This window comes from Melospiza melodia, chromosome W, assembly GCF_035770615.1.
Source record: "Melospiza melodia melodia isolate bMelMel2 chromosome W, bMelMel2.pri, whole genome shotgun sequence".
Taxonomy (NCBI): Eukaryota; Metazoa; Chordata; class Aves; order Passeriformes; family Passerellidae; genus Melospiza; species Melospiza melodia.
The window spans coordinates 38040178-38184356 of record NC_086225.1 but is presented as its reverse complement, the minus strand read 5'-3'; positions in this window follow the sequence as shown (position 1 = coordinate 38184356).

Here is a 144179-nt window from a genome sequence, read left to right as displayed (position 1 = left end):
ACAATTTGAGGGGATCCCTCTACTGTTTGAATATCAGATTCCCAAACATCAGTCTTTTGATTAAACCAAGTCACAACGGACTTGTGGCTTTTACCAGAGCCGTCAGTGAAGAGAGTCACAGCATGTAAAGGTTCTTCACTTAATTTAGGTTTTTCTCTGAAACTCAATTTTGCTTGCAGTAGTTTGTGAGCTGGAGAGTGTATGGAACAAACACCTGGAAAACCTAAGAATGCATATTGTAAATCATCAGAATTTTGCATTGCCCAATTGAAATAATCATTTTTCAATGGCAAATAGATAACTGAACATTCTTGACCTGCCAAAGTTAACAATCTGGTTCTAGCCTTAATTATAATGTATGCAATCATTTCTAAAACTGAGCAAATGGTCTTTGAAAACCTGTAGGGAGGAAAAACCCATTCCATTATTAACAAAGGATCTTGTTCTGTGGCATCCCACTGGAAAATGAGACCACAAAGCTGCATCTTCTCTCCTAAGATTGCAAGAAAGAAAGGATTTTCAGGAACGCAGCGATGAGCTTGTCTTTTTTGAAGAGCTTCTGTGACTTTGTCGAGAGCAGCACGAGCTTCAGGGGTTAAAGTTCTTGGCGAAGTGATGTCGCAACTTCCTCTCAGCAAATGGAAGAGCGGACTCAGTTCATCATTGGTGATTCCCACCATCGGTCTGACCCAGTTGATTTCTCCTAGAAGTTGTTGTAACTCTTGTAGGTTGTTGACTCTGGTTCGGATCTGAATTTTCTGTGGTATTATTGTCCTCTTCCATCGTCTTCCATCATCTTCCATCCCAGGTACTTCTAAGGTGAAACTTGTTGAATTTTCGTTGCAGAGATTTCAAGTCCAGCTTTTTGAATTTCAGCAACAACACAGTCGCGAGTTTCTTCCATCTCTTCCTTTCAAAGGACTCCACCCTTAAAGCCAATTTTTCTTTCTCTGTATCTATAGATTGACAAACACCAGAACAACCATGTTTTTGCTTAAGTGAAAACGAGTTCCCCGGAACCACAATTTCCCGAGTGGAAGAAGCCACCTCAGCCTCCACCCCAGGCCCAACAGAATCCAATTCAGGTTTCAGTGTCCCTGCACAAACAATTTTAGGAAGTGCAGTCACTTTTTCATTTCCATCTTTTACACACTTTGTTCCATCCCCCTTACAAGAGTCACATATTTTTACATTAACAGAACAACACGAAGAAAAGTCCAAAAGTGTCTCATTTTTTCCCAGAGAGAGAGAAGAAAGATTTTGTTCAACAGAGTTCAAAGCAATACTTTCAGCATTTGCAACAACACTTGTAACATTCTCCGATACTCACACAGTCTCCGGTTTACTGGAATTTAATGAGACAGAACCAGAAGCTTTGTTTTCTGAGTCCAAGTTGATCTTATTATTATCAGTTTGTTTAAAACAGTGCTCCAACAGCGCTCTACAAACCGGCATAAGTTCTCTTAAGCTTTCATCTTTTTTGAGAGAGACTAGTTTATAGATTCTCCAGTTTATCTGATCCCAAAAATGAAAAGTAAAAGCAGACTGCAGATTTAAATCTTGCGTATTCGCTTTAACCCAGATAAGTAAGTTTTTAAGCTCAGTTTTTGAAATTTCAGAGTGACCTTTTTCTTGTAACATTGTCTCTAATTGATGAAAAACATCCCATTCAACTTTTGATAAATTCGTTCCCATTTTTGTGTTCTTTTAATAATATTCTTTTTCGCTATTTTGCCTCCCAACGTCACCCAAGCGCTCTCCCGAGATAAGTTACTTACAATTTTCTTGGCTTCGGCGGGAGAGATGATACAGTGTGCTCCTTGTTAACACTTGGGTCTCCGCAGCTGGTACTTCCACGATTTTTCTTTGTTTTTCTTCTATTCTACGTCCTCACACGAGGCACCAATATGCGGGGGACGGGACAGGTATAAGTCCAATGGTGTCAGGAACCCACGCCTTAAAAAAGGAACCCACTAGGTCGCGGCAAAATATCCAAATATGGATAACATGGTAACCAGACCAGTGAAGAGATTTTTGCTTTTATTTCCAGCACATCAGTCTCAAAATACAAAATGGAGACATGACAGCTCACTGATCCACACCAAAAAATGTCTCCTTCAACAGGGCTCATACAGCAATACATAAAATCATCTCAGACTAGAATTCAGCCAATCAGACACAGAAAACACATCTTGACAAGCATTCTATCCAATCTTATAAAACATAGGTAATCGTAGCTAAAACAAAGACTAGTTGATAAGAGACAAAGAACAGAGTTCTATTCATGCTAACCTTCTAAAGATATACATTAAATAACCTTGTTTCCATTTTTCACTTCTACTGCTTGGGAAACTTTTCTGCTTGCACGGAAATCTTTTCTGCTTGCATGGGAAACTTTTCTGCAATGCTAACAAAACTCCAATCTAAGGCCTACGTACTTCTTTTTAACCATTTCTTAAAAATCCTCTAACCTTAAGGATTCCAACATCAGGCCTTTATCAGTTCCATAGCTTTAAGCCATAACAAACACAATTCAACCAACCACCATGCACCACGCTGTCAACACTCGACGGTTCTAGGCCTTGTTGATTTACGTCTAATTCAGCTGCCTCACCTCCCACAGTCCTTTTCTACTTAGCCAAAGTAATGGGCCTCAGCCCAAGGCCTTCCTTTTGTAAGCTTCTAGCTATATGCAGCAGCAAACCACTACTTTCTTCTGTGCCAAGACTTTAGGTAGACGATTTGCATCTGCCCTTCCAGTGAAACCTAATGGAGAGAGAAAAGCCTCTCAGAGATGTTTAGTCATTCCATTTTCTAGACAGGCCAAATCCAAAGAAAAGCAAGCTATGGGATTGTGTACTTGCTCTTACAAAACACCTGCTGCCCTCTGACAATCAACTAGCAGAAAACCAGCCAAACTGAGACTTGAGGCAAACGACCCTTGGAAGGGAATAATGATGTGATCAATCAAGACAACACTTTTCCAGGCTACCGAGATATTGGAAATGTCAGCAAAGGCTTGAGAGCAAAGGCTGAACAAATGGGGAAAGGGTAAAAGAATCCCAAGAAAAACATGACCAAAGGTTAAAACAATTCCAAGAAAAACATGGGCAAGTAACCTGTTGAAGCCTTCAGGAAATCAGTGGCCGCTGATTGACATAGGCCATTCAAGTTAATTGACCCCTGCACCTTCCACTCCTTTTTCATAGGGTGAATTGAGACCATGGAATCACAATTCCTTGGATTCTGTTCTTAACTTTAGGAGAGAAGTACAGCAGCTGAAGTACCTGTTACTGATGTGATACCCAGAAACACAGAGTTGACACATTTCATTCTTGGCCAATCACAACAAGCAAGACTAAGAGGATAAGGCTGGCTTATTTTCATGACATTTTTCTTGTTTGACAGCCTGCTCTGATTGCAGTGAAACTTTTTCATTAGCTTCTCTCTACAAGGAAAAAGTCCAGTTCACTGTCCTGCCCTACAGCTGCAGGTATACCATTTGGTTTTTCGAGCCAAAAAATTGAATTGGAAGGTACGGAGCTAAGAGGCGCTCCGGGGCGTCTTTCGGCAGAAGCCGCGCTAAGGAGAGCACTGTGAGCGGCACAATCGTCTTTGCGCGAAGAAGCCGCTTCTTCGGCTCCGGGAGCCGGAGAGAGCGGCAGCTTCGGGAAGGTGAAGAAGAAAGCTGTACAACACTGGGATTGTGAGCGCACCTTGCCAACTGATAGAAAACAGTACCTTTGCACTCTCCTGACTTTTCCAATCACATGAACATTCGATTAGAAGCTGTTTTGGACAACTTTTCTTTTCTTCCTGCCAAACACTTGGCAGACATCTCTGCAACTTCTAGAACACGATGGGAGATGTTTTCTGTGCTGGCACAATTTTTACTAGCCAGACATAGTGGGAAAGCGTTTTGCTAAGATGTAGACTACAAAAGAAGCGAAAGACGAAGGTAGGATGCTGTCCGGAGCTAAGAGCCGCTCCTGGGCGTCTTTTGGCAGAAGCCGCGCTAAGGAGAGCACTGTGAGCGGCACAATCGTCTTTGCGCGAAGAAGCCGCTTCTTCGGCTCCGGGAGCCGGAGAGAGCGGCAGCTTCGGAAAGGTGAAGAAGCAAGCTGTACAACACTGGGATTGTGTGTGCAGCTTGCCAACTGATAGAAAACAGTACTTTTGCACTCTCCTGACTTTTCCAATCACATGAACATTCGATTGGAAGCTGTTTTGGACAACTTTTCTTTTCTTCCTGCCAAACACTTGGCAGACATCTCTGCAACTTCTAGAACACGATGGGAGATGTTTTCTGTGCTGGCACAGTTTTTCCTAGCCAGACATAGTGGGAAAGCGCTTTGCTGAGATGTAGATTAGAAGAGGCGCTAAAGACGAAGGTAGGATGCTGTCCGGAGCTAAGAGCCGCTCCCGGGCGTCTTTCAGCAGAAGCCGCGCTAAGGAGAGCACTGTGAGCGGCACAATCGTCTTTGCGCGAAGAAGCCGCTTCTTCGGCTCCGGGAGCCGGGGAGAGCGGCAGCTTCGGAAAGGTGAAGAAGCAAGCTGTACAACACTGGGATTGTGTGCGCACCTTGCCAACTGATAGAAAACAGTACTTTTGCACTCTCCTGACTTTTCCAATCACATGAACATTCGATTGGAAGCTGTTTTGGACAACTTTTCTTTTCTTCCTGCCAAACACTTGGCAGACCTCCGTGCAATGTCTAGAACACGATGGGAGATGTTTTCTGTGCTGGCACAATTTCACCTTGCCAGATGTAGTGGAAAAGCTTTTTGCTAAGATGTAGACGACAAGAGAGGCTAAAGAGTGGATGTAAGCAAATGACACCCATCTTCATAAAAGGCAATTAAGAGGACTCGCGATAGTACAAACCAGCCAGCCTCTTTTTTATCCCCAGGAAGTTGATGAAGCAGCTCTTCCTGGAAATCCTTGCCAGGCACATGAAAGACGACCAAATAATGTAGTTAGCATGATTTTTCAGGGGAATTTCATGCTGAACATCACTTTAAACTCCTCTGATGAATCAACTTGACTGGTAGATGAAGGGAATATTATCTGCCTGGGCTTCAGGGCGGTTTTTGACATATCTCTACATGGCAGCACACATACATATGGAAGCAATAATGCAAAGGGGAGGGAATCAGTGTCTTTTCAGTGATGCTGAGGGAAAAGACAAGAGGCAGTGGGCACACACTGAAATACAGGAGATTGCCTTTGAACATCAGTAAATGTTTCTTTACTGTGAGGGTGACTGAACCACGGCACAGACTGCCCAGAAAGATTGTGGAGCCTGGATCTTTGAAGACATTAAAAGTACACCCAGATAGAATCCTGGGCAAGAGGCTCTAGGTATCCTGGTTTAGGCAGGGGGGTTGGGCCTGGTTAGCCCCACCAACCCCTTCCACTCTTTTTCATTCTGTGCTAGTGAATTCTCTTCAAGATGCATTTCAAGCACTGGCATGACAAAGTTCTGTGCAGACAGAGATCCAAATGGACATGGCATCTAAGTTCCTTAAGCAGTGTTCAAGAAGAATGTAAAACTCTGGCACAAGTGTCTCTTCCCTAACTGAATCCCTTTCATGGGAAAATTCCCAGCTCTAGAAAGATCTTCTGATACGCATGCTTAAGACTGACACTGGCTGAGCAAATTTCTCCCTATGTGTATCTAAGACCAGTTAGGATCTTCACCCAAAGTGCTGTCAACATAGTCACAGAATGCCTATTGTTAAGAAGTGACAGCTTCCATCAGAATGGCAACTATTGGTCCACAAAATGGATTAATGGATGGGAATTATCTACGTGGGTTAAAAACAAAAATAAAGAGTTGGTCTTTATTTATCAATTTCATTGCAATATTGATAAGGGAAGAAAAAGATCTAAGTCCTTGACTTTCTGAACTCGAGGAAAGATTTTAAAAATTCCTTGTAAAAATGTATGATCACAATCAGACTATTGAAACCATTTTAGTTGGGAACAAAGTTCCAAAATTGTCTAGATAGTGGCAAAGAAGCCAAGAAAATAGGAAAGAAACAAAAAGAGAGCAAAAGAGTCAGCTTCAGTGTACAAGCTCGTTCTAGAAGTAGTCTGCTGGGAAAAGGAACCCCCAGCTAAATTTCCAATGTATTCCTGCGCTTGATTCAGTAACTGGTCAATGTAAAAACCAATCCTTTTGTACAACTTCTTCCAGCAACAAAAACTCCAACAGGTTGACACTACCATCATGCCTGTTCCAGACATATTTAAAAGAGAAATGATGATTTTCTTGAAAACCTACTTGCATAAAAGTTGCAAGATGGTGGAGGGATTCCCACATCCTCCTTCCTCCATCTGGCTTGAAAGTATATTTGATAAAATATGCAACAAAGCACATGATTTATAAGGGAGAGTCAAATGGATGATTTGGGAATTGATCTCTTGTTGATAGTAAACTTCATATCCACTCGGTGTGACCTTTTTAAAACAAAATGTGGAGCTGAGGCATGAATCTGCCACAACAATTGTAAAGCAAACATACACACTCCCCTTCACATGCCTCCCCTTCCACACACACCTAGGCACACACAGAGATCAGCATAGCAGATCATGAACACCTTGGAAAAGACTGAAATGCTAAATGCCTCTCTTGATGGGCAAAAGAGCTGGTGCAGTAATTCAAATGCCTGGTACAAAAATTCTGTTTCATATTTAGCTCCTATTTAAAACACAGCTTTTCATTTCATTCTATTTACAGAATATTTTAATTTCATTTGTTTCTTTAAAATTACTTAGTTCTCACCTGTTGTATGTCTAGGAATATTTTATTCCAAAAATAGAAAAAAATAGATGATATCTTTTCAGCAGAAAACATTGGTTGATACAATTTTAAACCATCATGATATGGAAGAATTCTTCTGTCCCTCTCGAAGGTGGAAGAAGCATTTGGATCACAGATCATCTACAATGAAATACTTGACATGTTTAAGATGCTTTCAATCAATTTTGATCGTCAATTGCTTATTCGTTGTAAACAGTAATTTTTCAGTGAAGGGAAAGTGTGTGTGGTATATCTACATGATGTGTTCAAAGCCAGTTCCTACTAATGGCCAGGCTGAATTCCAGTAAATAATGTCCCGAATGATATTTTGCCGCCTTCTTTGGCACTTCATGAAATCTTACCCCGATGAAGTGCTGAAACACAGAGATTTTCTCTTAGAGAGTGTCTCATGTTGTAACCCATCCCATGGATTTTATGCTGTAATTCTTATCTCTTTTAAAATTTACTATCTTCTGTACAGTTTTCATGAAACTTTCTGTTACAGTAGTGAATAGCACAGATAAATGTCATTTTGTACAACTTTGAATTTACCCCAAGAGCTGAGAGAAAACTTGCTCCTATACTTCAATCCGAGTTTCTTCTATAGTCCAACTTTGTTTCTCTACCATCAAGCTTCTCCTTTGTTGCTGCTCCAAGCCCCGTCCAAGGTGACCTTGAATACTTTCAGGGAGGGGACACCCACAACTTCTCTGGGCAACCTGTTCCAGTGTTCCAGCACTCCCACAGTAAAAAAGGCCTTCCTTTCATCTAATATGTGTAGGAAATCATAAATCTAGGCATAGAAGCTTGGAGTGCAAATTTGAAATTCTTTGGATTTGAAGCACATTTTATATGAATACTGACTTACAGATGACTAAAAGATGTTGATGGGCATTTGAGCTGACAAGTTTTGAAAAAGTGCATGGAAATTAAAATTGAAACCACTAAAATTAAAAACTCCTTGCCATTTTCTTTTTCCTCTCCTATTCAAAATTGCATATGTCAGATATCAGTGCTTCATGCAAACATCTCAGATGCTCTCAGAGAAAAAGCTTTTCTTTCAGACTAAGTTGCGGTTGACGTAGAACACTAGCAGGAGTGAAAGTTTTTCTGGGCATCGGGGCAGCACCTTCTCCTTGGATTTGTGTGCAGAATGCATTTTATCCAAACTGGAAAATAGATCCCAGCTCTGTTCTATTCATCATTCTTACTTCATCAGGCCTGAAGATTCTGTGAAAAGTAGCCTGTGGACCTTGAAGATAGCGCATGTGAAACAGATGAGAGGTGATAGAGAAGTTGAGGGAGAGAAGAAAGAGCATATGGCTGAAACCAGAAAGTATTTCTTCACGTGATCATGGAAGATTGCAGGAGCCACTTGGTGCTATCAAACCAGCCCGACTTGGCACTGGTGCCACCTTGGGTCTGGGAGCCATCTTGCATATCGTGCATTTTAAGGAGCCAGCTGGCCACTCCCAGCCATATGCCCCCAAACACAAACCACGGCCCTTTTCTCTGGCAAACAAAACTCAGCTGCCCAGCTTTTTGATGGCAGATGGCAGGAGCCACTTGGTACTATCAAACCAGCCTGACTTGGCACTGGTGCCACCATGGGTCTGGTAACCATCCTGCCTATTGTAGCTTTTCAGGAGCCAGCCGGTCACTCTCAGACATAGGCCCCAGACACAAACCTCGGCCCGTTTCCCTGGCAAACAAAAGTAAGCTGCCCCGCTTCTGGATGGCAGATTGCAGGAGCTACTTAGTACTATCAAACCAGCCCGACTTGGCACTGGTGCCACCTTGGCTCTGGGAACCATCCTGCGTATCGTGGATTTTCAGGGGCCAGCCGACCACTCTCAGCCATATGCCCCCAAACACAAACCACGGCTTTTTTCTCTGGCAAACAAAACTCAACTGCCCCTCTTCTGCTTGGCAAATTGCAGGACGCACTTGGTACTACAAAAACAGCCCAACTTGGCAGTGGTGCCACCTTGGGTCTGGGAACCATCCTGCGTATCGAGCATTTTAAGGAGCCAGCCGGCCACTCCTATCCATATGCCCCCAAAAACAAACCACGGACCATTTCTCTGGCAAACAAAAATCAGCTGCCCCGCTTCTGGATGGCAGATTGCAGGAGCCACTTTGCACCATCAAACCAGCCCGACTTGGCACTGGTGCCACCTTGGATCTGGGAACCATCCTGCGTATCGTACATATTCAGGAACCAGCCGAACACTGCTGGCCATAGGCCCCCAAACACAAACCTTGGCACGTTTCCCTGGCAAACAAAAGTAAGCTGCCCCGCTTCTGGATGGCAGATTGCAGGAGCCACTTGGTACTAGCAAACCAGCCCAACTTGGTACTGGTGCCACCTTGGGTCTGGGAACCATCCTGCCTATCGTGGATTTTCAGGAAACAGCCGGCCACTCCCAGCCACAGGCCCCCAAACACAAACCACGGCCCATTTCCCTGGCAAACAAAACTCAGCTGCCCCGCTTCTGGATGGCAGTTTGCAGGAGCCACTTGGGACTATCAAACCAGCCCAACTTGGCACTGGTACCACCTTGGATCTGGGAACCATCCTGCGTATCGTGGATTTCCAGGGGCCAGCCGGCCACTCCCAGCCATATGCCCCCACACACAAACCTCGGCCCATTTCCCTGGCAAACAAAACTCAGCTGCCCCTCTTCTGGATGGCAGTTTGCAGGAGCCACTTGGTACTACAAAAACAGCCCGACTTGGCACTGGTGCCACCTTGGGTCTGGTTACCATCCTGCGTTTCGTGCATTTTAAGGAGCCAGCTGGCCACTCCCAGCCATATGCCCCCAAACAAAACCCACGGCCCTTTTCTCTGGCGAACAAAACTCAGCTGCCCCGCTACTGGATGGCAGATTGCAGGAGCCACTTGGTACTATCAAACCAGCCTGACTTGCCACTGGTGCCACCTTGGGTCTGGGAACCATCCTGCCTATCGTGGATTCTAAGGAGTCAGCCGGCCACTCCCAGCCACAGGCCCCCAAACACAAAAACAACGGCGCTTTTCCCTGGAAAACAAAACTCGTCTGCCAACTGTTTGATGGCAGATTGCAGGAGCCACTTGGTACTATCAAACCAGCCTGACTTGGCACTGGTGCCACCATGGGTCTGGGAACCATCCTGCGTATCGTGAATTTTCAGGGGCCAGGCGGCCACTCCCAGCCATATGCCGCCAAAAACAAACCACGGACCTTTTCTCTGGCGAACAAAACTCAGCTGCCCCGCTACTGGATGGCAGATTGCAGGAGCCACTTGGTACTATCAAACCAGCCTGACTTGCCACTGGTGCCACCATGGGTCTGGGAACCATCCTGCGTATCGTGAATTTTCAGGGGCCAGGCGGCCACTCCCAGCCATATGCCGCCAAAAACAAACCACGGACCTTTTCTCTGGCGAACAAAAATCAGCTGCCCTGCTTCTGGATGGCAGATTGCAGGAGCCACTTGGTACTATCAAACCAGCCCGACTTGGCAGTGGTGCCACCTTGGGTCTGGAAGCCGTCATGCGCATGGTTGATTTTCAGGAGTCAGTCGGGCTGGTTTGATGGTGCAAATGGCTCTTGCAATTTGCCATCCAGAAGCGGGGCAGCTGATTTTTGTTTGCCAGAGAATAGTTCCGTGGGTTGTTTTGGGGGCATATGGTTTGGAGTGGCCGGCTGGCTCCTTGAAATGCTCGATACGCAGGATGGTTCCCAGACCCAAGGTGGTACCACTGCCAAGTCGGGCTGTTTTTGTAGTACCAAGTGCATCCTGCAATCTGCCATCCAGAAGCGGGGCAGCTTAGTTTTGTTTGCCAGGGAAACGGGCCGAGGTTTTTGATTGGGGTCTGTGGCCGAGAGCGGTCGGCTGGCTCCTGACAATCCACAATTCGCAGGATGGTTCCCAGACCCAAGGTGGCACCAGTGGCAAGTCAGGCTGGTTTGATAGTACCAAGTGGCTCCTGCAATCTGCCATCCAGTAGCGGGGCAGCTGAGTTTTGTTCGCCAGAGAAAAGGGCCGTGGGTTTTGTTTGGGGGCATATGGCTGGGAGTGGCCAGCTGGCTCCTTAAAATGCACGATACGCAGGATGGTAACCAGACCCAAGGTGGCACCAGTGCCAAGTCGGGCTGTTTTTGTAGTACCAAGTGGCTCCTGCAAACTGCCATCCAGAAGAGGGGCAGCTGAGTTTTGTTTGCCAGGGAAATGGGCCGAGGTTTGTGTTTGGGGGCATATGGCTGGGAGTGGCCGGCTGGCCCCTGGAAATCCACGATACGCAGGATGGTTCCCAGATCCAAGGTGGTACCAGTGCCAAGTTGGGCTGGTTTGATAGTCCCAAGTGGCTCCTGCAAACTGCCATCCAGAAGCGGGGCAGCTGAGTTTTGTTTGCCAGGGAAATGGGCCGTGGTTTGTGTTTGGGGGCCTGTGGCTGGGAGTGGCCGGCTGTTTCCTGAAAATCCACGATAGGCAGGATGGTTCCCAGACCCAAGGTGGCACCAGTACCAAGTTGGGCTGGTTTGCTAGTACCAAGTGGCTCCTGCAATCTGCCATCCAGAAGTGGGGCAGCTTACTTTTGTTTGCCAGGGAAACGTGCCAAGGTTTTTGTTTGGGGGCCTATGGCCAGCAGTGTTCGGCTGGTTCCTGAATATGTACGATACGCAGGATGGTTCCCAGATCCAAGGTGGCACCAGTGCCAAGTCGGGCTGGTTTGATGGTGCAAAGTGGCTCCTGCAATCTGCCATCCAGAAGCGGGGCAGCTGATTTTTGTTTGCCAGAGAAATGGTCCGTGGTTTGTTTTTGGGGGCATATGGATGGGAGTGGCCGGCTGGCTCCTTAAAATGCTCGATACGCAGGATGGTTCCCAGACCCAAGGTGGCACCACTGCCAATTTGGGCTGTTTTTGTAGTACCAAGTGCGTCCTGCAATTTGCCAAGCAGAAGAGGGGCAGTTGAGTTTTGTTTGCCAGAGAAAAGGGCCGTGGTTTGTGTTTGGGGGCATATGGCTGAGAGTGGCCGGCTGGCCCCTGAAAATCCACGATACGCAGGATGGTTCCCAGAGCCAAGGTGGCACCAGTGCCAAGTCGGGCTGGTTTGATAGTACTAAGTAGCTCCTGCAATCTGCCATCCAGAAGCGGGGCAGCTTACTTTTGTTTGCCAGGGAAACGGGCCGAGTTTGTGTCTGGGGCCTATGTCTGAGAGTGACCGGCTGGCTCCTGAAAAGCTACAATAGGCAGGATGGTTACCAGACCCATGGTGGCACCAGTGCCAAGTCAGGCTGGTTTGATAGTACCAAGTGGCTCCTGCAATCTGCCATCAAAAAGCTGGGCAGCTGAGTTTTGTTTGCCAGAGAAAAGGGCCGTGGTTTGTGTTTGGGGGCATATGGCTGGGAGTGGCCAGCTGGCTCCTTAAAATGCACGATATGCAAGATGGCTCCCAGACCCAAGGTGGCACCAGTGCCAAGTCGGGCTGGTTTGATAGCACCAAGTGGCTCCTGCAATCTTCCATGATCACGTGAAGAAATACTTTCTGGTTTCAGCCATATGCTCTTTCTTCTCTCCCTCAACTTCTCTATCACCTCTCATCTGTTTCACATGCGCTATCTTCAAGGTCCACAGGCTACTTTTCACAGAATCTTCAGGCCTGATGAAGTAAGAATGATGAATAGAACAGAGCTGGGATCTATTTTCCAGTTTGGATAAAATGCATTCTGCACACAAATCCAAGGAGAAGGTGCTGCCCCGATGCCCAGAAAAACTTTCACTCCTGCTAGTGTTCTACGTCAACCGCAACTTAGTCTGAAAGAAAAGCTTTTTCTCTGAGAGCATCTGAGATGTTTGCATGAAGCACTGATATCTGACATATGCAATTTTGAATAGGAGAGGAAAAAGAAAATGGCAAGGAGTTTTTAATTTTAGTGGTTTCAATTTTAATTTCCGTGCACTTTTTCAAAACTTGTCAGCTCAAATGCCCATCAACATCTTTTAGTCATCTGTAAGTCAGTATTCATATAAAATGTGCTTCAAATCCAAAGAATTTCAAATTTGCACTCCAAGCTTCTATGCCTAGATTTATGATTTCCTACACATATTAGATGAAAGGAAGGCCTTTTTTACTGTGGGAGTGCTGGAACACTGGAACAGGTTGCCCAGAGAAGTTGTGGGTGTCCCCTCCCTGAAAGTATTCAAGGTCACCTTGGACGGGGCTTGGAGCAGCAACAAAGGAGAAGCTTGATGGTAGAGAAACAAAGTTGGACTATAGAAGAAACTCGGATTGAAGTATAGGAGCAAGTTTTCTCTCAGCTCTTGGGGTAAATTCAAAGTTGTACAAAATGACATTTATCTGTGCTATTCACTACTGTAACAGAAAGTTTCATGAAAACTGTACAGAAGATAGTAAATTTTAAAAGAGATAAGAATTACAGCATAAAATCCATGGGATGGGTTACAACATGAGACACTCTCTAAGAGAAAATCTCTGTGTTTCAGCACTTCATCGGGGTAAGATTTCATGAAGTGCCAAAGAAGGCGGCAAAATATCATTCGGGACATTATTTACTGGAATTCAGCCTGGCCATTAGTAGGAACTGGCTTTGAACACATCATGTAGATATACCACACACACTTTCCCTTCACTGAAAAATTACTGTTTACAACGAATAAGCAATTGACGATCAAAATTGATTGAAAGCATCTTAAACATGTCAAGTATTTCATTGTAGATGATCTGTGATCCAAATGCTTCTTCCACCTTCGAGAGGGACAGAAGAATTCTTCCATATCATGATGGTTTAAAATTGTATCAACCAATGTTTTCTGCTGAAAAGATATCATCTATTTTTTTCTATTTTTGGAATAAAATATTCCTAGACATACAACAGGTGAGAACTAAGTAATTTTAAAGAAACAAATGAAATTAAAATATTCTGTAAATAGAATGAAATGAAAAGCTGTGTTTTAAATAGGAGCTAAATATGAAACAGAATTTTTGTACCAGGCATTTGAATTACTGCACCAGCTCTTTTGCCCATCAAGAGAGGCATTTAGCATTTCAGTCTTTTCCAAGGTGTTCATGATCTGCTATGCTGATCTCTGTGTGTGCCTAGGTGTGTGTGGAAGGGGAGGCATGTGAAGGGGAGTGTGTATGTTTGCTTTACAATTGTTGTGGCAGATTCATGCCTCAGCTCCACATTTTGTTTTAAAAAGGTCACACCGAGTGGATATGAAGTTTACTATCAACAAGAGATCAATTCCCAAATCATCCATTTGACTCTCCCTTATAAATCATGTGCTTTGTTGCATATTTTATCAAATATACTTTCAAGCCAGATGGAGGAAGGAGGATGTGGGAATCCCTCCACCATCTTGCAACTTTTATGCAAGTAGGTTTTCAAGAAAATCATCATTTCTCTTTTAAATATGTCTGGAACAGGCATGATGGTAGTGTCAACCTGTTGGAGTTTTTGTTGCTGGAAGAAGTTGTACAAAAGGATTGGTTTTTACATTGACCAGTTACTGAATCAAGCGCAGGAATACATTGGAAATTTAGCTGGGGGTTCCTTTTCCCAGCAGACTACTTCTAGAACGAGCTTGTACACTGAAGCTGACTCTTTTGCTCTCTTTTTGTTTCTTTCCTATTTTCTTGGCTTCTTTGCCACTATCTAGACAATTTTGGAACTTTGTTCCCAACTAAAATGGTTTCAATAGTCTGATTGTGATCATACATTTTTACAAGGAATTTTTAAAATCTTTCCTCGAGTTCAGAAAGTCAAGGACTTAGATCTTTTTCTTCCCTTATCAATATTGCAATGAAATTGATAAATAAAGACCAACTCTTTATTTTTGTTTTTAACCCACGTAGATAATTCCCATCCATTAATCCATTTTGTGGACCAATAGTTGCCATTCTGATGGAAGCTGTCACTTCTTAACAATAGGCATTCTGTGACTATGTTGACAGCACTTTGGGTGAAGATCCTAACTGGTCTTAGATACACATAGGGAGAAATTTGCTCAGCCAGTGTCAGTCTTAAGCATGCGTATCAGAAGATCTTTCTAGAGCTGGGAATTTTCCCATGAAAGGGATTCAGTTAATGAAGAGACACTTGTGCCAGAGTTTTACATTCTTCTTGAACACTGCTTAAGGAACTTAGATGCCATGTCCATTTGGATCTCTGTCTGCACAGAACTTTGTCATGCCAGTGCTTGAAATGCATCTTGAAGAGAATTCACTAGCACAGAATGAAAAAGAGTGGAAGGGGTTGGTGGGGCTAACCAGGCCCAACCCCCCTGCCTAAACCAGGATACCTAGAGCCTCTTGCCCAGGATTCTATCTGGGTGTACTTTTAATGTCTTCAAAGATCCAGGCTCCACAATCTTTCTGGGCAGTCTGTGCCGTGGTTCAGTCACCCTCACAGTAAAGAAACATTTACTGATGTTCAAAGGCAATCTCCTGTATTTCAGTGTGTGCCCACTGCCTCTTGTCTTTTCCCTCAGCATCACTGAAAAGACACTGATTCCCTCCCCTTTGCATTATTGCTTCCATATGTATGTGTGCTGCCATGTAGAGATATGTCAAAAACCGCCCTGAAGCCCAGGCAGATAATACTCCCTTCATCTACCAGTCAAGTTGATTCATCAGAGGAGTTTAAAGTGATGTTCAGCATGAAATTCCCCTGAAAAATCATGCTAACTACATTATTTGGTCGTCTTTCATGTGCCTGGCAAGGATTTCCAGGAAGAGCTGCTTCATAAACTTACTGGGGATAAAAAAGAGGCTGGCTGGTTTGTACTATCGCGAGTCCTCTTAATTGCATTTTTTGAAGATGGGTGTCATTTGCTAACATCCACTCTTTAGCCTCTCTTGTCGTCTACATCTTAGCAAAAAGCTTTTCCACTACATCTGGCAAGGAGAAATTGTGCCAGCACAGAAAACATCTCCCATCATGTTCTAGACGTTGCACGGAGGTCTGCCAAGTGTTTGGCAGGAAGAAAAGAAAAGTTGTCCAAAACAGATTCTAATCGAATGTTCATGTGACTGGAAAAGTCAGGAGAGTGCAAAAGTACTGTTTTCTATTAGTTGGCAAGTTGCGCACACAATCCCAGTGTTGTACAGCTTGCTTCTTCACCTTCCCAAAGTTGCAGCTCTCTCCGGCTCCCGGAGCCGAAGAAGCGGCTTTTTCACGCAAAGACGACTGTGCCGCTCACAGTGCTCTCCTTAGCGCGGCTTCTGCCGAAAGACGCCCGGGAGCGGCTCTTAGCTCCGGACAGCATCCTACCTTCGTCTTTAGCGCCTCTTCTCATCTACATCTCAGCAAAAAGCTTTTCCACTATGTCTGCTAGAAAAACTGTGCCAGCACAGAAAACATCTCCCATCGTGTTCTAGACGTTGCATGGAGGTCTGCCAAGTGTTTGGCAGGAAGAAAAGAAAAGTTGTCCAAAACAGCTTCCAATCGAACGTTCATGTGATTGGAAAAGTCAGGAGAGTGCAAAGGTACTGTTTTGTATCAGTTGGCAAGGTGCGCACACAATCCCAGTGTTGTACAGCTTGCTTCTTCACCTTCCCGAAGCTGCTGCTCTCTCCGGCTCCGGGAGGCGAGGAAGCGGCTTCTTCGGGCAAAGACGATTGTGCCGCTCACGGTGCTCTCCTTTGCACGGCGTCTGCCGAAAGTCGCCCGGGAGCGGCTCTTAGCTCCGGACAGCATCCTACCTTCGTCTTTAGCGTCTCTTCTCATCTACATCTCAGCAAAACGCTTTCCCACTATTTCTGGCTAGGAAAAACTGTGCCAGCACAGAAAACATCTCCCAAGGTGTTCTAGACGTTGCACGGATGTCTGCCAAGTGTTTGGCAGGAAGAAAAGAAAAGTTGTCCAAAACAGCTTCTAATCGAATGTTCATGTGATTGGAAAAGTCAGGAGAGTGCAAAAGTACTGTTTTCTCTTCGTTGGCAAGGTGCGCTCACAATCCCAGTGTTGTACAGCTTTCTTCTTCACCTTCCCGAAGTTGCCGCTCTCTCCGGCTCCCGGAGCCGAAGAAGCGGCTTCTTCGCGCAAAGACGACTGTGCCGCTCACAGTGCTCTCCTTAGCGCGGCTTCTGCCGAAAGACGCCCGGGAGCAGCTCTTAGCTTCGGACAGCATCCTACCTTCGTCTTTAGCGCCTCTTCTCATCTACATCTCGACAAAAAGCTTTTCCAATATGTCTGCTAGGAAAAACTGTGCCAGCACAGAAAACATCTCCCATCGTGTCCTAGAAGTTGCAGAGATGTCTGCCGAGCGTTTGGCAGGAAGAAAAGAAAAGTTGTCCAAAACAGCTTCCAATCGAATGTTCATGTGATTTGAAGAGTCAGGAGAGTGCAAAAGTACTGTTTTGTATCAGTTGGCATGGCACGCACACAATCCCAGTGTTGTACAGCTTGCTTCTTCACCTTCCCGAAGCTGCCGCTCTCTCCGGCTCCCGGAGCCGAAGAAGCGGCTTCTTCGCGCAAAGACGATTGTGCCGCTCACAGTGCTCTCCTTAGCGCGGCTTCGGCCGAAAAGCGCCCGGGAGCGGCTCTTAGCTCCGGACAGCATCCTACCTTCGTCTATAGCGTCTCTTCTCATCTACATCTCAGCAAAACGCTTTCCCACTATGTCTGGCTAGGAAAAACTTTGCCAGCACAGAAAACATCTCCCAAGGTGTTCTAGACGTTGCACGGATGTCTGCCAAGTGTTTGGAAGGAAGAAAGGAAAGTTGTCCAAAACAGCTTCCAATCGAATGTTCATGTGATTGGAAAAGTCAGGAGAGTGCAAAGGTACTGTTTTGTATCAGTTGGCAAGGTGCGCACACAATCCCAGTGTTGTACAGCTTGCTTCTTCACCTTCCCAAAGCTGCCGCTCTCTCCGGCTCCCGGAGCCGAAGAAGCGGCTTCTTCGCGCAAAGACGATTATGCCGCTCACAGTGCTCTCCTTAGCGCGGCTTCTGCCGAAAGACGCCCGGGAGCGGCTCTTAGCTCCGGACAGCATCCTACCTTCGTCTTTAGCGCCTCTTCTCATCTACATCTCAGCAAAACGCTTTCCCACTATGTCTGGCTAGGAAAAACTGTGCCAGCACAGAAAACATCTCCCAAGGTGTTCTAGACGTTGCACGGATGTCTGCCAAGTGTTTGGCAGGAAGAAAAGGAAAGTTATCCAAAACAGCTTCTAATCGAATGTTCATGTGACTGGAAAAGTCAGGAGAGTGCAAAAGTACTGTTTTGTATTAGTTGGCAATTGCCCACACAATCCCAGTGTTGTACAGCTTGCTTCTTCACCTTCCCGAAGTTGCCGCTCTCTCCGGCTCCTGGAGCCGAAGAAGCGGCTTCTTCGCGCGAAGACGACTGTGCCGCTCACAGTGCCCTCCTTAGCGCGGCTTCTGCCGAAAGACGCCCGGGAGCGGCTCTTAGCTTCGGACAGCATCCTACCTTCGTCTTTAGCGCCTCTTCTCATCTACATCTCGGAAAAAAGCTTTTCCACTATGTCTGGCTAGGAAAAACTGTGCCAGCACAGAAAACATCTCCCATCGTGTTCTAGACGTTGCAGAGATGTCTGCCAAGTGTTTGGCAGGAAGAAAAGAAAAGTTGTCCAAAACAGCTTCTAATCGAATGTTCATGTGATTGGAAAAGTCAGGAGAGTGCAAAAGTACTGTTTTCTATCAGTTGGCAAGGTGCGCACACAATCCCAGTGTTGTACATCTTGCTTCTTCACATTCCCGAAGTTGCCGCTCTCTCCGGCTCCCGGAGCCGAAGAAGCGGCTTCTTCGCGCAAAGACGACTGTGCCGCTCACAGTGCTCTCCTTAGCGCGGCTTCTGCCGAAAGACGCCCGGGAGCGGCTCTTAGCTCCGGACAGCATCCTACCTTCGTCTTTAGCGCCTCTTCTCATCTACATCTCGGCAAAAAGCTTTTCCAATATGTCTGCTAGGAAAAACTGAGCCAGCACAGAAAACATCTCCCAAGGTGTTCTGGACGTTGCACGGATGTCTGCCAAGTGTTTGGAAGGAAGAAAAGAAAAGTTGTCCAAAACAGCTTCCAATCGAATGTTCATGTGATTGGAAAAGTCAGGAGAGTGCAAAGGTACTGTTTTGTATCAGTTGGCAAGGTGCGCACACAATCCCAGTGTTGTACAGCTTGCTTCTTCACCTTCCCGAAGCTGCCGCTCTCTCCGGCTCCCGGAGCCGAAGAAGCGGCTTCTTCGCGCAAAGACGATTGTGCCGCTCACAGTGCTCTCCTTAGCGCGGCTTCTGCCGAAAGACGCCCGGGAGCGGCTCTTAGCTCCGGACAGCATCCTACCTTCGTCTTTAGTGCCTCTTCTCATCTACATCTCAGCAAAACGCCTTCCCACTATGTCTGGCTAGGAAAAACTGTGCCAGCACAGAAAACATCTCCCAAGGTGTTCTAGACGTTGCACGGATGTCTGCCAAGTGTTTGGCAGGAAGAAAAGAAAAGTTGTCCAAAACAGCCTCCAATCGAACGTTCATGTGATTGGAAAAGTCAGGAGAGTGCAAAGGTACTGTTTTCTATCAGTTGGCAAGCTGCGCACACAATCCCAGTGTTGTACAGCTTGCTTCTTCACCTTCCCGAAGCTGCCGCTCTCTCCGGCTCCCGGATCCGAAGAAGCGGCTTCTTCGCGCAAAGATGACTGTGCCGCTCACAGTGCCCTCCTTAGCGCGGCTTCTGCCGAAAGACGCCCAGGAGCGGCTCTTAGCTTCGGACAGCATCCTACCTTCGTCTTTAGCGCCTCTTCTCATCTACATCTCGGCAAAAAGCTTTTCCATTATGTCTGGCTAGGAAAAACTGTGCCAGCACCGAAAACATCTCCCAAGGTGTTCTAGACGTTGCACGGATGTCTGCCAAGTGTTTGGCAGGAAGAAAAGGAAAGTTGTCCAAAACAGCTTCTAATCGAATGTTCATGTGACTGGAAAAGTCAGGAGAGTGCAAAAGTACTGTTTTCTATTAGTTGGCAATTGCGCACACAATCCCAGTGTTGTACAGCTTGCTTCTTCACCTTCCGGAAGCTGCCGCTTTCTCCGGCTCCCGGAGCCGAAGAAGCGGCTTCTTCGCGCAAAGACGACTGTGCCGCTCACAGTGCTCTCCTTAGCGCGGCTTCTGCCGAAAGACGCCCGGGAGCGGCTCTTAGCTCCGGACAGCATCCTACCTTCGTCTTTAGCGCCTCTTCTCATCTACATTTCAGCAAAAAGCTTTTCCACTATGTCTGGCTAGGAAAAACTGTGCCAGCACAGAAAACATCTCCCATCGTGTTCTAGACGTTGCACGGATGTCTGCCAAGTGTTTGGCAGGAAGAAAAGAAAAGTTATCCAAAACAGCTTCTAATCGAATGTTCATGTGATTGGAAAAGTCAGGAGAGTGCAAAAGTACTGTTTTCTATCAGTTGGCAAGCTGCGCACACAATCCCAGTGTTGTACAGCTTGCTTCTTCACATTCCCGAAGTTGCCGCTCTCTCCGGCTCCCGGAGCCGAAGAAGCGGCTTCTTCGCGCAAAGACGACTGTGCCGCTCACAGTGCTCTCCTTAGAGCGGCTTCTGCCGAAAGACGCCCGGGAGCGGCTCTTAGCTCCGGACAGCATCCTACCTTCGTCTTTAGCGCCTCTTCTCATCTACATCTCGGCAAAAAGCTTTTCCAATATGTCTGGCTAGGAAAAACTGCGCCAGCACAGAAAACATCTCCCATCGTGTTCTGGAAGTTGCAGAGATGTCTGCCAAGGGTTTGGAAGGAAGAAAAGAAAAGTTGTCCAAAACAGCTTCCAATCGAATGTTCATGTGATTGGAAGAGTCAGGAGAGTGCAAAAGTACTGTTTTGTATCAGTTGGCAAGGCACGCACACAATCCCAGTGTTGTACAGCTTGCTTCTTCACCTTCCCAAAGCTGCCGCTCTCGCCGGCTCCCGGAGCCGAAGAAGCGGCTTCTTCGCGCAAAGACGATTGTGCCGCTCACAGTGCTCTCCTTAGCGCGGCTTCTGCCGAAAGACGCCCGGGAGCGGCTCTTAGCTCCGGACAGCATCCTACCTTCGTCTTTAGCGCCTCTTCTCATCTACATCTCAGCAAAACGCTTTCCCACTATGTCTGGCTAGGAAAAACTGTGCCAGCACAGAAAACATCTCCCAAGGTGTTCTAGACGTTGCACGGATGTCTGCCAAGTGTTTGGCAGGAAGAAAAGGAAAGTTATCCAAAACAGCTTCTAATCGAATGTTCATGTGACTGGAAAAGTCAGGAGAGTGCAAAAGTACTGTTTTCTATTAGTTGGCAATTGCGCACACAATCCCAGTGTTGTACAGCTTGCTTCTTCACCTTCCCGAAGTTGCCGCTCTCTCCGGCTCCCGGAGCCGAAGAAGCGGCTTCTTCGCGCAAAGACGATTGTGCCGCTCACAGTGCCCTCCTTAGCGCGGCTTCTGCCGAAAGACGCCCGGGAGCGGCTCTTAGCTTCGGACAGCATCCTACCTTCGTCTTTAGCGCCTCTTCTCATCTACATCTCGGCAAAAAGCTTTTCCACTAGGTCTGGCTAGGAGAAACTGTGCCAGCACAGAAAACATCTCCCATCGTGTTCTAGACGTTGCAGAGATGTCTGCCAAGTGTTTGGCAGGAAGAAAAGAAAAGTTATCCAAAACAGCTTCTAATCGAATGTTCATGTGATTGGAAAAGTCAGGAGAGTGCAAAAGTACTGTTTTGTATCAGTTGGAAGCTGCGCACACAATCCCAGTGTTGTACAGCTTGCTTCTTCACATTCCCGAAGTTGCCGCTCTCTCCGGCTCCCGGAGCCGAAGAAGTGGCTTCTTCGCTTAAAGACGATTGTGCCGCTCACAGTGCTCTCCTTAGCGCAGCTTCTGCCGAAAGACGCCCGGGAGCGGCTCTTAGCTCCGGACAGCATCCTACCTTCGTCTTTAGCGCCTCTTCTCATCTACATCTCAGCAAAACGCTTTCCCACTATGTCTGGCTAGGAAAAACTGTGCCAGAACAGAAAACATCTCCCAATGTGTTCTAGACGTTGCACGGATGTCTGCCAAGTGTTTGGCAGGAAGAAAAGAAAAGTTGTCCAAAACAGCTTCCAATCGAACGTTCATGTGATTGGAAAAGTCAGGAGAGTGCAAAGGTACTGTTTTGTATCAGTTGGCAAGGTGCGCACACAATCCCAGTGTTGTACAGCTTGCTTCTTCACCTTCCCGAAGCTGCCGCTCTCTCCGGCTCCCGGAGCCGAAGAAGCGGCTTCTTCGCGCAAAGACGATTGTGCCGCTCACAGTGCTCTCCTTAGCGCGGCTTCTGCCGAAAAACTTCCGGGAGCGGCTCTTAGCTCCGGACAGCATCCTACCTTCGTCTTTAGCGCCTCTTCTCATCTACATCTCAGCAAAAAGCTTTTCCACTATGTCTGGCTAGGAAAAACTGTGCCAGCACAGAAAACATCTCCCAAGGTGTTCTAGACGTTGCACGGATGTCTGCCAAGTGTTTGGCAGGAAGAAAAGAAAAGTTGTCCAAAACAGCCTCCAATCGAACGTTCATGTGATTGGAAAAGTCAGGAGAGTGCAAAGGTACTGTTTTCTATTAGTTGGCAATTGCGCACACAATCCCAGTGTTGTACAGCTTGCTTCTTCACCTTTCCGAAGCTGCCGCTCTCCCCAGCTCCCGGAGCCGAAGAAGCGGCTTCTTCGCGCAAAGACGACTGTGCCGCTCACAGTGCTCTCCTTAGCGCGGCTTCTGCCGAAAGACGCCCGGGAGCGGCTCTTAGCTCCGGACAGCATCCTACCTTCGTCTTTAGCGTCTCTTCTCATCTACATCTCAGCAAAACGCTTTCCCACTATGTCTGGCTAGGAAAAACTGTGCCAGCACAGAAAACATCTCCCAATGGGTTTTAGACGTTGCACGGATGTCTGCCAAGTGTTTGGCAGGAAGAAAAGGAAAGTTGTCCAAAACAGCTTCCAATCGAACGTTCATGTGATTGGAAAAGTCAGGAGAGTGCAAAGGTACTGTTTTGTATCAGTTGGTAAGGTGCGCACACAATCCCAGTGTTGTACAGCTTGCTTCTTCACCTTCCCGAAGCTGCCGCTCTCTCCGGCTCCCGGAGCCGAAGAAGCGGCTTCTTCGCGCAAAGACGATTGTGCCGCTCACAGTGCTCTCCTTAGCGCGGCTTCTGCCGAAAGACGCCCGGGAGCGGCTCTTAGCTCCGGACAGCATCCTACCTTCGTCTTTAGCGCCTCTTCTCATCTACATCTCAGCAAAAAGCTTTTCCACTATGTCTGGCTAGGAAAAACTGTGCCAGCACAGAAAACATCTCCCAAGGTGTTCTAGACGTTGCATGGATGTCTGCCAAGTGTTTGGCAGGAAGAAAAGAAAAGTTGTCCAAAACAGCCTCCAATCGAACGTTCATGTGATTGGAAAAGTCAGGAGAGTGCAAAAGTACTGTTTTGTATCAGTTGGCAAGGTGCGCACACAATCCCAGTGTTGTACTGCTTGCTTCTTCACCTTCCCGAAGCTGCCGCTCTCTCCGGCTCCCGGAGCCGAAGAAGCGGCTTCTTCGCGCAAAGACGACTGTGCCGCTCGCAGTGCCCTCCTTAGCGCGGCTTCTGCCGAAAGACGCCCGGGAGCAGCTCTTAGCTTCGGACAGCATCCTACCTTCGTCTTTAGCGCCTCTTCTCATCTACATCTCGGCAAAAAGCTTTTCCACTATGTCTGGCTAGGAAAAACTGTGCCAGCACAGAAAAAATCTTCCATCGTGTCCTAGAAGTTTCAGAGATGTCTGCCAAGTGTTTGGCAGGAAGAAAAGGAAAGTTGTCCAAAACAGCTTCTAATCGAATGTTCATGTGACTGGAAAAGTCAGGAGAGTGCAAAAGTACTGTTTTCTATTAGTTGGCAATTGCGCACACAATCCCAGTGTTGTACAGCTTGCTTCTTCACCTTCCCGAAGCTGCCGCTCTCTCCGGCTCCCGGAGCCGAAGAAGCGGCTTCTTCGCGCAAAGATGACTGTGCCGCTCACAGTGCTCTCCTTAGAGCGGCTTCTGCCGAAAGACGCCCGGGAGCGGCTCTTAGCTCCGGACAGCATCCTACCTTCGTCTTTAGCGCCTCTTCTCATCTACATCTCAGCAAAAAGCTTTTCCACTATGTCTGGCTAGGAAAAACTGTGCCAGCACAGAAAACATCTCCCAAGGTGTTCTAGACGTTGCATGGATGTCTGCCAAGTGTTTGGCAGGAAGAAAAGAAAAGTTGTCCAAAACAGCCTCCAATCGAACGTTCATGTGATTGGAAAAGTCAGGAGAGTGCAAAAGTACTGTTTTGTATCAGTTGGCAAGGTGCGCACACAATCCCAGTGTTGTACAGCTTGCTTCTTCACCTTCCCGAAGCTGCCGCTCTCTCCGGCTCCCGGAGCCGAAGAAGCGGCTTCTTCGCGCAAAGACGACTGTGCCGCTCGCAGTGCCCTCCTTAGCGCGGCTTCTGCCGAAAGACGCCCGGGAGCAGCTCTTAGCTTCGGACAGCATCCTACCTTCGTCTTTAGCGCCTCTTCTCATCTACATCTCGGCAAAAAGCTTTTCCACTATGTCTGGCTAGGAAAAACTGTGCCAGCACAGAAAAAATCTTCCATCGTGTCCTAGAAGTTTCAGAGATGTCTGCCAAGTGTTTGGCAGGAAGAAAAGGAAAGTTGTCCAAAACAGCTTCTAATCGAATGTTCATGTGACTGGAAAAGTCAGGAGAGTGCAAAAGTACTGTTTTCTATTAGTTGGCAATTGCGCACACAATCCCAGTGTTGTACAGCTTGCTTCTTCACCTTCCCGAAGCTGCCGCTCTCTCCGGCTCCCGGAGCCGAAGAAGCGGCTTCTTCGCGCAAAGATGACTGTGCCGCTCACAGTGCTCTCCTTAGAGCGGCTTCTGCCGAAAGACGCCCGGGAGCGGCTCTTAGCTCCGGACAGCATCCTACCTTCGTCTTTAGCGCCTCTTCTCATCTACATCTCGGAAAAAAGCTTTTCCAATATGTCTGCTAGGAAAAACTGTGCCAGCACAGAAAACATCTCCCATCGTGTTCTAGAAGTTGCAGAGATGTCTGCCGAGTGTTTGGCAGGAAGAAAAGAAAAGTTGTCCAAAACAGCTTCCAATCGAATGTTCATGTGATTGGATGAGTCAGGAGAGTGCAAAAGTACTGTTTTGTATCAGTTGGCAAGGCACGCACACAATCCCAGTGTTGTACAGCTTGCTTCTTCACCTTTCCGAAGCTGCCGCTCTCCCCGGCTCCCGGAGCCGAAGAAGCGGCTTCTTCGCGCAAAGACGATTGTGCCGCTCACAGTGCTCTCCTTAGAGCGGCTTCTGCCGAAAGACGCCCGGGAGCGGCTCTTAGCTCCGGACAGCATCCTACCTTCGTCTTTAGCGCCTCTTCTCATCTACATCTCGGCAAAAAGCTTTTCCAATATGTCTGCTAGGAAAAACTGTGCCAGCACAGAAAACATCTCCCATCGTGTTCTGGAAGTTGCAGAGATGTCTGCCAAGTGTTTGGAAGGAAGAAAAGAAAAGTTGTCCAAAACAGCTTCCAATCGAATGTTCATGTGATTGGAAAAGTCAGGAGAGTGCAAAAGTACTGTTTTGTATCAGTTGGCAAGGCACGCACACAATCCCAGTGTTGTACAGCTTGCTTCTTCACCTTCCCAAAGCTGCCGCTCTCTCCGGCTCCCGGAGCCGAAGAAGCGGCTTCTTCGCGCAAAGACGATTGTGTCGCTCACAGTGCTCTCCTTAGCGCGGCTTCTGCCGAAAGACGCCCGGGAGCGGCTCTTAGCTCCGGACAGCATCCTACCTTCGTCTTTAGTGCCTCTTCTCATCTACATCTCAGCAAAACGCTTTCCCACTATGTCTGGCTAGGAAAAACTGTGCCAGCACAGAAAACATCTCCCAAGGTGTTCTAGACGTTGCACGGATGTCTGCCAAGTGTTTGGCAGGAAGAAAAGGAAAGTTATCCAAAACAGCTTCTAATCGAATGTTCATGTGACTGGAAAAGTCAGGAGAGTGCAAAAGTACTGTTTTCTATTAGTTGGCAATTGCGCACACAATCCCAGTGTTGTACAGCTTGCTTCTTCACCTTCCCGAAGTTGCCGCTCTCTCCGGCTCCCGGAGCCGAAGAAGCGGCTTCTTCGCGCAAAGACGATTGTGCCGCTCACAGTGCCCTCCTTAGCGCGGCTTCTTCCGAAAGACGCCCGGGAGCGGCTCTTAGCTTCGGACAGCATCCTACCTTCGTCTTTAGCGCCTCTTCTCATCTACATCTCAGCAAAACGCTTTCCCACTATGTCTGGCTAGGAAAAACTGTGCCAGCACAGAAAACATCTCCCAATGTGTTCTAGACGTTGCACGGATGTCTGCCAAGTGTTTGGCAGGAAGAAAAGAAAAGTTATCCAAAACAGCTTCTAATCGAATGTTCATGTGATTGGAAAAGTCAGGAGAGTGCAAAAGTACTGTTTTGTATCAGTTGGAAGCTGCGCACACAATCCCAGTGTTGTACAGCTTGCTTCTTCACCTTCCCGAAGCTGCCGCTCTCTCCGGCTCCTGGAGCCGAAGAAGCCGCTTCTTCGCGCAAAGACGATTGTGCCGCTCACAGTGCTCTCCTTAGCGCGGCTTCTGCCGAAAGACGCCCGGGAGCGGCTCTTAGCTCCGGACAGCATCCTACCTTCGTCTTTAGCGCCTCTTCTCATCTACATCTCGGCAAAAAGCTTTTCCACTATGTCTGGCTAGGAAAAACTGTGCCAGCACAGAAAAAATCTTCCATCGTGTCCTAGAATTTTCAGAGATGTCTGCCAAGTGTTTGGCAGGAAGAAAAGGAAAGTTGTCCAAAACAGCTTCTAATCGAATGTTCATGTGACTGGAAAAGTCAGGAGAGTGCAAAAGTACTGTTTTCTATTAGTTGGCAATTGCGCACACAATCCCAGTGTTGTACAGCTTGCTTCTTCACCTTCCCGAAGCTGCCGCTCTCTCCGGCTCCCGGAGCCGAAGAAGCGGCTTCTTCGCGCAAAGACGACTGTGCCGCTCACAGTGCTCTCCTTAGAACGGCTTCTGCCGAAAGACGCCCGGGAGCGGCTCTTAGCTCCGGACAGCATCCTACCTTCGTCTTTAGCGCCTCTTCTCATCTACATCTCGGAAAAAAGCTTTTCCAATATGTCTGCTAGGAAAAACTGTGCCAGCACAGAAAACATCTCCCATCGTGTTCTAGAAGTTGCAGAGATGTCTGCCGAGTGTTTGGCAGGAAGAAAAGAAAAGTTGTCCAAAACAGCTTCCAATCGATTGTTCATGTGATTGGATGAGTCAGGAGAGAGCAAAAGTACTGTTTTGTATCAGTTGGCAAGGCACGCACACAATCCCAGTGTTGTACAGCTTGCTTCTTCACATTCCCGAAGTTGCCGCTCTCTCCGGCTCCCGGAGCAGAAGAAGTGGCTTCTTCGCTTAAAGACGATTGTGCCGCTCACAGTGCTCTCCTTAGCGCGGCTTCTGCCGAAAGACGCCCGGGAGCGGCTCTTAGCTCCGGACAGCATCCTACCTTCGTCTTTAGCGCCTCTTCTCATCTACATCTCAGCAAAACGCTTTCCCACTATGTCTGGCTAGGAAAAACTGTGCCAGCACAGAAAACATCTCCCAAGGTGTTCTAGACGTTGCACGGATGTCTGCCAAGTGTTTGGCAGGAAGAAAAGAAAAGTTGTCCAAAACAGCTTCCAATCGAACGTTCATGTGATTGGAAAAGTCAGGAGAGTGCAAAGGTACTGTTTTGTATCAGTTGGCAAGGTGCGCACACAATCCCAGTGTTGTACAGCTTGCTTCTTCACCTTCCCGAAGCTGCCGCTCTCTCCGGCTCCCGGAGCCGAAGAAGCGGCTTCTTCGCGCAAAGACGATTGTGCCGCTCACAGTGCTCTCCTTAGCGCGGCTTCTGCCGAAAGACGCCCGGGAGCGGCTCTTAGCTCCGGACAGCATCCTACCTTCGTCTTTAGCGCCTCTTCTCATCTACATCTCAGCAAAACGCTTTCCCACTATGTCTGGCTAGGAAAAACTGTGCCAGCACAGAAAACATCTCCCAAGGTGTTCTAGACGTTGCACGGATGTCTGCCAAGTGTTTGGCAGGAAGAAAAGGAGAGTTATCCAAAACAGCTTCTAATCGAATGTTCATGTGACTGGAAAAGTCAGGAGAGTGCAAAAGTACTGTTTTGTATCAGTTGGCAAGGTGCGCACACAATCCCAGTGTTGTACAGCTTGCTTCTTCACCTTCCCGAAGCTGCCGCTCTCTCCGGCTCCCGGAGCCGAAGAAGCGGCTTCTTCGCGCAAAGACGACTGTGCCGCTCACAGTGCCCTCCTTAGCGCGGCTTCTGCCAAAAGACGCCCGGGAGCGGCTCTTAGCTTCGGACAGCATCCTACCTTCGTCTTTAGCGCCTCTTCTCATCTACATCTCAGCAAAAAGCTTTTCCACTATGTCTGGCTAGGAAAAACTGCGCCAGCACAGAAAACATCTCCCAAGGTGTTCTAGACGTTGCACGGATGTCTGCAAAGTGTTTGGCAGGAAAAAAAGGAAAGTTGTCCAAAACAGCTTTTAATCGAATGTTCATGTGACTGGAAAAGTCAGGAGAGTGCAAAAGTACTGTTTTCTATTAGTTGGTAATTGCGCACACAATCCCAGTGTTGTACAGCTTGCTTCTTCACCTTCCCGAAGCTGCCGCTCTCGCCGGCTCCCGGAGCCGAAGAAGCGGCTTCTTCGCGCAAAGACGACTGTGCCGCTCACAGTGCTCTCCTTAGCGCGGCTTCTGCCGAAAGACGCCCGGGAGCGGCTCTTAGCTCCGGACAGCATCCTACCTTCGTCTTTAGCTCCTCTTCTCATCTACATCTCGGCAAAAAGCTTTTCCACTATGTCTGGCTAGGAAAAACTGTGCCAGCACAGAAAACATCTTCCATCGTGTTCTAGAAGTTGCAGAGATGTCTGTCAAGTGTTTGGCAGGAAGAAAAGAAAAGTTGTCCAAAACAGCTTCTAATCGAATGTTCATGTGATTGGAAAAGTTAGGAGAGTGCAAAAGTACTGTTTTGTATCAGTTGGCAAGCTGCGCACACAATCCCAGTGTTTTACAGCTTGCTTCTTCACATTCCCGAAGTTGCCGCTCTCCCCGGCTCCCGGAGCCGAAGAAGCGGCTACTTCGCGCAAAGACGATTGTGCCGCTCACAGTGCTCTCCTTAGCGCGGCTTCTGCCGAAAGACGCCCGGGAGCGGCTCTTAGCTCCGGACAGCATCCTACCTTCGTCTTTAGCGTCTCTTCTCATCTACATCTCAGCAAAACGCTTTCCCACTATGTCTGGCTAGGAAAAACTGTGCCAGCACAGAAAACATCTCCCAAGGTGTTCTAGACGTTGCACGGATGTCTGCCAAGTGTTTGGCAGGAATAAAAGAAAAGTTGTCCAAAACAGCTTCCAATCGAACGTTCATGTGATTGGAAGAATCAGGAGAGTGCAAAAGTACTGTTTTGTATCAGTTGGCAAGGTACGCACACAATCCCAGTGTTGTACAGCTTGCTTCTTCACCTTTCCGAAGCTGCCGCTCTCCCCAGCTCCCGGAGCCGAAGAAGCAGCTTCTTCGCGCAAAGACGATTGTGCCGCTCACAGTGCTCTCCTTAGCGCGGCTTCTGCCGAAAGACGCCCGGGAGCAGCTCTTAGCTCCGGACAGCATCCTACCTTCGTCTTTAGCGTCTCTTCTCATCTACATCTCAGCAAAACGCTTTCCCACTATGTCTGGCTAGGAAAAACTGTGCCAGCACAGAAAACATCTCCCAAGGTGTTCTAGACGTTGCACGGATGTCTGCCAAGTGTTTGGCAGGAATAAAAGAAAAGTTGTCCAAAACAGCTTCCAATCGAACGTTCATGTGATTGGAAGAGTCAGGAGAGTGCAAAAGTACTGTTTTGTATCAGTTGGCAAGGTACGCACACAATCCCAGTGTTGTACAGCTTGCTTCTTCACATTCCCGAAGTTGCCGCTCTCCCCGGCTCCCGGAGCCGAAGAAGCGGCTACTTCGCGCAAAGACGATTGTGCCGCTCACAGTGCTCTCCTTAGCGCGGCTTCTGCCGAAAGACGCCCGGGAGCGGCTCTTAGCTCCGGACAGCATCCTACCTTCGTCTTTAGCGTCTCTTCTCATCTACATCTCAGCAAAACGCTTTCCCACTATGTCTGGCTAGGAAAAACTGTGCCAGCACAGAAAACATCTCCCAAGGTGTTCTAGACGTTGCACGGATGTCTGCCAAGTGTTTGGCAGGAATAAAAGAAAAGTTGTCCAAAACAGCTTCCAATCGAACGTTCATGTGATTGGAAGAGTCAGGAGAGTGCAAAAGTACTGTTTTGTATCAGTTGGCAAGGTACGCACACAATCCCAGTGTTGTACAGCTTGTTTCTTCACCTTTCCGAAGCTGCCGCTCTCCCCAGCTCCCGGAGCCGAAGAAGCAGCTTCTTCGCGCAAAGACGATTGTGCCGCTCACAGTGCTCTCCTTAGCGCGGCTTCTGCCGAAAGATGCCCGGGAGCGGCTCTTAGCTCCGGACAGCATCCTACCTTCGTCTTTAGCGCCTCTTCTCATCTACATCTCAGCAAAACGCTTTCCCACTATGCCTGGCTAGGAAAAACTGTGCCAGCACAGAAAACATCTTCCATCGTGTTCTAGAAGTTGCAGAGATGTCTGCCAAGTGTTTGGCAGGAAGAAAAGAAAAGTTGTCCAAAACAGCTTCTAATCGAATGTTCATGTGATTGGAAAAGTCAGGAGAGTGCAAAAGTACTGTTTTGTATCAGTTGGCAAGCTGCGCACACAATCCCAGTGTTTTACAGCTTGCTTCTTCACATTCCCGAAGTTGCCGCTCTCCCCGGCTCCCGGAGCCGAAGAAGCGGCTACTTCGCGCAAAGACGATTGTGCCGCTCACAGTGCTCTCCTTAGCGCGGCTTCTGCCGAAAGACGCCCGGGAGCGGCTCTTAGCTCCGGACAGCATCCTACCTTCGTCTTTAGCGTCTCTTCTCATCTACATCTCAGCAAAACGCTTTCCCACTATTTCTGGCAAGGAAAAACTGTGCCAGCACAGAAAACATCTCCCAAGGTGTTCTAGACGTTGCACGGATGTCTGCCAAGTGTTTGGCAGGAATAAAAGAAAAGTTGTCCAAAACAGCTTCCAATCGAACGTTCATGTGATTGGAAGAGTCAGGAGAGTGCAAAAGTACTGTTTTGTATCAGTTGGCAAGGTACGCACACAATCCCAGTGTTGTACAGCTTGCTTCTTCACCTTTCCGAAGCTGCCGCTCTCCCCAGCTCCCGGAGCCGAAGAAGCAGCTTCTTCGCGCAAAGACGATTGTGCCGCTCACAGTGCTCTCCTTAGCGCGGCTTCTGCCGAAAGACGCCCGGGAGCGGCTCTTAGCTCCGGACAGCATCCTACCTTCGTTTTTAGCGTCTCTTCTCATCTACATCTCAGCAAAACGCTTTCCCACTATGTCTGGCTAGGAAAAACTGTGCCAGCACAGAAAACATCTCCCAAGGTGTTCTAGACATTGCACGGATGTCTGCCAAGTGTTTGGCAGGAAGAAAAGGAAAGTTGTCCAAAACAGCTTCCAATCGAACGTTCATGTGATTGGAAAAGTCAGGAGAGTGCAAAGGTACTGTTTTGTATCAGTTGGCAAGGTGCGCACACAATCCCAGTGTTGTACAGCTTGCTTCTTCACCTTCCCGAAGCTGCCGCTCTCTCCGGCTCCCGGAGCCGAAGAAGCGGCTTCTTCGCGCAAAGACGATTGTGCCGCTCACAGTGCTCTCCTTAGCGCGGCTTCTGCCGAATGACGCCCGGGAGCGGCTCTTAGCTCCGGACAGCATCCTACCTTCGTCTTTAGCGCCTCTTCTCATCTACATCTCAGCAAAAAGCTTTTCCACTATGTCTGGCTAGGAAAAACTGTGCCAGCACAGAAAACATCTCCCATCGTGTTCTAGACGTTGCACGGATGTCTGCCAAGTGTTTGGCAGGAAGAAAAGGAGAGTTATCCAAAACAGCTTCTAATCGAATGTTCATGTGACTGGAAAAGTCAGGAGAGTGCAAAAGTACTGTTTTGTATCAGTTGGCAAGGTGCGCACACAATCCCAGTGTTGTACAGCTTGCTTCTTCACCTTCCCGAAGTTGCCGCTCTCTCCGGCTCCCGGAGCCGAAGATGCGGCTTCTTCGCGCAAAGATGACTGTGCCGCTCACAGTGCTCTCCTTAGAGCGGCTTCTTCCGAAAGACGCCCGGGAGCAGCTCTTAGCTTCGGACAGCATCCTACCTTCGTCTTTAGCGCCTCTTCTCATCTACATCTCGGCAAAAAGCTTTTCCACTATGTCTGCTAGGAAAAACTGTGCCAGCACGGAAAACATCTCCCATCGTGTTCTAGACGTTGCAGAGATGTCTGCCAAGTGTTTGGCAGGAAGAAAAGAAAAGTTGTCCAAAACAGCTTCCAATCGAATGTTCATGTGATTGGAAGAGTCAGGAAAGTGCAAAAGTACTGTTTTGTATCAGTTGGCAAGGTACGCACACAATCCCAGTGTTGTACAGCTTGCTTCTTCACCTTCCCGAAGCTGCCGCTCTCGCCGGCTCCCGGAGCCGAAGAAGCGGCTTCTTCGCGCAAAGACGATCGTGCCGCTCACAGTGCTCTCCTTAGCGTGGCTTCTGCCGAAAGACGCCCGGGAGCGGCTCTTAGCTCCGGACAGCATCCTACCTTCGTCTTTAGCGCCTCTTCTCATCTACATCTCGGCAAAATCTTTTCCACTATGTCTGGCTAGGAAAAACTGTGCCAGCACAGAAAACATCTCCCAAGGTGTTCTAGACGTTGCACGGATGTCTGCCAAGTGTTTGGCAGGAAAAAAAGAAAAGTTGTCCAAAACAGCTTCCAATCGAACGATCATGTGGTTGGAAAAGTCAGGAGAGTGCAAAGGTACTGTTTTGTATCAGTTGGCAAGGTGCGCACACAATCCCAGTGTTGTACAGCTTGCTTCTTCACCTTCCCGAAGCTGCCGCTCTCTCTGGCTCCCGGAGCCAAAGAAGCGGCTTCTTCGCGCAAAGACGATTGTGTCGCTCACAGTGGTCTCCTTAGCGTGGCTTCTGCCGAAAGACGCCCGGGAGCGGCTCTTAGCTTTGGAGAGCATCCTACCTTCGTCTTTAGCGCCTCTTCTCATCTACATCTCAGCAAAAAGCTTTTCCACTATGTCTGGCTAGGAAAAACTGTGCCAGCACCGAAAACATCTCCCAAGGTGTTCTAGACGTTGCACGGATGTCTGCCAAGTGTTTGGCAGGAAAAAAAGGAAAGTTGTCCAAAACAGCTTCTAATCGAATGTTCATGTGACTGGAAAAGTCAGGAGAGTGCAAAAGTACTGTTTTCTATTAGTTGGCAATTGCGCACACAATCCCAGTGTTGTACAGCTTGCTTCTTCACCTTCGCGAAGCTGCCGCTCTCTCCGGCTCCCAGAGCCAAAGAAGCGGCTTCTTCGCGCAAAGACGACTGTGCCGCTCACAGTGCTCTCCTTAGCGCGGCTTCTGCCGAAAGACGCCCGGGAGCGGCTCTTAGCTTCGGATAGCATCCTACCTTCGTCTTTAGCGCCTCTTCTCATCTACATCTCAGCAAAAAGCTTTTCCACTATGTCTGGCTACGAAAAACTGTGCCAGCACAGAAAACATCTCCCAAGGTGTTCTAGACGTTGCAGAGATGTCTGCCGAGTGTTTGGCAGGAAGAAAAGAAAAGTTGTCCAAAACAGCTTCCATTCGAACGTTCATGCGATTGGAAGAGTCCGTAGAGTGCAAAAGTACTGTTTTGTATCAGTTGGCAAGGTACGCACACAATCCCAGTGTTGTACAGCTTGCTTCTTCACCTTCCCGAAGCTGCCGCTCTCTCCGGCTCCCGGAGCCGAAGAAGCGGCTTCTTCGCGCAAAGACGATTGTGCCGCTCACAGTGCTCTCCTTAGCACGGCTTCTGCCGAAAGACGCCCGGGAGCGGCTCTTAGCTCCGGACAGCATCCTACCTTCGTCTTTAGCGTCTCTTCTCATCTACATCTCAGCAAAACGCTTTCCCAATATTTCTGGCTAGGAAAAACTGTGCCAGCACAGAAAACATCTCCTAAGGTGTTCTAGACGTTGCACGGATGTCTGCCAAGTGTTTGGCAGGAAGAAAAGAAAAGTTGTCCAAAACAGCTTCTAATCGAATGTTCATGTGACTGGAAAAGTTATGAGAGTGCAAAAGTACTGTTTTCTCTTCGTTGGCTAGTTGCGCACACAATCCCAGTGTTGTACAGCTTGCTTCTTCACCCTCCCGAAGTTGCCGCTCTCTCCGGCTCCCGGAGCCGAAGAAGCGGCTTCTTCGCGCAAAGACGACTGTGCCGCTCACAGTGCTCTCCTTAGCGCGGCTTCTGCCCAAAGACGCTCCGGAGCGGCTCATAGCTTCGGACAGCATCCTACCTTCGTCTTTAGCGCCTCTTCTCATCTACATCTCGACAAAAAGCTTTTCCACTATGTCTGCTAGGAAAAACTCTGCCAGCACAGAAAACATCTCCCATCGTGTTCTAGACGTTGCAGAGATGTCTGCCAAGTGTTTGGCAGGAAGAAAAGAAAAGTTGTCCAAAACAGCTTCCAATCGAATGTTCATGTGATTGGAAGGGTCAGGAGAGTGCAAAAGTACTGTTTTGTATCAGCTGGCAAGGTACGCACACAATCCCAGTGTTGTACAGCTTGCTTCTTCACCTTCCCGAAGCTGCCGCTCTCTCCGGCTCCCGGAGCCAAAGAAGCGGCTTCTTCGCGCAAAGACGATTGTGCCGCTCACAGTGCTCTCCTTAGCGCGGCTTCTGCCCAAAGACACCCCGGAGCGGCTCTTAGCTCCGTACCTTCCAATTCAATTTTTTGGCCCGACAAACCAAATGGTATACTTGCAGCAGTAGGGCAGGACAGTTATCTGGACTTTCTCCTTGTAGAGAGAAGCTAATGAAAAAGTTTCACTGCAATCAGAGCAGGCTGTCAAACAAGAAAAATGTCATGAAAATAAGCCAGCCTTATCCTCTTAGTCTTGCTTGTTGTGATTGGCCAATAATGAAATGTGTCAGCTCTGTGTTTCTGGGTATCACATCAGTAACAGGTACTTCAGCTGCTGTACTTCTCTCCTAAAGTTAAGAACAGAATCCAAGGAATTGTGATTCCATGGTCTCAATTCACCCTATGAAAAAGGAGTGGAAGGTGCAGGGGTCAATTAACTTGAATGGCCTATGTCAATCAGCGGCCACTGATTTCCTGAAGGCTTCAACAGGTTACTTGCCCATGTTTTTCTTGGAATTGTTTTAACCTTTGGTCATGTTTTTCTTGGGATTCTTTTACCCTTTCCCCATTTGTTCAGCCTTTGCTCTCAAGCCTTTGCTGACATTTCCAATATCTCGGTAGCCTGGAAAAGTGTTGTCTTGATTGATCACATCATTATTCCCTTCCAAGGGTCGTTTGCCTCAAGTCTCAGTTTGGCTGGTTTTCTGCTAGGTGATTGTCAGAGGGCAGCAGGTGTTTTGTAAGAGCAAGTACACAATCCCATAGCTTGCTTTTCTTTGGATTTGGCCTGTCTAGAAAATGGAATGACTAAACATCTCTGAGAGGCTTTTCTCTCCCCATTAGGTTTCACTGGAAGGGCAGATGCAAATCGTCTACCTAAAGTCTTGGCACAGAAGAAAGTAGTGGTTTGCTGCTGCATATAGCTAGAAGCTTAAAAAAGGAAGGCCTTGGGCTGAGGCCCATTACTTTGGCTAAGTAGAAAAAGGCTGTGGGAGGTGAGGCAGCTGAATTAGAGGTAAATCAACAAGTTGTAGAACCGTCGTGTGTTCACAGCGTGGTGCATGGTGGTTGGTTGAATTGTGTTTGTTATGGCTTAAAGCTATGGAACTGATAAAGGCCTGATGTTGGAATCCATAAAGTTAGAGGATTTTTAAGAAATGGTTAAAAAGAAGTATGTAGGCCTTAGACAGGAGTTTTGTTAGCATTGCAGAAAAGTTTCCCATGCAAGCAGAAAAGATTTCCGTGCAAGCAGAAAAGTTTCCCAAGCAGTAGACGTGAAAAATGGAAACAAGTTTATTTAATGTATATCTTTAGAAGGTTAGCATGAATAGAACTCTGTTCTTTGTCTCTTATCAACTAGTCTTTGTTTTAGCTACGATTATCTATGTTTTATAAGATTGGATAGAATGCTTGTCAAGATGTGTTTTCTGTGTCTGATTGGCTGAATTCTAGTCTGAGATGATTTTATGTATTGCTGTATGAGCCCTGTTGAAGGAGACATTTTTTGGTGTGGATCAGTGAGCTGTCATGTCTCCATTTTGTATTTTGAGACTGATGTGCTGGAAATAAAAGCAAAAATCTCTTCACTGGTCTGGTTACCATGTTATCCATATTTGGCTATTTTGCCGCGGCCTAGTGGGTTCCTTTTTTAAGGCGTGGGTTCCTGACACTATTGGACTTATACCTGTCCCGTCCCCCGCATATTGGTGCCTCGTGTGAGGACGTAGAATAGAAGAAAAACAAAGAAAAATCGTGGAAGTACCAGCTGCGGAGACCCAAGTGTTAACAAGGAGCACACTGTATCATCTCTCCCGCCGAAGCCAAGAAAATTGTAAGTAACTTATCTCGGGAGAGCGCTTGGGTGACGTTGGGAGGCAAAATAGCGAAAAAGAAAATTATTAAAAGAACACAAAAATGGGAACGAATTTATCAAAAGTTGAATGGGATGTTTTTCATCAATTAGAGACAATGTTACAAGAAAAAGGTCACTCTGAAATTTCAAAAACTGAGCTTAAAACCTTACTTATCTGGGTTAAAGCGAATACGCAAGATTTAAATCTGCAGTCTGCTTTTACTTTTCATTTTTGGGATCAGATAAACTGGAGAATCTATAAACTAGTCTCTCTCAAAAAAGATGAAAGCTTAAGAGAACTTATGCCGGTTTGTAGAGCGCTGTTGGAGCGCTGTTTTAAACAAACTGATAATAATAAGATCAACTTGGACTCAGAAAACAAAGCTTCTGGTTCTGTCTCATTAAATTCCAGTAAACCGGAGACTGTGTGAGTATCGGAGAATGTTACAAGTGTTGTTGCAAATGCTGAAAGTATTGCTTTGAACTCTGTTGAACAAAATCTTTCTTCTCTCTCTCTGGGAAAAAATGAGACTCTTTTGGACTTTTCTTTGCGTTGTTCTGTTAATGTAAAAATATGTGACTCTTGTAAGGGGGATGGAACAAAGTCTGTAAAAGATGGAAATGAAAAAGTGACTGTACTTCCTAAAATTGTTTGTGCAGGGACACTGAAACCTGAATTGGATTCTGTTGGGCCTGGGGTGGAGGCTGAGGTGGCTGCTTCCACTCGGGAAATTGTGGTTCCGGGGAACTCTTTTTCACTTAAGCAAAAACATGGTTGTTCTGGTGTTTGTCAATCTATAGATACAGAGAAAGAAAAATTGGCTTTAAGGGTGGAGTCCTTTGAAAGGAAGAGATGGAAGAAACTGGCGACTGTGTTGTTGCTGAAATTCAAAAAGCTGGACTTGAAATCTCTGCAACGAAAATTCAACAAGTTTCACCTTAGAAGTACCTGGGATGGAAGATGATGGAAGACGATGGAAGACGACAATAATACCACAGAAAATTCAGATCCGAACCAGAGTCAACAACCTACAAGAGTTACAACAACTTCTAGGAGAAATCAACTGGGTCAGACCGATGCTGGGAATCACCAATGATGAACTGAGTCCGCTCTTCCATTTGCTGAGAGGAAGTTGCGACATCACTTCGCCAAGAACTTTAACCCCTGAAGCTCGTGCTGCTCTCGACAAAGTCACAGAAGCTCTTCAAAAAAGACAAGCTCATCGCTGCGTTCCTGAAAATCCTTTCTTTCTTGCAATCTTAGGAGAGAAGATGCAGCTTTGTGGTCTCATTTTCCAGTGGGATGCCACAGAACAAGATCCTTTGTTAATAATGGAATGGGTTTTTCCTCCCTACAGGTTTTCAAAGACCATTTGCTCAGTTTTAGAAATGATTGCATACATTATAATTAGGGCTAGAACCAGATTGTTAACTTTGGCAGGTCAAGAATGTTCAGTTATCTATTTGCCATTGAAAAATGATTATTTCAATTGGGCAATGCAAAATTCTGATGATTTACAATATGCATTCTTAGGTTTTCCAGGTGTTTGTTCCATACACTATCCAGCTCACAAACTACTGCAAGCAAAATTGAGTTTCAGAGAAAAACCTAAATTAAGTGAAGAACCTTTACATGCTGTGACTCTCTTCACTGATGGCTCTGGTAAAAGCCACAAGTCCGTTGTGACTTGGTTTAATCAAAAGACTGATGTTTGAGAATCTGATATTCAAACAGTAGAGGGATCCCCTCAAATTGTTGAGCCTTCTCCAGTAGTTTGAGCTGTTCAGCTGTTTCCTCAGCCTTTTAATTTGGTCACAGATTCTGCTTATGTTGCTAATGTAGTCAGGAGAATAGAAGGTTCCATTTTAAAGGATGTTAGTAATGAAACTTTACATCGTTGGCTTTCATGTCTTTTTATAACTTTGCAATATAGAACTAATCCATATTTTGTTTCTCACATTAGGGCGCATTCTTCACTTCCTGGATTTTTAGTGGAAGGAAATGCAAGAGCGGACATGCTGACAATGGTCATTTCTAACACATTGCCAAATATTTTTGAACAAGCAAAATTGAGTCATGCCTTTTTCCACCAAAATGCACAAGCACTCATGCGAATGTTCCAAATCACTAAAAGTCAAGCTAAAGCTATCATTCATACTTGCCCTGACTGTCAATTGGTACAACCTCCTGTTTCTACAGGAGCAATCAACCCCCGAGGCTTACAAAGCCTACAGTTGTGGCAAACAGGTGTTACTAAATAGCCTTCTTTTGGTAAATTTAAAAATATTCATGTTTCCATAGACACGTTCTCTGGTGCAGTTTTTGCTTCCCTTCACACAGGTGAAACTGGCAGCCATGCCTGTCATCATTTCCTGCAAGCTTTTGCTTCATTGGGTATACCCCAAGAAGTAAAAACTGACAATGGTCCCGCATACATATCTCAAAAATTGGCCACATTTTTAAATGAATGGGGTGTTCGACACATTTTTGGTATTCCCCACTCTCCCACAAGCCAAGCAATCATTGAAAGAACACATCAAACCTTAAAACGCATATTAGATCAACAGAGAGGGGGAACGGAAATCACCCCACAGATGAGACTGAGTAAGGCTTTGTATGGTTTTAATTTTCTAAATAGTTCAAGTACAGAACCAGATCCACCAATCTTTAGACACTTTTCAAATAGCACACAGGCAAAACTGAAGGAACATCCTCCTCTTCTAATTAGAAACCCTGACTCTGGACAGATGGAAGGCCCGTTTCAATTAATAACGTGGGGCAAAGGGTATGCTTCTATTTCCACAGGTGCTGGAAGAATTAAGTGGGTTCCTGCCAAAAACGTCAAACCGTATCGCACTTCAGAACCTGTTGTCGAGCCTAGAACTGAGGAAGCGAGTACGCAGACGTGGACCGAATGGAAGGATCCCGGGTCTCACCTGACGCCTCTTGTGCCTGACGTTCTTTGTGCATCGGTGGAACCCATGAACTCTGATTTTGTGCCAATGTTATTTATGAGTATACGAATTGAATGCTGAATGTTGGTTTAACGAAGCAAATTTTTGGCTGAAAATTTAGGTTATTGTTTTTGTTTAGAAAGAATTCTGCCAAAACTTAGTTCTTGAAAGAGATGGGGCAGAATCAAATGGTATACTTGTTTTGCTTGATTTTAATTGTTTTTTGTCGTGCAGATTTGCCTGTGGATCAACCGAAAACGAGTGTTTGGGTGACCTTAGCCAAGGCTGCCGGATCGGATACTATATGTCTGTCTAATTCGGAACCAGAAAAGCCTTTCTCAACCTGTTTGGTTGGTGTGCCAGTGAAAGAGTTTCCTTTGGTCAGAAAAGAATCCAATGGTAAACCAGGTGGAATTGACAATGGAAACAGTCCTTCCTTCAATTGGAACATTTGTTCGAAAAAACTTCTCAGGGCAGCAAATGTTTCAAACAGTTGGGATGTGTTTCTGGAGACGGACCAATATCCACGGCAATTGCCAAAAGGGTATTGGATCATTTGCGGAGACAGAGGTTGGCAAGGCATTCCAGCCCACCTTGAAGGTGGCCCTTGTAGCATTGGTATGCTTACCATAATTGCCCCCACTGCCAAAGCAGTGATGAAAACGAAACAAAGGAAAACAAGAGCTGTTCCTCATTATGATGAGAACTGTCAGAGTGATTTTATGCCTTGGAATGCCGCCAGAAGGCTTTCAGCAGGTATATTTCTACCCCAATTGGCTTCAGCTGTGGCATTGAGACAATTAGATCGAGTTGGATGTTGGCTGAGCAAACAAGCTAATGCCACATCCTCCGCAATCAGTGATATGTTGACCGATGTTGATAGTATTAGACATGCTACTCTTCAAAACAGAGCAGCCATTGATTTTCTTTTACTGGCACAAGGACATGGTTGTGAGGAATTTGAAGGATTGGGTTGTATGAATTTGTCTGATCATTCTGAATCCATTCACAAAAGCATTCAAAAATTAAAGGATCTGACAGCCCAAATTAAAGAAGATGGAGGTTCCTGGTTGGATGATTTGTTTCAAAATTGGAGTTTTGCACCTTGGCTAAGGCAACTTTGCAAGATAGGTCTTTACATATTAGGTGTTCTAATACTGATATTGATAGTGGCACCTTGTATACTCTGTTGTGTTCGGCGAATGATGAACAAAACAGCCCGAGAAGTTTTTGTCATTCAAGCAGGAGAACTAGGAAGTAGAAGCACAGAGAGTGTACGAAATCTCACGAAAGCAGTAGATGAGGGTATTGACATGAACGAAGGTTTTGAATTAAGGCCTTGGAATCGACCAGAGTTTTTTGAACGATGCCTTGTGACTGCTGCCAAACGTGATTCATAGCTCTCTTTCAGGGATTGGGTCTTCACAGCATTAAGTTGCTGTGCCGTAATATAGCAATGCTTCAGTTTAGTGAAAATAGGTCTTCAGCAGATAATAAGCATAAATTTTGCATTAGAGCTATGAAACGCAAATAGCAAGCGACAAGAAAATGAAAGCTTCTGGGTCAAACAGAGAGGGGGAAATGTTGGAATCCATAAGGTTAGAGGATTTTTAAGAAATGGTTACAAAGAAGTATGTAGGCCTTAGACTGGAGTTTTGTTAGCATTGCAGAAAAGTTTCCCATGCAAGCAGAAAAAGTTTTCCATGCAAGCATAAAAGTTTCCCAAGCAGTAGACGTGACAAATAACAATAGGCTTCTGTAGAACTGGCTTTAGGATGGCAACAAGGTTATTTAATGTATATCTTTAGAAGGTTAGCATGAATAGAACTCTGTTCTTTGTCTCTTATCAACTAGTCTTTGTTTTAGCTACGATTACCTATGTTTTATAAGATTGGATAGAATGCTTGTCAAGATGTGTTTTCTGTGTCTGATTGGCTGAATTCTAGTCTGAGATGATTTTATGTATTGCTGTATGAGCCCTGTTGAAGGAGACATTTTTTGGTGTGGATCAGTGAGCTGTCATGTCTCCATTTTGTATTTTGAGACTGATGTGCTGGAAATAAAAGCAAAAATCTCTTCACTGGTCTGGTTACCATGTTATCCATATTTGGATATTTTGCCGCGGCCTAGTGGGTTCCTTTTTTAAGGCGTGGGTTCCTGACACTATTGGACTTATACCTGTCCCGTCCCCCGCATATTGGTGCCTCGTGTGAGGACGTAGAATAGAAGAAAAACAAAGAAAAATCGTGGAAGTACCAGCTGCGGAGACCCAAGTGTTAACAAGGAGCACACTGTATCATCTCTCCCGCCGAAGCCAAGAAAATTGTAAGTAACTTATCTCGGGAGAGCGCTTGGGTGACGTTGGGAGGCAAAATAGCGAAAAAGAAAATTATTAAAAGAACACAAAAATGGGAACGAATTTATCAAAAGTTGAATGGGATGTTTTTCATCAATTAGAGACAATGTTACAAGAAAAAGGTCACTCTGAAATTTCAAAAACTGAGCTTAAAAACTTACTTATCTGGGTTAAAGCGAATACGCAAGATTTAAATCTGCAGTCTGCTTTTACTTTTCATTTTTGGGATCAGATAAACTGGAGAATCTATAAACTAGTCTCTCTCAAAAAAGATGAAAGCTTAAGAGAACTTATGCCGGTTTGTAGAGCGCTGTTGGAGCACTGTTTTAAACAAACTGATAATAATAAGATCAACTTGGACTCAGAAAACAAAGCTTCTGGTTCTGTCTCATTAAATTCCAGTAAACCGGAGACTGTGTGAGTATCGGAGAATGTTACAAGTGTTGTTGCAAATGCTGAAAGTATTGCTATGAACTCTGTTGAACAAAATCTTTCTTCTCTCTCTCTGGGAAAAAATGAGACTCTTTTGGACTTTTCTTCGCGTTGTTCTGTTAATGTAAAAATATGTGACTCTTGTAAGGGGGATGGAACAAAGTCTGTAAAAGATGGAAATGAAAAAGTGACTGTACTTCCTAAAATTGTTTGTGCAGGGACACTGAAACCTGAATTGGATTCTGTTGGGCCTGGGGTGGAGGCTGAGGTGGCTGCTTCCACTCGGGAAATTGTGGTTCCGGGGAACTCTTTTTCACTTAAGCAAAAACATGGTTGTTCTGGTGTTTGTCAATCTATAGATACAGAGAAAGAAAAATTGGCTTTAAGGGTGGAGTCCTTTGAAAGGAAGAGATGGAAGAAACTCGCGACTGTGTTGTTGCTGAAATTCAAAAAGCTGGACTTGAAATCTCTGCAACGAAAATTCAACAAGTTTCACCTTAGAAGTACCTGGGATGGAAGATGATGGAAGACGATGGAAGACGACAATAATACCACAGAAAATTCAGATCCGAACCAGAGTCAACAACCTACAAGAGTTACAACAACTTCTAGGAGAAATCAACTGGGTCAGACCGATCCTGGGAATCACCAATGATGAACTGAGTCCGCTCTTCCATTTGCTGAGAGGAAGTTGCGACATCACTTCGCCAAGAACTTTAACCCCTGAAGCTCGTGCTGCTCTCGACAAAGTCACAGAAGCTCTTCAAAAAAGACAAGCTTATCGCTGCGTTCCTGAAAATCCTTTCTTTCTTGCAATCTTAGGAGAGAAGATGCAGCTTTGTGGTCTCATTTTCCAGTGGGATGCCACAGAACAAGATCCTTTGTTAATAATGGAATGGGTTTTTCCTCCCTACAGGTTTTCAAAGACCATTTGCTCAGTTTTAGAAATGATTGCATACATTATAATTAGGGCTAGAACCAGATTGTTAACTTTGGCAGGTCAAGAATGTTCAGTTATCTATTTGCCATTGAAAAATGATTATTTCAATTGGGCAATGCAAAATTCTGATGATTTACAATATGCATTCTTAGGTTTTCCAGGTGTTTGTTCCATACACTATCCAGCTCACAAACTACTGCAAGCAAAATTGAGTTTCAGAGAAAAACCTAAATTAAGTGAAGAACCTTTACATGCTGTGACTCTCTTCACTGATGGCTCTGGTAAAAGCCACAAGTCCGTTGTGACTTGGTTTAATCAAAAGACTGATGTTTGAGAATCTGATATTCAAACCGTAGAGGGATCCCCTCAAATTGTTGAGCCTTCTGCAGTAGTTTGAGCTTTTCAGCTGTTTCCTCAGCCTTTTAATTTGGTCACAGATTCTGCTTATGTTGCTAATGTAGTCAGGAGAATAGAAGGTTCCATTTTAAAGGATGTTAGTAATGAAACTTTACATCGTTGGCTTTCATGTCTTTTTATAACTTTGCAATATAGAACTAATCCATATTTTGTTTCTCACATTAGGGCGCATTCTTCACTTCCTGGATTTTTAGTGGAAGGAAATGCAAGAGCGGAAAAGCTGACAATGGTCATTTCTAACACATTGCCAAATATTTTTGAACAAGCAAAATTGAGTCATGCCTTTTTCCACCAAAATGCACAAGCACTCATGTGAATGTTCCAAATCACTAAAAGTCAAGCTAAAGCTATCATTCATACTTGCCCTGACTGTCAATTGGTACAACCTCCTGTTTCTACAGGAGCAATCAACCCCCGAGGCTTACAAAGCCTACAGTTGTGGCAAACAGGTGTTACTAAATAGCCTTCTTTTGGTAAATTTAAAAATATTCATGTTTCCATAGACACGTTCTCTGGTGCAGTTTTTGCTTCCCTTCACACAGGTGAAACTGGCAGCCATGCCTGTCATCATTTCCTGCAAGCTTTTGCTTCATTGGGTATACCCCAAGAAGTAAAAACTGACAATGGTCCCGCATACATATCTCAAAAATTGGCCACATTTTTAAATGAATGGGGTGTTCGACACATTTTTGGTATTCCCCACTCTCCCACAAGCCAAGCAATCATTGAAAGAACACATCAAACCTTAAAACGCATATTAGATCAACAGAGAGGGGGAATGGAAATCACCCCACAGATGAGACTGAGTAAGGCTTTGTATGGTTTTAATTTTCTAAATAGTTCAAGTACAGAACCAGATCCACCAATCTTTAGACACTTTTCAAATAGCACACAGGCAAAACTGAAAGAACATCCTCCTCTTCTAATTAGAAACCCTGACTCTGGACAGATGGAAGGCCCGTTTCAATTAATAACGTGGGGCAAAGGGTATGCTTCTATTTCCACAGGTGCTGGAAGAATTAAGTGGGTTCCTGCCAAAAACGTCAAACCGTATCGCACTTCAGAACCTGTTGTCGAGCCTAGAACTGAGGAAGCGAGTACGCAGACGTGGACCGAATGGAAGGATCCCGGGTCTCGCCTGACGCCTCTTGTGCCTGACGTTCTTTGTGCATCGGTGGAACCCATGAACTCTGATTTTGTGCCAATGTTATTTATGAGTATACGAATTGAATGCTGAATGTTTGTCTAACGAAGCAAATTTTTGGCTGAAAATTTAGGTTATTGTTTTTGTTTAGAAAGAATTCTGCCAAAACTTAGTTCTTGAAAGAGATGGGGCAGAATCAAATGGTATACTTGTTTTGCTTGATTTTAATTGTTTTTTGTCGTGCAGATTTGCCTGTGGATAAACCGAAAACGAGTGTTTGGGTGACCTTAGCCAAGGCTGCCGGATCGGATACTATATGTCTGTCTAATTCGGAACCAGAAAAGCCTTTCTCAACCTGTTTGGTTGGTGTGCCAGTGAAAGAGTTTCCTTTGGTCAGAAAAGAATCCAATGGTAAACCAGGTGGAATTGACAATGGAAACAGTCCTTCCTTCAATTGGAACATTTGTTCGAAAAAACTTCTCAGGGCAGCAAATGTTTCAAACAGTTGGGATGTGTTTCTGGAGACGGACCAATATCCACGGCAATTGCCAGAAGGGTATTGGATCATTTGTGGAGACAGAGGTTGGCAAGGCATTCCAGCCCACCTTGAAGGTGGCCCTTGTAGCATTGGTATGCTTACCATAATTGCCCCCACTGCCAAAGCAGTGATGAAAAAGAAACAAAGGAAAACAAGAGCTGTTCCTCATTATGATGAGAACTGTCAGAGTGATTTTATGCCTTGGAATGCCGCCAGAAGGCTTTCAGCAGGTATATTTCTACCCCAATTGGCTTCAGCTGTGGCATTGAGACAATTAGATCGAGTTGGATGTTGGCTGAGCAAACAAGCTAATGCCACATCCTCCGCAATCAGTGATATGTTGACCGATGTTGATAGTATTAGACATGCTACTCTTCAAAACAGAGCAGCCATTGATTTTCTTTTACTGGCACAAGGACATGGTTGTGAGGAATTTGAAGGATTGGGTTGTATGAATTTGTCTGATCGTTCTGAATCCATTCACAAAAGCATTCAAAAATTAAAGGATCTGACAGACCAAATTAAAGAAGATGGAGGTTCCTGGTTGGATGATTTGTTTCAAAATTGGAGTTTTGCACCTTGGCTAAGGCAACTTTGCAAGATAGGTCTTTACATATTAGGTGTTCTAATACTGATATTGATAGTGGCACCTTGTATACTCTGTTGTCTTCGGCGAATGATGAACAAAACAGTCCGAGAAGTTTTTGTCATTCAAGCAGGAGAACTAGGAAGTAGAAGCACAGAGAGTGTACGAAATCTCACGAAAGCAGTAGATGAGGGTATTGACATGAACGAAGGTTTTGAATTAAGGCCTTGGAATCGACCAGAGTTTTTTGAACGATGCCTTGTGACTGTTGCCAAACGTGATTCATATCTCTCTTTCAGGGATTGGGTCTTCACAGCATTAAGTTGCTGTGCCGTAATATAGCAATGCTTCAGTTTAGTGAAAATAGGTCTTCAGCAGATAATAAGCAGAAATTTTGCAATAGAGCTATGAAACGCAAATAGCAAGCGACAAGAAAATGAAAGCTTCTGGGTCAAACAGAGAGGGGGAAATGTTGGAATCCATAAGGTTAGAGGATTGTTAAGAAATGGTTACAAAGAAGTATGTAGGCCTTAGACTGGAGTTTTGTTAGCATTGCAGAAAAGTTTCCCATGCAAGCAGAAAAAGTTTTCCATGCAAGCATAAAAGTTTCCCAAGCAGTAGACGTGACAAATAACAATAGGCTTCTGTAGAATTGGCTTTAGGATGGCAACAAGGTTATTTAATGTATATCTTTAGAAGGTTAGCATGAATAGAACTCTGTTCTTTGTCTCTTATCAACTAGTCTTTGTTTTAGCTACGATTACCTATGTTTTATAAGATTGGATAGAATGCTTGTCAAGATGTGTTTTCTGTGTCTGATTGGCTGAATTCTAGTCTGAGATGATTTTATGTATTGCTGTATGAGCCCTGTTGAAGGAGACATTTTTTGGTGTGGATCAGTGAGCTGTCATGTCTCCATTTTGTATTTTGAGACTGATGTGCTGGAAATAAAAGCAAAAATCTCTTCACTGGTCTGGTTACCATGTTATCCATATTTGGATATTTTGCCGCGGCCTAGTGGGTTCCTTTTTTAAGGCGTGGGCTCCTGACACCATTGGACTTATACCTGTCCCGTCCCCCGCATATTGGTGCCTCGTGTGAGGACGTAGAATAGAAGAAAAAGAAAGAAAAATCGTGGAAGTACCAGCTGCGGAGACCCAAGTGTTAACAAGGAGCACACTGTATCATCTCTCCCGCCGAAGCCAAGAAAATTGTAAGTAACTTATCTCGGGAGAGCGCTTGGGTGACGTTGGGAGGCAAAATAGAGAAAAAGAAAATTATTAAACGAACACAAAAATGGGAACGAATTTATCAAAAGTTGAATGGGATGTTTTTCATCAATTAGAGACAATGTTACAAGAAAAAGGTCACTCTGAAATTTCAAAAACTGAGCTTAAAAACTTACTTATCTGGGTTAAAGCGAATACGCAAGATTTAAATCTGCAGTCTGCTTTTACTTTTCATTTTTGGGATCAGATAAACTGGAGAATCTATAAACTAGTCTCTCTCAAAAAAGATGAAAGCTTGGGAGAACTTATGCCGGTTTGTAGAGCGCTGTTGGAGCACTGTTTTAAACAAACTGATAATAATAAGATCAACTTGGACTCAGAAAACAAAGCTTCTGGTTCTGTCTCATTAAATTCCAGTAAACCGGAGACTGTGTGAGTATCGGAGAATGTTACAAGTGTTGTTGCAAATGCTGAAAGTATTGCTTTGAACTCTGTTGAACAAAATCTTTCTTCTCTCTCTCTGGGAAAAAATGAGACTCTTTTGGACTTTTCTTCGCGTTGTTCTGTTAATGTAAAAATATGTGACTCTTGTAAGGGGGATGGAAAAAAGTGTGTAAAAGATGGAAATGAAAAAGTGACTGTACTTCCTAAAATTGTTTGTGCAGGGACACTGAAACCTGAATTGGATTCTGTTGGGCCTGGGGTGGAGGCTGAGGTGGCTGCTTCCACTCGGGAAATTGTGGTTCCGGGGAACTCTTTTTCACTTAAGCAAAAACATGGTTGTTCTGGTGTTTGTCAATCTATAGATACAGAGAAAGAAAAATTGGCTTTAAGGGTGGAGTCCTTTGAAAGGAAGAGATGGAAGAAACTCGCGACTGTGTTGTTGCTGAAATTCAAAAAGCTGGACTTGAAATCTCTGCAACGAAAATTCAACAAGTTTCACCTTAGAAGTACCTGGGATGGAAGATGATGGAAGACGATGGAAGACGACAATAATACCACAGAAAATTCAGATCCAAACCAGAGTCAACAACCTACAAGAGTTACAACAACTTCTAGGAGAAATCAACTGGGTCAGACCGATGCTGGGAATCACCAATGATGAACTGAGTCCGCTCTTCCATTTGCTGAGAGGAAGTTGCGACATCACTTCGCCAAGAACTTTAACCCCTGAAGCTCGTGCTGCTCTCGACAAAGTCACAGAAGCTCTTCAAAAAAGACAAGCTCATCGCTGCGTTCCTGAAAATCCTTTCTTTCTTGCAATCTTAGGAGAGAAGATGCAGCTTTGTGGTCTCATTTTCCAGTGGGATGCCACAGAACAAGATCCTTTGTTAATAATGGAATGGGTTTTTCCTCCCTACAGGTTTTCAAAGACCATTTGCTCAGTTTTAGAAATGATTGCATCCATTATAATTAAGGCTAGAACCAGATTGTTAACTTTGGCAGGTCAAGAATGTTCAGTTATCTATTTGCCATTGAAAAATGATTATTTCAATTGGGCAATGCAAAATTCTGATGATTTACAATATGCATTCTTAGGTTTTCCAGGTGTTTGTTCCATACACTATCCAGCTCACAAACTACTGCAAGCAAAATTGAGTTTCAGAGAAAAACCTAAATTAAGTGAAGAACCTTTACATGCTGTGACTCTCTTCACTGATGGCTCTGGTAAAAGCCACAAGTCCGTTGTGACTTGGTTTAATCAAAAGACTGATGTTTGGGAATCTGATATTCAAACAGTAGAGGGATCCCCTCAAATTGTTGAGCTTGCTGCAGTAGTTTGAGCTTTTCAGCTGTTTCCTCAGCCTTTTAATTTGGTCACAGATTCTGCTTATGTTGCTAATGTAGTCAGGAGAATAGAAGGTTCCATTTTAAAGGATGTTAGTAATGAAACTTACATCGTTGGCTTTCATGTCTTTTTATAACTTTGCAATATAGAACTAATCCATATTTTGTTTCTCACATTAGGGCGCATTCTTCACTTCCTGGATTTTTAGTGGAAGGAAATGCAAGAGCGGACAAGCTGACAATGGTCATTTCTAACACATTGCCAAATATTTTTGAACAAGCAAAATTGAGTCATGCCTTTTTCCACCAAAATGCACAAGCACTCATGCGAATGTTCCAAATCACTAAAAGTCAAGCTAAAGCTATCATTCATACTTGCCCTGACTGTCAATTGGTACAACCTCCTGTTTCTACAGGAGCAATCAACCCCCGAGGCTTACAAAGCCTACAGTTGTGGCAAACAGGTGTTACTAAATAGCCTTCTTTTGGTAAATTTAAAAATATTCATGTTTCCATAGACACGTTCTCTGGTGCAGTTTTTGCTTCCCTTCACACAGGTGAAACTGGCAGCCATGCCTGTCATCATTTCCTGCAAGCTTTTGCTTCATTGGGTATACCCCAAGAAGTAAAAACTGACAATGGTCCCACATACATATCTCAAAAATTGGCCACATTTTTAAATGAATGGGGTGTTCGACACATTTTTGGTATTCCCCACTCTCCCACAAGCCAAGCAATCATTGAAAGAACACATCAAACCTTAAAACGCATATTAGATCAACAGAGAGGGGGAACGGAAATCACCCCACAGATGAGACTGAGTAAGGCTTTGTATGGTTTTAATTTTCTAAATAGTTCAAGTACAGAACCAGATCCACCAATCTTTAGACACTTTTCAAATAGCACACAGGCAAAACTGAAAGAACATCCTCCTCTTCTAATTAGAAACCCTGACTCTGGACAGATGGAAGGCCCGTTTCAATTAATAACGTGGGGCAAAGGGTATGCTTCTATTTCCACAGGTGCTGGAAGAATTAAGTGGGTTCCTGCCAAAAATGTCAAACCGTATCGCACTTCAGAACCTGTTGTCGAGCCTAGAACTGAGGAAGCGAGTACGCAGACGTGGACCGAATGGAAGGATCCCGGGTCTCGCCTGACGCCTCTTGTGCCTGACGTTCTTTGTGCATCGGTGGAACCCATGAACTCTGATTTTGTGCCAATGTTATTTATGAGTATACGAATTGAATGTTGAATGTTTGTTTAACGAAGCAAATTTTTGGCTGAAAATTTAGGTTATTGTTTTTGTTTAGAAAGAATTCTGCCAAAACTTAGTTCTTGAAAGAGATGGGGCAGAATCAAATGGTATACTTGTTTTGCTTGATTTTAATTGTTTTTTGTCGTGCAGATTTGCCTGTGGATCAACCGAAAACGAGTGTTTGGGTGACCTTAGCCAAGGCTGCCGGATCGGATACTATACGTCTGTCTAATTCGGAACCAGAAAAGCCTTTCTCAACCTGTTTGGTTGGTGTGCCAGTGAAAGAGTTTCCTTTGGTCAGAAAAGAATCCAATGGTAAACCAGGTGGAATTGACAATGGAAACAGTCCTTCCTTCAATTGGAACATTTGTTCGAAAAAACTTCTCAGGGCAGCAAATGTTTCAAACAGTTGGGATGTGTTTCTGGAGACGGACCAATATCCACGGCAATTGCCAAAAGGGTATTGGATCATTTGCGGAGACAGAGGTTGGCAAGGCATTCCAGCCCACCTTGAAGGTGGCCCTTGTAGCATTGGTATGCTTACCATAATTGCCCCCACTGCCAAAGCAGTGATGAAAAAGAAACAAAGGAAAACAAGAGCTGTTCCTCATTATGATGAGAACTGTCAGAGTGATTTTATGCCTTGGAATGCCGCCAGAAGGCTTTCAGCAGGTATATTTCTACCCCAATTGGCTTCAGCTGTGGCATTGAGACAATTAGATCGAGTTGGATGTTGGCTGAGCAAACAAGCTAATGCCACATCCTCCGCAATCAGTGATATGTTGACCGATGTTGATAGTATTAGACATGCTACTCTTCAAAACAGAGCAGCCATTGATTTTCTTTTACTGGCACAAGGACATGGTTGTGAGGAATTTGAAGGATTGTGTTGTATGAATTTGTCTGATCGTTCTGAATCCATTCACAAAAGCATTCAAAAATTAAAGGATCTGACAGACCAAATTAAAGAAGATGGAGGTTCCTGGTTGGATGATTTGTTTCAAAATTGGAGTTTTGCACCTTGGCTAAGGCAACTTTGCAAGATAGGTCTTTACATATTAGGTGTTCTAATACTGATATTGATAGTGGCACCTTGTATACTCTGTTGTCTTCGGCGAATGATGAACAAAACAGTCCGAGAAGTTTTTGTCATTCAAGCAGGAGAACTAGGAAGTAGAAGCACAGAGAGTGTACGAAATCTCACGAAAGCAGTAGATGAGGGTATTGACATGAACGAAGGTTTTGAATTAAGGCCTTGGAATCGACCAGAGTTTTTTGAACGATGCCTTGTGACTGTTGCCAAACGTGATTCATATCTCTCTTTCAGGGATTGGGTCTTCACAGCATTAAGTTGCTGTGCCGTAATATAGCAATGCTTCAGTTTAGTGAAAATAGGTCTTCAGCAGATAATAAGCAGAAATTTTGCAATAGAGCTATGAAACGCAAATAGCAAGCGACAAGAAAATGAAAGCTTCTGGGTCAAACAGAGAGGGGGAAATGTTGGAATCCATAAGGTTAGAGGATTTTTAAGAAATGGTTACAAAGAAGTATGTAGGCCTTAGACTGGAGTTTTGTTAGCATTGCAGAAAAGTTTCCCATGCAAGCAGAAAAAGTTTTCCATGCAAGCATAAAAGTTTCCCAAGCAGTAGACGTGACAAATAACAATAGGCTTCTGTAGAATTGGCTTTAGGATGGCAACAAGGTTATTTAATGTATATCTTTAGAAGGTTAGCATGAATAGAACTCTGTTCTTTGTCTCTTATCAACTAGTCTTTGTTTTAGCTACGATTACCTATGTTTTATAAGATTGGATAGAATGCTTGTCAAGATGTGTTTTCTGTGTCTGATTGGCTGAATTCTAGTCTGAGATGATTTTATGTATTGCTGTATGAGCCCTGTTGAAGGAGACATTTTTTGGTGTGGATCAGTGAGCTGTCATGTCTCCATTTTGTATTTTGAGACTGATGTGCTGGAAATAAAAGCAAAAATCTCTTCACTGGTCTGGTTACCATGTTATCCATATTTGGATATTTTGCCGCGGCCTAGTGGGTTCCTTTTTTAAGGCGTGGGTTCCTGACACTATTGGACTTATACCTGTCCCGTCCCCCGCATATTGGTGCCTCGTGTGAGGACGTAGAATAGAAGAAAAACAAAGAAAAATCGTGGAAGTACCAGCTGCGGAGACCCAAGTGTTAACAAGGAGCACACTGTATCATCTCTCCCGCCGAAGCCAAGAAAATTGTAAGTAACTTATCTCGGGAGAGCGCTTGGGTGACGTTGGGAGGCAAAATAGCGAAAAAGAAAATTATTAAAAGAACACAAAAATGGGAACGAATTTATCAAAAGTTGAATGGGATGTTTTTCATCAATTAGAGACAATGTTACAAGAAAAAGGTCACTCTGAAATTTCAAAAACTGAGCTTAAAAACTTACTTATCTCGGTTAAAGCGAATACGCAAGATTTAAATCTGCAGTCTGCTTTTACTTTTCATTTTTGGGATCAGATAAACTGGAGAATCTATAAACTAGTCTCTCTCAAAAAAGATGAAAGCTTAAGAGAACTTATGCCGGTTTGTAGAGTGCTGTTGGAGCACTGTTTTAAACAAACTGATAATAATAAGATCAACTTGGACTCAGAAAACAAAGCTTCTGGTTCTGTCTCATTAAATTCCAGTAAACCGGAGACTGTGTGAGTATCGGAGAATGTTACAAGTGTTGTTGCAAATGCTGAAATTATTGCTTTGAACTCTGTTGAACAAAATCTTTCTTCTCTCTCTCTGGGAAAAAATGAGACTCTTTTGGACTTTTCTTCGCGTTGTTCTGTTAATGTAAAAATATGTGACTCTTGTAAGGGGGATGGAACAAAGTGTGTAAAAGATGGAAATGAAAAAGTGACTGTACTTCCTAAAATTGTTTGTGCAGGGACACTGAAACCTGAATTGGATTCTGTTGGGCCTGGGGTGGAGGCTGAGGTGGCTTCTTCCACTCGGGAAATTGTGGTTCCGGGGAACTCTTTTTCACTTAAGCAAAAACATGGTTGTTCTGGTGTTTGTCAATCTATAGATACAGAGAAAGAAAAATTGGCTTTAAGGGTGGAGTCCTTTGAAAGGAAGAGATGGAAGAAACTCGCGACTGTGTTGTTGCTGAAATTCAAAAAGCTGGACTTGAAATCTCTGCAACGAAAATTCAACAAGTTTCACCTTAGAAGTACCTGGGATGGAAGATGATGGAAGACGATGGAAGACGACAACAATAGCACAGAAAATTCAGATCCGAACCAGAGTCAACAACCTACAAGAGTTACAACAACTTCTAGGAGAAATCAACTGGGTCAGACCGATGCTGGGAATCACCAATGATGAACTGAGTCCGCTCTTCCATTTGCTGAGAGGAAGTTGCGACATCACTTCGCCAAGAACTTTAACCCCTGAAGCTCGTGCTGCTCTCGACAAAGTCACAGAAGCTCTTCAAAAAAGACAAGCTCATCGCTGCGTTCCTGAAAATCCTTTCTTTCTTGCAATCTTAGGAGAGAAGATGCAGCTTTGTGGTCTCATTTTCCAGTGGGATGCCACAGAACAAGATCCTTTGTTAATAATGGAATGGGTTTTTCCTCCCTACAGGTTTTCAAAGACCATTTGCTCAGTTTTAGAAATGATTGCATCCATTATAATTAAGGCTAGAACCAGATTGTTAACTTTGGCAGGTCAAGAATGTTCAGTTATCTATTTGCCATTGAAAAATGATTATTTCAATTGGGCAATGCAAAATTCTGATGATTTACAATATGCATTCTTAGGTTTTCCAGGTGTTTGTTCCATACACTATCCAGCTCACAAACTACTGCAAGCAAAATTGAGTTTCAGAGAAAAACCTAAATTAAGTGAAGAACCTTTACATGCTGTGACTCTCTTCACTGATGGCTCTGGTAAAAGCCACAAGTCCGTTGTGACTTGGTTTAATCAAAAGACTGATGTTTGGGAATCTGATATTCAAACAGTAGAGGGATCCCCTCAAATTGTTGAGCTTGCTGCAGTAGTTTGAGCTTTTCAGCTGTTTCCTCAGCCTTTTAATTTGGTCACAGATTCTGCTTATGTTGCTAATGTAGTCAGGAGAATAGAAGGTTCCATTTTAAAGGATGTTAGTAATGAAACTTACATCGTTGGCTTTCATGTCTTTTTATAACTTTGCAATATAGAACTAATCCATATTTTGTTTCTCACATTAGGGCGCATTCTTCACTTCCTGGATTTTTAGTGGAAGGAAATGCAAGAGCGGACAAGCTGACAATGGTCATTTCTAACACATTGCCAAATAGTTTTGAACAAGCAAAATTGAGTCATGCCTTTTTCCACCAAAATGCACAAGCACTCATGCGAATGTTCCAAATCACTAAAAGTCAAGCTAAAGCTATCATTCATACTTGCCCTGACTGTCAATTGGTACAACCTCCTGTTTCTACAGGAGCAATCAACCCCCGAGGCTTACAAAGCCTACAGTTGTGGCAAACAGGTGTTACTAAATAGCCTTATTTTGGTAAATTTAAAAATATTCATGTTTCCATAGACACGTTCTCTGGTGCAGTTTTTGCTTCCCTTCACACAGGTGAAACTGGCAGCCATGCCTGTCATCATTTCCTGCAAGCTTTTGCTTCATTGGGTATACCCCAAGAAGTAAAAACTGACAATGGTCCCGCATACATATCTCAAAAATTGGCCACATTTTTAAATGAATGGGGTGTTCGACACATTTTTGGTATTCCCCACTCTCCCACAAGCCAAGCAATCATTAAAAGAACACATCAAACCTTAAAACGCATATTAGATCAACAGAGAGGGGGAACGGAAATCACCCCACAGATGAGACTGAGTAAGGCTTTGTATGGTTTTAATTTTCTAAATAGTTCAAGTACAGAACCAGATCCACCAATCTTTAGACACTTTTCAAATAGCACACAGGCAAAACTGAAAGAACATCCTCCTCTTCTAATTAGAAACCCTGACTCTGGACAGATGGAAGGCCCGTTTCAATTAATAACGTGGGGCAAAGGGTATGCTTCTATTTCCACAGGTGCTGGAAGAATTAAGTGGGTTCCTGCCAAAAACGTCAAACCGTATCGCACTTCAGAACCTGTTGTCGAGCCTAGAACTGAGGAAGCGAGTACGCAGACGTGGACCGAATGGAAGGATCCCGGGTCTCGCCTGACGCCTCTTGTGCCTGACGTTCTTTGTGCATCGGTGGAACCCATGAACTCTGATTTTGTGCCAATGTTATTTATGAGTATACGAATTGAATGCTGAATGTTTGTCTAACGAAGCAAATTTTTGGCTGAAAATTTAGGTTATTGTTTTTGTTTAGAAAGAATTCTGCCAAAACTTAGTTCTTGAAAGAGATGGGGCAGAATCAAATGGTATACTTGTTTTGCTTGATTTTAATTGTTTTTGGTCGTGCAGATTTGCCTGTGGATCAACCGAAAACGAGTGTTTGGGTGACCTTAGCCAAGGCTGCCGGATCGGATACTATATGCCTGTCTAATTCGGAACCAGAAAAGCCTTTCTCAACCTGTTTGGTTGGTGTGCCAGTGAAAGAGTTTCCTTTGGTCAGAAAAGAATCCAATGGTAAACCAGGTGGAATTGACAATGGAAACAGTCCTTCCTTCAATTGGAACATTTGTTCGAAAAAACTTCTCAGGGCAGCAAATGTTTCAAACAGTTGGGATGTGTTTCTGGAGACGGACCAATATCCACGGCAATTGCCAAAAGGGTATTGGATCATTTGCGGAGACAGAGGTTGGCAAGGCATTCCAGCCCACCTTGAAGGTGGCCCTTGTAGCATTGGTATGCTTACCATAATTGCCCCCACTGCCAAAGCAGTGATGAAAAAGAAACAAAGGAAAACAAGAGCTGTTCCTCATTATGATGAGAACTGTCAGAGTGATTTTATGCCTTGGAATGCCGCCAGAAGGCTTTCAGCAGGTATATTTCTACCCCAATTGGCTTCAGCTGTGGCATTGAGACAATTAGATCGAGTTGGATGTTGGCTGAGCAAACAAGCTAATGCCACATCCTCCGCAATCAGTGATATGTTGACCGATGTTGATAGTATTAGACATGCTACTCTTCAAAACAGAGCAGCCATTGATTTTCTTTTACTGGCACAAGGACATGGTTGTGAGGAATTGGAAGGATTGTGTTGTATGAATTTGTCTGATCGTTCTGAATCCATTCACAAAAGCATTCAAAAATTAAAGGATCTGACAGCCCAAATTAAAGAAGATGGAGGTTCCTGGTTGGATGATTTGTTTCAAAATTGGAGTTTTGCACCTTGGCTAAGGCAACTTTGCAAGATAGGTCTTTACATATTAGGTGTTCTAATACTGATATTGATAGTGGCACCTTGTATACTCTGTTGTCTTCGGCGAATGATGAACAAAACAGCCCGTGAAGTTTTTGTCATTCAAGCAGGAGAACTAGGAAGTAGAAGCACAGAGAGTGTACGAAATCTCACGAAAGCAGTAGATGAGGGTATTGACATGAACGAAGGTTTTGAATTAAGGCCTTGGAATCGACCAGAGTTTTTTGAACGATGCCTTGTGACTGTTGCCAAACGTGATTCATATCTCTCTTTCAGGGATTGGGTCTTCACAGCATTAAGTTGCTGTGCCGTAATATAGCAATGCTTCAGTTTAGTGAAAATAGGTCTTCAGCAGATAATAAGCAGAAATTTTGCAATAGAGCTATGAAACGCAAATAGCAAGCGACAAGAAAATGAAAGCTTCTGGGTCAAACAGAGAGGGGGAAATGTTGGAATCCATAAGGTTAGAGGATTTTTAAGAAATGGTTACAAAGAAGTATGTAGGCCTTAGACTGGAGTTTTGTTAGCATTGCAGAAAAGTTTCCCATGCAAGCAGAAAAAGTTTTCCATGCAAGCAGAAAAGTTTCCCAAGCAGTAGACGTGACAAATAACAATAGGCTTCTGTAGAATTGGCTTTAGGATGGCAACAAGGTTATTTAATGTATATCTTTAGAAGGTTAGCATGAATAGAACTCTGTTCTTTGTCTCTTATCAACTAGTCTTTGTTTTAGCTACGATTACCTATGTTTTATAAGATTGGATAGAATGCTTGTCAAGATGTGTTTTCTGTGTCTGATTGGCTGAATTCTAGTCTGAGATGATTTTATGTATTGCTGTATGAGCCCTGTTGAAGGAGACATTTTTTGGTGTGGATCAGTGAGCTGTCATGTCTCCATTTTGTATTTTGAGACTGATGTGCTAGAAATAAAAGCAAAAATCTCTTCACTGGTCTGGTTACCATGTTATCCATATTTGGATATTTTGCCGCGGCCTAGTGGGTTCCTTTTTTAAGGCGTGGGTTCCTGACACTATTGGACTTATACCTGTCCCGTCCCCCGCATATTGGTGCCTCGTGTGAGGACGTAGAATAGAAGAAAAACAAAGAAAAATCATGGAAGTACCAGCTGCGGAGACCCAAGTGTTAACAAGGAGCACACTGTATCATCTCTCCCTCCGAAGCCAAGAAAATTGTAAGTAACTTATCTCAGGAGAGCGCTTGGGTGACGTTGGGAGGCAAAATAGCGAAAAAGAAAATTATTAAAAGAACACAGAAATGGGAACGAATTTATCAAAAGTTGAATGGGATGTTTTTCATCAATTAGAGGCAATGTTACAAGAAAAAGGTCACTCTGAAATTTCAAAAACTGAGCTTAAAAACTTACTTATCTGGGTTAAAGCGAATACGCAAGATTTAAATCTGCAGTCTGCTTTTACTTTTCATTTTTGGGATCAGATAAACTGGAGAATCTATAAACTAGTCTCTCTCAAAAAAGATGAAAGCTTAAGAGAACTTATGCCGGTTTGTAGAGCGCTGTTGGAGCGCTGTTTTAAACAAACTGATAATAATAAGATCAACTTGGACTCAGAAAACAAAGCTTCTGGTTCTGTCTCATTAAATTCCAGTAAACCGGAGACTGTGTGAGTATCGGAGAATGTTACAAGTGTTGTTGCAAATGCTGAAAGTATTGCTTTGAACTCTGTTGAACAAAATCTTTCTTCTCTCTCTCTGGGAAAAAATGAGACTCTTTTGGACTTTTCTTCGCGTTGTTCTGTTAATGTAAAAATATGTGACTCTTGTAAGGGGGATGGAACAAAGTGTGTAAAAGATGGAAATGAAAAAGTGACTGTACTTCCTAAAATTGTTTGTGCAGGGACACTGAAACCTGAATTGGATTCTGTTGGGCCTGGGGTGGAGGCTGAGGTGGCTTCTTCCACTCGGGAAATTGTGGTTCCGGGGAACTCTTTTTCACTTAAGCAAAAACATGGTTGTTCTGGTGTTTGTCAATCTATAGATACAGAGAAAGAAAAATTGGCTTTAAGGGTGGAGTCCTTTGAAAGGAATGATGGAAGAAACTCGCGACTGTGTTGTTGCTGAAATTCAAAAAGCTGGACTTGAAATCTCTGCAACGAAAATTCAACAAGTTTCACCTTAGAAGTACCTGGGATGGAAGATGATGGAATACAATGGAAGACGACAAGAAGGCCACAGAAAATTCAGATCCGAACCAGAGTCAACAACCTACAAGAGTTACAACAACTTCTAGGAGAAATCAACTGGGTCAGACCGATGCTGGGAATCACCAATGATGAACTGAGTCCGCTCTTCCATTTGCTGAGAGGAAGTTGTGACATCACTTCGCCAAGAACTTTAACCCCTGAAGCTCGTGCTGCTCTCGACAAAGTCACAGAAGCTCTTCAAAAAAGACAAGCTCATCGCTGCGTTCCTGAAAATCCTTTCTTTCTTGCAATCTTAGGAGAGAAGATGCAGCTTTGTGGTCTCATTTTCCAGTGGGATGCCACAGAACAAGATCCTTTGTTAATAATGGAATGGGTTTTTCCTCCCTACAGGTTTTCAAAGACCATTTGCTCAGTTTTAGAAATGATTGCATCCATTATAATTAAGGCTAGAACCAGATTGTTAACTTTGGCAGGTCAAGAATGTTCAGTTATCTATTTGCCATTGAAAAATGATTATTTCAATTGGGCAATGCAAAATTCTGATGATTTACAATATGCATTCTTAGGTTTTCCAGGTGTTTGTTCCATACACTATCCAGCTCACAAACTACTGCAAGCAAAATTGAGTTTCAGAGAAAAACCTAAATTAAGTGAAGAACCTTTACATGCTGTGACTCTCTTCACTGATGGCTCTGGTAAAAGCCACAAGTCCGTTGTGACTTGGTTTAATCAAAAGACTGATGTTTGGGAATCTGATATTCAAACAGTAGAGGGATCCCCTCAAATTGTTGAGCTTGCTGCAGTAGTTTGAGCTTTTCAGCTGTTTCCTCAGCCTTTTAATTTGGTCACAGATTCTGCTTATGTTGCTAATGTAGTCAGGAGAATAGAAGGTTCCATTTTAAAGGATGTTAGTAATGAAACTTACATCGTTGGCTTTCATGTCTTTTTATAACTTTGCAATATAGAACTAATCCATATTTTGTTTCTCACATTAGGGCGCATTCTTCACTTCCTGGATTTTTAGTGGAAGGAAATGCAAGAGCGGACAAGCTGACAATGGTCATTTCTAACACATTGCCAAATAGTTTTGAACAAGCAAAATTGAGTCATGCCTTTTTCCACGAAAATGCACAAGCACTCATGCGAATGTTCCAAATCACTAAAAGTCAAGCTAAAGCTATCATTCATACTTGCCCTGACTGTCAATTGGTACAACCTCCTGTTTCTACAGGAGCAATCAACCCCCGAGGCTTACAAAGCCTACAGTTGTGGCAAACAGGTGTTACTAAATAGCCTTCTTTTGGTAAATTTAAAAATATTCATGTTTCCATAGACACGTTCTCTGGTGCAGTTTTTGCTTCCCTTCACACAGGTGAAACTGGCAGCCATGCCTGTCATCATTTCCTGCAAGCTTTTGCTTCATTGGGTATACCCCAAGAAGTAAAAACTGACAATGGTCCCGCATACATATCTCAAAAATTGGCCACATTTTTAAATGAATGGGGTGTTCGACACATTTTTGGTATTCCCCACTCTCCCACAAGCCAAGCAATCATTGAAAGAACACATCAAACCTTAAAACGCATATTAGATCAACAGAGAGGGGGAACGGAAATCACCCCACAGATGAGACTGAGTAAGGCTTTGTATGGTTTTAATTTTCTAAATAGTTCAAGTACAGAACCAGATCCACCAATCTTTAGACACTTTTCAAATAGCACAGAGGCAAAACTGAAAGAACATCCTCCTCTTCTAATTAGAAACCCTGACTCTGGACAGATGGAAGGCCCGTTTCAATTAATAACGTGGGGCAAAGGGTATGCTTCTATTTCCACAGGTGCTGGAAGAATTAAGTGGGTTCCTGCCAAAAACGTCAAACCGTATCGCACTTCAGAACCTGTTGTCGAGCCTAGAACTGAGGAAGCGAGTACGCAGACGTGGACCGAATGGAAGGATCCCGGGTCTCGCCTGACGCCTCTTGTGCCTGACGTTCTTTGTGCATCGGTGGAACCCATGAACTCTGATTTTGTGCCAATGTTATTTATGAGTATACGAATTGAATGCTGAATGTTTGTCTAACGAAGCAAATTTTTGGCTGAAAATTTAGGTTATTGTTTTTGTTTAGAAAGAATTCTGCCAAAACTTAGTTCTTGAAAGAGATGGGGCAGAATCAAATGGTATACTTGTTTTGCTTGATTTTAATTGTTTTTGGTCGTGCAGATTTGCCTGTGGATCAACCGAAAACGAGTGTTTGGGTGACCTTAGCCAAGGCTGCCGGATCGGATACTATATGCCTGTCTAATTCGGAACCAGAAAAGCCTTTCTCAACCTGTTTGGTTGGTGTGCCAGTGAAAGAGTTTCCTTTGGTCAGAAAAGAATCCAATGGTAAACCAGGTGGAATTGACAATGGAAACAGTCCTTCCTTCAATTGGAACATTTGTTCGAAAAAACTTCTCAGGGCAGCAAATGTTTCAAACAGTTGGGATGTGTTTCTGGAGACGGACCAATATCCACGGCAATTGCCAAAAGGGTATTGGATCATTTGCGGAGACAGAGGTTGGCAAGGCATTCCAGCCCACCTTGAAGGTGGCCCTTGTAGCATTGGTATGCTTACCATAATTGCCCCCACTGCCAAAGCAGTGATGAAAAAGAAACAAAGGAAAACAAGAGCTGTTCCTCATTATGATGAGAACTGTCAGAGTGATTTTATGCCTTGGAATGCCGCCAGAAGGCTTTCAGCAGGTATATTTCTACCCCAATTGGCTTCAGCTGTGGCATTGAGACAATTAGATCGAGTTGGATGTTGGCTGAGCAAACAAGCTAATGCCACATCCTCCGCAATCAGTGATATGTTGACCGATGTTGATAGTATTAGACATGCTACTCTTCAAAACAGAGCAGCCATTGATTTTCTTTTACTGGCACAAGGACATGGTTGTGAGGAATTGGAAGGATTGTGTTGTATGAATTTGTCTTATCGTTCTGAATCCATTCACAAAAGCATTCAAAAATTAAAGGATCTGACAGCCCAAATTAAAGAAGATGGAGGTTCCTGGTTGGATGATTTGTTTCAAAATTGGAGTTTTGCACCTTGGCTAAGGCAACTTTGCAAGATAGGTCTTTACATATTAGGTGTTCTAATACTGATATTGATAGTGGCACCTTGTATACTCTGTTGTCTTCGGCGAATGATGAACAAAACAGCCCGAGAAGTTTTTGTCATTCAAGCAGGAGAACTAGGAAGTAGAAGCACAGAGAGTGTACGAAATCTCACGAAAGCAGTAGATGAGGGTATTGACATGAACGAAGGTTTTGAATTAAGGCCTTGGAATCGACCAGAGTTTTTTGAACGATGCCTTGTGACTGTTGCCAAACGTGATTCATATCTCTCTTTCAGGGATTGGGTCTTCACAGCATTAAGTTGCTGTGCCGTAATATAGCAATGCTTCAGTTAAGTGAAAATAGGTCTTCAGCAGATAATAAGCAGAAATTTTGCAATAGAGCTATGAAACGCAAATAGCAAGCGACAAGAAAATGAAAGCTTCTGGGTCAAACAGAGAGGGGGAAATGTTGGAATCCATAAGGTTAGAGGATTTTTAAGAAATGGTTACAAAGAAGTATGTAGGCCTTAGACTGGAGTTTTGTTAGCATTGCAGAAAAGTTTCCCATGCAAGCAGAAAAAGTTTTCCATGCAAGCAGAAAAGTTTCCCAAGCAGTAGACGTGACAAATAACAATAGGCTTCTGTAGAATTGGCTTTAGGACGGCAACAAGGTTATTTAATGTATATCTTTAGAAGGTTAGCATGAATAGAACTCTGTTCTTTGTCTCTTATCAACTAGTCTTTGTTTTAGCTACGATTACCTATGTTTTATAAGATTGGATAGAATGCTTGTCAAGATGTGTTTTCTGTGTCTGATTGGCTGAATTCTAGTCTGAGATGATTTTATGTATTGCTGTATGAGCCCTGTTGAAGGAGACATTTTTTGGTGTGGATCAGTGAGCTGTCATGTCTCCATTTTGTATTTTGAGACTGATGTGCTAGAAATAAAAGCAAAAATCTCTTCACTGGTCTGGTTACCATGTTATCCATATTTGCATATTTTACCGCGACCTAGTGGGTTCCTTTTTTAAGGCGTGGGCTCCTGACACTATTGGACTTATACCTGTCCCGTCCCCCGCATATTGGTGCCTCGTGTGAGGACGTAGAATAGAAGAAAAACAAAGAAAAATCGTGGAAGTACCAGCTGCGGAGACCCAAGTGTTAACAAGGAGCACACTGTATCATCTCTCCCGCCGAAGCCAAGAAAATTGTAAGTAACTTATCTCGGGAGAGCGCTTGGGTGACGTTGGGAGGCAAAATAGCGAAAAAGAAAATTATTAAAAGAACACAAAAATGGGAACGAATTTATCAAAAGTTGAATGTGATGTTTTTCATCAATTAGAGGCAATGTTACAAGAAAAAGGTCACTCTGAAATTTCAAAAACTGAGCTTAAAAACTTACTTATCTGGGTTAAAGCGAATACGCAAGATTTAAATCTGCAGTCTGCTTTTACTTTTCATTTTTGGGATCAGATAAACTGGAGAATCTATAAACTAGTCTCTCTCAAAAAAGATGAAAGCTTAAGAGAACTTATGCCGGTTTGTAGAGCGCTGTTGGAGCGCTGTTTTAAACAAACGGATAATAATAAGATCAACTTGGACTCAGAAAACAAAGCTTCTGGTTCTGTCTCATTAAATTCCAGTAAACCGGAGACTGTGTGAGTATCGGAGAATGTTACAAGTGTTGTTGCAAATGCTGAAAGTATTGCTTTGAACTCTGTTGAACAAAATCTTTCTTCTCTCTCTCTGGGAAAAAATGAGACTCTTTTGGACTTTTCTTTGCGTTGTTCTGTTAATGTAAAAATATGTGACTCTTGTAAGGGGGATGGAACAAAGTGTGTAAAAGATGGAAATGAAAAAGTGACTGTACTTCCTAAAATTGTTTGTGCAGGGACACTGAAACCTGAATTGGATTCTGTTGGGCCTGGGGTGGAGGCTGAGGTGGCTTCTTCCACTCGGGAAATTGTGGTTCCGGGGAACTCTTTTTCACTTAAGCAAAAACATGGTTGTTCTGGTGTTTGTCAATCTATAGATACAGAGAAAGAAAAACTGGCTTTAAGGGTGGAGTCCTTTGAAAGGAAGAGATGGAAGAAACTCGCGACTGTGTTGTTGCTGAAATTCAAAAAGCTGGACTTGAAATCTCTGCAACGAAAATTCAACAAGTTTCACCTTAGAAGTACCTGGGATGGAAGATGATGGAAGACAATGGAAGACGACAAGAAGGCCACAGAAAATTCAGATCCGAACCAGAGTCAACAACCTACAAGAGTTACAACAACTTCTAGGAGAAATCAACTGGGTCAGACCGATGCTGGGAATCACCAATGATGAACTGAGTCCGCTCTTCCATTTGCTGAGAGGAAGTTGCGACATCACTTCGCCAAGAACTTTAACCCCTGAAGCTTGTGCTGCTCTCGACAAAGTCACAGAAGCTCTTCAAAAAAGACAAGCTCATCCCTGCGTTCCTGAAAATCCTTTCTTTCTTGCAATCTTAGGAGAGAAGATGCAGCTTTGTGGTCTCATTTTCCAGTGGGATGCCACAGAACAAGATCCTTTGTTAATAATGGAATGGGTTTTTCCTCCCTACAGGTTTTCAAAGACCATTTGCTCAGTTTTAGAAATGATTGCATACATTATAATTAAGGCTAGAACCAGATTGTTAACTTTGGCAGGTCAAGAATGTTCAGTTATCTATTTGCCATTGAAAAATGATTATTTCAATTGGGCAATGCAAAATTCTGATGATTTACAATATGCATTCTTAGGTTTTCCAGGTGTTTGTTCCATACACTATCCAGCTCACAAACTACTGCAAGCAAAATTGAGTTTCAGAGAAAAACCTAAATTAAGTGAAGAACCTTTACATGCTGTGACTCTCTTCACTGATGGCTCTGGTAAAAGCCACAAGTCCGTTGTGACTTGGTTTAATCAAAAGACTGATGTTTGGGAATCTGATATTCAAACAGTAGAGGGATCCCCTCAAATTGTTGAGCTTGCTGCAGTAGTTTGAGCTTTTCAGCTGTTTCCTCAGCCTTTTAATTTGGTCACAGATTCTGCTTATGTTGCTAATGTAGTCAGGAGAATAGAAGGTTCCATTTTAAAGGATGTTAGTAATGAAACTTACATCGTTGGCTTTCATGTCTTTTTATAACTTTGCAATATAGAACTAATCCATATTTTGTTTCTCACATTAGGGCGCATTCTTCACTTCCTGGATTTTTAGTGGAAGGAAATGCAAGAGCGGACAAGCTGACAATGGTCATTTCTAACACATTGCCAAATAGTTTTGAACAAGCAAAATTGAGTCATGCCTTTTTCCACCAAAATGCACAAGCACTCATGCGAATGTTCCAAATCACTAAAAGTCAAGCTAAAGCTATCATTCATACTTGCCCTGACTGTCAATTGGTACAACCTCCTGTTTCTACAGGAGCAATCAACCCCCGAGGCTTACAAAGCCTACAGTTGTGGCAAACAGGTGTTACTAAATAGCCTTCTTTTGGTAAATTTAAAAATATTCATGTTTCCATAGACACGTTCTCTGGTGCAGTTTTTGCTTCCCTTCACACAGGTGAAACTGGCAGCCATGCCTGTCATCATTTCCTGCAAGCTTTTGCTTCATTGGGTATACCCCAAGAAGTAAAAACTGACAATGGTCCCGCATACATATCTCAAAAATTGGCCACATTTTTAAATGAATGGGGTGTTCGACACATTTTTGGTATTCCCCACTCTCCCACAAGCCAAGCAATCATTGAAAGAACACATCAAACCTTAAAACGCATATTAGATCAACAGAGAGGGGGAACGGAAATCACCCCACAGATGAAACTGAGTAAGGCTTTGTATGGTTTTAATTTTCTAAATAGTTCAAGTACAGAACCAGATCCACCAATCTTTAGACACTTTTCAAATAGCACACAGGCAAAACTGAAAGAACATCCTCCTCTTCTAATTAGAAACCCTGACTCTGGACAGATGGAAGGCGCGTTTCAATTAATAACGTGGGGCAAAGGGTATGCTTCTATTTCCACAGGTGCTGGAAGAATTAAGTGGGTTCCTGCCAAAAACGTCAAACCGTATCGCACTTCAGAACCTGTTGTCGAGCCTAGAACTGAGGAAGCGAGTACGCAGACGTGGACCGAATGGAAGGATCCCGGGTCTCGCCTGACGCCTCTTGTGCCTGACGTTCTTTGTGCATCGGTGGAACCCATGAACTCTGATTTTGTGCCAATGTTATTTATGAGTATACGAATTGAATGCTGAATGTTTGTTTAACGAAGCAAATTTTTGGCTGAAAATTTAGGTTATTGTTTTTGTTTAGAAAGAATTCTGCCAAAACTTAGTTCTTGAAAGAGATGGGGCAGAATCAAATGGTATACTTGTTTTGCTTGATTTTAATTGTTTTTTGTCGTGCAGATTTGCCTGTGGATCAACCGAAAACGAGTGTTTGGGTGACCTTAGCCAAGGCTGCCGGATCGGATACTATATGTCTGTCTAATTCGGAACCAGAAAAGCCTTTCTCAACCTGTTTGGTTGGTGTGCCAGTGAAAGAGTTTCCTTTGGTCAGAAAAGAATCCAATGGTAAACCAGGTGGAATTGACAATGGAAACAGTCCTTCCTTCAATTGGAACATTTGTTCGAAAAAACTTCTCAGGGCAGCAAATGTTTCAAACAGTTGGGACGTGTTTCTGGAGACGGACCAATATCCACGGCAATTGCCAAAAGGGTATTGGATCATTTGCGGAGACAGAGGTTGGCAAGGCATTCCAGCCCACCTTGAAGGTGGCCCTTGTAGCATTGGTATGCTTACCATAATTGCCCCCACTGCCAAAGCAGTGATGAAAAAGAAACAAAGGAAAACAAGAGCTGTTCCTCATTATGATGAGAACTGTCAGAGTGATTTTATGCCTTGGAATGCCGCCAGAAGGCTTTCAGCAGGTATATTTCTACCCCAATTGGCTTCAGCTGTGGCATTGAGACAATTAGATCGAGTTGGATGTTGGCTGAGCAAACAAGCTAATGCCACATCCTCCGCAATCAGTGATATGTTGACCGATGTTGATAGTATTAGACATGCTACTCTTCAAAACAGAGCAGCCATTGATTTTCTCTTACTGGCAGAAGGACATGGTTGTGAGGAATTTGAAGGATTGGGTTGTATGAATTTGTCTGATCGTTCTGAATCCATTCACAAAAGCATTCAAAAATTAAAGGATCTGACAGCCCAAATTAAAGAAGATGGAGGTTCCTGGTTGGATGATTTGTTTCAAAATTGGAGTTTTGCACCTTGGCTAAGGCAACTTTGCAAGATAGGTCTTTACATATTAGGTGTTCTAATACTGATATTGATAGTGGCACCTTGTATACTCTGTTGTGTTCGGCGAATGATGAACAAAACAGCCCGAGAAGTTTTTGTCATTCAAGCAGGAGAACTAGGAAGTAGAAGCACAGAGAGTGTACGAAATCTCACGAAAGCAGTAGATGAGGGTATTGACATGAACGAAGGTTTTGAATTAAGGCCTTGGAATCGACCAGAGTTTTTTGAACGATGCCTTGTGACTGTTGCCAAACGTGATTCATATCTCTCTTTCAGGGATTGGGTCTTCACAGCATTAAGTTGCTGTGCCGTAATATAGCAATGCTTCAGTTTAGTGAAAATAGGTCTTCAGCAGATAATAAGCAGAAATTTTGCAATCGAGCTATGAAACGCAAATAGCAAGCGACAAGAAAATGAAAGCTTCTGGGTCAAACAGAGAGGGGGAAATGTTGGAATCCATAAGGTTAGAGGATTTTTAAGAAATGGTTACAAAGAAGTATGTAGGCCTTAGACTGGAGTTTTGTTAGCATTGCAGAAAAGTTTCCCATGCAAGCAGAAAAAGTTTTCCATGCAAGCAGAAAAGTTTCCCAAGCAGTAGACGTGACAAATAACAATAGGCTTCTGTAGAATTGGCTTTAAGACGGCAACAAGGTTATTTAATGTATATCTTTAGAGGGTTAGCATGAATAGAACTCTGTTCTTTTTCTCTTATCAACTAGTCTTTGTTTTAGCTACGATTACCTATGTTTTATAAGATTGGATAGAATGCTTGTCAAGATGTGTTTTCTGTGTCTGATTGGCTGAATTCTAGTCTGAGATGATTTTATGTATTGCTGTATGAGCCCTGTTGAAGGAGACATTTTTTGGTGTGGATCAGTGAGCTGTCATGTCTCCATTTTGTATTTTGAGACTGATGTGCTGGAAATAAAAGCAAAAATCTCTTCACTGGTCTGGTTACCATGTTATCCATATTTGGATATTTTGCCGCGGCCTAGTGGGTTCCTTTTTTAAGGCGTGGGCTCCTGACACCATTGGACTTATACCTGTCCCGTCCCCCGCATATTGGTGCCTCGTGTGAGGACGTAGAATAGAAGAAAAACAAAGAAAAATCGTGGAAGTACCAGCTGCGGAGACCCAAGTGTCAACAAGGAGCACACTGTATCATCTCTCCCGCCGAAGCCAAGAAAATTGTAAGTAACTTATCTCGGGAGAGCGCTTGGGTGACGTTGGGAGGCAAAATAGCGAAAAAGAAAATTATTAAAAGAACACAAAAATGGGAACGAATTTATCAAAAGTTGAATGGGATGTTTTTCATCAATTAGAGACAATGTTACAAGAAAAAGGTCACTCTGAAATTTCAAAAACTGAGCTTAAAAACTTACTTATCTGGGTTAAAGCGAATACGCAAGATTTAAATCTGCAGTCTGCTTTTACTTTTCATTTTTGGGATCAGATAAACTGGAGAATCTATAAACTAGTCTCTCTCAAAAAAGATGAAAGCTTAAGAGAACTTATGCCGGTTTGTAGAGCGCTGTTGGAGCACTGTTTTAAACAAACTGATAATAATAAGATCAACTTGGACTCAGAAAACAAAGCTTCTGGTTCTGTCTCATTAAATTCCAGTAAACCGGAGACTTTGTGAGTATCGGAGAATGTTACAAGTGTTGTTGCAAATGCTGAAAGTATTGCTTTGAACTCTGTTGAACAAAATCTTTCTTCTCTCTCTCTGGGAAAAAATGAGACTCTTTTGGACTTTTCTTCGCGTTGTTCTGTTAATGTAAAAATATGTGACTCTTGTAAGGGGGATGGAACAAAGTGTGTAAAAGATGGAAATGAAAAAGTGACTGTACTTCCTAAAATTGTTTGTGCAGGGACACTGAAACCTGAATTGGATTCTGTTGGGCCTGGGGTGGAGGCTGAGGTGGCTTCTTCCACTCGGGAAATTGTGGTTCCGGGGAACTCGTTTTCACTTAAGCAAAAACATGGTTGTTCTGGTGTTTGTCAATCTATAGATACAGAGAAAGAAAAATTGGCTTTAAGGGTGGAGTCCTTTGAAAGGAAGAGATGGAAGAAACTCGCGACTGTGTTGTTGCTGAAATTCAAAAAGCTGGACTTGAAATCTCTGCAACGAAAATTCAACAAGTTTCACCTTAGAAGTACCTGGGATGGAAGATGATGGAAGACAATGGAAGACGACAAGAAGGCCACAGAAAATTCAGATCCGAACCAGAGTCAACAACCTACAAGAGTTACAACAACTTCTAGGAGAAATCAACTGGGTCAGACCGATGGTGGGAATCACCAATGATGAACTGAGTCCGCTCTTCCATTTGCTGAGAGGAAGTTGCGACATCACTTCGCCAAGAACTTTAACCCCTGAAGCTCGTGCTGCTCTCGACAAAGTCACAGAAGCTCTTCAAAAAAGACAAGCTCATCGCTGCGTTCCTGAAAATCCTTTCTTTCTTGCAATCTTAGGAGAGAAGATGCAGCTTTGTGGTCTCATTTTCCAGTGGGATGCCACAGAACAAGATCCTTTGTTAATAATGGAATGGGTTTTTCCTCCCTACAGGTTTTCAAAGACCATTTGCTCAGTTTTAGAAATGATTGCATACATTATAATTAAGGCTAGAACCAGATTGTTAACTTTGGCAGGTCAAGAATGTTCAGTTATCTATTTGCCATTGAAAAATTATTATTTCAATTGGGCAATGCAAAATTCTGATGATTTACAATATGCATTCTTAGGTTTTCCAGGTGTTTGTTCCATACACTATCCAGCTCACAAACTACTGCAAGCAAAATTGAGTTTCAGAGAAAAACCTAAATTAAGTGAAGAACCTTTACATGCTGTGACTCTCTTCACTGATGGCTCTGGTAAAAGCCACAAGTCCGTTGTGACTTGGTTTAATCAAAAGACTGATGTTTGGGAATCTGATATTCAAACAGTAGAGGGATCCCCTCAAATTGTTGAGCTTGCTGCAGTAGTTTGAGCTTTTCAGCTGTTTCCTCAGCCTTTTAATTTGGTCACAGATTCTGCTTATGTTGCTAATGTAGTCAGGAGAATAGAAGGTTCCATTTTAAAGGATGTTAGTAATGAAACTTTGCATCGTTGGCTTTCATGTCTTTTTATAACTTTGCAATATAGAACTAATCCATATTTTGTTTCTCACATTAGGGCGCATTCTTCACTTCCTGGATTTTTAGTGGAAGGAAATGCAAGAGCGGACATGCTGACAATGGTCATTTCTAACACATTGCCAAATATTTTTGAACAAGCAAAATTGAGTCATGCCTTTTTCCACCAAAATGCACAAGCACTCATGCGAATGTTCCAAATCACTAAAAGTCAAGCTAAAGCTATCATTCATACTTGCCCTGACTGTCAATTGGTACAACCTCCTGTTTCTACAGGAGCAATCAACCCCCGAGGCTTACAAAGCCTACAGTTGTGGCAAACAGGTGTTACTAAATAGCCTTCTTTTGGTAAATTTAAAAATATTCATGTTTCCATAGACACGTTCTCTGGTGCAGTTTTTGCTTCCCTTCACACAGGTGAAACTGGCAGCCATGCCTGTCATCATTTCCTGCAAGCTTTTGCTTCATTGGGTATACCCCAAGAAGTAAAAACTGACAATGGTCCCGCATACATATCTCAAAAATTGGCCACATTTTTAAATGAATGGGGTGTTCGACACATTTTTGGTATTCCCCACTCTCCCACAAGCCAAGCAATCATTGAAAGAACACATCAAACCTTAAAACGCATATTAGATCAACAGAGAGGGGGAACGGAAATCACCCCACAGATGAAACTGAGTAAGGCTTTGTATGGTTTTAATTTTCTAAATAGTTCAAGTACAGAACCAGATCCACCAATCTTTAGACACTTTTCAAATAGCACACAGGCAAAACTGAAAGAACATCTTCCTCTTCTAATTAGAAACCCTGACTCTGGACAGATGGAAGGCCCGTTTCAATTAATAACGTGGGGCAAAGGGTATGCTTCTATTTCCACAGGTGCTGGAAGAATTAAGTGGGTTCCTGCCAAAAACGTCAAACCGTATCGCACTTCAGAACCTGTTGTCGAGCCTAGAACTGAGGAAGCGAGTACGCAGACGTGGACCGAATGGAAGGATCCCGGGTCTCGCCTGACGCCTCTTGTGCCTGACGTTCTTTGTGCATCGGTGGAACCCATGAACTCTGATTTTGTGCCAATGTTATTTATGAGTATACGAATTGAATGCTGAATGTTTGTCTAACGAAGCAAATTTTTGGCTGAAAATTTAGGTTATTGTTTTTGTTTAGAAAGAATTCTGCCAAAACTTAGTTCTTGAAAGAGATGGGGCAGAATCAAATGGTATACTTGTTTTGCTTGATTTTAATTGTTTGTTGTCGTGCAGATTTGCCTGTGGATCAACCGAAAACGAGTGTTTGGGTGACCTTAGCCAAGGCTGCCGGATCGGATACTATATGCCTGTCTAATTCGGAACCAGAAAAGCCTTTCTCAACCTGTTTGGTTGGTGTGCCAGTGAAAGAGTTTCCTTTGGTCAGAAAAGAATCCAATGGTAAACCAGGTGGAATTGACAATGGAAACAGTCCTTCCTTCAATTGGAACATTTGTTCGAAAAAACTTCTCAGGGCAGCAAATGTTTCAAACAGTTGGGATGTGTTTCTGGAGACGGACCAATATCCACGGCAATTGCCAAAAGGGTATTGGATCATTTGCGGAGACAGAGGTTGGCAAGGCATTCCAGCCCACCTTGAAGGTGGCCCTTGTAGCATTGGTATGCTTACCATAATTGCCCCCACTGCCAAAGCAGTGATGAAAAAGAAACAAAGGAAAACAAGAGCTGTTCCTCATTATGATGAGAACTGTCAGAGTGATTTTATGCCTTGGAATGCCGCCAGAAGGCTTTCAGCAGGTATATTTCTACCCCAATTGGCTTCAGCTGTGGCATTGAGACAATTAGATCGAGTTGGATGTTGGCTGAGCAAACAAGCTAATGCCACATCCTCCGCAATCAGTGATATGTTGACCGATGTTGATAGTATTAGACATGCTACTCTTCAAAACAGAGCAGCCATTGATTTTCTTTTACTGGCACAAGGACATGGTTGTGAGGAATTTGAAGGATTGTGTTGTATGAATTTGTCTGATCGTTCTGAATCCATTCACAAAAGCATTCAAAAATTAAGGATCTGACAGCCCAAATTAAAGAAGATGGAGGTTCCTGGTTGGATGATTTGTTTCAAAATTGGAGTTTTGCACCTTGGCTAAGGCAACTTTGCAAGATAGGTCTTTACATATTAGGTGTTCTAATACTGATATTGATAGTGGCACCTTGTATACTCTGTTGTCTTCGGCGAATGATGAACAAAACAGCCCGAGAAGTTTTTGTCATTCAAGCAGGAGAACTAGGAAGTAGAAGCACAGAGAGTGTACGAAATCTCACGAAAGCAGTAGATGAGGGTATTGACATGAACGAAGGTTTTGAATTAAGGCCTTGGAATCGACCAGAGTTTTTTGAACGATGCCTTGTGACTGTTGCCAAACGTGATTCATATCTCTCTTTCAGGGATTGGGTCTTCACAGCATTAAGTTGCTGTGCCATAATATAGCAATGCTTCAGTTAAGTGAAAATAGGTCTTCAGCAGATAATAAGCAGAAATTTTGCAATAGAGCTATGAAACGCAAATAGCAAGCGACAAGAAAATGAAAGCTTCTGGGTCAAACAGAGAGGGGGAAATGTTGGAATCCATAAGGTTAGAGGATTTTTAAGAAATGGTTACAAAGAAGTATGTAGGCCTTAGACTGGAGTTTTGTTAGCATTGCAGAAAAGTTTCCCATGCAAGCAGAAAAAGTTTTCCATGCAAGCAGAAAAGTTTCCCAAGCAGTAGACGTGACAAATAACAATAGGCTTCTGTAGAATTGGCTTTAGGACGGCAACAAGGTTATTTAATGTATATCTTTAGAAGGTTAGCATGAATAGAACTCTGTTCTTTGTCTCTTATCAACTAGTCTTTGTTTTAGCTACGATTACCTATGTTTTATAAGATTGGATAGAATGCTTGTCAAGATCTGTTTTCTGTGTCTGATTGGCTGAATTCTAGTCTGAGATGATTTTATGTATTGCTGTATGAGCCCTGTTGAAGGAGACATTTTTTGGTGTGGATCAGTGAGCTGTCATGTCTCCATTTTGTATTTTGAGACTGATGTGCTGGAAATAAAAGCAAAAATCTCTTCACTGGTCTGGTTACCATGTTATCCATATTTGGATATTTTGCCGCGGCCTAGTGGGTTCCTTTTTTAAGGCGTGGGTTCCTGACACTATTGGACTTATACCTGTCCCGTCCCCCGCATATTGGTGCCTCGTGTGAGGACGTAGAATAGAAGAAAAACAAAGAAAAATCGTGGAAGTACCAGCTGCGGAGACCCAAGTGTTAACAAGGAGCACACTGTATCATCTCTCCCGCCGAAGCCAAGAAAATTGTAAGTAACTTATCTCGGGAGAGCGCTTGGGTGACGTTGGGAGGCAAAATAGCGAAAAAGAAAATTATTAAAAGAACACAGAAATGGGAACGAATTTATCAAAAGTTGAATGGGATGTTTTTCATCAATTAGAGGCAATGTTACAAGAAAAAGGTCACTCTGAAATTTCAAAAACTGAGCTTAAAAACTTACTTATCTGGGTTAAAGCGAATACGCAAGATTTAAATCTGCAGTCTGCTTTTACTTTTCATTTTTGGGATCAGATAAACTGGAGAATCTATAAACTAGTCTCTCTCAAAAAAGATGAAAGCTTAAGAGAACTTATGCCGGTTTGTAGAGCGCTGTTGGAGCGCTGTTTTAAACAAACTGATAATAATAAGATCAACTTGGACTCAGAAAACAAAGCTTCTGGTTCTGTCTCATTAAATTCCAGTAAACCAGAGACTGTGTGAGTATCGGAGAATGTTACAAGTGTTGTTGCAAATGCTGAAAGTATTGCTTTGAACTCTGTTGAACAAAATCTTTCTCCTCTCTCTCTAGGAAAAAATGAGACTCCTTTGGACTTTTCTTCGCGTTGTTCTGTTAATGTAAAAATATGTGACTCTTGTAAGGGGGATGGAACAAAGTGTGTAAAAGATGGAAATGAAAAAGTGACTGTACTTCCTAAAATTGTTTGTGCAGGGACACTGAAACCTGAATTGGATTCTGTTGGGCCTGGGGTGGAGGCTGAGGTGGCTTCTTCCACTCGGGAAATTGTGGTTCCGGGGAACTCTTTTTCACTTAAGCAAAAACATGGTTGTTCTGGTGTTTGTCAATCTATAGATACAGAGAAAGAAAAATTGGCTTTAAGGGTGGAGTCCTTTGAAAGGAAGAGATGGAAGAAACTCGCGACTGTGTTGTTGCTGAAATTCAAAAAGCTGGACTTGAAATCTCTGCAACGAAAATTCAACAAGTTTCACCTTAGAAGTGCCTGGGATGGAAGATGATGGAAGACGATGGAAGACGACAATAATACCACAGAAAATTCAGATCCGAACCAGAGTCAACAACCTACAAGAGTTACAACAACTTCTAGGAGAAATCAACTGGGTCAGACCGATGGTGGGAATCACCAATGATGAACTGAGTCCGCTCTTCCATTTGCTGAGAGGAAGTTGCGACATCACTTCGCCAAGAACTTTAACCCCTGAAGCTCGTGCTGCTCTCGACAAAGTCACAGAAGCTCTTCAAAAAAGACAAGCTCATCGCTGCGTTCCTGAAAATCCTTTCTTTCTTGCAATCTTAGGAGAGAAGATGCAGCTTTGTGGTCTCATTTTCCAGTGGGATGCCACAGAACAAGATCCTTTGTTAATAATGGAATGGGTTTTTCCTCCCTACAGGTTTTCAAAGACCATTTGCTCAGTTTTAGAAATGATTGCATACATTATAATTAAGGCTAGAACCAGATTGTTAACTTTGGCAGGTCAAGAATGTTCAGTTATCTATTTGCCATTGAAAAATGATTATTTCAATTGGGCAATGCAAAATTCTGATGATTTACAATATGCATTCTTAGGTTTTCCAGGTGTTTGTTCCATACACTATCCAGCTCACAAACTACTGCAAGCAAAATTGAGTTTCAGAGAAAAACCTAAATTAAGTGAAGAACCTTTACATGCTGTGACTCTCTTCACTGATGGCTCTGGTAAAAGCCACAAGTCCGTTGTGACTTGGTTTAATCAAAAGACTGATGTTTGGGAATCTGATATTCAAACAGTAGAGGGATCCCCTCAAATTGTTGAGCTTGCTGCAGTAGTTTGAGCTTTTCAGCTGTTTCCTCAGCCTTTTAATTTGGTCACAGATTCTGCTTATGTTGCTAATGTAGTCAGGAGAATAGAAGGCTCCATTTTAAAGGATGTTAGTAATGAAACTTTACATCGTTGGCTTTCATGTCTTTTTATAACTTTGCAATATAGAACTTATCCGTATTTTGTTTCTCACATTAGGGCGCATTCTTCACTTCCTGGATTTTTAGTGGAAGGAAATGCAAGAGCGGACAAGCTGACAATGGTCATTTCTAACACATTGCCAAATATTTTTGAACAAGCAAAATTGAGTCATGCCTTTTTCCACCAAAATGCACAAGCACTCATGCGAATGTTCCAAATCACTAAAAGTCAAGCTAAAGCTATCATTCATACTTGCCCTGACTGTCAATTGGTACAACCTCCTGTTTCTACAGGAGCAATCAACCCCCGAGGCTTACAAAGCCTACAGTTGTGGCAAACAGGTGTTACTAAATAGCCTTCTTTTGGTAAATTTAAAAATATTCATGTTTCCATAGACACGTTCTCTGGTGCAGTTTTTGCTTCCCTTCACACAGGTGAAACTGGCAGCCATGCCTGTCATCATTTCCTGCAAGCTTTTGCTTCATTGGCTATACCCCAAGAAGTAAAAACTGACAATGGTCCCGCATACATATCTCAAAAATTGGCCACATTTTTAAATGAATGGGGTGTTCGACACATTTTTGGTATTCCCCACTCTCCCACAAGCCAAGCAATCATTGAAAGAACACATCAAACCTTAAAACGCATATTAGATCAACAGAGAGGGGGAACGGAAATCACCCCACAGATGAGACTGAGTAAGGCTTTGTATGGTTTTAATTTTCTAAATAGTTCAAGTACAGAACCAGATCCACCAATCTTTAGACACTTTTCAAATAGCACACAGGCAAAACTGAAAGAACATCCTCCTCTTCTAATTAGAAACCCTGACTCTGGACAGATGGAAGGCCCGTTTCAATTAATAACGTGGGGCAAAGGGTATGCTTCTATTTCCACAGGTGCTGGAAGAATTAAGTGGGTTCCTGCCAAAAACGTCAAACCGTATCGCACTTCAGAACCTGTTGTCGAGCCTAGAACTGAGGAAGCGAGTACGCAGACGTGGACCGAATGGAAGGATCCCGGGTCTCGCCTGACGCCTCTTGTGCCTGACGTTCTTTGTGCATCGGTGGAACCCATGAACTCTGATTTTGTGCCAATGTTATTTATGAGTATACGAATTGAATGCTGAATGTTTGTTTAACAAAGCTAATTTTTGGCTGAAAATTTAGGTTATTGTTTTTGTTTAGAAAGAATTCTGCCAAAATTAAGTTCTTGAAAGAGATGGGGAAGAATCAAATGGTATACTTGTTTTGCTTGATTTTAATTGTTTTTTGTCGTGCAGATTTGCCTGTGGATCAACCGAAAACGAGTGTTTGGGTGACCTTAGCCAAGGCTGCCGGATCGGATACTATATGTCTGTCTAATTCGGAACCAGAAAAGCCTTTCTCAACCTGTTTGGTTGGTGTGCCAGTGAAAGAGTTTCCTTTGGTCAGAAAAGAATCCAATGGTAAACCAGGTGGAATTGACAATGGAAACAGTCCTTCCTTCAATTGGAACATTTGTTTGAAAAAACTTCTCAGGGCAGCAAATGTTTCAAACAGTTGGGATGTGTTTCTGGAGACGGACCAATATCCACGGCAATTGCCAGAAGGGTATTGGATCATTTGCGGAGACAGAGGTTGGCAAGGCATTCCAGCCCACCTTGAAGGTGGCCCTTGTAGCATTGGTATGCTTACCATAATTGCCCCCACTGCCAAAGCAGTGATGAAAAAGAAACAAAGGAAAACAAGAGCTGTTCCTCATTATGATGAGAACTGTCAGAGTGATTTTATGCCTTGGAATGCCGCCAGAAGGCTTTCAGCAGGTATATTTCTACCCCAATTGGCTTCAGCTGTGGCATTGAGACAATTAGATCGAGTTGGATGTTGGCTGAGCAAACAAGCTAATGCCACATCCTCCGCAATCAGTGATATGTTGACCGATGTTGATAGTATTAGACATGCTACTCTTCAAAACAGAGCAGCCATTGATTTTCTTTTACTGGCACAAGGACATGGTTGTGAGGAATTTGAAGGATTGTGTTGTATGAATTTGTCTGATCATTCCGAATCCATTCAAAAAAGCATTCAAAAATTAAAGGATCTGACAGCCCAAATTAAAGAAGATGGAGGTTCCTGGTTGGATGATTTGTTTCAAAATTGGAGTTTTGCACCTTGGCTAAGGCAGCTTTGCAAGATAGGTGTTTACATATTAGGTGTTCTAATACTGATATTGATAGTGGCACCTTGTATACTCTGTTGTCTTCAGCGAATGATGAACAAAACAGCCCGAGAAGTTTTTGTCATTCAAGTAGGAGAACTAGGAAGTAGAAGCACAGAGAGTGTACGAAATCTCACGAAAGCAGTAGATGAGGGTATTGACATGAACGAAGGTTTTGAATTAAGGCCTTGGAATCGACCAGAGTTTTTTGAACGATGCCTTGTGACTGTTGCCAAACGTGATTCATATCTCTCTTTCAGGGATTGGGTCTTCACAGCATTAAGTTGCTGTGCCGTAATATAGCAATGCTTCAGTTTAGTGAAAATAGGTCTTCAGCAGATAATAAGCAGAAATTTTGCAATCGAGCTATGAAACGCAAATAGCAAGCGACAAGAAAATGAAAGCTTCTGGGTCAAACAGAGAGGGGAAAATGTTGGAATACATAAGGTTAGAGGATTTTTAAGAAATGGTTACAAAGAAGTATGTAGGCCTTAGACTGGAGTTTTTTTAGCATTGCAGAAAAGTTTCCCATGCAAGCAGAAAAGTTTCCCAAGCAGTAGATGTGACAAATAACAATAGGCTTCTGTAGAATTGGCTTTAGGATGGCAACAAGGTTATTTAATGTATATCTTTAGAAGGTTAGCATGAATAGAACTCTGTTCTTTGTCTCTTATCAACTAGTCTTTGTTTTAGCTACGATTACCTATGTTTTATAAGATTGGATAGAATGCTTGTCAAGATGTGTTTTCTGTGTCTGATTGGCTGAATTCTAGTCTGAGATGATTTTATGTATTGCTGTATGAGCCCTGTTGAAGGAGACATTTTTTGGTGTGGATCAGTGAGCTGTCATGTCTCCATTTTGTATTTTGAGACTGATGTGCTGGAAATAAAAGCAAAAATCTCTTCACTGGTCTGGTTACCATGTTATCCATATTTGGATATTTTGCCGCGGCCTAGTGGGTTCCTTTTTTAAGGCGTGGGTTCCTGACACTATTGGACTTATACCTGTCCCGTCCCCCGCATATTGGTGCCTCGTGTGAGGACGTAGAATAGAAGAAAAACAAAGAAAAATCGTGGAAGTACCAGCTGCGGAGACCCAAGTGTTAACAAGGAGCACACTGTATCATCTCTCCCGCCGAAGCCAAGAAAATTGTAAGTAACTTATCTCGGGAGAGCGCTTGGGTGACGTTGGGAGGCAAAATAGCGAAAAAGAAAATTATTAAAAGAACACAAAAATGGGAACGAATTTATCAAAAGTTGAATGGGATGTTTTTCATCAATTAGAGACAATGTTACAAGAAAAAGGTCACTCTGAAATTTCAAAAACTGAGCTTAAAACCTTACTTATCTGGGTTAAAGCGAATACGCAAGATTTAAATCTGCAGTCTGCTTTTACTTTTCATTTTTGGGATCAGATAAACTGGAGAATCTATAAACTAGTCTCTCTCAAAAAAGATGAAAGCTTAAGAGAACTTATGCCGGTTTGTAGAGCGCTGTTGGAGCACTGTTTTAAACAAACTGATAATAATAAGATCAACTTGGACTCAGAAAACAAAGCTTCTGGTTCTGTCTCATTAAATTCCAGTAAACCGGAGACTGTGTGAGTATCGGAGAATGTTACAAGTGTTGTTGCAAATGCTGAAAGTATTGCTTTGAACTCTGTTGAACAAAATCTTTCTTCTCTCTCTCTGGGAAAAAATGAGACTCTTTTGGACTTTTCTTCGCGTTGTTCTGTTAATGTAAAAATATGTGACTCTTGTAAGGGGGATGGAACAAAGTGTGTAAAAGATGGAAATGAAAAAGTGACTGTACTTCGTAAAATTGTTTGTGCAGGGACACTGAAGCCTGAATTGGATTCTGTTGGGCCTGGGGTGGAGGCTGAGGTGGCTACTTCCACTCGGGAAATTGTGGTTCCGGGGAACTCTTTTTCAGTTAAGCAAAAACATGGTTGTTCTGGTGTTTGTCAATCTATAGATACAGAGAAAGAAAAATTGGCTTTAAGGGTGGAGTCCTTTGAAAGGAAGAGATGGAAGAAACTCGCGACTGTGTTGTTGCTGAAATTCAAAAAGCTGGACTTGAAATCTCTGCAACGAAAATTCAACAAGTTTCACCTTAGAAGTACCTGGGATGGAAGATGATGGAAGACGATGGAAGACGACAATAATACCACAGAAAATTCAGATCCGAACCAGAGTCAACAACCTACAAGAGTTACAACAACTTCTAGGAGAAATCAACTGGGTCAGACCGATGCTGGGAATCACCAATGATGAACTGAGTCCGCTCTTCCATTTGCTGAGAGGAAGTTGCGACATCACTTCGCCAAGAACTTTAACCCCTGAAGCTCGTGCTGCTCTCGGTAAAGTCACAGAAGCTCCTCATAAAGACATGCTCATCGCTGCGTTCCTGAAAATCCTTTCTTTCTTGCAATCTTAGGAGAGAAGATGCAGCTTTGTGGTCTCATTTTCCAGTGGGATGCCACAGACCAAGATCCTTTGTTAATAATGGAATGGGTTTTTCCTCCCTACAGGTTTTCAAAGACCATTTGCTCAGTTTTAGAAATGATTGCATACATTATAATTAAGGCTAGAACCAGATTGTTAACTTTGGCAGGTCAAGAATGTTCAGTTATCTATTTGCCATTGAAAAATGATTATTTCAATTGGGCAATGCAAAATTCTGATGATTTACAATATGCATTCTTAGGTTTTCCAGGTGTTTGTTCCATACACTATCCAGCTCACAAACTACTGCAAGCAAAATTGAGTTTCAGAGAAAAACCTAAATTAAGTGAAGAACCTTTACATGCTGTGACTCTCTTCACTGATGGCTCTGGTAAAAGCCACAAGTCCATTGTGACTTGGTTTAATCAAAAGACTGATGTTTGGGAATCTGATATTCAAACAGTAGAGGGATCCCCTCAAATTGTTGAGCTTGCTGCAGTAGTTTGAGCTTTTCAGCTGTTTCCTCAGCCTTTTAATTTGGTCACAGATTCTGCTTATGTTGCTAATGTAGTCAGGAGAATAGAAGGTTCCATTTTAAAGGATGTTAGTAATGAAACTTTACATCGTTGGCTTTCATGTCTTTTTATAACTTTGCAATATAGAACTAATCCATATTTTGTTTCTCACATTAGGGCGCATTCTCCACTTCCTGGATTTTTAGTGGAAGGAAATGCAAGAGCGGACAAGCTGACAATGGTCATTTCTAACACATTGCCAAATATTTTTGAACAAGCAAAATTGAGTCATGCCTTTTTCCACCAAAATGCACAAGCACTCATGCGAATGTTCCAAATCACTAAAAGTCAAGCTAAAGCTATCATTCATACTTGCCCTGACTGTCAATTGGTACAACCTCCTGTTTCTACAGGAGCAATCAACCCCCGAGGCTTACAAAGCCTACAGATGTGGCAAACAGGTGTTACTAAATAGCCTTCTTTTGGTAAATTTAAAAATATTCATGTTTCCATAGACACGTTCTCTGGTGCAGTTTTTGCTTCCCTTCACACAGGTGAAACTGGCAGCCATGCCTGTCATCATTTCCTGCAAGCTTTTGCTTCATTGGGTATACCCCAAGAAGTAAAAACTGACAATGGTCCCGCATACATATCTCAAAAATTGGCCACATTTTTAAATGAATGGGGTGTTCGACACATTTTTGGTATTCCCCACTCTCCCACAAGCCAAGCAATCATTGAAAGAACACATCAAACCTTAAAACGCATATTAGATCGACAGAGAGGGGGAACGGAAATCACCCCACAGATGAGACTGAGTAAGGCTTTGTATGGTTTTAATTTTCTAAATAGTTCAAGTACAGAACCAGATCCACCAATCTTTAGACACTTTTCAAATAGCACACAGGCAAAACTGAAAGAACATCCTCCTCTTCTAATTAGAAACCCTGACTCTGGACAGATGGAAGGCCCGTTTCAATTAATAACGTGGGGCAAAGGGTATGCTTCTATTTCCACAGGTGCTGGAAGAATTAAGTGGGTTCCTGCCAAAAATGTCAAACCGTATCGCACTTCAGAACCTGTTGTCGAGCCTAGAACTGAGGAAGCGAGTACGCAGACGTGGACCGAATGGAAGGATCCCGGGTCTCGCCTGACGCCTCTTGTGCCTGACGTTCTTTGTGCATCGGTGGAACCCATGAACTCTGATTTTGTGCCAATGTTATTTATGAGTATACGAATTGAATGCTGAATGTTTGTTTAACAAAGCTAATTTTTGGCTGAAAATTTAGGTTATTGTTTTTGTTTAGAAAGAATTCTGCCAAAACTTAGTTCTTGAAAGAGATGGGGCAGAATCAAATGGTATACTTGTTTTGCTTGATGTTAATTGTTTTTTGTCGTGCAGATTTGCCTGTGGATCAACCGAAAACGAATGTTTGGGTGACCTTAGCCAAGGCTGCCGGATCGGATACTATATGCCTGTCGAATTCGGAACCAGAAAAGCCTTTCTCAACCTGTTTGGTTGGTGTGCCAGTGAAAGAGTTTCCTTTGGTCAGAAAAGAATCCAATGGTAAACCAGGTGGAATTGACAATGGAAACAGTCCTTCCTTCAATTGGAACATTTGTTCGAAAAAACTTCTCAGGGCAGCAAATGTTTCAAACAGTTGGGATGTGTTTCTGGAGACGGACCAATATCCACGGCAATTGCCAAAAGGGTATTGGATCATTTGCGGAGACAGAGGTTGGCAAGGCATTCCAGCCCACCTTGAAGGTGGCCCTTGTAGCATTGGTATGCTTACCATAATTGCCCCCACTGCCAAAGCAGTGATGAAAAAGAAACAAAGGAAAACAAGAGCTGTTCCTCATTATGATGAGAACTGTCAGAGTGATTTTATGCCTTGGAATGCCGCCAGAAGGCTTTCAGCAGGTATATTTCTACCCCAATTGGCTTCAGCTGTGGCATTGAGACAATTAGATCGAGTTGGATGTTGGCTGAGCAAACAAGCTAATGCCACATCCTCCGCAATCAGTGATATGTTGACCGATGTTGATAGTATTAGACATGCTACTCTTCAAAACAGAGCAGCCATTGATTTTCTTTTACTGGCACAAGGACATGGTTGTGAGGAATTTGAAGGATTGTGTTGTATGAATTTGTCTGATCATTCCGAATCCATTCAAAAAAGCATTCAAAAATTAAAGGATTTGACAGCCCAAATTAAAGAAGATGGAGGTTCCTAGTTGGATGATTTGTTTCAAAATTGGAGTTTTGCACCTTGGCTAAGGCAACTTTGCAAGATAGGTCTTTACATATTAGGTGTTCTAATACTGATATTGATAGTGGCACCTTGTATACTCTGTTGTCTTCGGCGAATGATGAACAAAACAGTCCGAGAAGAATTTGTCATTCAAGCAGGAGAATTAGGAAGTAGAAGCACAGAGAGTGTACGAAATCTCACGAAAGCAGTAGATGAGGGTATTGACATGAACGAAGGTTTTGAATTAAGGCCTTGGAATCGACCAGAGTTTTTTGAACGATGCCTTGTGACTGTTGCCAAACGTGATTCATATCTCTCTTTCAGGGATTGGGTCTTCACAGCATTAAGTTGCTGTGCCGTAATATAGCAATGCTTCAGTTTAGTGAAAATAGGTCTTCAGCAGATAATAAGCAGAAATTTTGCAATAGAGCTATGAAACGCAAATAGCAAGCGACAAGAAAATGAAAGCTTCTGGGTCAAACAGAGAGGGGGAAATGTTGGAATCCATAAGGTTAGAGGATTTTTAAGAAATGGTTACAAAGAAGTATGTAGGCCTTAGACTGGAGTTTTGTTAGCATTGCAGAAAAGTTTCCCATGCAAGCAGAAAAAGTTTTCCATGCAAGCAGAAAAGTTTCCCAAGCAGTAGACATGACAAATAACAATAGGCTTCTGTAGAATTGGCTTTAGGATGGCAACAAGGTTATTTAATGTATATCTTTAGAAGGTTAGCATGAATAGAACTCTGTTCTTTGTCTCTTATCAACTAGTCTTTGTTTTAGCTACGATTACCTATGTTTTATAAGATTGGATAGAATGCTTGTCAAGATGTGTTTTCTGTGTCTGATTGGCTGAATTCTAGTCTGAGATGATTTTATGTATTGCTGTATGAGCCCTGTTGAAGGAGACGTTTTTTGGTGTGGATCAGTGAGCTGTCATGTCTCCATTTTGTATTTTGAGACTGATGTGCTGGAAATAAAAGCAAAAATCTCTTCACTGGTCTGGTTACCATGTTATCCATATTTGGATATTTTGCCGCGGCCTAGTGGGTTCCTTTTTTAAGGCGTGGGTTCCTGACACTATTGGACTTATACCTGTCGCGTCCCCCGCATATTGGTGCCTCGTGTGAGGACGTAGAATAGAAGAAAAAGAAAGAAAAATCGTGGAAGTACCAGCTGCGGAGACCCAAGTGTTAACAAGGAGCACACTGTATCATCTCTCCCGCCGAAGCCAAGAAAATTGTAAGTAACTTATCTCGGGAGAGCGCTTGGGTGACGTGGGGAGGCAAAATAGCGAAAAAGAAAATTATTAAAAGAACACAAAAATGGGAACGAATTTATCAAAAGTTGAATGGGATGTTTTTCATCAATTAGAGACAATGTTACAAGAAAAAGGTCACTCTGAAATTTCAAAAACTGAGCTTAAAAACTTACTTATCTGGGTTAAAGCGAATACGCAAGATTTAAATCTGCAGTCTGCTTTTACTTTTCATTTTTGGGATCAGATAAACTGGAGAATCTATAATCTAGTCTCTCTCAAAAAAGATGAAAGCTTAAGAGAACTTATGCCGGCTTGTAGAGCGCTGTTGGAGCACTGTTTTAAACAAACTGATAATATTAAGATCAACTTGGACTCAGAAAACAAAGCTTCTGGTTCTGTCTCATTAAATTCCAGTAAACCGGAGACTGTGTGTCTATCGGAGAATGTTACAAGTGTTGTTGCAAATGCTGAAAGTATTGCTTCGAACTCTGTTGAACAAAATCTTTCTTCTCTCTCTCTGGGAAAAAATGAGACTCTTTTGGACTTTTCTTCGCGTTGTTCTGTTAATGTAAAAATATGTGACCCTTGTAAGGGGGATGGAACAAAGTGTGTAAAAGATGGAAATGAAAAAGTGACTGTACTTCCTAAAATTGTTTGTGCAGGGACACTGAAACCTGAATTGGATTCTGTTGGGCCTGGGGTGGAGGCTGAGGTGGCTGCTTCCACTCGGGAAATTGTGGTTCCGGGGAACTCTTTTTCAGTTAAGCAAAAACATGGTTGTTCTGGTGTTTGTCAATCTATAGATACAGAGAAAGAAAAATTGGCTTTAAGGGTGGAGTCCTTTGAAAGGAAGAGATGGAAGAAACTCGCGACTGTGTTGTTGCTGAAATTCAAAAAGCTGGACTTGAAATCTCTGCAACGAAAATTCAACAAGTTTCACCTTAGAAGTACCTGGGATGGAAGATGATGGAAGACGATGGAAGACGACAATAATACCACAGAAAATTCAGATCCGAACCAGAGTCAACAACCTACAAGAGTTACAACAACTTCTAGGAGAAATCAACTGGGTCAGACCGATGGTGGGAATCACCAATGATGAACTGAGTCCGCTCTTCCATTTGCTGAGAGGAAGTTGCGACATCACTTCGCCAAGAACTTTAACCCCTGAAGCTCGTGCTGCTCTCGACAAAGTCACAGAAGCTCTTCAAAAAAGACAAGCTCATCGCTGCGTTCCTGAAAATCCTTTCTTTCTTGCAATCTTAGGAGAGAAGATGCAGCTTTGTGGTCTCATTTTCCAGTGGGATGCCACAGAACAAGATCCTTTGTTAATAATGGAATGGGTTTTTCCTCCCTACAGGTTTTCAAAGACCATTTGCTCAGTTTTAGAAATGATTGCATACATTATAATTAAGGCTAGAACCAGATTGTTAACTTTGGCAGGTCAAGAATGTTCAGTTATCTATTTGCCATTGAAAAATGATTATTTCAATTGGGCAATGCAAAATTCTGATGATTTACAATATGCATTCTTAGGTTTTCCAGGTGTTTGTTCCATACACTATCCAGCTCACAAACTACTGCAAGCAAAATTGAGTTTCAGAGAAAAACCTAAATTAAGTGAAGAACCTTTACATGCTGTGACTCTCTTCACTGATGGCTCTGGTAAAAGCCACAAGTCCGTTGTGACTTGGTTTAATCAAAAGACTGATGTTTGGGAATCTGATATTCAAACAGTAGAGGGATCCCCTCAAATTGTTGAGCTTGCTGCAGTAGTTTGAGCTTTTCAGCTGTTTCCTCAGCCTTTTAATTTGGTCACAGATTCTGCTTATGTTGCTAATGTAGTCAGGAGAATAGAAGGTTCCATTTTAAAGGATGTTAGTAATGAAACTTTACATCGTTGGCTTTCATGTCTTTTTATAACTTTGCAATATAGAACTAATCCATATTTTGTTTCTCACATTAGGGCGCATTCTTCACTTCCTGGATTTTTAGTGGAAGGAAATGCAAGAGCGGACAAGCTGACAATGGTCATTTCTAACACATTGCCAAATATTTTTGAACAAGCAAAATTGAGTCATGCCTTTTTCCACGAAAATGCACAAGCACTCATGCGAATGTTCCAAATCACTAAAAGTCAAGCTAAAGCTATCATTCATACTTGCCCTGACTGTCAATTGGTACAACCTCCTGTTTCTACAGGAGCAATCAACCCCCGAGGCTTACAAAGCCTACAGTTGTGGCAAACAGGTGTTACTAAATAGCCTTCTTTTGGTAAATTTAAAAATATTCATGTTTCCATAGACACGTTCTCTGGTGCAGTTTTTGCTTCCCTTCACACAGGTGAAACTGGCAGCCATGCCTGTCATCATTTCCTGCAAGCTTTTGCTTCATTGGGTATACCCCAAGAAGTAAAAACTGACAATGGTCCCGCATACATATCTCAAAAATTGGCCACATTTTTAAATGAATGGGGTGTTCGACACATTTTTGGTATTCCCCACTCTCCCACAAGCCAAGCAATCATTGAAAGAACACATCAAACCTTAAAACGCATATTAGATCAACAGAGAGGGGGAACGGAAATCACCCCACAGATGAGACTGAGTAAGGCTTTGTATGGTTTTAATTTTCTAAATAGTTCAAGTACAGAACCAGATCCACCAATCTTTAGACACTTTTCAAATAGCACACAGGCAAAACTGAAAGAACATCCTCCTCTTCTAATTAGAAACCCTGACTCTGGACAGATGGAAGGCCCGTTTCAATTAATAACGTGGGGCAAAGGGTATGCTTCTATTTCCACAGGTGCTGGAAGAATTAAGTGGGTTCCTGCCAAAAACGTCAAACCGTATCGCACTTCAGAACCTGTTGTCGAGCCTAGAACTGAGGAAGCGAGTACGCAGACGTGGACCGAATGGAAGGATCCCGGGTCTCGCCTGACGCCTCTTGTGCCTGACGTTCTTTGTGCATCGGTGGAACCCATGAACTCTGATTTTGTGCCAATGTTATTTATGAGTATACGAATTGAATGCTGAATGTTTGTTTAACAAAGCTAATTTTTGGCTGAAAATTTAGGTTATTGTTTTTGTTTAGAAAGAATTCTGCCAAAATTAAGTTCTTGAAAGAGATGGGGAAGAATCAAATGGTATACTTGTTTTGCTTGATTTTAATTGTTTTTTGTCGTGCAGATTTGCCTGTGGATCAACCGAAAACGAGTGTTTGGGTGACCTTAGCCAAGGCTGCCGGATCGGATACTATATGTCTGTCTAATTCGGAACCAGAAAAGCCTTTCTCAACCTGTTTGGTTGGTGTGCCAGTGAAAGAGTTTCCTTTGGTCAGAAAAGAATCCAATGGTAAACCAGGTGGAATTGACAATGGAAACAGTCCTTCCTTCAATTGGAACATTTGTTTGAAAAAACTTCTCAGGGCAGCAAATGTTTCAAACAGTTGGGATGTGTTTCTGGAGACGGACCAATATCCACGGCAATTGCCAGAAGGGTATTGGATCATTTGCGGAGACAGAGGTTGGCAAGGCATTCCAGCCCACCTTGAAGGTGGCCCTTGTAGCATTGGTATGCTTACCATAATTGCCCCCACTGCCAAAGCAGTGATGAAAAAGAAACAAAGGAAAACAAGAGCTGTTCCTCATTATGATGAGAACTGTCAGAGTGATTTTATGCCTTGGAATGCCGCCAGAAGGCTTTCAGCAGGTATATTTCTACCCCAATTGGCTTCAGCTGTGGCATTGAGACAATTAGATCGAGTTGGATGTTGGCTGAGCAAACAAGCTAATGCCACATCCTCCGCAATCAGTGATATGTTGACCGATGTTGATAGTATTAGACATGCTACTCTTCAAAACAGAGCAGCCATTGATTTTCTTTTACTGGCACAAGGACATGGTTGTGAGGAATTTGAAGGATTGTGTTGTATGAATTTGTCTGATCATTCCGAATCCATTCAAAAAAGCATTCAAAAATTAAAGGATCTGACAGCCCAAATTAAAGAAGATGGAGGTTCCTGGTTGGATGATTTGTTTCAAAATTGGAGTTTTGCACCTTGGCTAAGGCAGCTTTGCAAGATAGGTGTTTACATATTAGGTGTTCTAATACTGATATTGATAGTGGCACCTTGTATACTCTGTTGTCTTCAGCGAATGATGAACAAAACAGCCCGAGAAGTTTTTGTCATTCAAGTAGGAGAACTAGGAAGTAGAAGCACAGAGAGTGTACGAAATCTCACGAAAGCAGTAGATGAGGGTATTGACATGAACGAAGGTTTTGAATTAAGGCCTTGGAATCGACCAGAGTTTTTTGAACGATGCCTTGTGACTGTTGCCAAACGTGATTCATATCTCTCTTTCAGGGATTGGGTCTTCACAGCATTAAGTTGCTGTGCCGTAATATAGCAATGCTTCAGTTTAGTGAAAATAGGTCTTCAGCAGATAATAAGCAGAAATTTTGCAATCGAGCTATGAAACGCAAATAGCAAGCGACAAGAAAATGAAAGCTTCTGGGTCAAACAGAGAGGGGAAAATGTTGGAATACATAAGGTTAGAGGATTTTTAAGAAATGGTTACAAAGAAGTATGTAGGCCTTAGACTGGAGTTTTTTTAGCATTGCAGAAAAGTTTCCCATGCAAGCAGAAAAGTTTCCCAAGCAGTAGATGTGACAAATAACAATAGGCTTCTGTAGAATTGGCTTTAGGATGGCAACAAGGTTATTTAATGTATATCTTTAGAAGGTTAGCATGAATAGAACTCTGTTCTTTGTCTCTTATCAACTAGTCTTTGTTTTAGCTACGATTACCTATGTTTTATAAGATTGGATAGAATGCTTGTCAAGATGTGTTTTCTGTGTCTGATTGGCTGAATTCTAGTCTGAGATGATTTTATGTATTGCTGTATGAGCCCTGTTGAAGGAGACATTTTTTGGTGTGGATCAGTGAGCTGTCATGTCTCCATTTTGTATTTTGAGACTGATGTGCTGGAAATAAAAGCAAAAATCTCTTCACTGGTCTGGTTACCATGTTATCCATATTTGGATATTTTGCCGCGGCCTAGTGGGTTCCTTTTTTAAGGCGTGGGTTCCTGACACTATTGGACTTATACCTGTCCCGTCCCCCGCATATTGGTGCCTCGTGTGAGGACGTAGAATAGAAGAAAAACAAAGAAAAATCGTGGAAGTACCAGCTGCGGAGACCCAAGTGTTAACAAGGAGCACACTGTATCATCTCTCCCGCCGAAGCCAAGAAAATTGTAAGTAACTTATCTCGGGAGAGCGCTTGGGTGACGTTGGGAGGCAAAATAGCGAAAAAGAAAATTATTAAAAGAACACAAAAATGGGAACGAATTTATCAAAAGTTGAATGGGATGTTTTTCATCAATTAGAGACAATGTTACAAGAAAAAGGTCACTCTGAAATTTCAAAAACTGAGCTTAAAACCTTACTTATCTGGGTTAAAGCGAATACGCAAGATTTAAATCTGCAGTCTGCTTTTACTTTTCATTTTTGGGATCAGATAAACTGGAGAATCTATAAACTAGTCTCTCTCAAAAAAGATGAAAGCTTAAGAGAACTTATGCCGGTTTGTAGAGCGCTGTTGGAGCACTGTTTTAAACAAACTGATAATAATAAGATCAACTTGGACTCAGAAAACAAAGCTTCTGGTTCTGTCTCATTAAATTCCAGTAAACCGGAGACTGTGTGAGTATCGGAGAATGTTACAAGTGTTGTTGCAAATGCTGAAAGTATTGCTTTGAACTCTGTTGAACAAAATCTTTCTTCTCTCTCTCTGGGAAAAAATGAGACTCTTTTGGACTTTTCTTCGCGTTGTTCTGTTAATGTAAAAATATGTGACTCTTGTAAGGGGGATGGAACAAAGTGTGTAAAAGATGGAAATGAAAAAGTGACTGTACTTCGTAAAATTGTTTGTGCAGGGACACTGAAGCCTGAATTGGATTCTGTTGGGCCTGGGGTGGAGGCTGAGGTGGCTACTTCCACTCGGGAAATTGTGGTTCCGGGGAACTCTTTTTCAGTTAAGCAAAAACATGGTTGTTCTGGTGTTTGTCAATCTATAGATACAGAGAAAGAAAAATTGGCTTTAAGGGTGGAGTCCTTTGAAAGGAAGAGATGGAAGAAACTCGCGACTGTGTTGTTGCTGAAATTCAAAAAGCTGGACTTGAAATCTCTGCAACGAAAATTCAACAAGTTTCACCTTAGAAGTACCTGGGATGGAAGATGATGGAAGACGATGGAAGACGACAATAATACCACAGAAAATTCAGATCCGAACCAGAGTCAACAACCTACAAGAGTTACAACAACTTCTAGGAGAAATCAACTGGGTCAGACCGATGCTGGGAATCACCAATGATGAACTGAGTCCGCTCTTCCATTTGCTGAGAGGAAGTTGCGACATCACTTCGCCAAGAACTTTAACCCCTGAAGCTCGTGCTGCTCTCGGTAAAGTCACAGAAGCTCCTCATAAAGACATGCTCATCGCTGCGTTCCTGAAAATCCTTTCTTTCTTGCAATCTTAGGAGAGAAGATGCAGCTTTGTGGTCTCATTTTCCAGTGGGATGCCACAGACCAAGATCCTTTGTTAATAATGGAATGGGTTTTTCCTCCCTACAGGTTTTCAAAGACCATTTGCTCAGTTTTAGAAATGATTGCATACATTATAATTAAGGCTAGAACCAGATTGTTAACTTTGGCAGGTCAAGAATGTTCAGTTATCTATTTGCCATTGAAAAATGATTATTTCAATTGGGCAATGCAAAATTCTGATGATTTACAATATGCATTCTTAGGTTTTCCAGGTGTTTGTTCCATACACTATCCAGCTCACAAACTACTGCAAGCAAAATTGAGTTTCAGAGAAAAACCTAAATTAAGTGAAGAACCTTTACATGCTGTGACTCTCTTCACTGATGGCTCTGGTAAAAGCCACAAGTCCATTGTGACTTGGTTTAATCAAAAGACTGATGTTTGGGAATCTGATATTCAAACAGTAGAGGGATCCCCTCAAATTGTTGAGCTTGCTGCAGTAGTTTGAGCTTTTCAGCTGTTTCCTCAGCCTTTTAATTTGGTCACAGATTCTGCTTATGTTGCTAATGTAGTCAGGAGAATAGAAGGTTCCATTTTAAAGGATGTTAGTAATGAAACTTTACATCGTTGGCTTTCATGTCTTTTTATAACTTTGCAATATAGAACTAATCCATATTTTGTTTCTCACATTAGGGCGCATTCTCCACTTCCTGGATTTTTAGTGGAAGGAAATGCAAGAGCGGACAAGCTGACAATGGTCATTTCTAACACATTGCCAAATATTTTTGAACAAGCAAAATTGAGTCATGCCTTTTTCCACCAAAATGCACAAGCACTCATGCGAATGTTCCAAATCACTAAAAGTCAAGCTAAAGCTATCATTCATACTTGCCCTGACTGTCAATTGGTACAACCTCCTGTTTCTACAGGAGCAATCAACCCCCGAGGCTTACAAAGCCTACAGATGTGGCAAACAGGTGTTACTAAATAGCCTTCTTTTGGTAAATTTAAAAATATTCATGTTTCCATAGACACGTTCTCTGGTGCAGTTTTTGCTTCCCTTCACACAGGTGAAACTGGCAGCCATGCCTGTCATCATTTCCTGCAAGCTTTTGCTTCATTGGGTATACCCCAAGAAGTAAAAACTGACAATGGTCCCGCATACATATCTCAAAAATTGGCCACATTTTTAAATGAATGGGGTGTTCGACACATTTTTGGTATTCCCCACTCTCCCACAAGCCAAGCAATCATTGAAAGAACACATCAAACCTTAAAACGCATATTAGATCGACAGAGAGGGGGAACGGAAATCACCCCACAGATGAGACTGAGTAAGGCTTTGTATGGTTTTAATTTTCTAAATAGTTCAAGTACAGAACCAGATCCACCAATCTTTAGACACTTTTCAAATAGCACACAGGCAAAACTGAAAGAACATCCTCCTCTTCTAATTAGAAACCCTGACTCTGGACAGATGGAAGGCCCGTTTCAATTAATAACGTGGGGCAAAGGGTATGCTTCTATTTCCACAGGTGCTGGAAGAATTAAGTGGGTTCCTGCCAAAAATGTCAAACCGTATCGCACTTCAGAACCTGTTGTCGAGCCTAGAACTGAGGAAGCGAGTACGCAGACGTGGACCGAATGGAAGGATCCCGGGTCTCGCCTGACGCCTCTTGTGCCTGACGTTCTTTGTGCATCGGTGGAACCCATGAACTCTGATTTTGTGCCAATGTTATTTATGAGTATACGAATTGAATGCTGAATGTTTGTTTAACAAAGCTAATTTTTGGCTGAAAATTTAGGTTATTGTTTTTGTTTAGAAAGAATTCTGCCAAAACTTAGTTCTTGAAAGAGATGGGGCAGAATCAAATGGTATACTTGTTTTGCTTGATGTTAATTGTTTTTTGTCGTGCAGATTTGCCTGTGGATCAACCGAAAACGAATGTTTGGGTGACCTTAGCCAAGGCTGCCGGATCGGATACTATATGCCTGTCGAATTCGGAACCAGAAAAGCCTTTCTCAACCTGTTTGGTTGGTGTGCCAGTGAAAGAGTTTCCTTTGGTCAGAAAAGAATCCAATGGTAAACCAGGTGGAATTGACAATGGAAACAGTCCTTCCTTCAATTGGAACATTTGTTCGAAAAAACTTCTCAGGGCAGCAAATGTTTCAAACAGTTGGGATGTGTTTCTGGAGACGGACCAATATCCACGGCAATTGCCAAAAGGGTATTGGATCATTTGCGGAGACAGAGGTTGGCAAGGCATTCCAGCCCACCTTGAAGGTGGCCCTTGTAGCATTGGTATGCTTACCATAATTGCCCCCACTGCCAAAGCAGTGATGAAAAAGAAACAAAGGAAAACAAGAGCTGTTCCTCATTATGATGAGAACTGTCAGAGTGATTTTATGCCTTGGAATGCCGCCAGAAGGCTTTCAGCAGGTATATTTCTACCCCAATTGGCTTCAGCTGTGGCATTGAGACAATTAGATCGAGTTGGATGTTGGCTGAGCAAACAAGCTAATGCCACATCCTCCGCAATCAGTGATATGTTGACCGATGTTGATAGTATTAGACATGCTACTCTTCAAAACAGAGCAGCCATTGATTTTCTTTTACTGGCACAAGGACATGGTTGTGAGGAATTTGAAGGATTGTGTTGTATGAATTTGTCTGATCATTCCGAATCCATTCAAAAAAGCATTCAAAAATTAAAGGATTTGACAGCCCAAATTAAAGAAGATGGAGGTTCCTAGTTGGATGATTTGTTTCAAAATTGGAGTTTTGCACCTTGGCTAAGGCAACTTTGCAAGATAGGTCTTTACATATTAGGTGTTCTAATACTGATATTGATAGTGGCACCTTGTATACTCTGTTGTCTTCGGCGAATGATGAACAAAACAGTCCGAGAAGAATTTGTCATTCAAGCAGGAGAATTAGGAAGTAGAAGCACAGAGAGTGTACGAAATCTCACGAAAGCAGTAGATGAGGGTATTGACATGAACGAAGGTTTTGAATTAAGGCCTTGGAATCGACCAGAGTTTTTTGAACGATGCCTTGTGACTGTTGCCAAACGTGATTCATATCTCTCTTTCAGGGATTGGGTCTTCACAGCATTAAGTTGCTGTGCCGTAATATAGCAATGCTTCAGTTTAGTGAAAATAGGTCTTCAGCAGATAATAAGCAGAAATTTTGCAATAGAGCTATGAAACGCAAATAGCAAGCGACAAGAAAATGAAAGCTTCTGGGTCAAACAGAGAGGGGGAAATGTTGGAATCCATAAGGTTAGAGGATTTTTAAGAAATGGTTACAAAGAAGTATGTAGGCCTTAGACTGGAGTTTTGTTAGCATTGCAGAAAAGTTTCCCATGCAAGCAGAAAAAGTTTTCCATGCAAGCAGAAAAGTTTCCCAAGCAGTAGACATGACAAATAACAATAGGCTTCTGTAGAATTGGCTTTAGGATGGCAACAAGGTTATTTAATGTATATCTTTAGAAGGTTAGCATGAATAGAACTCTGTTCTTTGTCTCTTATCAACTAGTCTTTGTTTTAGCTACGATTACCTATGTTTTATAAGATTGGATAGAATGCTTGTCAAGATGTGTTTTCTGTGTCTGATTGGCTGAATTCTAGTCTGAGATGATTTTATGTATTGCTGTATGAGCCCTGTTGAAGGAGACGTTTTTTGGTGTGGATCAGTGAGCTGTCATGTCTCCATTTTGTATTTTGAGACTGATGTGCTGGAAATAAAAGCAAAAATCTCTTCACTGGTCTGGTTACCATGTTATCCATATTTGGATATTTTGCCGCGGCCTAGTGGGTTCCTTTTTTAAGGCGTGGGTTCCTGACACTATTGGACTTATACCTGTCGCGTCCCCCGCATATTGGTGCCTCGTGTGAGGACGTAGAATAGAAGAAAAAGAAAGAAAAATCGTGGAAGTACCAGCTGCGGAGACCCAAGTGTTAACAAGGAGCACACTGTATCATCTCTCCCGCCGAAGCCAAGAAAATTGTAAGTAACTTATCTCGGGAGAGCGCTTGGGTGACGTGGGGAGGCAAAATAGCGAAAAAGAAAATTATTAAAAGAACACAAAAATGGGAACGAATTTATCAAAAGTTGAATGGGATGTTTTTCATCAATTAGAGACAATGTTACAAGAAAAAGGTCACTCTGAAATTTCAAAAACTGAGCTTAAAAACTTACTTATCTGGGTTAAAGCGAATACGCAAGATTTAAATCTGCAGTCTGCTTTTACTTTTCATTTTTGGGATCAGATAAACTGGAGAATCTATAATCTAGTCTCTCTCAAAAAAGATGAAAGCTTAAGAGAACTTATGCCGGCTTGTAGAGCGCTGTTGGAGCACTGTTTTAAACAAACTGATAATATTAAGATCAACTTGGACTCAGAAAACAAAGCTTCTGGTTCTGTCTCATTAAATTCCAGTAAACCGGAGACTGTGTGTCTATCGGAGAATGTTACAAGTGTTGTTGCAAATGCTGAAAGTATTGCTTCGAACTCTGTTGAACAAAATCTTTCTTCTCTCTCTCTGGGAAAAAATGAGACTCTTTTGGACTTTTCTTCGCGTTGTTCTGTTAATGTAAAAATATGTGACCCTTGTAAGGGGGATGGAACAAAGTGTGTAAAAGATGGAAATGAAAAAGTGACTGTACTTCCTAAAATTGTTTGTGCAGGGACACTGAAACCTGAATTGGATTCTGTTGGGCCTGGGGTGGAGGCTGAGGTGGCTGCTTCCACTCGGGAAATTGTGGTTCCGGGGAACTCTTTTTCAGTTAAGCAAAAACATGGTTGTTCTGGTGTTTGTCAATCTATAGATACAGAGAAAGAAAAATTGGCTTTAAGGGTGGAGTCCTTTGAAAGGAAGAGATGGAAGAAACTCGCGACTGTGTTGTTGCTGAAATTCAAAAAGCTGGACTTGAAATCTCTGCAACGAAAATTCAACAAGTTTCACCTTAGAAGTACCTGGGATGGAAGATGATGGAAGACGATGGAAGACGACAATAATACCACAGAAAATTCAGATCCGAACCAGAGTCAACAACCTACAAGAGTTACAACAACTTCTAGGAGAAATCAACTGGGTCAGACCGATGGTGGGAATCACCAATGATGAACTGAGTCCGCTCTTCCATTTGCTGAGAGGAAGTTGCGACATCACTTCGCCAAGAACTTTAACCCCTGAAGCTCGTGCTGCTCTCGACAAAGTCACAGAAGCTCTTCAAAAAAGACAAGCTCATCGCTGCGTTCCTGAAAATCCTTTCTTTCTTGCAATCTTAGGAGAGAAGATGCAGCTTTGTGGTCTCATTTTCCAGTGGGATGCCACAGAACAAGATCCTTTGTTAATAATGGAATGGGTTTTTCCTCCCTACAGGTTTTCAAAGACCATTTGCTCAGTTTTAGAAATGATTGCATACATTATAATTAAGGCTAGAACCAGATTGTTAACTTTGGCAGGTCAAGAATGTTCAGTTATCTATTTGCCATTGAAAAATGATTATTTCAATTGGGCAATGCAAAATTCTGATGATTTACAATATGCATTCTTAGGTTTTCCAGGTGTTTGTTCCATACACTATCCAGCTCACAAACTACTGCAAGCAAAATTGAGTTTCAGAGAAAAACCTAAATTAAGTGAAGAACCTTTACATGCTGTGACTCTCTTCACTGATGGCTCTGGTAAAAGCCACAAGTCCGTTGTGACTTGGTTTAATCAAAAGACTGATGTTTGGGAATCTGATATTCAAACAGTAGAGGGATCCCCTCAAATTGTTGAGCTTGCTGCAGTAGTTTGAGCTTTTCAGCTGTTTCCTCAGCCTTTTAATTTGGTCACAGATTCTGCTTATGTTGCTAATGTAGTCAGGAGAATAGAAGGTTCCATTTTAAAGGATGTTAGTAATGAAACTTTACATCGTTGGCTTTCATGTCTTTTTATAACTTTGCAATATAGAACTAATCCATATTTTGTTTCTCACATTAGGGCGCATTCTTCACTTCCTGGATTTTTAGTGGAAGGAAATGCAAGAGCGGACAAGCTGACAATGGTCATTTCTAACACATTGCCAAATATTTTTGAACAAGCAAAATTGAGTCATGCCTTTTTCCACGAAAATGCACAAGCACTCATGCGAATGTTCCAAATCACTAAAAGTCAAGCTAAAGCTATCATTCATACTTGCCCTGACTGTCAATTGGTACAACCTCCTGTTTCTACAGGAGCAATCAACCCCCGAGGCTTACAAAGCCTACAGTTGTGGCAAACAGGTGTTACTAAATAGCCTTCTTTTGGTAAATTTAAAAATATTCATGTTTCCATAGACACGTTCTCTGGTGCAGTTTTTGCTTCCCTTCACACAGGTGAAACTGGCAGCCATGCCTGTCATCATTTCCTGCAAGCTTTTGCTTCATTGGGTATACCCCAAGAAGTAAAAACTGACAATGGTCCCGCATACATATCTCAAAAATTGGCCACATTTTTAAATGAATGGGGTGTTCGACACATTTTTGGTATTCCCCACTCTCCCACAAGCCAAGCAATCATTGAAAGAACACATCAAACCTTAAAACGCATATTAGATCAACAGAGAGGGGGAACGGAAATCACCCCACAGATGAGACTGAGTAAGGCTTTGTATGGTTTTAATTTTCTAAATAGTTCAAGTACAGAACCAGATCCACCAATCTTTAGACACTTTTCAAATAGCACACAGGCAAAACTGAAAGAACATCCTCCTCTTCTAATTAGAAACCCTGACTCTGGACAGATGGAAGGCCCGTTTCAATTAATAACGTGGGGCAAAGGGTATGCTTCTATTTCCACAGGTGCTGGAAGAATTAAGTGGGTTCCTGCCAAAAATGTCAAACCGTATCGCACTTCAGAACCTGTTGTCGAGCCTAGAACTGAGGAAGCGAGTACGCAGACGTGGACCGAATGGAAGGATCCCGGGTCTCGCCTGACGCCTCTTGTGCCTGACGTTCTTTGTGCATCGGTGGAACCCATGAACTCTGATTTTGTGCCAATGTTATTTATGAGTATACGAATTGAATGCTGAATGTTTGTTTAACAAAGCTAATTTTTGGCTGAAAATTTAGGTTATTGTTTTTGTTTAGAAAGAATTCTGCCAAAACTTAGTTCTTGAAAGAGATGGGGCAGAATCAAATGGTATACTTGTTTTGCTTGATGTTAATTGTTTTTTGTCGTGCAGATTTGCCTGTGGATCAACCGAAAACGAATGTTTGGGTGACCTTAGCCAAGGCTGCTGGATCGGATACTATATGCCTGTCGAATTCGGAACCAGAAAAGCCTTTCTCAACCTGTTTGGTTGGTGTGCCAGTGAAAGAGTTTCCTTTGGTCAGAAAAGAATCCAATGGTAAACCAGGTGGAATTGACAATGGAAACAGTCCTTCCTTCAATTGGAACATTTGTTCGAAAAAACGTCTCAGGGCAGCAAATGTTTCAAACAGTTGGGATGTGTTTCTGGAGACGGACCAATATCCACGGCAATTGCCAAAAGGGTATTGGATCATTTGCGGAGACAGAGGTTGGCAAGGCATTCCAGCCCACCTTGAAGGTGGCCCTTGTAGCATTGGTATGCTTACCATAATTGCCCCCACTGCCAAAGCAGTGATGAAAAAGAAACAAAGGAAAACAAGAGCTGTTCCTCATTATGATGAGAACTGTCAGAGTGATTTTATGCCTTGGAATGCCGCCAGAAGGCTTTCAGCAGGTATATTTCTACCCCAATTGGCTTCAGCTGTGGCATTGAGACAATTAGATCGAGTTGGATGTTGGCTGAGCAAACAAGCTAATGCCACATCCTCCGCAATCAGTGATATGTTGACCGATGTTGATAGTATTAGACATGCTACTCTTCAAAACAGAGCAGCCATTGATTTTCTTTTACTGGCACAAGGACATGGTTGTGAGGAATTTGAAGGATTGTGTTGTATGAATTTGTCTGATCATTCCGAATCCATTCACACAAGCATTCAAAAATTAAAGGATCTGAAAGCCCAAATTAAAGAAGATGGAGGTTCCTAGTTGGATGATTTGTTTCAAAATTGGAGTTTTGCACCTTGGCTAAGGCAACTTTGCAAGATAGGTCTTTACATATTAGGTGTTCTAATACTGATATTGATAGTGGCACCTTGTATACTCTGTTGTCTTCGGCGAATGATGAACAAAACAGTCCGAGAAGAATTTGTCATTCAAGCAGGAGAATTAGGAAGTAGAAGCACAGAGAGTGTACGAAATCTCACGAAAGCAGTAGATGAGGGTATTGACATGAACGAAGGTTTTGAATTAAGGCCTTGGAATCGACCAGAGTTTTTTGAACGATGCCTTGTGACTGTTGCCAAACGTGATTCATATCTCTCTTTCAGGGATTGGGTCTTCACAGCATTAAGTTGCTGTGCCGTAATATAGCAATGCTTCAGTTTAGTGAAAATATGTCTTCAGCAGATAATAAGCAGAAATTTTGCAATAGAGCTATGAAACGCAAATAGCAAGCGACAAGAAAATGAAAGCTTCTGGGTCAAACAGAGAGGGGAAAATGTTAGAATCCATAAGGTTAGAGGATTTTTAAGAAATGGTTACAAAGAAGTATGTAGGCCTTAGACCAGAGTTTTGTTAGCATTGCAGAAAAGTTTCCCATGCAAGCAGAAAAAGTTTTCCATGCAAGCAGAAAAGTTTCCCAAGCAGTAGACGTGACAAATAACAATAGGCTTCTGTAGAATTGGCTTTAGGATGGCAACAAGGTTATTTAATGTATATCTTTAGAAGGTTAGCATGAATAGAACTCTGTTCTTTGTCTCTTATCAACTAGTCTTTGTTTTAGCTACGATTACCTATCTTTTATAAGATTGGATAGAATGCTTGTCAAGATGTGTTTTCTGTGTCTGATTGGCTGAATTCTAGTCTGAGATGATTTTATGTATTGCTGTATGAGCCCTGTTGAAGGAGACGTTTTTTGGTGTGGATCAGTGAGCTGTCATGTCTCCATTTTGTATTTTGAGACTGATGTGCTGGAAATAAAAGCAAAAATCTCTTCACTGGTCTGGTTACCATGTTATCCATATTTGGATATTTTGCCGCGGCCTAGTGGGTTCCTTTTTTAAGGCGTGGGTTCCTGACACTATTGGACTTATACCTGTCCCGTCCCCCGCATATTGGTGCCTCGTGTGAGGACGTAGAATAGAAGAAAAAGAAAGAAAAATCGTGGAAGTACCAGCTGCGGAGACCCAAGTGTTAACAAGGAGCACACTGTATCATCTCTCCCGCCGAAGCCAAGAAAATTGTAAGTAACTTATCTCGGGAGAGCGCTTGGGTGACGTGGGGAGGCAAAATAGCGAAAAAGAAAATTATTAAAAGAACACAAAAATGGGAACGAATTTATCAAAAGTTGAATGGGATGTTTTTCATCAATTAGAGACAATGTTACAAGAAAAAGGTCACTCTGAAATTTCAAAAACTGAGCTTAAAAACTTACTTATCTGGGTTAAAGCGAATACGCAAGATTTAAATCTGCAGTCTGCTTTTACTTTTCATTTTTGGGATCAGATAAACTGGAGAATCTATAATCTAGTCTCTCTCAAAAAAGATGAAAGCTTAAGAGAACTTATGCCGGTTTGTAGAGCGCTGTTGGAGCACTGTTTTAAACAAACGGATAATAATAAGATCAACTTGGACTCAGAAAACAAAGCTTCTGGTTCTGTCTCATTAAATTCCAGTAAACCGGAGACTGTGTGAGTATCGGAGAATGTTACAAGTGTTGTTGCAAATGCTGAAAGTATTGCTTTGAACTCTGTTGAACAAAATCTTTCTTCTCTCTCTCTGGGAAAAAATGAGACTCTTTTGGACTTTTCTTTGCGTTGTTCTGTTAATGTAAAAATATGTGACTCTTGTAAGGGGGATGGAACAAAGTGTGTAAAAGATGGAAATGAAAAAGTGACTGTACTTCCTAAAATTGTTTGTGCAGGGACACTGAAGCCTGAATTGGATTCTGTTGGGCCTGGGGTGGAGGCTGAGGTGGCTGCTTCCACTCGGGAAATTGTGGTTCCGGGGAACTCTTTTTCAGTTAAGCAAAAACATGGTTGTTCTGGTGTTTGTCAATCTATAGATACAGAGAAAGAAAAATTGGCTTTAAGGGTGGAGTCCTTTGAAAGGAAGAGATGGAAGAAACTCGCGACTGTGTTGTTGCTGAAATTCAAAAAGCTGGACTTGAAATCTCTGCAACGAAAATTCAACAAGTTTCACCTTAGAAGTACCTGGGATGGAAGATGATGGAAGACGATGGAAGACGACAATAATACCACAGAAAATTCAGATCCGAACCAGAGTCAACAACCTACAAGAGTTACAACAACTTCTAGGAGAAATCAACTGGGTCAGACCGATGCTGGGAATCACCAATGATGAACTGAGTCCGCTCTTCCATTTGCTGAGAGGAAGTTGCGACATCACTTCGCCAAGAACTTTAACCCCTGAAGCTCGTGCTGCTCTCGACAAAGTCACAGAAGCTCTTCAAAAAAGACACGCTCATCGCTGCGTTCCTGAAAATCCTTTCTTTCTTGCAATCTTAGGAGAGAAGATGCAGCTTTGTGGTCTCATTTTCCAGTGGGATGCCACAGAACAAGATCCTTTGTTAATAATGGAATGGGTTTTTCCTCCCTACAGGTTTTCAAAGACCATTTGCTCAGTTTTAGAAATGATTGCATACATTATAATTAAGGCTAGAACCAGATTGTTAACTTTGGCAGGTCAAGAATGTTCAGTTATCTATTTGCCATTGAAAAATGATTATTTCAATTGGGCAATGCAAAATTCTGATGATTTACAATATGCATTCTTAGGTTTTCCAGGTGTTTGTTCCATACACTATCCAGCTCACAAACTACTGCAAGCAAAATTGAGTTTCAGAGAAAAACCTAAATTAAGTGAAGAACCTTTACATGCTGCGACTCTCTTCACTGATGGCTCTGGTAAAAGCCACAAGTCCGTTGTGACTTAGTTTAATCAAAAGACTGATGTTTGGGAATCTGATATTCAAACAGTAGAGGGATCCCCTCAAATTGTTGAGCTTGCTGCAGTAGTTTGAGCTTTTCAGCTGTTTCCTCAGCCTTTTTATTTGGTCACAGATTCTGCTTATGTTGCTAATGTAGTCAGGAGAATAGAAGGTTCCATTTTAAAGGATGTTAGTAATGAAACTTTACATCGTGGGCTTTCATGTCTTTTTATAACTTTGCAATATAGAACTAATCCATATTTTGTTTCTCACATTAGGGCGCATTCTTCACTTCCTGGATTTTTAGTGGAAGGAAATGCAAGAGCGGACAAGCTGACAATGGTCATTTCTAACACATTGCCAAATATTTTTGAACAAGCAAAATTGAGTCATGCCTTTTTCCACCAAAATGCACAAGCACTCATGCGAATGTTCCAAATCACTAAAAGTCAAGCTAAAGCTATCATTCATACTTGCCCTGACTGTCAATTGGTACAACCTCCTGTTTCTACAGGAGCAATCAACCCCCGAGGCTTACAAAGCCTACAGTTGTGGCAAACAGGTGTTACTAAATAGCCTTCTTTTGGTAAATTTAAAAATATTCATGTTTCCATAGACACGTTCTCTGGTGCAGTTTTTGCTTCCCTTCACACAGGTGAAACTGGCAGCCATGCCTGTCATCATTTCCTGCAAGCTTTTGCTTCATTGGGTATACCCCAAGAAGTAAAAACTGACAATGGTCCCGCATACATATCTCAAAAATTGGCCACATTTTTAAATGAATGGGGTGTTCGACACATTTTTGGTATTCCCCACTCTCCCACAAGCCAAGCAATCATTGAAAGAACACATCAAACCTTAAAACGCATATTAGATCAACAGAGAGGGGGAACGGAAATCACCCCACAGATGAAACTGAGTAAGGCTTTGTATGGTTTTAATTTTCTAAATAGTTCAAGTACAGAACCAGATCCACCAATCTTTAGACACTTTTCAAATAGCACACAGGCAAAACTGAAAGAACATCTTCCTCTTCTAATTAGAAACCCTGACTCTGGACAGATGGAAGGCCCGTTTCAATTAATAACGTGGGGCAAAGGGTATGCTTCTATTTCCACAGGTGCTGGAAGAATTAAGTGGGTTCCTGCCAAAAACGTCAAACCGTATCGCACTTCAGAACCTGTTGTCGAGCCTAGAACTGAGGAAGCGAGTACGCAGACGTGGACCGAATGGAAGCATCCCGGGTCTCGCCTGACGCCTCTTGTGCCTGACGTTCTTTGTGCATCGGTGGAACCCATGAACTCTGATTTTGTGCCAATGTTATTTATGAGTATACGAATTGAATGCTGAATGTTTGTTTAACAAAGCTAATTTTTGGCTGAAAATTTAGGTTATTGTTTTTGTTTAGAAAGAATTCTGCCAAAACTTAGTTCTTGAAAGAGATGGGGAAGAATCAAATGGTATACTTGTTTTGCTTGATTTTAATTGTTTTTTGTCGTGCAGATTTGCCTGTGGATCAACCGAAAACGAGTGTTTGGGTGACCTTAGCCAAGGCTGCCGGATCGGATACTATATGTCTGTCTAATTCGGAACCAGAAAAGCCTTTCTCAACCTGTTTGGTTGGTGTGCCAGTGAAAGAGTTTCCTTTGGTCAGAAAAGAATCCAATGGTAAACCAGGTGGAATTGACAATGGAAACAGTCCTTCCTTCAATTGGAACATTTGTTCGAAAAAACTTCTCAGGGCAGCAAATGTTTCAAACAGTTGGGATGTGTTTCTGGAGACGGACCAATATCCACGGCAATTGCCAAAAGGGTATTGGATCAGTTGCGGAGACAGAGGTTGGCAAGGCATTCCAGCCCACCTTGAAGGTGGCCCTTGTAGCATTGGTATGCTTACCATAATTGCCCCCACTGCCAAAGCAGTGATGAAAAAGAAACAAAGGAAAACAAGAGCTGTTCCTCATTATGATGAGAACTGTCAGAGTGATTTTATGCCTTGGAATGCCGCCAGAAGGCTTTCAGCAGGTATATTTCTACCCCAATTGGCTTCAGCTGTGGCATTGAGACAATTAGATCGAGTTGGATGTTGGCTGAGCAAACAAGCTAATGCCACATCCTCCGCAATCAGTGATATGTTGACCGATGTTGATAGTATTAGACATGCTACTCTTCAAAACAGAGCAGCCATTGATTTTCTCTTACTGGCACAAGGACATGGTTGTGAGGAATTTGAAGGATTGTGTTGTATGAATTTGTCTGATCATTCTGAATCCATTCACACAAGCATTCAAAAATTAAAGGATCTGACAGCCCAAATTAAAGAAGATGGAGGTTCCTGGTTGGATGATTTGTTTCCAAATTGGAGTTTTGCACCTTGGCTAAGGCAACTTTGCAAGATAGGTCTTTACATATTAGGTGTTCTAATACTGATATTGATAGTGGCACCTTGTATACTCTGTTGTCTTCGGTGAATGATGAACAAAACAGTCCGAGAAGTTTTTGTCATTCAAGCAGGAGAATTAGGAAGTAGAAGCACAGAGAGTGTACGAAATCTCACGAAAGCAGTAGATGAGGGTATTGACATGAACGAAGGTTTTGAATTAAGGCCTTGGAATCGACCAGAGTTTTTTGAACGATGCCTTGTGACTGTTGCCAAACGTGATTCATATCTCTCTTTCAGGGATTGGGTCTTCACAGCATTAAGTTGCTGTGCCGTAATATAGCAATGCTTCAGTTAAGTGAAAATAGGTCTTCAGCAGATAATAAGCAGAAATTTTGCAATAGAGCTATGAAACGCAAATAGCAAGCGACAAGAAAATGAAAGCTTCTGGGTCAAACAGAGAGGGGGAAATGTTGGAATCCATAAGGTTAGAGGATTTTTAAGAAATGGTTACAAAGAAGTATGTAGGCCTTAGACTGGAGTTTTGTTAGCATTGCAGAAAAGTTTTCCATGCAAGCAGAAAAGTTTCCCAAGCAGTAGACGTGACAAATAACAATAGGCTTCTGTAGAATTGGCTTTAGGATGGCAACAAGGTTATTTAATGTATATCTTTAGAAGGTTAGCATGAATAGAACTCTGTTCTTTGTCTCTTATCAACTAGTCTTTGTTTTAGCTACGATTACCTATCTTTTATAAGATTGGATAGAATGCTTGTCAAGATGTGTTTTCTGTGTCTGATTGGCTGAATTCTAGTCTGAGATGATTTTATGTATTGCTGTATGAGCCCTGTTGAAGGAGACGTTTTTTGGTGTGGATCAGTGAGCTGTCATGTCTCCATTTTGTATTTTGAGACTGATGTGCTGGAAATAAAAGCAAAAATCTCTTCACTGGTCTGGTTACCATGTTATCCATATTTGGATATTTTGCCGCGGCCTAGTGGGTTCCTTTTTTAAGGCGTGGGTTCCTGACACTATTGGACTTATACCTGTCCCGTCCCCCGCATATTGGTGCCTCGTGTGAGGACGTAGAATAGAAGAAAAAGAAAGAAAAATCGTGGAAGTACCAGCTGCGGAGACCCAAGTGTTAACAAGGAGCACACTGTATCATCTCTCCCGCCGAAGCCAAGAAAATTGTAAGTAACTTATCTCGGGAGAGCGCTTGGGTGACGTGGGGAGGCAAAATAGCGAAAAAGAAAATTATTAAAAGAACACAAAAATGGGAACGAATTTATCAAAAGTTGAATGGGATGTTTTTCATCAATTAGAGACAATGTTACAAGAAAAAGGTCACTCTGAAATTTCAAAAACTGAGCTTAAAAACTTACTTATCTGGGTTAAAGCGAATACGCAAGATTTAAATCTGCAGTCTGCTTTTACTTTTCATTTTTGGGATCAGATAAACTGGAGAATCTATAATCTAGTCTCTCTCAAAAAAGATGAAAGCTTAAGAGAACTTATGCCGGTTTGTAGAGCGCTGTTGGAGCACTGTTTTAAACAAACGGATAATAATAAGATCAACTTGGACTCAGAAAACAAAGCTTCTGGTTCTGTCTCATTAAATTCCAGTAAACCGGAGACTGTGTGAGTATCGGAGAATGTTACAAGTGTTGTTGCAAATGCTGAAAGTATTGCTTTGAACTCTGTTGAACAAAATCTTTCTTCTCTCTCTCTGGGAAAAAATGAGACTCTTTTGGACTTTTCTTTGCGTTGTTCTGTTAATGTAAAAATATGTGACTCTTGTAAGGGGGATGGAACAAAGTGTGTAAAAGATGGAAATGAAAAAGTGACTGTACTTCCTAAAATTGTTTGTGCAGGGACACTGAAGCCTGAATTGGATTCTGTTGGGCCTGGGGTGGAGGCTGAGGTGGCTGCTTCCACTCGGGAAATTGTGGTTCCGGGGAACTCTTTTTCAGTTAAGCAAAAACATGGTTGTTCTGGTGTTTGTCAATCTATAGATACAGAGAAAGAAAAATTGGCTTTAAGGGTGGAGTCCTTTGAAAGGAAGAGATGGAAGAAACTCGCGACTGTGTTGTTGCTGAAATTCAAAAAGCTGGACTTGAAATCTCTGCAACGAAAATTCAACAAGTTTCACCTTAGAAGTACCTGGGATGGAAGATGATGGAAGACGATGGAAGACGACAATAATACCACAGAAAATTCAGATCCGAACCAGAGTCAACAACCTACAAGAGTTACAACAACTTCTAGGAGAAATCAACTGGGTCAGACCGATGCTGGGAATCACCAATGATGAACTGAGTCCGCTCTTCCATTTGCTGAGAGGAAGTTGCGACATCACTTCGCCAAGAACTTTAACCCCTGAAGCTCGTGCTGCTCTCGACAAAGTCACAGAAGCTCTTCAAAAAAGACACGCTCATCGCTGCGTTCCTGAAAATCCTTTCTTTCTTGCAATCTTAGGAGAGAAGATGCAGCTTTGTGGTCTCATTTTCCAGTGGGATGCCACAGAACAAGATCCTTTGTTAATAATGGAATGGGTTTTTCCTCCCTACAGGTTTTCAAAGACCATTTGCTCAGTTTTAGAAATGATTGCATACATTATAATTAAGGCTAGAACCAGATTGTTAACTTTGGCAGGTCAAGAATGTTCAGTTATCTATTTGCCATTGAAAAATGATTATTTCAATTGGGCAATGCAAAATTCTGATGATTTACAATATGCATTCTTAGGTTTTCCAGGTGTTTGTTCCATACACTATCCAGCTCACAAACTACTGCAAGCAAAATTGAGTTTCAGAGAAAAACCTAAATTAAGTGAAGAACCTTTACATGCTGCGACTCTCTTCACTGATGGCTCTGGTAAAAGCCACAAGTCCGTTGTGACTTAGTTTAATCAAAAGACTGATGTTTGGGAATCTGATATTCAAACAGTAGAGGGATCCCCTCAAATTGTTGAGCTTGCTGCAGTAGTTTGAGCTTTTCAGCTGTTTCCTCAGCCTTTTTATTTGGTCACAGATTCTGCTTATGTTGCTAATGTAGTCAGGAGAATAGAAGGTTCCATTTTAAAGGATGTTAGTAATGAAACTTTACATCGTGGGCTTTCATGTCTTTTTATAACTTTGCAATATAGAACTAATCCATATTTTGTTTCTCACATTAGGGCGCATTCTTCACTTCCTGGATTTTTAGTGGAAGGAAATGCAAGAGCGGACAAGCTGACAATGGTCATTTCTAACACATTGCCAAATATTTTTGAACAAGCAAAATTGAGTCATGCCTTTTTCCACCAAAATGCACAAGCACTCATGCGAATGTTCCAAATCACTAAAAGTCAAGCTAAAGCTATCATTCATACTTGCCCTGACTGTCAATTGGTACAACCTCCTGTTTCTACAGGAGCAATCAACCCCCGAGGCTTACAAAGCCTACAGTTGTGGCAAACAGGTGTTACTAAATAGCCTTCTTTTGGTAAATTTAAAAATATTCATGTTTCCATAGACACGTTCTCTGGTGCAGTTTTTGCTTCCCTTCACACAGGTGAAACTGGCAGCCATGCCTGTCATCATTTCCTGCAAGCTTTTGCTTCATTGGGTATACCCCAAGAAGTAAAAACTGACAATGGTCCCGCATACATATCTCAAAAATTGGCCACATTTTTAAATGAATGGGGTGTTCGACACATTTTTGGTATTCCCCACTCTCCCACAAGCCAAGCAATCATTGAAAGAACACATCAAACCTTAAAACGCATATTAGATCAACAGAGAGGGGGAACGGAAATCACCCCACAGATGAGACTGAGTAAGGCTTTGTAGGGTTTTAATTTTCTAAATAGTTCAAGTACAGAACCAGATCCACCAATCTTTAGACACTTTTCAAATAGCACACAGGCAAAACTGAAAGAACATCCTCCTCTTCTAATTAGAAACCCTGACTCTGGACAGATGGAAGGCCCGTTTCAATTAATAACGTGGGGCAAAGGGTATGCTTCTATTTCCACAGGTGCTGGAAGAATTAAGTGGGTTCCTGCCAAAAACGTCAAACCGTATCGCACTTCAGAACCTGTTGTCGAGCCTAGAACTGAGGAAGCGAGTACGCAGACGTGGACCGAATGGAAGCATCCCGGGTCTCGCCTGACGCCTCTTGTGCCTGACGTTCTTTGTGCATCGGTGGAACCCATGAACTCTGATTTTGTGCCAATGTTATTTATGAGTATACGAATTGAATGCTGAATGTTTGTTTAACAAAGCTAATTTTTGGCTGAAAATTTAGGTTATTGTTTTTGTTTAGAAAGAATTCTGCCAAAACTTAGTTCTTGAAAGAGATGGGGAAGAATCAAATGGTATACTTGTTTTGCTTGATTTTAATTGTTTTTTGTCGTGCAGATTTGCCTGTGGATCAACCGAAAACGAGTGTTTGGGTGACCTTAGCCAAGGCTGCCGGATCGGATACTATATGTCTGTCTAATTCGGAACCAGAAAAGCCTTTCTCAACCTGTTTGGTTGGTGTGCCAGTGAAAGAGTTTCCTTTGGTCAGAAAAGAATCCAATGGTAAACCAGGTGGAATTGACAATGGAAACAGTCCTTCCTTCAATTGGAACATTTGTTCGAAAAAACTTCTCAGGGCAGCAAATGTTTCAAACAGTTGGGATGTGTTTCTGGAGACGGACCAATATCCACGGCAATTGCCAAAAGGGTATTGGATCAGTTGCGGAGACAGAGGTTGGCAAGGCATTCCAGCCCACCTTGAAGGTGGCCCTTGTAGCATTGGTATGCTTACCATAATTGCCCCCACTGCCAAAGCAGTGATGAAAAAGAAACAAAGGAAAACAAGAGCTGTTCCTCATTATGATGAGAACTGTCAGAGTGATTTTATGCCTTGGAATGCCGCCAGAAGGCTTTCAGCAGGTATATTTCTACCCCAATTGGCTTCAGCTGTGGCATTGAGACAATTAGATCGAGTTGGATGTTGGCTGAGCAAACAAGCTAATGCCACATCCTCCGCAATCAGTGATATGTTGACCGATGTTGATAGTATTAGACATGCTACTCTTCAAAACAGAGCAGCCATTGATTTTCTCTTACTGGCACAAGGACATGGTTGTGAGGAATTTGAAGGATTGTGTTGTATGAATTTGTCTGATCATTCTGAATCCATTCACACAAGCATTCAAAAATTAAAGGATCTGACAGCCCAAATTAAAGAAGATGGAGGTTCCTGGTTGGATGATTTGTTTCCAAATTGGAGTTTTGCACCTTGGCTAAGGCAACTTTGCAAGATAGGTCTTTACATATTAGGTGTTCTAATACTGATATTGATAGTGGCACCTTGTATACTCTGTTGTCTTCGGTGAATGATGAACAAAACAGTCCGAGAAGTTTTTGTCATTCAAGCAGGAGAATTAGGAAGTAGAAGCACAGAGAGTGTACGAAATCTCACGAAAGCAGTAGATGAGGGTATTGACATGAACGAAGGTTTTGAATTAAGGCCTTGGAATCGACCAGAGTTTTTTGAACGATGCCTTGTGACTGTTGCCAAACGTGATTCATATCTCTCTTTCAGGGATTGGGTCTTCACAGCATTAAGTTGCTGTGCCGTAATATAGCAATGCTTCAGTTAAGTGAAAATAGGTCTTCAGCAGATAATAAGCAGAAATTTTGCAATCGAGCTATGAAACGCAAATAGCAAGCGACAAGAAAATGAAAGCTTCTGGGTCAAACAGAGAGGGGGAAATGTTGGAATCCATAAGGTTAGAGGATTTTTAAGAAATGGTTACAAAGAAGTATGTAGGCCTTAGACTGGAGTTTTGTTAGCATTGCAGAAAAGTTTTCCATGCAAGCAGAAAAGTTTCCCAAGCAGTAGACGTGACAAATAACAATAGGCTTCTGTAGAATTGGCTTTAGGATGGCAACAAGGTTATTTAATGTATATCTTTAGAAGGTTAGCATGAATAGAACTCTGTTCTTTGTCTCTTATCAACTAGTCTTTGTTTTAGCTACGATTACCTATGTTTTATAAGATTGGATAGAATGCTTGTCAAGATCTGTTTTCTGTGTCTGATTGGCTGAATTCTAGTCTGAGATGATTTTATGTATTGCTGTATGAGCCCTGTTGAAGGAGACATTTTTTGGTGTGGATCAGTGAGCTGTCATGTCTCCATTTTGTATTTTGAGACTGATGTGCTGGAAATAAAAGCAAAAATCTCTTCACTGGTCTGGTTACCATGTTATCCATATTTGGATATTTTGCCGCGGCCTAGTGGGTTCCTTTTTTAAGGCGTGGGTTCCTGACACTATTGGACTTATACCTGTCCCGTCCCCCGCATATTGGTGCCTTGTGTGAGGACGTAGAATAGAAGAAAAACAAAGAAAAATCGTGGAAGTACCAGCTGCGGAGACCCAAGTGTTAACAAGGAGCACACTGTATCATCTCTCCCGCCGAAGCCAAGAAAATTGTAAGTAACTTATCTCGGGAGAGCGCTTGGGTGACGTGGGGAGGCAAAATAGCGAAAAAGAAAATTATTCAAAGAACACAAAAATGGGAACGAATTTATCAAAAGTTGAATGGGATGTTTTTCATCAATTAGAGACAATGTTACAAGAAAAAGGTCACTCTGAAATTTCAAAAACTGAGCTTAAAAACTTACTTATCTGGGTTAAAGCGAATACGCAAGATTTAAATCTGCAGTCTGCTTTTACTTTTCATTTTTGGGATCAGATAAACTGGAGAATCTATAATCTAGTCTCTCTCAAAAAAGATGAAAGCTTAAGAGAACTTATGCCGGTTTGTAGAGCGCTGTTGGAGCACTGTTTTAAACAAACGGATAATAATAAGATCAACTTGGACTCAGAAAACAAAGCTTCTGGTTCTGTCTCATTAAATTCCAGTAAACCGGAGACTGTGTGAGTATCGGAGAATGTTACAAGTGTTGTTGCAAATGCTGAAAGTATTGCTTTGAACTCTGTTGAACAAAATCTTTCTTCTCTCTCTCTGGGAAAAAATGAGACTCTTTTGGACTTTTCTTTGCGTTGTTCTGTTAATGTAAAAATATGTGACTCTTGTAAGGGGGATGGAACAAAGTGTGTAAAAGATGGAAATGAAAAAGTGACTGTACTTCCTAAAATTGTTTGTGCAGGGACACTGAAGCCTGAATTGGATTCTGTTGGGCCTGGGGTGGAGGCTGAGGTGGCTGCTTCCACTCGGGAAATTGTGGTTCCGGGGAACTCTTTTTCAGTTAAGCAAAAACATGGTTGTTCTGGTGTTTGTCAATCTATAGATACAGAGAAAGAAAAATTGGCTTTAAGGGTGGAGTCCTTTGAAAGGAAGAGATGGAAGAAACTCTCAACTGTGTTGTTGCTGAAATTCAAAAAGCTGGACTTGAAATCTCTGCAATGAAAATTCAACAAGTTTCACCTTAGAAGTACCTGGGATGGAAGATGATGGAAGACGATGGAAGACGACAATAATACCACAGAAAATTCAGATCCGAACCAGAGTCAACAACCTACAAGAGTTACAACAACTTCTAGGAGAAATCAACTGGGTCAGACCGATGCTGGGAATCACCAATGATGAACTGAGTCCGCTCTTCCATTTGCTGAGAGGAAGTTGCGACATCACTTCGCCAAGAACTTTAACCCCTGAAGCTCGTGCTGCTCTCGACAAAGTCACAGAAGCTCTTCAAAAAAGACAAGCTCATCGCTGCGTTCCTGAAAATCCTTTCTTTCTTGCAATCTTAGGAGAGAAGATGCAGCTTTGTGGTCTCATTTTCCAGTGGGATGCCACAGAACAAGATCCTTTGTTAATAATGGAATGGGTTTTTCCTCCCTACAGGTTTTCAAAGACCATTTGCTCAGTTTTAGAAATGATTGCATACATTATAATTAAGGCTAGAACCAGATTGTTAACTTTGGCAGGTCAAGAATGTTCAGTTATCTATTTGCCATTGAAAAATGATTATTTCAATTGGGCAATGCAAAATTCTGATGATTTACAATATGCATTCTTAGGTTTTCCAGGTGTTTGTTCCATACACTATCCGGCTCACAAACTACTGCAAGCAAAATTGAGTTTCAGAGAAAAACCTAAATTAAGTGAAGAACCTTTACATGCTGTGACTCTCTTCACTGATGGCTCTGGTAAAAGCCACAAGTCCGTTGTGACTTGGTTTAATCAAAAGACTGATGTTTGGGAATCTGATATTCAAACAGTAGAGGGATCCCCTCAAATTGTTGAGCTTGCTGCAGTAGTTTGAGCTTTTCAGCTGTTTCCTCAGCCTTTTAATTTGGTCACAGATTCTGCTTATGTTGCTAATGTAGTCAGGAGAATAGAAGGTTCAATTTTAAAGGATGTTAGCAATGAAACTAACATCGTTGGCTTTCATGTCTTTTTATAACTTTGCAATATAGAACTAATCCATATTTTGTTTCTCACATTAGGGCGCATTCTTCACTTCCTGGATTTTTAGTGGAAGGAAATGCAAGAGCAGACAAGCTGACAATGGTCATTTCTAACACATTGCCAAATATTTTTGAACAAGCAAAATTGAGTCATGCCTTTTTCCACCAAAATGCACAAGCACTCATGCGAATGTTCCAAATCACTAAAAGTCAAGCTAAAGCTATCATTCATACTTGCCCTGACTGTCAATTGGTACAACCTCCTGTTTCTACAGGAGCAATCAACCCCCGAGGCTTACAAAGCCTACAGTTGTGGCAAACAGGTGTTACTAAATAGCCTTCTTTTGGTAAATTTAAAAATATTCATGTTTCCATAGACACGTTCTCTGGTGCAGTTTTTGCTTCCCTTCACACAGGTGAAACTGGCAGCCATGCCTGTCATCATTTCCTGCAAGCTTTTGCTTCATTGGGTATACCCCAAGAAGTAAAAACTGACAATGGTCCCGCATACATATCTCAAAAATTGGCCACATTTTTAAATGAATGGGGTGTTCGACACATTTTTGGTATTCCCCACTCTCCCACAAGCCAAGCAATCATTGAAAGAACACATCAAACCTTAAAACGCATATTAGATCAACAGAGAGGGGGAACGGAAATCACCCCACAGATGAGACTGAGTAAGGCTTTGTAGGGTTTTAATTTTCTAAATAGTTCAAGTACAGAACCAGATCCACCAATCTTTAGACACTTTTCAAATAGCACACAGGCAAAACTGAAAGAACATCCTCCTCTTCTAATTAGAAACCCTGACTCTGGACAGATGGAAGGCCCGTTTCAATTAATAACGTGGGGCAAAGGGTATGCTTCTATTTCCACAGGTGCTGGAAGAATTAAGTGGGTTCCTGCCAAAAACGTCAAACCGTATCGCACTTCAGAACCTGTTGTCGAGCCTAGAACTGAGGAAGCGAGTACGCAGACGTGGACCGAATGGAAGGATCCCGGGTCTCGCCTGACGCCTCTTGTGCCTGACGTTCTTTGTGCATCGGTGGAACCCATGAACTCTGATTTTGTGCCAATGTTATTTATGAGTATACGAATTGAATGCTGAATGTTTGTTTAACAAAGCTAATTTTTGGCTGAAAATTTAGGTTATTGTTTTTGTTTAGAAAGAATTCTGCCAAAACTTAGTTCTTGAAAGAGATGGGGAAGAATCAAATGGTATACTTGTTTTGCTTGATTTTAATTGTTTTTTGTCGTGCAGATTTGCCTGTGGATCAACCGAAAACGAGTGTTTGGGTGACCTTAGCCAAGGCTGCCGGCTCGGATACTATATGCCTGTCTAATTCGGAACCAGAAAAGCCTTTCTCAACCTGTTTGGTTGGTGTGCCAGTGAAAGAGTTTCCTTTGGTCAGAAAAGAATCCAATGGTAAACCAGGTGGAATTGACAATGGAAACAGTCCTTCCTTCAATTGGAACATTTGTTCGAAAAAACTTCTCAGGGAAGCAAATGTTTCAAACAGTTGGGATGTGTTTCTGGAGACGGACAAATATCCACGGCAATTGCCAGAAGGGTATTGGATCATTTGCGGAGACAGAGGTTGGCAAGGCATTCCAGCCCACCTTGAAGGTGGCCCTTGTAGCATTGGTATGCTTACCATAATTGCCCCCACTGCCAAAGCAGTGATGAAAAAGAAACAAAGGAAAACAAGAGCTGTTCCTCATTATGATGAGAACTGTCAGAGTGATTTTATGCCTTGGAATGCTGCCAGAAGGCTTTCAGCAGGTATATTTCTACCCCAATTGGCTTCAGCTGTGGCATTGAGACAATTAGATCGAGTTGGATGTTGGCTGAGCAAACAAGCTAATGCCACATCCTCCGCAATCAGTGATATGTTGACCGATGTTGATAGTATTAGACATGCTACTCTTCAAAACAGAGCAGCCATTGATTTTCTTTTACTGGCACAAGGACATGGTTGTGAGGAATTTGAAGGATTGTGTTGTATGAATTTGTCTGATCATTCTGAATCCATTCACAAAAGCATTCAAAAATTAAAGGATCAGACAGCCCAAATTAAAGAAGATGGAGGTTCCTGGTTGGATGATTTGTTTCAAAATTGGAGTTTTGCACCTTGGCTAAGGCAACTTTGCAAGATAGGTGTTTACATATTAGGTGTTCTAATACTGATATTGATAGTGGCACCTTGTATACTCTGTTGTCTTCGGCGAATGATGAACAAAACAGCCCGAGAAGTTTTTGTCATTCAAGCAGGAGAATTAGGAAGTAGAAGCACAGAGAGTGTACGAAATCTCAGGAAAGCAGTAGATGAGGGTATTGACATGAACGAAGGTTTTGAATTAAGGCCTTGGAATCGACCAGAGTTTTTTGAACGATGCCTTGTGACTGTTGCCAAACGTGATTCATATCTCTCTTTCAGGGATTGGGTCTTCACAGCATTAAGTTGCTGTGCTGTAATATAGCAATGCTTCAGTTTAGTGAAAATAGGTCTTCAGCAGATAATAAGCAGAAATTTTGCAATAGAGCTATGAAACGCAAATAGCAAGCGACAAGAAAATGAAAGCTTCTGGGTCAAACAGAGAGGGGGAAATGTTGGAATCCATAAGGTTAGAGGATTTTTAAGAAATGGTTACAAAGAAGTATGTAGGCCTTAGACTGGAGTTTTGTTAGCATTGCAGAAAAGTTTCCCATGCAAGCAGAAAAAGTTTTCCATGCAAGCAGAAAAGTTTCCCAAGCAGTAGACGTGACAAATAACAATAGGCTTCTGTAGAATTGGCTTTAGGATGGCAACCAAGTTATTTAATGTATATCTTTAGAAGGTTAGCATGAATAGAACTCTGTTCTTTGTCTCTTATCAACTAGTCTTTGTTTTAGCTACGATTACCTATGTTTTATAAGATTGGATAGAATGCTTGTCAAGATGTGTTTTCTGTGTCTGATTGGCTGAATTCTAGTCTGAGATGATTTTATGTATTGCTGTATGAGCCCTGTTGAAGGAGACATTTTTTGGTGTGGATCAGTGAGCTGTCATGTCTCCATTTTGTATTTTGAGACTGATGTGCTGGAAATAAAAGCAAAAATCTCTTCACTGGTCTGGTTACCATGTTATCCATATTTGGATATTTTGCCGCGGCCTAGTGGGTTCCTTTTTTAAGGCGTGGGTTCCTGACACTATTGGACTTATACCTGTCCCGTCCCCTGCATATTGGTGCCTCGTGTGAGGACGTAGAATAGAAGAAAAACAAAGAAAAATCGTGGAAGTACCAGCTGCGGAGACCCAAGTGTTAACAAGGAGCACACTGTATCATCTCTCCCGCCGAAGCCAAGAAAATTGTAAGTAACTTATCTCGGGAGAGCGCTTGGGTGACGTGGGGAGGCAAAATAGCGAAAAAGAAAATTATTCAAAGAACACAAAAATGGGAACGAATTTATCAAAAGTTGAATGGGATGTTTTTCATCAATTAGAGACAATGTTACAAGAAAAAGGTCACTCTGAAATTTCAAAAACTGAGCTTAAAAACTTACTTATCTGGGTTAAAGCGAATACGCAAGATTTAAATCTGCAGTCTGCTTTGACTTTTCATTTTTGGGATCAGATAAACTGGAGAATCTATAAACTAGTCTCTCTCAAAAAAGATGAAAGCTTAAGAGAACTTATGCCGGTTTGTAGAGCGCTGTTGGAGCACTGTTTTAAACAAACTGATAATAATAAGATCAACTTGGACTCAGAAAACAAAGCTTCTGGTTCTGTCTCATTAAATTCCAGTAAACCGGAGACTGTGTGAGTATCGGAGAATGTTACAAGTGTTGTTGCAAATGCTGAAAGTATTGCTTTGAACTCTGTTGAACAAAATCTTTCTTCTCTCTCTCTGGGAAAAAATGAGACTCTTTTGGACTTTTCTTTGCGTTGTTCTATTAATGTAAAAATATGTGACTCTTGTAAGGGGGATGGAACAAAGTGTGTAAAAGATGGAAATGAAAAAGTGACTGTACTTCCTAAAATTGTTTGTGCAGGGACACTGAAACCTGAATTGGATTCTGTTGGGCCTGGGGTGGAGGCTGAGGTGGCTGCTTCCACTCGGGAAATTGTGGTTCCGGGGAACTCTTTTTCAGTTAAGCAAAAACATGGTTGTTCTGGTGTTTGTCAATCTATAGATACAGAGAAAGAAAAATTGGCTTTAAGGGTGGAGTCCTTTGAAAGGAAGAGATGGAAGAAACTCGCGACTGTGTTGTTGCTGAAATTCAAAAAGCTGGACTTGAAATCTCTGCAACGAAAATTCAACAAGTTTCACCTTAGAAGTACCTGGGATGGAAGATGATGGAAGACGATGGAAGACGACAATAATACCACAGAAAATTCAGATCCGAACCAGAGTCAACAACCTACAAGAGTTACAACAACTTCTAGGAGAAATCAACTGGGTCAGACCGATGGTGGGAATCACCAATGATGAACTGAGTCCGCTCTTCCATTTGCTGAGAGGAAGTTGCGACATCACTTCGCCAAGAACTTTAACCCCTGAAGCTCGTGCTGCTCTCGACAAAGTCACAGAAGCTCTTCAAAAAAGACAAGCTCATCGCTGCGTTCCTGAAAATCCTTTCTTTCTTGCAATCTTAGGAGAGAAGATGCAGCTTTGTGGTCTCATTTTCCAGTGGGATGCCACAGAACAAGATCCTTTGTTAATAATGGAATGGGTTTTTCCTCCCTACAGGTTTTCAAAGACCATTTGCTCAGTTTTAGAAATGATTGCATACATTATAATTAAGGCTAGAACCAGATTGTTAACTTTGGCAGGTCAAGAATGTTCAGTTATCTATTTGCCATTGAAAAATGATTATTTCAATTGGGCAATGCAAAATTCTGATGATTTACAATATGCATTCTTAGGTTTTCCAGGTGTTTGTTCCATACACTATCCAGCTCACAAACTACTGCAAGCAAAACTGAGTTTCAGAGAAAAACCTAAATTAAGTGAAGAACCTTTACATGCTGTGACTCTCTTCACTGATGGCTCTGGTAAAAGCCACAAGTCCGTTGTGACTTGGTTTAATCAAAAGACTGATGTTTGGGAATCTGATATTCAAACAGTAGAGGGATCCCCTCAAATTGTTGAGCTTGCTGCAGTAGTTTGAGCTTTTCAGCTGTTTCCTCAGCCTTTTAATTTGGTCACAGATTCTGCTTATGTTGCTAATGTAGTCAGGAGAATAGAAGGTTCCATTTTAAAGGATGTTAGTAATGAAACTTTACATCGTTGGCTTTCATGTCTTTTTATAACTTTGCAATATAGAACTAATCCATATTTTGTTTCTCACATTAGGGCGCATTCTTCACTTCCTGGATTTTTAGTGGAAGGAAATGCAAGAGCGGACAAGCTGACAATGGTCATTTCTAACACATTGCCAAATATTTTTGAACAAGCAAAATTGAGTCATGCCTTTTTCCACCAAAATGCACAAGCACTCATGCGAATGTTCCAAATCACTAAAAGTCAAGCTAAAGCTATCATTCATACTTGCCCTGACTGTCAATTGGTACAACCTCCTGTTTCTACAGGAGCAATCAACCCCCGAGGCTTACAAAGCCTACAGTTGTGGCAAACAGGTGTTACTAAATAGCCTTCTTTTGGTAAATTTAAAAATATTCATGTTTCCATAGACACGTTCTCTGGTGCAGTTTTTGCTTCCCTTCACACAGGTGAAACTGGCAGCCATGCCTGTCATCATTTCCTGCAAGCTTTTGCTTCATTGGGTATACCCCAAGAAGTAAAAACTGACAATGGTCCCGCATACATATCTCAAAAATTGGCCACATTTTTAAATGAATGGGGTGTTCGACACATTTTTGGTATTCCCCACTCTCCCACAAGCCAAGCAATCATTGAAAGAACACATCAAACCTTAAAACGCATATTAGATCAACAGAGAGGGGGAACGGAAATCACCCCACAGATGAGACTGAGTAAGGCTTTGTATGGTTTTAATTTTCTAAACAGTTCAAGTACAGAACCAGATCCACCAATCTTTAGACACTTTTCAAATAGCACACAGGCAAAACTGAAAGAACATCCTCCTCTTCTAATTGGAAGCCCTGACTCTGGACAGATGGAAGGCCCGTTTCAATTAATAACGTGGGGCAAAGGGTATGCTTCTATTTCCACAGGTGCTGGAAGAATTAAGTGGGTTCCTGCCAAAAACGTCAAACCGTATCGCACTTCAGAACCTGTTGTCGAGCCTAGAACTGAGGAAGCGAGTACGCAGACGTGGACCGAATGGAAGGATCCCGGGTCTCGCCTGACGCCTCTTGTGCCTGACGTTCTTTGTGCATCGGTGAACCCATGAACTCTGATTTTGTGCCAATGTTATTTATGAGTATACGAATTGAATGCTGAATGTTTGTTTAACAAAGCTAATTTTTGGCTGAAAATTTAGGTTATTGTTTTTGTTTAGAAAGAATTCTGCCAAAACTTAGTTCTTGAAAGAGATGGGGAAGAATCAAATGGTATACTTGTTTTGCTTGATTTTAATTGTTTTTTGTCGTGCAGATTTGCCTGTGGATCAACCGAAAACGAGTGTTTGGGTGACCTTAGCCAAGGCTGCCGGCTCGGATACTATATGCCTGTCTAATTCGGAACCAGAAAAGCCTTTCTCAACCTGTTTGGTTGGTGTGCCAGTGAAAGAGTTTCCTTTGGTCAGAAAAGAATCCAATGGTAAACCAGGTGGAATTGACAATGGAAACAGTCCTTCCTTCAATTGGAACATTTGTTCGAAAAAACTTCTCAGGGCAGCAAATGTTTCAAACAGTTGGGATGTGTTTCTGGAGACGGACCAATATCCACGGCAATTGCCAGAAGGGTATTGGATCATTTGCGGAGACAGAGGTTGGCAAGGCATTCCAGCCCACCTTGAAGGTGGCCCTTGTAGCATTGGTATGCTTACCATAATTGCCCCCACTGCCAAAGCAGTGATGAAAAAGAAACAAAGGAAAACAAGAGCTGTTCCTCATTATGATGAGAACTGTCAGAGTGATTTTATGCCTTGGAATGCTGCCAGAAGGCTTTCAGCAGGTATATTTCTACCCCAATTGGCTTCAGCTGTGGCATTGAGACAATTAGATCGAGTTGGATGTTGGCTGAGCAAACAAGCTAATGCCACATCCTCCGCAATCAGTGATATGTTGACCGATGTTGATAGTATTAGACATGCTACTCTTCAAAACAGAGCAGCCATTGATTTTCTTTTACTGGCACAAGGACATGGTTGTGAGGAATTTGAAGGATTGTGTTGTATGAATTTGTCTGATCATTCTGAATCCATTCACAAAAGCATTCAAAAATTAAAGGATCAGACAGCCCAAATTAAAGAAGATGGAGGTTCCTGGTTGGATGATTTGTTTCAAAATTGGAGTTTTGCACCTTGGCTAAAGCAACTTTGCAAGATAGGTCTTTACGTATTAGGTGTTCTAATACTGATATTGATAGTGGCACCTTGTATACTCTGTTGTCTTCGGCGAATGATGAACAAAACAGCCCGAGAAGTTTTTGTCATTCAAGCAGGAGAATTAGGAAGTAGAAGCACAGAGAGTGTACGAAATCTCAGGAAAGCAGTAGATGAGGGTATTGACATGAACGAAGGTTTTGAATTAAGGCCTTGGAATCGACCAGAGTTTTTTGAACGATGCCTTGTGACTGTTGCCAAACGTGATTCATATCTCTCTTTCAGGGATTGGGTCTTCACAGCATTAAGTTGCTGTGCTGTAATATAGCAATGCTTCAGTTTAGTGAAAATAGGTCTTCAGCAGATAATAAGCAGAAATTTTGCAATAGAGCTATGAAACGCAAATAGCAAGCGACAAGAAAATGAAAGCTTCTGGGTCAAACAGAGAGGGGGAAATGTTGGAATCCATAAGGTTAGAGGATTTTTAAGAAATGGTTACAAAGAAGTATGTAGGCCTTAGACTGGAGTTTTGTTAGCATTGCAGAAAAGTTTCCCATGCAAGCAGAAAAAGTTTTCCATGCAAGCAGAAAAGTTTCCCAAGCAGTAGACGTGACAAATAACAATAGGCTTCTGTAGAACTGGCTTTAGGATGGCAACAAGGTTATTTAATGTATATCTTTAGAAGGTTAGCATGAATAGAACTCTGTTCTTTGTCTCTTATCAACTAGTCTTTGTTTTAGCTACGATTACCTATGTTTTATAAGATTGGATAGAATGCTTGTCAAGATGTGTTTTCTGTGTCTGATTGGCTGAATTCTAGTCTGAGATGATTTTATGTATTGCTGTATGAGCCCTGTTGAAGGAGACATTTTTTGGTGTGGATCAGTGAGCTGTCATGTCTCCATTTTGTATTTTGAGACTGATGTGCTGGAAATAAAAGCAAAAATCTCTTCACTGATCTGGTTACCATGTTATCCATATTTGGATATTTTGCCGCGGCCTAGTGGGTTCCTTTTTTAAGGCGTGGGTTCCTGACACTATTGGACTTATACCTGTCCCGTCCCCCGCATATTGGTGCCTCGTGTGAGGACGTAGAATAGAAGAAAAACAAAGAAAAATCGTGGAAGTACCAGCTGCGGAGACCCAAGTGTTAACAAGGAGCACACTGTATCATCTCTCCCGCCGAAGCCAAGAAAATTGTAAGTAACTTATCTCGGGAGAGCGCTTGGGTGACGTTGGGAGGCAAAATAGCGAAAAAGAAAATTAGTAAAAGAACACAAAAATGGGAACGAATTTATCAAAAGTTGAATGGGATGTTTTTCATCAATTAGAGACAATGTTACAAGAAAAAGGTCACTCTGAAATTTCAAAAACTGAGCTTAAAAACTTACTTATCTGGGTTAAAGCGAATACGCAAGATTTAAATCTGCAGTCTGCTTTTACTTTTCATTTTTGGGATCAGATAAACTGGAGAATCTATAATCTAGTCTCTCTCAAAAAAGATGAAAGCTTAAGAGAACTTATGCCGGTTTGTAGAGCGCTGTTGGAGCACTGTTTTAAACAAACTGATAATAATAAGATCAACTTGGACTCAGAAAACAAAGCTTCTGGTTCTGTCTCATTAAATTCCAGTAAACCGGAGACTGTGTGAGTATCGGAGAATGTTACAAGTGTTGTTGCAAATGCTGAAAGTATTGCTTTGAACTCTGTTGAACAAAATCTTTCTTCTCTCTCTCTGGGAAAAAATGAGACTCTTTTGGACTTTTCTTTGCGTTGTTCTATTAATGTAAAAATATGTGACTCTTGTAAGGGGGATGGAACAAAGTGTGTAAAAGATGGAAATGAAAAAGTGACTGTACTTCCTAAAATTGTTTGTGCAGGGACACTGAAACCTGAATTGGATTCTGTTGGGCCTGGGGTGGAGGCTGAGGTGGCTGCTTCCACTCGGGAAATTGTGGTTCCGGGGAACTCTTTTTCACTTAAGCAAAAACATGGTTGTTCTGGTGTTTGTCAATCTATAGATACAGAGAAAGAAAAATTGGCTTTAAGGGTGGAGTCCTTTGAAAGGAAGAGATGGAAGAAACTGGCGACTGTGTTGTTGCTGAAATTCAAAAAGCTGGACTTGAAATCTCTGCAACGAAAATTCAACAAGTTTCACCTTAGAAGTACCTGGGATGGAAGACGATGGAAGACGATGGAAGACGACAATAATACCACAGAAAATTCAGATCCGAACCAGAGTCAACAACCTACAAGAGTTACAACAACTTCTAGGAGAAATCAACTGGGTCAGACCGATGGTGGGAATCACCAATGATGAACTGAGTCCGCTCTTCCATTTGCTGAGAGGAAGTTGCGACATCACTTCGCCAAGAACTTTAACCCCTGAAGCTCGTGCTGCTCTCGACAAAGTCACAGAAGCTCTTCAAAAAAGACAAGCTCATCGCTGCGTTCCTGAAAATCCTTTCTTTCTTGCAATCTTAGGAGAGAAGATGCAGCTTTGTGGTCTCATTTTCCAGTGGGATGCCACAGAACAAGATCCTTTGTTAATAATGGAATGGGTTTTTCCTCCCTACAGGTTTTCAAAGACCATTTGCTCAGTTTTAGAAATGATTGCATACATTATAATTAAGGCTAGAACCAGATTGTTAACTTTGGCAGGTCAAGAATGTTCAGTTATCTATTTGCCATTGAAAAATGATTATTTCAATTGGGCAATGCAAAATTCTGATGATTTACAATATGCATTCTTAGGTTTTCCAGGTGTTTGTTCCATACACTATCCAGCTCACAAACTACTGCAAACAAAATTGAGTTTCAGAGAAAAACCTAAATTAAGTGAAGAACCTTTACATGCTGTGACTCTCTTCACTGATGGCTCTGGTAAAAGCCACAAGTCCGTTGTGACTTGGTTTAATCAAAAGACTGATGTTTGGGAATCTGATATTCAAACAGTAGAGGGATCCCCTCAAATTGTTGAGCTTGCTGCAGTAGTTTGAGCTTTTCAGCTGTTTCCTCAGCCTTTTAATTTGGTCACAGATTCTGCTTATGTTGCTAATGTAGTCAGGAGAATAGAAGGTTCCATTTTAAAGGATGTTAGTAATGAAACTTTACATCGTTGGCTTTCATGTCTTTTTATAACTTTGCAATATAGAACTAATCCATATTTTGTTTCTCACATTAGGGCGCATTCTTCACTTCCTGGATTTTTAGTGGAAGGAAATGCAAGAGCGGACAAGCTGACAATGGTCATTTCTAACACATTGCCAAATATTTTTGAACAAGCAAAATTGAGTCATGCCTTTTTCCACCAAAATGCACAAGCACTCATGCGAATGTTCCAAATCACTAAAAGTCAAGCTAAAGCTATCATTCATACTTGCCCTGACTGTCAATTGGTACAACCTCCTGTTTCTACAGGAGCAATCAACCCCCGAGGCTTACAAAGCCTACAGTTGTGGCAAACAGGTGTTACTAAATAGCCTTCTTTTGGTAAATTTAAAAATATTCATGTTTCCATAGACACGTTCTCTGGTGCAGTTTTTGCTTCCCTTCACACAGGTGAAACTGGCAGCCATGCCTGTCATCATTTCCTGCAAGCTTTTGCTTCATTGGGTATACCCCAAGAAGTAAAAACTGACAATGGTCCCGCATACATATCTCAAAAATTGGCCACATTTTTAAATGAATGGGGTGTTCGACACATTTTTGGTATTCCCCACTCTCCCACAAGCCAAGCAATCATTGAAAGAACACATCAAACCTTAAAACGCATATTAGATCAACAGAGAGGGGGAACGGAAATCACCCCACAGATGAGACTGAGTAAGGCTTTGTATGGTTTTAATTTTCTAAACAGTTCAAGTACAGAACCAGATCCACCAATCTTTAGACACTTTTCAAATAGCACACAGGCAAAACTGAAAGAACATCCTCCTCTTCTAATTGGAAGCCCTGACTCTGGACAGATGGAAGGCCCGTTTCAATTAATAACGTGGGGCAAAGGGTATGCTTCTATTTCCACAGGTGCTGGAAGAATTAAGTGGGTTCCTGCCAAAAACGTCAAACCGTATCGCACTTCAGAACCTGTTGTCGAGCCTAGAACTGAGGAAGCGAGTACGCAGACGTGGACCGAATGGAAGGATCCCGGGTCTCGCCTGACGCCTCTTGTGCCTGACGTTCTTTGTGCATCGGTGAACCCATGAACTCTGATTTTGTGCCAATGTTATTTATGAGTATACGAATTGAATGCTGAATGTTTGTTTAACAAAGCTAATTTTTGGCTGAAAATTTAGGTTATTGTTTTTGTTTAGAAAGAATCCTGCCAAAACTTAGTTCTTGAAAGAGATGGGGAAGAATCAAATGGTATACTTGTTTTGCTTGATTTTAATTGTTTTTTGTCGTGCAGATTTGCCTGTGGATCAACCGAAAACGAGTGTTTGGGTGACCTTAGCCAAGGCTGCCGGCTCGGATACTATATGCCTGTCTAATTCGGAACCAGAAAAGCCTTTCTCAACCTGTTTGGTTGGTGTGCCAGTGAAAGAGTTTCCTTTGGTCAGAAAAGAATCCAATGGTAAACCAGGTGGAATTGACAATGGAAACAGTCCTTCCTTCAATTGGAACATTTGTTCGAAAAAACTTCTCAGGGCAGCAAATGTTTCAAACAGTTGGGATGTGTTTCTGGAGACGGACCAATATCCACGGCAATTGCCAGAAGGGTATTGGATCATTTGCGGAGACAGAGGTTGGCAAGGCATTCCAGCCCACCTTGAATGTGGCCCTTGTAGCATTGGTATGCTTACCATAATTGCCCCCACTGCCAAAGCAGTGATGAAAAAGAAACAAAGGAAAACAAGAGCTGTTCCTCATTATGATGAGAACTGTCAGAGTGATTTTATGCCTTGGAATGCTGCCAGAAGGCTTTCAGCAGGTATATTTCTACCCCAATTGGCTTCAGCTGTGGCATTGAGACAATTAGATCGAGTTGGATGTTGGCTGAGCAAACAAGCTAATGCCACATCCTCCGCAATCAGTGATATGTTGACCGATGTTGATAGTATTAGACATGCTACTCTTCAAAACAGAGCAGCCATTGATTTTCTTTTACTGGCACAAGGACATGGTTGTGAGGAATTTGAAGGATTGTGTTGTATGAATTTGTCTGATCATTCTGAATCCATTCACAAAAGCATTCAAAAATTAAAGGATCAGACAGCCCAAATTAAAGAAGATGGAGGTTCCTGGTTGGATGATTTGTTTCAAAATTGGAGTTTTGCACCTTGGCTAAGGCAACTTTGCAAGATAGGTCTTTACGTATTAGGTGTTCTAATACTGATATTGATAGTGGCACCTTGTATACTCTGTTGTCTTCGGCGAATGATGAACAAAACAGCCCGAGAAGTTTTTGTCATTCAAGCAGGAGAATTAGGAAGTAGAAGCACAGAGAGTGTACGAAATCTCACGAAAGCAGTAGATGAGGGTATTGACATGAACGAAGGTTTTGAATTAAGGCCTTGGAATCGACCAGAGTTTTTTGAACGATGCCTTGTGACTGTTGCCAAACGTGATTCATATCTCTCTTTCAGGGATTGGGTCTTCACAGCATTAAGTTGCTGTGCCGTAATATAGCAATGCTTCAGTTTAGTGAAAATAGGTCTTCAGCAGATAATAAGCAGAAATTTTGCAATCGAGCTATGAAACGCAAATAGCAAGCGACAAGAAAATGAAAGCTTCTGGGTCAAACAGAGAGGGGGAAATGTTGGAATCCATAAGGTTAGAGGATTTTTAAGAAATGGTTACAAAGAAGTATGTAGGCCTTAGACTGGAGTTTTGTTAGCATTGCAGAAAATTTTCCCATGCAAGCAGAAAAAGTTTTCCATGCAAGCAGAAAAGTTTCCCAAGCAGTAGACGTGACAAATAACAATAGGCTTCTGTAGAACTGGCTTTAGGATGGCAACAAGGTTATTTAATGTATATCTTTAGAAGGTTAGCATGAATAGAACTCTGTTCTTTGTCTCTTATCAACTAGTCTTTGTTTTAGCTACGATTACCTATGTTTTATAAGATTGGATAGAATGCTTGTCAAGATGTGTTTTCTGTGTCTGATTGGCTGAATTCTAGTCTGAGATGATTTTATGTATTGCTGTATGAGCCCTGTTGAAGGAGACATTTTTTGGTGTGGATCAGTGAGCTGTCATGTCTCCATTTTGTATTTTGAGACTGATGTGCTGGAAATAAAAGCAAAAATCTCTTCACTGATCTGGTTACCATGTTATCCATATTTGGATATTTTGCCGCGGCCTAGTGGGTTCCTTTTTTAAGGCGTGGGTTCCTGACACTATTGGACTTATACCTGTCCCGTCCCCCGCATATTGGTGCCTCGTGTGAGGACGTAGAATAGAAGAAAAACAAAGAAAAATCGTGGAAGTACCAGCTGCGGAGACCCAAGTGTTAACAAGGAGCACACTGTATCATCTCTCCCGCCGAAGCCAAGAAAATTGTAAGTAACTTATCTCGGGAGAGCGCTTGGGTGACGTTGGGAGGCAAAATAGCGAAAAAGAAAATTAGTAAAAGAACACAAAAATGGGAACGAATTTATCAAAAGTTGAATGGGATGTTTTTCATCAATTAGAGACAATGTTACAAGAAAAAGGTCACTCTGAAATTTCAAAAACTGAGCTTAAAAACTTACTTATCTGGGTTAAAGCGAATACGCAAGATTTAAATCTGCAGTCTGCTTTTACTTTTCATTTTTGGGATCAGATAAACTGGAGAATCTATAATCTAGTCTCTCTCAAAAAAGATGAAAGCTTAAGAGAACTTATGCCGGTTTGTAGAGCGCTGTTGGAGCACTGTTTTAAACAAACTGATAATAATAAGATCAACTTGGACTCAGAAAACAAAGCTTCTGGTTCTGTCTCATTAAATTCCAGTAAACCGGAGACTGTGTGAGTATCGGAGAATGTTACAAGTGTTGTTGCAAATGCTGAAAGTATTGCTTTGAACTCTGTTGAACAAAATCTTTCTTCTCTCTCTCTGGGAAAAAATGAGACTCTTTTGGACTTTTCTTCGCGTTGTTCTATTAATGTAAAAATATGTGACTCTTGTAAGGGGGATGGAACAAAGTGTGTAAAAGATGGAAATGAAAAAGTGACTGTACTTCCTAAAATTGTTTGTGCAGGGACACTGAAACCTGAATTGGATTCTGTTGGGCCTGGGGTGGAGGCTGAGGTGGCTGCTTCCACTCGGGAAATTGTGGTTCCGGGGAACTCTTTTTCACTTAAGCAAAAACATGGTTGTTCTGGTGTTTGTCAATCTATAGATACAGAGAAAGAAAAATTGGCTTTAAGGGTGGAGTCCTTTGAAAGGAAGAGATGGAAGAAACTGGCGACTGTGTTGTTGCTGAAATTCAAAAAGCTGGACTTGAAATCTCTGCAACGAAAATTCAACAAGTTTCACCTTAGAAGTACCTGGGATGGAAGACGATGGAAGACGATGGAAGACGACAATAATACCACAGAAAATTCAGATCCGAACCAGAGTCAACAACCTACAAGAGTTACAACAACTTCTAGGAGAAATCAACTGGGTCAGACCGATGGTGGGAATCACCAATGATGAACTGAGTCCGCTCTTCCATTTGCTGAGAGGAAGTTGCGACATCACTTTGCCAAGAACTTTAACCCCTGAAGCTCGTGCTGCTCTCGACAAAGTCACAGAAGCTCTTCAAAAAAGACAAGCTCATCGCTGCGTTCCTGAAAATCCTTTCTTTCTTGCAATCTTAGGAGAGAAGATGCAGCTTTGTGGTCTCATTTTCCAGTGGGATGCCACAGAACAAGATCCTTTGTTAATAATGGAATGGGTTTTTCCTCCCTACAGGTTTTCAAAGACCATTTGCTCAGTTTTAGAAATGATTGCATACATTATAATTAAGGCTAGAACCAGATTGTTAACTTTGGCAGGTCAAGAATGTTCAGTTATCTATTTGCCATTGAAAAATGATTATTTCAATTGGGCAATGCAAAATTCTGATGATTTACAATATGCATTCTTAGGTTTTCCAGGTGTTTGTTCCATACACTATCCAGCTCACAAACTACTGCAAACAAAATTGAGTTTCAGAGAAAAACCTAAATTAAGTGAAGAACCTTTACATGCTGTGACTCTCTTCACTGATGGCTCTGGTAAAAGTCACAAGTCCGTTGTGACTTGGTTTAATCAAAAGACTGATGTTTGGGAATCTGATATTCAAACAGTAGAGGGATCCCCTCAAATTGTTGAGCTTGCTGCAGTAGTTTGAGCTTTTCAGCTGTTTCCTCAGCCTTTTAATTTGGTCACAGATTCTGCTTATGTTGCTAATGTAGTCAGGAGAATAGAAGGTTCCATTTTAAAGGATGTTAGTAATGAAACTTTACATCGTTGGCTTTCATGTCTTTTTATAACTTTGCAATATAGAACTAATCCATATTTTGTTTCTCACATTAGGGCGCATTCTTCACTTCCTGGATTTTTAGTGGAAGGAAATGCAAGAGCGGACAAGCTGACAATGGTCATTTCTAACACATTGCCAAATATTTTTGAACAAGCAAAATTGAGTCATGCCTTTTTCCACCAAAATGCACAAGCACTCATGCGAATGTTCCAAATCACTAAAAGTCAAGCTAAAGCTATCATTCATACTTGCCCTGACTGTCAATTGGTACAACCTCCTGTTTCTACAGGAGCAATCAACCCCCGAGGCTTACAAAGCCTACAGTTGTGGCAAACAGGTGTTACTAAATAGCCTTCTTTTGGTAAATTTAAAAATATTCATGTTTCCATAGACACGTTCTCTGGTGCAGTTTTTGCTTCCCTTCACACAGGTGAAACTGGCAGCCATGCCTGTCATCATTTCCTGCAAGCTTTTGCTTCATTGGGTATACCCCAAGAAGTAAAAACTGACAATGGTCCCGCATACATATCTCAAAAATTGGCCACATTTTTAAATGAATGGGGTGTTCGACACATTTTTGGTATTCCCCACTCTCCCACAAGCCAAGCAATCATTGAAAGAACACATCAAACCTTAAAACGCATATTAGATCAACAGAGAGGGGGAACGGAAATCACCCCACAGATGAGACTGAGTAAGGCTTTGTAGGGTTTTAATTTTCTAAATAGTTCAAGTACAGAACCAGATCCACCAATCTTTAGACACTTTTCAAATAGCACACAGGCAAAACTGAAAGAACATCCTCCTCTTCTAATTAGAAACCCTGACTCTGGACAGATGGAAGGCCCGTTTCAATTAATAACGTGGGGCAAAGGGTATGCTTCTTATTCCACAGGTGCTGGAAGAATTAAGTGGGTTCCTGCCAAAAACGTCAAACCGTATCGCACTTCAGAACCTGTTGTCGAGCCTAGAACTGAGGAAGCGAGTACGCAGACGTGGACCGAATGGAAGGATCCCGGGTCTCGCCTGACGCCTCTTGTGCCTGACGTTCTTTGTGCATCGGTTGAACCCATGAACTCTGATTTTGTGCCAATGTTATTTATGAGTATACTAATTGAATGCTGAATGTTTGTTTTACAAAGCTAGTTTTTGGCTGAAAATTTAGGTTATTGTTTTTGTTTAGAAAGAATTCTGCCAAAACTTAGTTCTTGAAAGAGATGGGGCAGAATCAAATGGTATACTTGTTTTGCTTGATTTTAATTGTTTTTTGTCGTGCAGATTTGCCTGTGGATCAACCGAAAACGAGTGTTTGGGTGACCTTAGCCAAGGCTGCCGGATCGGATACTATATGCCTGTCTAATTCGGAACCAGAAAAGCCTTTCTCAACCTGTTTGGTTGGTGTGCCAGTGAAAGAGTTTCCTTTGGTCAGAAAAGAATCCAATGGTAAACCAGGTGGAATTGACAATGGAAACAGTCCTTCCTTCAATTGGAACATTTGTTCCAACAAACTTCTCAGGGCAGCAAATGTTTCAAACAGTTGGGATGTGTTTCTGGAGACGGACCAATATCCACGGCAATTGCCAAAAGGGTATTGGATCATTTGCGGAGACAGAGGTTGGCAAGGCATTCCAGCCCACCTTGAAGGTGGCCCTTGTAGCATTGGTATGCTTACCATAATTGCCCCCACTGCCAAAGCAGTGATGAAAAAGAAACAAAGGAAAACAAGAGCTGTTCCTCATTATGATGAGAACTGTCAGAGTGATTTTATGCCTTGGAATGCCGCCAGAAGGCTTTCAGCAGGTATATTTCTACCCCAATTGGCTTCAGCTGTGGCATTGAGACAATTAGATCGAGTTGGATGTTGGCTGAGCAAACAAGCTAATGCCACATCCTCCGCAATCAGTGATATGTTGACCGATGTTGATAGTATTAGACATGCTACTCTTCAAAACAGAGCAGCCATTGATTTTCTCTTACTGGCACAAGGACATGGTTGTGAGGAATTTGAAGGATTGTGTTGTATGAATTTGTCTGATCATTCCGAATCCATTCACAAAAGCATTCAAAAATTAAAGGATCTGACAGCCCAAATTAAAGAAGATGGAGGTTCCTGGTTGGATGATTTGTTTCCAAATTGGAGTTTTGCACCTTGGCTAAGGCAACTTTGCAAGATAGGTCTTTACATATTAGGTGTTCTAATACTGATATTGATAGTGGCACCTTGTATACTCTGTTGTCTTCGGCGAATGATGAACAAAACAGTCCGAGAAATTTTTGTCATTCAAGCAGGAGAACTAGGAAGTAGAAGCACAGAGAGTGTACGAAATCTCACGAAAGCAGTAGATGAGGGTATTGACATGAACGAAGGTTTTGAATTAAGGCCTTGGAATCGACCAGAGTTTTTTGAACGATGCCTTGTGACTGTTGCCAAACGTGATTCATATCTCTCTTTCAGGGATTGGGTCTTCACAGCATTAAGTTGCTGTGCTGTAATATAGCAATGCTTCAGTTTAGTGAAAATATGTCTTCAGCAGATAATAAGCAGAAATTTTGCAATCGAGCTATGAAACGCAAATAGCAAGCGACAAGAAAATGAAAGCTTCTGGGTCAAACAGAGAGGGGGAAATGTTGGAATCCATAAGGTTAGAGGATTTTTAAGAAATGGTTACAAAGAAGTATGTAGGCCTTAGACTGGAGTTTTGTTAGCATTGCAGAAAAGTTTCCCATGCAAGCAGAAAAAGTTTTCCATGCAAGCAGAAAAGTTTCCCAAGCAGTAGACGTGACAAATAACAATAGGCTTCTGTAGAATTGGCTTTAGGATGGCAACAAGGTTATTTAATGTATATCTTTAGAAGGTTAGCATGAATAGAACTCTGTTCTTTGTCTCTTATCAACTAGTCTTTGTTTTAGCTACGATTACCTATGTTTTATAAGATTGGATAGAATGCTTGTCAAGATGTGTTTTCTGTGTCTGATTGGCTGAATTCTAGTCTGAGATGATTTTATGTATTGCTGTATGAGCCCTGTTGAAGGAGACATTTTTTGGTGTGGATCAGTGAGCTGTCATGTCTCCATTTTGTATTTTGAGACTGATGTGCTGGAAATAAAAGCAAAAATCTCTTCACTGGTCTGGTTACCATGTTATCCATATTTGGATATTTTGCCGCGGCCTAGTGGGTTCCTTTTTTAAGGCGTGGGTTCCTGACACTATTGGACTTATACCTGTCCCGTCCCCCGCATATTGGTGCCTCGTGTGAGGACGTAGAATAGAAGAAAAACAAAGAAAAATCTTGGAAGTACCAGCTGCGGAGACCCAAGTGTTAACAAGGAGCACACTGTATCATCTCTCCCGCCGAAGCCAAGAAAATTGTAAGTAACTTATCTCGGGAGAGCGCTTGGGTGACGTTGGGAGGCAAAATAGCGAAAAAGAAAATTATTAAAAGAACACAAAAATGGGAACGAATTTATCAAAAGTTGAATGGGATGTTTTTCATCAATTAGAGACAATGTTACAAGAAAAAGGTCACTCTGAAATTTCAAAAACTGAGCTTAAAAACTTACTTATCTGGGTTAAAGCGAATACGCAAGATTTAAATCTGCAGTCTGCTTTTACTTTTCATTTTTGGGATCAGATAAACTGGAGAATCTATAATCTAGTCTCTCTCAAAAAAGATGAAAGCTTAAGAGAACTTATGCCGGTTTGTAGAGCTCTGTTGGAGCACTGTTTTAAACAAACGGATAATAATAAGATCAACTTGGACTCAGAAAACAAAGCTTCTGGTTCTGTCTCATTAAATTCCAGTAAACCGGAGACTGTGTGTCTATCGGAGAATGTTACAAGTGTTGTTGCAAATGCTGAAAGTATTGCTTTGAACTCTGTTGAACAAAATCTTTCTTCTCTCTCTGGGAAAAAATGAGACTCTTTTGGACTTTTCTTTGCGTTGTTCTGTTAATGTAAAAATATGTGACTCTTGTAAGGGGGATGGAACAAAGTGTGTAAAAGATGGAAATGAAAAAGTGACTGTACTTCCTAAAATTGTTTGTGCAGGGACACTGAAACCTGAATTGGATTCTGTTGGGCCTGGGGTGGAGGCTGAGGTGGCTGCTTCCACTCGGGAAATTGTGTTCCGGGGAACTCTTTTTCAGTTAAGCAAAAACAGGGTTGTTCTGGTGTTTGTCAATCTATAGATACAGAGAAAGAAAAATTGGCTTTAAGGGTGGAGTCCTTTGAAAGGAAGAGATGGAAGAAACTCGCGACTATGTTGTTGCTGAAATTCAAAAAGCTGGACTTGAAATCTCTGCAACGAAAATTCAACAAGTTTCACCTTAGAAGTACCTGGGATGGAAGATGATGGAAGACGATGGAAGACGACAATAATACCACAGAAAATTCAGATCCGAACCAGAGTCAACAACCTACAAGAGTTACAACAACTTCTAGGAGAAATCAACTGGGTCAGACCGATGCTGGGAATCACCAATGATGAACTGAGTCCGCTCTTCCATTTGCTGAGAGGAAGTTGCGACATCACTTCGCCAAGAACTTTAACTCCTGAAGCTCGTGCTGCTCTCGACAAAGTCACAGAAGCTCTTCAAAAAAGACAAGCTCATCGCTGCGTTCCTGAAAATCCTTTCTTTCTTGCAATCTTAGGAGAGAAGATGCAGCTTTGTGGTCTCATTTTCCAGTGGGATGCCACAGAACAAGATCCTTTGTTAATAATGGAATGGGTTTTTCCTCCCTACAGGTTTTCAAAGACCATTTGCTCAGTTTTAGAAATGATTGCATACATTATAATTAAGGCTAGAACCAGATTGTTAACTTTGGCAGGTCAAGAATGTTCAGTTATCTATTTGCCATTGAAAAATGATTATTTCAATTGGGCAATGCAAAATTCTGATGATTTACAATATGCATTCTTAGGTTTTCCAGGTGTTTGTTCCATACACTATCCAGCTCACAAACTACTGCAAACAAAATTGAGTTTCAGAGAAAAACCTAAATTAAGTGAAGAACCTTTACATGCTGTGACTCTCTTCACTGATGGCTCTGGTAAAAGCCACAAGTCCGTTGTGACTTGGTTTAATCAAAAGACTGATGTTTGGGAATCTGATATTCAAACAGTAGAGGGATCCCCTCAAATTGTTGAGCTTGCTGCAGTAGTTTGAGCTTTTCAGCTGTTTCCTCAGCCTTTTAATTTGGTCACAGATTCTGCTTATGTTGCTAATGTAGTCAGGAGAATAGAAGGTTCCATTTTAAAGGATGTTAGTAATGAAACTTTACATCGTTGGCTTTCATGTCTTTTTATAACTTTGCAATATAGAACTAATCCATATTTTGTTTCTCACATTAGGGCGCATTCTTCACTTCCTGGATTTTTAGTGGAAGGAAATGCAAGAGCGGACAAGCTGACAATGGTCATTTCTAACACATTGCCAAATATTTTTGAACAAGCAAAATTGAGTCATGCCTTTTTCCACCAAAATGCACAAGCACTCATGCGAATGTTCCAAATCACTAAAAGTCAAGCTAAAGCTATCATTCATACTTGCCCTGACTGTCAATTGGTACAACCTCCTGTTTCTACAGGAGCAATCAACCCCCGAGGCTTACAAAGCCTACAGTTGTGGCAAACAGGTGTTACTAAATAGCCTTCTTTTGGTAAATTTAAAAATATTCATGTTTCCATAGACACGTTCTCTGGTGCAGTTTTTGCTTCCCTTCACACAGGTGAAACTGGCAGCCATGCCTGTCATCATTTCCTGCAAGCTTTTGCTTCATTGGGTATACCCCAAGAAGTAAAAACTGACAATGGTCCCGCATACATATCTCAAAAATTGGCCACATTTTTAAATGAATGGGGTGTTCGACACATTTTTGGTATTCCCCACTCTCCCACAAGCCAAGCAATCATTGAAAGAACACATCAAACCTTAAAACGCATATTAGATCAACAGAGAGGGGGAACGGAAATCACCCCACAGATGAGACTGAGTAAGGCTTTGTATGGTTTTAATTTTCTAAACAGTTCAAGTACAGAACCAGATCCACCAATCTTTAGACACTTTTCAAATAGCACACAGGCAAAACTGAAAGAACATCCTCCTCTTCTAATTGGAAGCCCTGACTCTGGACAGATGGAAGGCCCGTTTCAATTAATAACGTGGGGCAAAGGGTATGCTTCTATTTCCACAGGTGCTGGAAGAATTAAGTGGGTTCCTGCCAAAAACGTCAAACCGTATCGCACTTCAGAACCTGTTGTCGAGCCTAGAACTGAGGAAGCGAGTACGCAGACGTGGACCGAATGGAAGGATCCCGGGTCTCGCCTGACGCCTCTTGTGCCTGACGTTCTTTGTGCATCGGTGAACCCATGAACTCTGATTTTGTGCCAATGTTATTTATGAGTATACGAATTGAATGCTGAATGTTTGTTTAACAAAGCTAATTTTTGGCTGAAAATTTAGGTTATTGTTTTTGTTTAGAAAGAATCCTGCCAAAACTTAGTTCTTGAAAGAGATGGGGAAGAATCAAATGGTATACTTGTTTTGCTTGATTTTAATTGTTTTTTGTCGTGCAGATTTGCCTGTGGATCAACCGAAAACGAGTGTTTGGGTGACCTTAGCCAAGGCTGCCGGCTCGGATACTATATGCCTGTCTAATTCGGAACCAGAAAAGCCTTTCTCAACCTGTTTGGTTGGTGTGCCAGTGAAAGAGTTTCCTTTGGTCAGAAAAGAATCCAATGGTAAACCAGGTGGAATTGACAATGGAAACAGTCCTTCCTTCAATTGGAACATTTGTTCGAAAAAACTTCTCAGGGCAGCAAATGTTTCAAACAGTTGGGATGTGTTTCTGGAGACGGACCAATATCCACGGCAATTGCCAGAAGGGTATTGGATCATTTGCGGAGACAGAGGTTGGCAAGGCATTCCAGCCCACCTTGAATGTGGCCCTTGTAGCATTGGTATGCTTACCATAATTGCCCCCACTGCCAAAGCAGTGATGAAAAAGAAACAAAGGAAAACAAGAGCTGTTCCTCATTATGATGAGAACTGTCAGAGTGATTTTATGCCTTGGAATGCTGCCAGAAGGCTTTCAGCAGGTATATTTCTACCCCAATTGGCTTCAGCTGTGGCATTGAGACAATTAGATCGAGTTGGATGTTGGCTGAGCAAACAAGCTAATGCCACATCCTCCGCAATCAGTGATATGTTGACCGATGTTGATAGTATTAGACATGCTACTCTTCAAAACAGAGCAGCCATTGATTTTCTTTTACTGGCACAAGGACATGGTTGTGAGGAATTTGAAGGATTGTGTTGTATGAATTTGTCTGATCATTCTGAATCCATTCACAAAAGCATTCAAAAATTAAAGGATCAGACAGCCCAAATTAAAGAAGATGGAGGTTCCTGGTTGGATGATTTGTTTCAAAATTGGAGTTTTGCACCTTGGCTAAGGCAACTTTGCAAGATAGGTCTTTACGTATTAGGTGTTCTAATACTGATATTGATAGTGGCACCTTGTATACTCTGTTGTCTTCGGCGAATGATGAACAAAACAGCCCGAGAAGTTTTTGTCATTCAAGCAGGAGAATTAGGAAGTAGAAGCACAGAGAGTGTACGAAATCTCACGAAAGCAGTAGATGAGGGTATTGACATGAACGAAGGTTTTGAATTAAGGCCTTGGAATCGACCAGAGTTTTTTGAACGATGCCTTGTGACTGTTGCCAAACGTGATTCATATCTCTCTTTCAGGGATTGGGTCTTCACAGCATTAAGTTGCTGTGCCGTAATATAGCAATGCTTCAGTTTAGTGAAAATAGGTCTTCAGCAGATAATAAGCAGAAATTTTGCAATCGAGCTATGAAACGCAAATAGCAAGCGACAAGAAAATGAAAGCTTCTGGGTCAAACAGAGAGGGGGAAATGTTGGAATCCATAAGGTTAGAGGATTTTTAAGAAATGGTTACAAAGAAGTATGTAGGCCTTAGACTGGAGTTTTGTTAGCATTGCAGAAAATTTTCCCATGCAAGCAGAAAAAGTTTTCCATGCAAGCAGAAAAGTTTCCCAAGCAGTAGACGTGACAAATAACAATAGGCTTCTGTAGAACTGGCTTTAGGATGGCAACAAGGTTATTTAATGTATATCTTTAGAAGGTTAGCATGAATAGAACTCTGTTCTTTGTCTCTTATCAACTAGTCTTTGTTTTAGCTACGATTACCTATGTTTTATAAGATTGGATAGAATGCTTGTCAAGATGTGTTTTCTGTGTCTGATTGGCTGAATTCTAGTCTGAGATGATTTTATGTATTGCTGTATGAGCCCTGTTGAAGGAGACATTTTTTGGTGTGGATCAGTGAGCTGTCATGTCTCCATTTTGTATTTTGAGACTGATGTGCTGGAAATAAAAGCAAAAATCTCTTCACTGATCTGGTTACCATGTTATCCATATTTGGATATTTTGCCGCGGCCTAGTGGGTTCCTTTTTTAAGGCGTGGGTTCCTGACACTATTGGACTTATACCTGTCCCGTCCCCCGCATATTGGTGCCTCGTGTGAGGACGTAGAATAGAAGAAAAACAAAGAAAAATCGTGGAAGTACCAGCTGCGGAGACCCAAGTGTTAACAAGGAGCACACTGTATCATCTCTCCCGCCGAAGCCAAGAAAATTGTAAGTAACTTATCTCGGGAGAGCGCTTGGGTGACGTTGGGAGGCAAAATAGCGAAAAAGAAAATTAGTAAAAGAACACAAAAATGGGAACGAATTTATCAAAAGTTGAATGGGATGTTTTTCATCAATTAGAGACAATGTTACAAGAAAAAGGTCACTCTGAAATTTCAAAAACTGAGCTTAAAAACTTACTTATCTGGGTTAAAGCGAATACGCAAGATTTAAATCTGCAGTCTGCTTTTACTTTTCATTTTTGGGATCAGATAAACTGGAGAATCTATAATCTAGTCTCTCTCAAAAAAGATGAAAGCTTAAGAGAACTTATGCCGGTTTGTAGAGCGCTGTTGGAGCACTGTTTTAAACAAACTGATAATAATAAGATCAACTTGGACTCAGAAAACAAAGCTTCTGGTTCTGTCTCATTAAATTCCAGTAAACCGGAGACTGTGTGAGTATCGGAGAATGTTACAAGTGTTGTTGCAAATGCTGAAAGTATTGCTTTGAACTCTGTTGAACAAAATCTTTCTTCTCTCTCTCTGGGAAAAAATGAGACTCTTTTGGACTTTTCTTCGCGTTGTTCTATTAATGTAAAAATATGTGACTCTTGTAAGGGGGATGGAACAAAGTGTGTAAAAGATGGAAATGAAAAAGTGACTGTACTTCCTAAAATTGTTTGTGCAGGGACACTGAAACCTGAATTGGATTCTGTTGGGCCTGGGGTGGAGGCTGAGGTGGCTGCTTCCACTCGGGAAATTGTGGTTCCGGGGAACTCTTTTTCACTTAAGCAAAAACATGGTTGTTCTGGTGTTTGTCAATCTATAGATACAGAGAAAGAAAAATTGGCTTTAAGGGTGGAGTCCTTTGAAAGGAAGAGATGGAAGAAACTCGCGACTGTGTTGTTGCTGAAATTCAAAAAGCTGGACTTGAAATCTCTGCAACGAAAATTCAACAAGTTTCACCTTAGAAGTACCTGGGATGGAAGACGATGGAAGACGATGGAAGACGACAATAATACCACAGAAAATTCAGATCCGAACCAGAGTCAACAACCTACAAGAGTTACAACAACTTCTAGGAGAAATCAACTGGGTCAGACCGATGGTGGGAATCACCAATGATGAACTGAGTCCGCTCTTCCATTTGCTGAGAGGAAGTTGCGACATCACTTTGCCAAGAACTTTAACCCCTGAAGCTCGTGCTGCTCTCGACAAAGTCACAGAAGCTCTTCAAAAAAGACAAGCTCATCGCTGCGTTCCTGAAAATCCTTTCTTTCTTGCAATCTTAGGAGAGAAGATGCAGCTTTGTGGTCTCATTTTCCAGTGGGATGCCACAGAACAAGATCCTTTGTTAATAATGGAATGGGTTTTTCCTCCCTACAGGTTTTCAAAGACCATTTGCTCAGTTTTAGAAATGATTGCATACATTATAATTAAGGCTAGAACCAGATTGTTAACTTTGGCAGGTCAAGAATGTTCAGTTATCTATTTGCCATTGAAAAATGATTATTTCAATTGGGCAATGCAAAATTCTGATGATTTACAATATGCATTCTTAGGTTTTCCAGGTGTTTGTTCCATACACTATCCAGCTCACAAACTACTGCAAACAAAATTGAGTTTCAGAGAAAAACCTAAATTAAGTGAAGAACCTTTACATGCTGTGACTCTCTTCACTGATGGCTCTGGTAAAAGTCACAAGTCCGTTGTGACTTGGTTTAATCAAAAGACTGATGTTTGGGAATCTGATATTCAAACAGTAGAGGGATCCCCTCAAATTGTTGAGCTTGCTGCAGTAGTTTGAGCTTTTCAGCTGTTTCCTCAGCCTTTTAATTTGGTCACAGATTCTGCTTATGTTGCTAATGTAGTCAGGAGAATAGAAGGTTCCATTTTAAAGGATGTTAGTAATGAAACTTTACATCGTTGGCTTTCATGTCTTTTTATAACTTTGCAATATAGAACTAATCCATATTTTGTTTCTCACATTAGGGCGCATTCTTCACTTCCTGGATTTTTAGTGGAAGGAAATGCAAGAGCGGACAAGCTGACAATGGTCATTTCTAACACATTGCCAAATATTTTTGAACAAGCAAAATTGAGTCATGCCTTTTTCCACCAAAATGCACAAGCACTCATGCGAATGTTCCAAATCACTAAAAGTCAAGCTAAAGCTATCATTCATACTTGCCCTGACTGTCAATTGGTACAACCTCCTGTTTCTACAGGAGCAATCAACCCCCGAGGCTTACAAAGCCTACAGTTGTGGCAAACAGGTGTTACTAAATAGCCTTCTTTTGGTAAATTTAAAAATATTCATGTTTCCATAGACACGTTCTCTGGTGCAGTTTTTGCTTCCCTTCACACAGGTGAAACTGGCAGCCATGCCTGTCATCATTTCCTGCAAGCTTTTGCTTCATTGGGTATACCCCAAGAAGTAAAAACTGACAATGGTCCCGCATACATATCTCAAAAATTGGCCACATTTTTAAATGAATGGGGTGTTCGACACATTTTTGGTATTCCCCACTCTCCCACAAGCCAAGCAATCATTGAAAGAACACATCAAACCTTAAAACGCATATTAGATCAACAGAGAGGGGGAACGGAAATCACCCCACAGATGAGACTGAGTAAGGCTTTGTATGGTTTTAATTTTCTAAATAGTTCAAGTACAGAACCAGATCCACCAATCTTTAGACACTTTTCAAATAGCACACAGGCAAAACTGAAAGAACATCCTCCTCTTCTAATTAGAAACCCTGACTCTGGACAGATGGAAGACCCGTTTCAATTAATAACGTGGGGCAAAGGGTATGCTTCTTATTCCACAGGTGCTGGAAGAATTAAGTGGGTTCCTGCCAAAAACGTCAAACCGTATCGCACTTCAGAACCTGTTGTCGAGCCTAGAACTGAGGAAGCGAGTACGCAGACGTGGACCGAATGGAAGGATCCCGGGTCTCGCCTGACGCCTCTTGTGCCTGACGTTCTTTGTGCATCGGTTGAACCCATGAACTCTGATTTTGTGCCAATGTTATTTATGAGTATACTAATTGAATGCTGAATGTTTGTTTTACAAAGCTAGTTTTTGGCTGAAAATTTAGGTTATTGTTTTTGTTTAGAAAGAATTCTGCCAAAACTTAGTTCTTGAAAGAGATGGGGCAGAATCAAATGGTATACTTGTTTTGCTTGATTTTAATTGTTTTTTGTCGTGCAGATTTGCCTGTGGATCAACCGAAAACGAGTGTTTGGGTGACCTTAGCCAAGGCTGCCGGATCGGATACTATATGCCTGTCTAATTCGGAACCAGAAAAGCCTTTCTCAACCTGTTTGGTTGGTGTGCCAGTGAAAGAGTTTCCTTTGGTCAGAAAAGAATCCAATGGTAAACCAGGTGGAATTGACAATGGAAACAGTCCTTCCTTCAATTGGAACATTTGTTCCAACAAACTTCTCAGGGCAGCAAATGTTTCAAACAGTTGGGATGTGTTTCTGGAGACGGACCAATATCCACGGCAATTGCCAAAAGGGTATTGGATCATTTGCGGAGACAGAGGTTGGCAAGGCATTCCAGCCCACCTTGAAGGTGGCCCTTGTAGCATTGGTATGCTTACCATAATTGCCCCCACTGCCAAAGCAGTGATGAAAAAGAAACAAAGGAAAACAAGAGCTGTTCCTCATTATGATGAGAACTGTCAGAGTGATTTTATGCCTTGGAATGCCGCCAGAAGGCTTTCAGCAGGTATATTTCTACCCCAATTGGCTTCAGCTGTGGCATTGAGACAATTAGATCGAGTTGGATGTTGGCTGAGCAAACAAGCTAATGCCACATCCTCCGCAATCAGTGATATGTTGACCGATGTTGATAGTATTAGACATGCTACTCTTCAAAACAGAGCAGCCATTGATTTTCTCTTACTGGCACAAGGACATGGTTGTGAGGAATTTGAAGGATTGTGTTGTATGAATTTGTCTGATCATTCCGAATCCATTCACAAAAGCATTCAAAAATTAAAGGATCTGACAGCCCAAATTAAAGAAGATGGAGGTTCCTGGTTGGATGATTTGTTTCCAAATTGGAGTTTTGCACCTTGGCTAAGGCAACTTTGCAAGATAGGTCTTTACATATTAGGTGTTCTAATACTGATATTGATAGTGGCACCTTGTATACTCTGTTGTCTTCGGCGAATGATGAACAAAACAGTCCGAGAAATTTTTGTCATTCAAGCAGGAGAACTAGGAAGTAGAAGCACAGAGAGTGTACGAAATCTCACGAAAGCAGTAGATGAGGGTATTGACATGAACGAAGGTTTTGAATTAAGGCCTTGGAATCGACCAGAGTTTTTTGAACGATGCCTTGTGACTGTTGCCAAACGTGATTCATATCTCTCTTTCAGGGATTGGGTCTTCACAGCATTAAGTTGCTGTGCTGTAATATAGCAATGCTTCAGTTTAGTGAAAATATGTCTTCAGCAGATAATAAGCAGAAATTTTGCAATCGAGCTATGAAACGCAAATAGCAAGCGACAAGAAAATGAAAGCTTCTGGGTCAAACAGAGAGGGGGAAATGTTGGAATCCATAAGGTTAGAGGATTTTTAAGAAATGGTTACAAAGAAGTATGTAGGCCTTAGACTGGAGTTTTGTTAGCATTGCAGAAAAGTTTCCCATGCAAGCAGAAAAAGTTTTCCATGCAAGCAGAAAAGTTTCCCAAGCAGTAGACGTGACAAATAACAATAGGCTTCTGTAGAATTGGCTTTAGGATGGCAACAAGGTTATTTAATGTATATCTTTAGAAGGCTAGCATGAATAGAACTCTGTTCTTTGTCTCTTATCAACTAGTCTTTGTTTTAGCTACGATTACCTATGTTTTATAAGATTGGATAGAATGCTTGTCAAGATGTGTTTTCTGTGTCTGATTGGCTGAATTCTAGTCTGAGATGATTTTATGTATTGCTGTATGAGCCCTGTTGAAGGAGACATTTTTTGGTGTGGATCAGTGAGCTGTCATGTCTCCATTTTGTATTTTGAGACTGATGTGCTGGAAATAAAAGCAAAAATCTCTTCACTGGTCTGGTTACCATGTTATCCATATTTGGATATTTTGCCGCGGCCTAGTGGGTTCCTTTTTTAAGGCGTGGGTTCCTGACACTATTGGACTTATACCTGTCCCGTCCCCCGCATATTGGTGCCTCGTGTGAGGACGTAGAATAGAAGAAAAACAAAGAAAAATCTTGGAAGTACCAGCTGCGGAGACCCAAGTGTTAACAAGGAGCACACTGTATCATCTCTCCCGCCGAAGCCAAGAAAATTGTAAGTAACTTATCTCGGGAGAGCGCTTGGGTGACGTTGGGAGGCAAAATAGCGAAAAAGAAAATTATTAAAAGAACACAAAAATGGGAACGAATTTATCAAAAGTTGAATGGGATGTTTTTCATCAATTAGAGACAATGTTACAAGAAAAAGGTCACTCTGAAATTTCAAAAACTGAGCTTAAAAACTTACTTATCTGGGTTAAAGCGAATACGCAAGATTTAAATCTGCAGTCTGCTTTTACTTTTCATTTTTGGGATCAGATAAACTGGAGAATCTATAATCTAGTCTCTCTCAAAAAAGATGAAAGCTTAAGAGAACTTATGCCGGTTTGTAGAGCTCTGTTGGAGCACTGTTTTAAACAAACGGATAATAATAAGATCAACTTGGACTCAGAAAACAAAGCTTCTGGTTCTGTCTCATTAAATTCCAGTAAACCGGAGACTGTGTGTCTATCGGAGAATGTTACAAGTGTTGTTGCAAATGCTGAAAGTATTGCTTTGAACTCTGTTGAACAAAATCTTTCTTCTCTCTCTGGGAAAAAATGAGACTCTTTTGGACTTTTCTTTGCGTTGTTCTGTTAATGTAAAAATATGTGACTCTTGTAAGGGGGATGGAACAAAGTGTGTAAAAGATGGAAATGAAAAAGTGACTGTACTTCCTAAAATTGTTTGTGCAGGGACACTGAAACCTGAATTGGATTCTGTTGGGCCTGGGGTGGAGGCTGAGGTGGCTGCTTCCACTCGGGAAATTGTGTTCCGGGGAACTCTTTTTCAGTTAAGCAAAAACAGGGTTGTTCTGGTGTTTGTCAATCTATAGATACAGAGAAAGAAAAATTGGCTTTAAGGGTGGAGTCCTTTGAAAGGAAGAGATGGAAGAAACTCGCGACTATGTTGTTGCTGAAATTCAAAAAGCTGGACTTGAAATCTCTGCAACGAAAATTCAACAAGTTTCACCTTAGAAGTACCTGGGATGGAAGATGATGGAAGACGATGGAAGACGACAATAATACCACAGAAAATTCAGATCCGAACCAGAGTCAACAACCTACAAGAGTTACAACAACTTCTAGGAGAAATCAACTGGGTCAGACCGATGCTGGGAATCACCAATGATGAACTGAGTCCGCTCTTCCATTTGCTGAGAGGAAGTTGCGACATCACTTCGCCAAGAACTTTAACTCCTGAAGCTCGTGCTGCTCTCGACAAAGTCACAGAAGCTCTTCAAAAAAGACAAGCTCATCGCTGCGTTCCTGAAAATCCTTTCTTTCTTGCAATCTTAGGAGAGAAGATGCAGCTTTGTGGTCTCATTTTCCAGTGGGATGCCACAGAACAAGATCCTTTGTTAATAATGGAATGGGTTTTTCCTCCCTACAGGTTTTCAAAGACCATTTGCTCAGTTTTAGAAATGATTGCATACATTATAATTAAGGCTAGAACCAGATTGTTAACTTTGGCAGGTCAAGAATGTTCAGTTATCTATTTGCCATTGAAAAATGATTATTTCAATTGGGCAATGCAAAATTCTGATGATTTACAATATGCATTCTTAGGTTTTCCAGGTGTTTGTTCCATACACTATCCAGCTCACAAACTACTGCAAGCAAAATTGAGTTTCAGAGAAAAACCTAAATTAAGTGAAGAACCTTTACATGCTGTGACTCTCTTCACTGACGGCTCTGGTAAAAGCCACAAGTCCGTTGTGACTTGGTTTAATCAAAAGACTGATGTTTGGGAATCTGATATTCAAACAGTAGAGGGATCCCCTCAAATTGTTGAGCTTGCTGCAGTAGTTTGAGCTTTTCAGCTGTTTCCTCAGCCTTTTAATTTGGT